The 126,291-nt window shown below is 38.2% G+C and overlaps 3 protein-coding genes and 1 long non-coding RNA gene across 22 annotated transcripts; 2 read left to right on the forward strand and 2 right to left on the reverse strand.

The window, feature by feature from the left end:
* Nucleotides 1–28,474: 28,474 nt before the first annotated feature.
* Nucleotides 28,475–33,192, reverse strand: LOC112982148 (uncharacterized). Its single transcript, XR_003258913.2, has 3 exons — nt 33,012–33,192; nt 31,091–31,244; nt 28,475–28,887 (listed from the first exon to the last, which is right to left on the reverse strand). It is a non-coding gene; the product is annotated as an uncharacterized LOC112982148 (long non-coding RNA).
* Nucleotides 33,193–33,219: 27 nt separating this feature from the next.
* SUPT20H (SPT20 homolog, SAGA complex component) lies at nt 33,220–71,488 on the forward strand. 19 transcript variants are annotated; one of them, XM_026098324.2, is made up of 24 exons: nt 33,220–33,355; nt 34,872–34,969; nt 37,245–37,280; nt 38,467–38,525; nt 38,608–38,674; nt 46,029–46,158; nt 47,039–47,142; nt 47,900–48,016; nt 48,133–48,186; nt 49,291–49,430; nt 50,720–50,876; nt 50,970–51,026; nt 52,085–52,156; nt 53,270–53,427; nt 55,127–55,159; nt 57,193–57,310; nt 59,150–59,258; nt 59,488–59,646; nt 61,382–61,694; nt 62,792–62,946; nt 65,379–65,434; nt 66,832–66,957; nt 69,193–69,298; nt 70,778–71,488. In XM_026098324.2, the coding sequence occupies exons 2-24, from the start codon at nt 34,967–34,969 to the stop codon at nt 70,876–70,878; spliced, it is 2,430 nt and encodes an 809-aa protein (XP_025954109.1). In that variant the 5' UTR covers nt 33,220–33,355; nt 34,872–34,966; the 3' UTR covers nt 70,879–71,488. The 19 variants fall into 19 exon arrangements, with proteins under 19 accessions (XP_025954109.1, XP_025954110.1, XP_025954119.1 ...); XM_026098325.2 differs by having other exon boundaries at nt 70,781–71,488; XM_026098334.2 differs by having other exon boundaries at nt 61,625–61,694.
* EXOSC8 (exosome component 8) lies at nt 71,242–82,922 on the reverse strand. Its single transcript, XM_064504917.1, has 11 exons — nt 82,784–82,922; nt 80,809–80,845; nt 79,576–79,639; nt 78,396–78,469; nt 77,775–77,820; nt 76,509–76,614; nt 76,376–76,421; nt 76,007–76,103; nt 74,824–74,944; nt 71,907–72,013; nt 71,242–71,455 (listed from the first exon to the last, which is right to left on the reverse strand). Exons 1-11 carry the CDS (start codon nt 82,798–82,800, stop codon nt 71,340–71,342), a joined length of 831 nt encoding a protein of 276 aa, XP_064360987.1. The 5' UTR covers nt 82,801–82,922; the 3' UTR covers nt 71,242–71,339.
* Nucleotides 82,907–106,980, forward strand: ALG5 (ALG5 dolichyl-phosphate beta-glucosyltransferase). The gene is made up of 10 exons (XM_064504916.1): nt 82,907–83,123; nt 84,032–84,203; nt 85,513–85,559; nt 86,250–86,318; nt 87,837–87,929; nt 89,582–89,695; nt 91,014–91,073; nt 94,462–94,613; nt 104,522–104,607; nt 105,668–106,980. Exons 1-10 carry the CDS (start codon nt 83,061–83,063, stop codon nt 105,778–105,780), a joined length of 969 nt encoding a protein of 322 aa, XP_064360986.1. The 5' UTR covers nt 82,907–83,060; the 3' UTR covers nt 105,781–106,980.
* The last annotated feature ends 19,311 nt before the right edge of the window (nt 106,981–126,291 follow it).

Raw genomic sequence — 126,291 nt, forward strand, 5'->3', positions numbered from 1 at the left:
TCATGAAACAGCTGTTAGGGCCCTGAGTGTACCAACAGGCTGTGCAGCCTCTTCCTTGCTCCACAGTTTGGCTGTGGGTGCTCAAGGCCAGCTCTGGCATCGTGCAGCTGTAACCTTGGGTTAGACTGCTAGGAAAAAGCCATGACAAGCCTCATCTGGGGCCTTCCCTGGGCTAAGGAGCTGCATTTGAGCTCGGGGCCCAGCCCTCGACTGGGGACCCTTGGGGGCCCTCAGCCCTTACGCCTTGCTGCACCTGGCCCTGACCTGCTGACTTGCCATCCCAGCTTGACCTCAGGCCTGCCCTGTCACTGTGGACTTGTCTGGCAACTGGGACCATCAGCTGGCCCTGGTTACCATCACTGAATCTGCTCTGCTCCTCCTTTTGGTGTATCAGGGGACTTGGCCCTTGTCCATGGGTCTCTGCCCTGCCTGCCTTGCTACCACCCTTGGCTCTGGGCTCACCTTCCCTTGCAGAGCAGCCCCACTCTTACTGCTTACTGACAGGCGTCATGAAAATGTTGAAAGGGACAAGATAACTGACTTACAGTGAACATCACAAGTGCCAGGTCATATGTTGGAATTGCAGGCGTTTTTCACTACTCAGAAGGTACATCTCTCAAGGAATACTCTGGACATTACTTTCCCTTCAGGCAAGACATGTCAAGGACAAGAGCATCAAAAGCTTCAGAGAGACCCGAGAGATTACCATGGTTATCTGTCCACTCTTCATTGTCAGGAAAATTTATCAATTAATGCCACAAAGGTGGAACCAATTCCATCAGCCAAACTGATTCTGGGCTAAAATATAAGCAAATATTACATGGACATACAAACGGCATTTAGCCAGCTACTCTATGAATGTGCTGAAGAACAAAGAATGTTACAAGGGACATCAAATGGCTAGAACTGATATAACTAAAATAGGTTCCTTAGTATTTTTTAGACACGGTCCTGTCACTTAATCCTTTAGCACAGAAACCTTACTATTAAAAGAGCTTCTGAAAGAGTCTTTATATAAAGTCAAGGGAAAACCTCTTGCTGGAGTAACTAATTAATCATAAATTCAAGAACATTCCACTTGATATGGAACTTTATCTAAGTGAATAGCTCCAAGAAAGTATAAAAATACACTGTAATACTAGGATAATTGTCTTTCTTTCCTGATAACTGAGCTATAATCCAGGTGAAATGTACAGATGCAAAACAAGACTGAAAGTCGTCTCTCAAGAGTCAGTTTAAAGATACATAGTTTATCACATATTCTAAGAAAGAAATATGAGTTAATAATATTTCACTGCTTTCAAATTGAAATACATCATCTAAATGCCCAAAGCTCCCTGCTCCACAGTACATCATGAAACAGTATGGAGGCAGCAGGGGGGCTGTTTTTTGACAGCAAGTTTCCATTGTTATTTTTAGCAGCACAGAAGTAGGAAAAGAAAAAGAGCATTGTTGTGGGGAAAAAAAACCCAAAGGGAAAAATCACAAGAAAATATTCCCTTTCACATTAGCTTGGACGTCTAGACAGAAAATGTGATAAGTTATCGGCAGCACAGTAACTTAACATATGGTCTTCACAGGCTCATATGCAAGCAATGAACTTGGTTTATATTTGTCCCTGGCTCCATTTGCTATCATTCTAAGCCAATAGCTGCAGATATACATCAGGTTTGCAAATATCTATAGCCTTTTTATTTTATTCTTATTACTTGTCTGGTTTTTACCCTGTTTCTCCTTTCAGGAATTCCTTCTGCTTGTGGAAACTGAGAGCTTTCTCCATGAATTCTTGCCTTAATCCTGGATCAGGTATAATTTAAGAAGCTACAGGCTATACATTTCAAGTTAGATTTACTGAAGAACTCACAGCTCCTGGAGATCGGAAATAACAAGTGGCTTGCCTAAATTTGGCTTTGGAGATTTTCTACTTGAAAACAGGCCACTGGACAGAATTTATCTATGTTATAACCTCCATGGGTCCAGAAGAGATAAGTTAGGAAGAAATTATCCAGAAGGAATTTTATATGTAAATAAAATAGAGTATGCTGAGATGGAAATAGCTGTCATAGTGATATGATGTTAGTGTAGCAATACGAGCTCTTTCTGTCACATGAACACACAATGCATATAGGATGCTAGAAAGTAGAAGGTTGTCCTTTCTGATAAAGGTAAAGCTTTATATAGAAGTCCACAGAATATAGTGAAGATGGGGGCAATGCAAATTCTGATGCCTAAAGTGTGGGACAAGGAATCAGGACATAAAAGCATCTGCTTCTGACTGTCTCACCGGCTCTCTGTAACCTTGAGACAAGACACTTAAACCCATACATGGGCACTTACACGTGCCTTTGTTTTCAAGGAAACTGAAAAGTGGCTATGTATTTAAATGCTTACTGAAATTTCAACACGCAAACAGATCCTTCATTTTCTCTATTTCATTTGCTCACACAATAAAATGTTGTTAAAAATATTCATTTTAACTAATGCATGTAGGTATGTGAGTTTTATTTTAAGTTGAAGAATACCAAGTTTTACTATTACAGACTCTCTCTATTATGTTTTCTAATGCTGTATAGTGAAGTTTTAATTATCTGAGTGGAGTTTTAAATCTCTTAAGCAAAGTGGTAGTTCAGATGCCTTAATAAAAGGTTAATATTAGATTCATCCATATTGTTTGGCTAAACCCCAAACTAGTTTTTGTAATACTAAAGCAGACAGGGAACAACTTTATAATTAGAAATCAAGCTTCTTAGTCAGAACTTCATGTTTTACTGGAATATGTGGTTTTCTGTTCATGAGAACTGGCATCTGGATTGATTCTGACATTTAACTAACAATGACTAATTCATATGTAGATATTTCACTCCCACCTTCCTTCCTCACTTGACCATCTTTTCTATTTCCTGAATTAGTCCTGCACTCAGACAGAAGTCTTATCACCCCAAGTAAGCAAAGTTATTTAGCAGTTAAAAAGAACAATTGAAATGCTGGGCGATGACTTTTTCCCTTTTTTTTCCCCCTGCGGCTCATTACCTAGCCAGATAAATATTTTAAGAATGCAGACATATGCTTTCACTGGATGCAATTATTTTCAAGGTCATGCAGTGCAAAAGAAATCATGTGAGGAAAAAAATAATACATAATAAGGATGAGTCACATTACTTAGGAAAGGTTTAGAAAATCATCAAACCTCACTATTCCCCATTGGTAAATATTTTCTGGTATACTTCACATTTGCTTGTGATAGTAAAGTCAAAATATCACATCTATGAGCCACAATCATTTCTTAATTACAATCTATTTAACCTGCAATTAGACAGAAGTTGAGAGCAGTTCCTTGCTGCAAATATTCCTAATAGTAAACTTACATGAAACTGGTATTCTCTTAACTGTTAAGAGAATAACCATAAATCCTTCAGACAAAGAAAGAAATAGATATTGGTAGACATAGAAGTTGGTGATAGACAAAGCAAATCACACACACACACACATATATATATAGGTTTTGCTCACATGATGGAAGCAAACTGGAAAAGGAGGTGCATAAATCAAAGCTTCTGTTCATATCAGTCCCAATATCTGATATACAGCTTTCACTGCATGATACACACTTACACAGCTATGTTTTCTGCCTAACATCACTTTTCACACACAGGTAGGTTAGCACCTCCCAAAGGAACCATATTCTGGGGATGACTAAAGCCACATGGTTCTACTCCATTAGTTACCACAAAGAACCAGAAGATGCGTGTTTGGAAGGCATGCTATCTTCAGGGCATAAATCCAGCTCAAATTTTGGTGGTGAAAGTCCTCACATATGAGTCAGCTCCACAAAGCAGGGACACTCCCAAACTCTGCACTTCTGCTTGTTCTGAAAATAGGCTAATGGAATCTCTTAACAATAATTCAGTTACATAGTGCCCTTTCATAACTTTGTACAGATGTTCACTGCCTTATTATTATTTGTATTATCAAAGTGATTGAAAGTCCCAGACAACACGAAGGGGCTCTCATAGTACATTAAAACACATCATGAAACAAAACCCTATTCTGAACAGTTGAATTAGGATCAAAATGCTCTGATTCCTGAATGGAGACATCGCAACAGAGGATCATTCATGAAGTTATCACCCCAGAAGTCCACCTTGTCTCCAGTGGGAAAAAAAACAAAAAAACAAAAAAAAAAAAAACAGTTGAACCACTTAAATCACCCTCCAAACTGGTACAGTAAAGGCTGTGGTATTTAAGACAGACTAGAACTTGTGACACTTTAAAACATGACACTGCAAACATCACCACCATAACAGCTGATTAATAGCAAGTTCAGCTGTCCTCACTTCACCATAGGTGAAAGGAGAGGGGAGGCAGCCTCGCTAGCCATCCTGCTTTCTGCTCCTTTCAGACTGACAACCAGTAGGGGGAAAGGCTTAAAGAAATACAGTAGTTTTCTTGCAGACTCACAGCTGGAGAGTGTCAGTGGTTATTCTGAACCCATATTTTTAGACTGACATCTCAGCTTTATACTAGAGTATCTTCCTAGACCATATGGTGTCCTCATCAATCAGTTGACTGTAATGCAAGTTCTGCTCTGGTTAGAATTATAAATAATATCACGAAGTGACATGCATTGTTTCAAACTATGGAGTGTACAGGAACTGCACTCTTCAGCTGAAGATTATATTGCCCTTTCCTCAAGCAAATCATACAAAAAACAGACAAACCAAAAAAGAGCAGCAGGAGAAAAAGTGATGGGGTGAGGAAAAGACTGTGTCTCAGGAGGGAATCCCACTGTAGTTACAACAGTTTAAAGGAAATGTTTTTAAAATATAGAAATATTTTAAATTAAAAAAGCAATTGTATAAACAATATTGGATGACTGCGTGCTCATCTGTAACAGGTATTTTATAAAATGGGTGTAAAGAATGAACTAGATAAGAAACATCACACAATACTATCACACCAGCCTGTCATGCAGATACAGTTAGTAAAATTAAACAAACAACCAGTTTTAAGTAAGTCTTTAGAGCACGAAGAGTAAGATTCACCTCATTTAACACTATCTCCCTGGGTAAATTACTTGTCTGGGCTCCTACTATAGGCAGTGCACTTCATTACACATTGTTAATTGTGATTGCGTGGGTGCTTTCAGGCAACAAAAACCTGAACTGCCAACAAAAAGGATGTTTCCACATTCCCCAGCACTTCTGATGCTGTTTTGCACCGATTGCATTTAACATTTTTGCAACCACACAGTGTGCTCAACCTGGGAAAAGATCTGGCTGGGATTTAACCTGGGTTGGGAAAGCCAGTTTTTAGCCGTCTCATTACCCTGACCCAGCTCACTCTAAAAGAGTGAATCCAGTTCACTCTAAAAGGCTGGTAAAAGTGACACAGAAGGACAAATGGGGGTGTGGCAGGAGGGGACACCTCTTTTAACAGCAGCCCAGAGTCATGCTAGCTTAAAGTGCATTTCTGACGATGACATTAGTCTGCCTCTCTCCACTGACTGTAGAGGAAGTTTAAGCAACTAGTTCAGCCCAGACTGTCTTTTAGACATAAATGAATGCCTTCTGCTGTAAGTAAATGCATTTCATATTAAATCAGATCAACCCAATTGTTCCCCAGCTTGTGGCAAAAGCCAACACTCTTCAGTGGTTCAAAACCAAGTCCTGTGTATCTATGTGCAGTTCCCAATGATGAAAACAGAGCTAAGAAAGGTAGAATAAGATATTTATATGGGTCATTTAAATAAGATCAGAACATTTCATTTATATTTTTGTTATTTTGATTAGACACTAATAGGTGAATCATTGATCTTTCTAATTGATTGGGACTGTAAATCAAACCTCCGGTTACTGAGATCTATTTAGTGCTATATCCAAATAAAAGTGAATGTGAATGATGAATCTTTAGAAAATACCTGCCTAAAAGCTCCACTTAGGCATGGAAAAATACATTAATACATACTGTAATAATAATAAAGAAGGTGCTAATTATCAAGAATTATACTAAAAACAGAAACACTGCTTTTGTAATAAAAATGTGATTCTCAAAAACTCTCCCATGCCAAGAGGAATAAGATCAAATTTCAGACATTTTTATTATGATCATTTTTAATCTGTTAATTACACTAAATGCTTCATCATTTACAATTACATTAAAGGTTTGCATATTTAACTCACTGGACATCTGTCTATTGCTTTCAGTCTAGCTTGTCTGATGCAGTCATCTAAATGTTTCCATATGTCAGTGACTTCATTCTAGTAAACACAGAAAAGGGATGAGGGTGCCAATGAATATTGCTAGGCTTCTTCCATGACAAAATCACTGTGGCACAAGTAATCAAATACTTTAAAAGAATTACTAAATACTTTAAAAGAATTACTAGAAATCAGTGATGAGAAACAGCTGCGTAGTTCCACAGATCAGACTAAGGCTGTGCAGCCATCAGGCTTTGACTCAAAGGAGACACAGACTGCTCATGAATATTCAGACTACTTTTCAGTTTCTGCTTTCCACGTTACACATAGTAGGGCTTATAGCAAAACTCAGCCATCCTACTGCTCCAAGCAGTGACCTACAGGTTCTGGGATGTCCAGAAATCCTGGATAAGTGCCTGCAGTACTTGCACAAATCCGTTGTATATATCCAGTCAGTCTAATGCAGGACATGCAGGAAAGTAGTAAACAACATCTCCAGGTTACTAAAAACTTCTATCAAAACTTCATTCCTGTGCAAAGAGGAGGCAAAAAGTGAGCTTAAAGCAACCCTACCAGAATTGTTACTGCTCATCTGCCAGGAATATAAACACCTGCATAACAGAAGTGAATAAAGCTGCAGAAGCTATGTTGATACCTTTCTGAATAGTGAAACACTGATTTATTTTCATATCTGGCCACGTTCTTAGTCCCTGTAGCCACCATATCCATATGGACTTTGGTGTTCCTGTATCAGTTCACTCTGGCTTTCTCTACTAAATGTTGATTTTGTAATAGATATGACCATCAGAAATAGAGTCTAGAGATGGGATCTTCTCTCCTAACTTTATACCTCTATAATATATAGAGAGAAACATTATAGTTATGGTGAAAAATAGGTACTTCTATGACATGGTTTATCTGTTCCATCTTAGATGATCACTCCAAGATGAGATGAATCACTTGAATTCTTTTAGGATTGATTGTTTTATACTATTGAGCAGAGTTTCATCTCATCCTCTTTTAGCTATTAAAAAATTTACAAGTCTGAGCTGACCAGTAAGGCCCCCTTAATAGTCAGTGGGGAAAGACAGGTATTTTCAGAGGATGATCATCTCATCCTGAAACAGACATCTAAGACAGGAGCAGTGAATCATCTGTGGAAGTGACTATCCCCCTGCACTGAGTTTAGAAAGAGCTTAGATAGCTATATTTGATGAAACACCTAATTTTCAGGTATCAAAAGCTACCTTAGAGTATAAAATGATCAATTAGAAAGAACCTCAGCCTCAATCAAACAGAGAAGGGGAAGTCCCCCCAAAAGGTCTTTTTATTTTTTTCCTGAGCTTTTAAAAAGAAGAAAGGAAAAAAAGAAATATGAAAATATTCTTTTCCCCACAAAATATACCAGAGCCCTAGACAGACAGTGAAATATTAAATACACCTTTGCATTTATGAACCTTTCCGAAATACCCAGTACTTTTCCCAAATATTCTGCTGGTTTCCAGATATCAGTTACATCATGGCACTTATGGAAATGATGTCAAGTGGCAGGCATGGAACAAAGACACCACATCATTTTTCAGCTTCAGCATGGCAGCCTGGAGAGGGAACATTTTCCAATAATTGCATATGATGGTTAGAACAAAAAGCAAATTATCCCACTACTAATATCAAAGCTTAGCAGGTCTGTCTTTTAAGGGCTTTTCTCTAAAGGTAAGGGACACTGAAAGCAGAGATAAAGATGAATAAACAATTAATTTATATAAGCGGTGAAAGAAAACAAGAACCATGTTCTACTGACAGGCTGAAATCACAGAGTGATTTCTTCTTTTTTTTCTTTCTTTCTTTCTTTCTTTTTTTTTTTTTCTTTTTCTTTTTTTTTTTTTTTTTTTTTTTTTTTTTGTTACACTATGCTGGGCACTAATACACAACGCTGTTGAGCAATCCACAGTAGTAGTGTTCATAAAGCGCTAGCTCCACTGACAGGCACACCACTCCTATGGGTGCTATCAGCTTCCTCCTCTAAAACCTCTCGGTCCCAGAAATACAAGCTGAGCAGAAGCTTCAACACACCACCGTTTCCACAGGCAGGCCCAGAAGGTTCAGTAGCTGGATCTTTTCACGCAAGAATCTGAGGCTGATGACAGAGAATATGTGAGATAACAAGGGCTCTTATACCTTAAAAACACATAATATATTCAAATATATGTCTCTTGCTTAACTGATGTAAACACATCATTTATTAGTATATCTCAGTGTCTGGAGAAAAATCAACAGATGAATGAAAACAGGCTGCCATGAGTATAAACCCAGGAAAAGAGGTCTGATGGTGATATAAAGAGAGAATTACTTCCAGTACCTTGTGGCCCCCCCTAGTCTCAACATAAGTCACGGACATGCAATTCCCTGTAAGCAAGGCAGTGAAAACTCATACAGATTCCTCACTACTACACAAACTACAGAGACAGTGAAGGTCTTTTTCTTCTGAGGGTCATCGAGGCAATTCAGCTAGTCACATACAAGAAATCTATGACACAGTGACTCATTTTGCAACTCTGATTTTGTTAAGCTGCTGCAAGTCATTGAACGTACAGCTACCGTGTAGCTACTGTGTGAACAGCCCATTCAAGCTGCTATAGTCAGCTTAATAAATGATGAAGCTAAGCATCAATACACCACTTCCATGCAGACAGCTCCCCTAGATTCCTGTCTCTTCCTGCCTCAAACCCCAAGCAGTAACTCTAATTTAAGACCCTGAGAGTTAAGACTCTGCTAGAAACTAGTAGACTCGGACTGTTTATCAGCTACCCAGATAATCTGCAGAAACACTGCCAATAGACAAATGCCTGCTGGTAGACTGTGAGGATACAGAATTCTCAGTATTAAATCAAGCCCCAGTTTTCTAATGCTTAGATAAAAATGCAAAACACTAGAACTTTCTGCAGAATGAAAAAAAAGAGAGAGAGTGGAAAAACTCATATACTAAAATGGAAAGACTAAAATAGAAAAGGGAATGTACCATTTATGTAAAGTAGTAACACTTCTCTCCCATCAAGAGACCAAGCTCACTTCCATCAACACAAAAATAGGCCCCTATTTTAAACCTCAGTCTTTATTAATTACTAGCATAAGTACTATTATTCTAGCAGTGCAACAATATGCTGAGTCATCCTCATGAACCTAAAGATATGTTTGATATGCTTACACTGACTGATTACATTCCTTTATTTAATTTAGCAGAGTTGTGTCAGCAGAGCATTTTAGCCTGAAGACAAGCAACTATGAAGAATATGGGAGCAGAGAAAAACCACCAAAAGAGTGTTTTCTTTTCTCTGAGTACAATCATTTTACCTGAATGCATTCCATATTTTTATATAAAGATTTTTTTAAAGACATTTATCTCAACAACACCCAGTTTTCCATCCAGGTTTGGGTTGTTAGATTTATTGCAGGTAGGCTTGGAGATACAGTGGTTGGAGAGCTATGAGCAGGTGTACCAGCTCATTTCATTCTCTGTAAACCAACATGGTGAGCATGCGGATCTTCTCTGACCAAATGACAACCTACAGATTGACTTCTGCGGCCACTTGCTGTCAGCTGCTATGACAATGTGCGCTTTGACAAGAGCACCAACATTAGCTTACAGTTTTACCTTCATTTTTAAACTAATGGTTTGTTTCATTCAAAAAAAAGCTTTCCTGTGATCTTCCCTTGTCTGTTTTTCCCAGTTTTTCACATCATCTCTGTTTCTTCACAATACATAATACATGGAAATAAAGAAGTGCCTGAATCAAACTAACTGCATCCAAAATAAACTCCCACTCCAACATGGCAAGGCAGTGAGAAAACTGTATATTGACTCAGCAGGAAACATGAGAGACACAGATGGATGTGAATTAGAGACACAGAGGGTTTATTTACAGTACACTTCTGCACCTCTCTCGGACAAATATGTCAAAGGGTGGGCTGTGAATCATCTTAATTTCAAATTGAAAATGTAAAATGAAGAATTATGTTTCATTCATGCATGGATTTGAAAAGAAAAGAATAATGTTAGTTAAAGGGGGTACTAAGAAATAATATATTGTAATTAAAAATGAGGATAATGTATGAACCTAAGAACATAAGAAATGACATCCTGGATACAAGACCAGCTTCATTTAATCTTCTAATCTATTTTCAGCAGTGGCCATTAATACCTGATTTAGGGAAACGGGCAAGAAAAAGGTAAGTAATAGTCTGGAGGGATCCAGACTATTTCCTTCGTTCTCCAAAACCATCAGTTCAGGGGTATGCTGAGGCAGAGTTTGACCACCATTTCTAACAGCTATGCAAACCAACTTTTATCCACCTAACTCATCAAGAAGGACCATTATGTGTCTTTTTATATTATGAGAAATTGTACAATGCCATTCTCTAGTCACCTTCTCTACAAAAAGATATTCAGAGAGCATGAAAATTAAGGACTGGAAATGCCATAAACATCTTCCTCTTTTCACCACTGAATACAAATGAATTAGTAAAGTTCAGAAGTTTCCCCACATACAGACATACTTTCTCCTTCTTTTTTGACGTTTTATCATTTTTCCAGTGAAGTGATTCTAGAACTTACAGAGGAACAGAAGGAAGAGAAAAAATGAAAGAAAAAGAAAACCCAAAGAAAATAAAACTAGAGCTAGATGTTACTCTATTTCATTCTAAGACCAAAAGGAATAAAGGAGAAGGTAGTGGTGAAAAAGAAAAAAACGAAGAAGAAAAAACCTAAACCATTCAGTCCACCCCATGCTGGCTTTGCAAGCTAAGTCTAGCTGGAAAACCTGGCCAGCCTATATTCCAAGCAATGCAATTTTATCCTTTATCTGTCTAAGGTATGTCTACTGTATCTGCTATGCAAGCCATGTGTTATTTGCACTGTGCTATTTTGGGGGGCCAGGAAGGGATAATCTACCAGCGGCAAAATAGACATATAATGAGGGAATTACATAATTTTTTTTTTTACTGAAAACTCTGCTCTTCTTTCATGTAATTTTGAGCTTTCCATTTAAGTGCTTATCTAGCTTTAAACTTTCTCCGTATATACAGAGGTGGTTCTTTTTCCTCAAATTGAGACTGTTTGGAAAGTGATCTTTTTCTAAGATAACAACTGGAAATATGAAACAATTATTCCTCACTGGGAAATGAGGACTCCTCATTTTCAACTAACTTTTCTTTGGTTAATTAGAACAATTCTGAAGCAATGAGATTAAAAGGAAAAGTGTATTTGTCAATTCAAATTAATTATATATTGTATGCACCATCAACCGATTGCAGTAATCATATTTACTTTGTATTTCAGCGGAGTCATTTCAGTACTGCTTAGCTGTAAAAATAAAATAATTTAAACAACAAAAAAAATCTCTTTATGCAACAGTCACCAGAACTAGCTAGGCTGGCAGCCTATGTGAGGAACAAGACATGACATTGACCAAAAGGAGCAGAAGCAGAAATAATCGATAAGGAAATCCAAACATGGCAAGAAATATTAATTTTAACTAAACAACTTTTTCTCACACAGTTTCTTGGGCAATTTTTTCTCTCTGTAATAATGCCAATGAAATTGATGGAGTAAAAAATCAGTGAAAATATGAGGATTTTGGAAGTAAAATATGTAATATCCACCAAAGAATACAATGAGAAGCACTCTTCAAAAAGCTTCTGTGGGGAAAAAAAATCCATGTGAAAAAAAGTACAATTTATACACAAAAGAAATCTGTTGCTATGTAATGTTGACCTGCTAAGATCTGGAAAGTAGATTTTCCTGAGCCAGTAATGCCATGTTCCAGGAACAACACTCTGAGATAAAAAACATGGTCAGCGTGGCAGAGAAGGTGACCTAAGCTACAACACAGCTTGTGATTATCAGATCATGTAATCATTCTTTTTCTATCAAATTGTCATTTATTGCACACAGAGAGAGACAACTGTGCTAATGACAACTGCTCAGCATTTTGTTTACTCCCTCCTCACTCTAGGCTATTCAAACATTGGCACTTTTGCACAGTTATTTGCCGTATCTGAAATTGTATCCGCTTCTTAAGAGTATTGAGCCTTATGTGGCACTTTGAAGGACCGCTTCCATTCACTTCCATCCAGCTGCGAGTCCCCAGCACTTCTACAAATTTATCCTTAATATAGCCGACTGAGTAGCTGCTTACTGACTTGCTTAATGACTTATCCAGGTACATAGCAGAGCCATGACAAAACCACAGGGTTCTCCAGGGCTGCAGTCATATATATGACTGCATAATCAATGAGACTATCTTCTTGCAAATATTTATCTTGATTTACTAAGATAAACCTTTACTAAGATAAACCTTCCGAATTCTGTAACAAGTTGTGGGTCCTGCATACTCCAGTAGATAGAGTGGAAGGAAGATGGGAAGGCATTGCAAGATTAGTGGTACACAGAACGTAAAGTCTGTTCCACAGCTAAAGAATAAGCCTTTATTTCTTATGATTTAGCCACAAGATGACTCCTTCTGTAAGAGAATGGTGTCTTCTCAGTCTTACTGTTTGCCCACTCTGAAGTCTTCCTACAATGTCTTGGGCAGCGAGTAGTACAGCACTGGGACAGTATTTGAGTGCTATCCAATACTGATCAGTCCATACTGAACTAAACCTCCAGCAAAACATTAAAATTGATTCTAGAGGTGCCTTTTCTCTGTCAAGAAACACAAACCAAGCCCCTAAATACTTTGACCTCTCCTTATACACCTCTCAAGTCCAGGAAAGCAGTTGTAGTACCTGGATAAACTCCAGCTCAGGCGATGGCTTTTTGCTTACTTAAATTTTCTGTTTGTTACACATGCTGCACTCTTCATCATCTATTGACATGAATTGTTGTATACTTTTCCATGTATTATATAGTAAATGCTGCATCTGAAAGAAATAGCTGTGTGAAATGATATAAAAGTTAGTTATTCTAGAAAGCATTAATTTCAGACAGAAATATTAAAAGGCAATGCCAGAGACTTCTTCAGCTTACAGCTGGACTGGCTTCAAAAGCTGATCTTTCGTCTAGCAATTCAGAATAGTCTTTGCTGAGAAGAAAGGAGATGTTCTATAATTAAGCCTGTTCGTATCATCTGCAGAAGTAGACAGTTGATATGTACAGTAGAATAACACTGGAGATGTTAGAAAGGTGAGGTCATGGAGTCAAGAGAAAGGACATCTAATATTTATAACCCCCATAATTAGATAAATTGCATTTGTGGTAAAACTCTTATTTAAAGCAAATAACAATGACACAGCAGACACTAATTCAGAAGGATTCCCAAATTATAATTAACAATCACTTCACATACAACTGAAACTCTGTGATATATCACAGAGTGACACTTGATATGTTATACTATTCATAGGGCAATTTGTAACGGAGAACATACAGTCATATGATCTCTGATCCAAATTTCTAGCTAAAAAATTTATCAAAAAGCTTAACATTACACTGAGTAGTACCATTAACTTAAAATAGGATTACTTACATGACATTACATAAAGTTAAAAAGGTCTGTGCAGGATCACTGGCCAACTCTTGGGCACAAACATCTGGGGTAGATGCACAGTGTGGTGATTAGTGGGACCATGAAGGATAAGGGTTGGAATCTGTTTCAGATATCAGAGAGTACATATTGATGTTCCCATACCAGATCTAGGGTGAGATTCAGTTGCCTAAACAGATACTTCCAGTACCCTGGACTATACAAAGTGTCTGCATAGTCTACAGTCTGGACATGAATCTCATCTTGGGTTCTTAAAGAAACAAACACTTGGATGACACATGCAAACATGCGCAAGATTTTCAAATAGAAATAACATATCCTATCTGGAATTCCATGGAGATTACAAATGCACAGAAACATAGGAATGGATGGGATGTCCTTAGGTATCAAATCCATTCCCCCACAACTGTAGGCAGACAAGTTTTTAGCGTGAGATAACAATTCCATGCCCTCACACACACACCAGAGGCCACAACATGCTAGCTATCCCATACCAAATGTCATACTATTAGTACAAAAGGCCAAAAGCATCAAAAATTAAAATAAGCTTCAGGAGGTACCAAGGGCTTAGAACATAAATTAGAGTACCACACAGCTGAGAATTTCAAGACACGTATGATCTGAATAATATAGTCAAAAATTATGTTCTTCGCCGGACAGCAGTTTCTCCTGGACACAGTCATTAATGCTCCTAGGAAGAACAAAACAGAGACAAAACAAGAGACCTCAAATTGTGGAAGGTTTCTGAAGGCAGATATGTAAGCAGGACCCAAGTATGTAAAAGGTGCACTATGCATCTTTCAGGGCCACAGGTATGTGAGTATCTTTGATTAGCCTACCTCATTATACAGTCTTCCAGGACTGAGCTAAATTCCATAGGATAAAGTCCTTAGAATCACGAGGCATAGACACGTATATTGATAAGCCATTTATTTTAACACATAAACAGAAATTACAACCAGCTTTTCAGGACCAGAATGGAACAAGTTGGCTTTGTTCATGGAAGAAGGTGCCAAATGCTTTTTATTTCAATATCATCTAAAGACTTCGGATTTATTTATAATTTACAACATACTGTATAATAATAATGATGATGATGATGATGATGATGATGATGATGATACAGAAAAGTAAGAAAATGACAAGCCAAAATGAAAAGGAAGCTAATTTCCATAGCAAAACTTTCTAGATCCTCTAAACAATAAGAAGATGCAGTGACTGTATTCTGTCTGGAAAGGACAAAAAAGAAAATGGCTTTGAGTCAATGTTCTTCTCAGTAGACACACTTGAGGCTCATAAAGTTAAGAAGTGGAGGCTGCCAATAGCTGGAAAGAAACATGTATTCTCATACAAAATTATGACTTGATATATAAGACAAAGTTACATCATAAGGATACTTGGCCTTCTCACCAGAGATTTTTTCCATGCTATGTCAGTTTACCAATATTTAATCTGAGTTCATTTCAGAGCTACTTTATTTTCTTCATAAAAAATAATATTATTCATATTGAATATTTTTTTAATTGATCTAAACCAGAGGCATACTGAAAATTTTAAAAGTTTGAGGCATATGAAGAGAAGGATAAAATAATGGGACTCCTGTGTTTCAGAAAGAAAAATGAAGTGCCTCAAGTTCAGCTATTTCATTGATCAGAGATTGATTTTACTGTAATTTACTGTACTAAATAATTTAATCCAGATGTCCCTTAAGTGCCTCAGTCTTGTTGTAGATGAGTCCTAACTACCATTTTAGGTGTGTTAATTGAAGTGTAGCGCAGCAAAATCACCACTCAGTATCTATGCAATCTGGATGGACATAAACTCTACAGCTGACCAAGTGCCTGATACCAGAGTTCATCTGATGCCTAGAGTTCTGTGTCTGGGAATTCTCGGAAGAAACCTAATCTTGACAGCTCTGAGAAGCTCAGCGCCTATGTCATGTATAAGCCAGACTAGGTGTTCCTCCAGTCTTAGGGCTGTTAGTTTAAGACCTCAATTCATGAGGCATGTTCAGAGCGTACATAGTGGATCAATCTCTCCATAAAGGAGAATGAAGTGCCCCTCTTTCCATCGTTATTTTAGTGGTTAGTGCAATCATCAAAGATGCGGAAGATGGGAATTTAAGTCCACTCTCTGCATGGGCAATTAAAACGTACTGTTTCTGCTTTTCCAAAGAATCCCTTCCCCACTGCTTTAGCAAGTTCAGAAAAATGTGTGTTTGTAGGATAAGATAGTGTGAGAGAAGATGCGAAGAAATACTATGCTTGATGGTTCATTCAGATGGGACCATTTTTCATGGATAATCGTATGTTCTTCAGACCAGACAGAAGAAAAGAATGTGGAAAAACTCCAGAGAAAGGACAGATAAGCAGGTATCTAATATCTAATCTCTAATCATCTTTTGAGAGAAAGGACTAATTCCTCTTCACTTTTGTTGCATGGGCTCTACCTTCAGAAGGAGTTTTTGTGCTGTGATTCTGCTGTAGAAGAAAGTGGGAAAAGTTACGATAAGCAACACTCCAGTTTTCAATATTTTCAACAATGTAACATACACCATGCCCCAATCAGCATGTCAGCATTCATGAAACACATCTTAGGTACTTATCTCTGCCTAATTTGGACACAACTGTATGTTTATACTAGTAAAATAAACATGCCATGGCACTTGGTCTGGCCCTCCAGCAAGTTGGCATAGCATGGCCTGCATCCAGGCTACCAAACTCACCACCTTCCAAAACATGGTGGCCTCATGCCGGATGCAAGTTAGGTGGCAGAGACCCTGGCAGAGAACGTAATCCACAGGCTTCTGAACTTAACCACACACCTCTCTAGAATGCTATCTAGGCCACACACATCCTCATCTGCCCCACATGTGTAGGTATCGTCATACCCACAGATGCTCTCTGATGGGCAGTTATTGAGCACGCTGTGTCTTAACATGCTGCCTTTGGCTGCTGCCTGGGAGTCTCAGGATGCTCATGTTCCCAAAGGTCTTGCTGCTGCGAGTTTTTGTTGCTGATGTTCACACCAGACAGCCTTTGATGCCTTCTCCGGATATGTGAGGCTTGTCTTCTTGTTTGGGGCCAGCAAAGCTGCTACTCACCATAGGCTCCATAACACATGCATTCCATGTTGGTTCTGGGACTTGGCAATGCACAAAAGAAAATTGCTGTTGAGGTCCAGACGTCCCCACTGAGGCCAATGGCAACAAGAAGGGTCCCAGTCTGCTATACATTACCCCTCACGAGAGAGGAGGTCTCAGGCCTGAAAGACTAGCACCCATTTGCAAGACTACTTTTTGCTATGAGCGGGATGATCAGCAACGAGCGAAAAACTTCCCCATGCAGGCAGTCACCTTTGAAGCTCCCTGGGGAGAGCAGACCCCAGACTGTCACCGTCCATCAGCCCATCCCAATGGAGAAACAGATTGCCTGCCATCCTTCCTTCTTTACAGCCTCACTAACTCAACTCTTGCCAATTTGTGGGTAACCAATTTAGTATCAGCAAGCTTCCAACACACAGAAAGGTGCTGGAGATTGCTGAGGCTATCAACCATACCATCTACACATAATCATTCTGTGCCAGCAATGTTTGGTATTTACTTTGGCATTTATTTTGGCTTAAGCAGTAAGACAAAGCTGCACTGAACAAGCAACTCTTCTTAAATTGGATGTCCTGTAAGACAATGCCAGGAAAAAAGCAAAATGTGGGAGCCAGAAGGCTGAAAGAAGCAGAGGTTTCAGAATGGCAAACCATTTGGTCATACTGAAACACAGTAGGCCAGCCTGACCTGGCAAAACCAAAAGAGATGAGCATGGGCTGCCAATGTGCTATATCAAAAGTTGAATAAAATGTATGAGACAAAATATTTAGTTGATTTGTGACTCTCTTACATCATCCCACTGATTATTTCAGTCTTCCTTGTCTACTAAAACTGCAAACTGTCTTCTAGAGACATGCTACATCATGCAGCAGTTTGTCCTCCATGGGAATTTGTAGTGAGCAAGTTCACCATACAGCATATCAAACTATCCACCTAATCTGGTAAAATTCAGGCCACGCAGAAACTTACAGGTCATTTTACAGTGTTCCTCACAAACACATTAGAGAAAAGTGACTTTATAGAAAAGTGATATATATATTGTGACTGCATTGTCACAATATATATCATCCTTCATGCTGGCAGAGATAGTTAAGTTTGTTCTGCACCATTCTACACTTCTGTGGAGAATTTACAACTGTCCACATTGCCTTTCCCAATTTTAATTCACTAATGGCAAGGTGATAAGTGAAGGCTGATAAATCCCAGCATATAGTCAGATGGATTTCCTTTGCTATGGAATATTTCCAAATGTGCAAACTCATTAAATTACATTCTCCCGCAAATATTGTGATCAGAGCTGCTCGGAAACATAACCACGACTTCCCACCATTAGAGTTTAATTCATTTCTGTAAATGTGAGACTTCTGAAAGAATAATTAAGCTAAATATCATGGAAAGAATCTTAGTTGTCTGGATAGATAGGCAACTGCATATGTTATGTGCCAAAACTGTCAAACGCAGTTTGAGATTCATTCTGCTGGCTTTGTCACAGTCCCTGTAGTCTGTATATTTGCAGATTCACTACTCCAGAGTCCCACACATCAGATGTCACAAGTCACCCTCATCTGGGATTTGCTGACTACCAATTGAGCAAAATAGCTACTGGAGTGATAGAATGGCAGACAAGCCATGTGCCCCATCCCACTACATGGCCCTCCAGACCAGCCACTTTGCACTGTCAGCCCTCCCTATTACATCCCCCAGGACATATATGCACCCCACCCCAAATGCAGGTGTGCATCCTTCCTGTAATACTATATGCACAGCAGCTCATGGAGCTAGCCATCATTCGCAGGCACATACCCATCATAAAAGCAGATATTTCTCTGTGACAAATGTGTCTGGAGTCTGGTCACTTGAGAGATCTGCTTTAGATATTTTAGAGACTAATGTCAAAGCAAACAGAATGGCAAATGAGTGAGTACTACTACAAGTCTCAGGAGGAATACTAATTTTTCATCTACTAAGGTCTCCTCTTGTCACAAGATGGAGCTAGCTATCTTACTCTTACAGTCAATACAGCAACGTATATCTCCTTTCTTATGCCAGAAGCCATAGGGAGCTCCCTTGACTGCCTTTTCCCTTGGCTTGGGTATATACTGATTGCCCATCACAGCCTGTATGGTCAATGTAATCAGCTTTTTGTTTAGATTTATCATGAGCCTTGCGGCTCCCTTTAATATTAGCATGTATGAATTTTACAAAAGGACACTATTAGAGAGCAGAATAAAATACCATTTACAAAGCTTTAATCACGTACTATGTTTTATTCAGTCATAACAAGGTGAAATAAGCTCTTATAACCAGCAAGTGAAAGGGCAAACTTGCCTGGACTGGGTATAAAGCTATGAAATACTATGCCAAAGACCTTATCCATCTTTTGCATTTCAAAACATTACTACTGTAACACATTCCTTCAAATCACTGTTGAGAAGGCTACATGACTAGAATTAACCTATGTTCCACAGAATTGAGAAGTGTCCCTTATACCTGTCTGATCCTCTTTAAAAAGACACTTAAATAAGCAGCTAATAAAATGCAGTCACAGAGCTAGAGATAAAGCTTTAATTGCAAATACATTGAGTTTTAGGAATATATGGGTTACAAAACATATTAGTCAAAATTTTGGTCACTGCTAAATCAAGCTATATAATTTTATAATAAACAAGGATATACTGAATAAGCCTACTTCACCAGTGTTGAATGCTAGAGATTATTTAGTATTAACTGAACATACATAACATCTCTAAAATTTAGAAGACTCCGATAAAATTTTCATTTCTGGCAATTTCTTAAGAGATTTCATGCTGATTGTTAGCTATCTACTTTAGCAGTGCAGCCCTGACCTCTAGTGGGTTGAGTGAAACACTCACTACAAGCAGAATAAAATGCTAAGTCAGTTTCATAAATATTTTCATTTCAGGCTGGAAAAATGCAGAAGTTCCAGCAGAGCCATATGAGCAGCCAAGGACTATTATACAAATGAAAATTAATTACAGGTCAACAGCAGTACTGCCTCTGCCTTATGGCAATGTCCATCTGATTGATGAGGTGTTTATGACAGTCAGCAGATGATTGATCATTCCTATCGGGAGTTCTGTATTAAGTAAATCCCATTACTAGTCTCTTAGATATCTCCGTAGTCTGGTTAGCTTATCTTTTTTGACTGACTTGTCTTTTGACCCAGAGATATCCATTGTCGGTTTCATGAAAACAAACAAGGCAGGTTAGGCATAGGTACGTTGCACATTTTTATAATGCAAGCCTACCTGATCGCTGTGAAGCATTATCAACCCCTTTTACATCCAGAGAAAATTGATGGCACTAAACACTTCTGTGCTACACTCCAGACTCAAAGATTAGGGATCTTTCCTGTTGGGAATGATGTAGGGATGATTTCCTGTTAATTCTGTCTCACAATGAAAATTAAATTTAGAGCTCTGAAAAGACTGCTGCAATTATTTTTCAATGAAATATGGGAGGCTTCCATATGAAGATTCCAAAAAATGTGCAAGATATGTTAAATATAGCTGTCTTCATACCAAAGGTCAAAGGAAGACACAAGGCGATGGGAATGAGGACTCTCTCTTTCAAATTCTTGACATAGGGTAGATGATATATGGACAGTCTTAACAGGATAGCCACAGTTACTGTACTTTTGCTCCTCCCTGTAAATCCTAGTCTCCAGCATGGCAGTGCTAATGAATGCATCCATACAGTCGATTGTCCTAGTTACTTACATTATATAATCATATCAATGTAAACGATTGTGTCCTGTTTCACCATGAACTAAGCAAAATGGAATCAGACCAAACGAGATAGAGCATAACAAGGGCATCATTCTTAAAATAAAAACAATAATTAAAAAATAAAATCAAGACACCTCTTCCAAAGAGTCACAAATGCCCTGCACTTCCACATCATCTGTATATGATCTGCACAAATATGCAGATATACTTTCCAGACTCTAAGCATTACAAGTGAAGACCAAAATCTGTTGCTTATGAAGGCTGGAAAACTCAGCCAAAGTATCTCTTTGCTTTCAGGAATCCCAGATGATCTTTACCCATTCCTTCTCTTACTAAGCAGCTTGTGCTGTGCTCTGTGGGAGTTGCCAAGTTCAGGCAAGGGGAAAGCCATGAAGAAGGGATGATAATCAGATATTCTGAGCCAGGCTGCCCATCCTGTTGCTCCTTTTTTTCTATGAGAGCCTTGTAAGAGTGTGACAGTGTCATTTATGTAGGACAGTGAAGTGACGTTAATATTAGAGGTGCAGATTGAGTTCAGGGTAGAGCAAGAGCTTGGAGAAGTTGAAATGGCCTGTGGAATAGTTGTGTCCAAGTGTCCCACAGATCTGTAGTGCGAATGTTTTGCTCATTCTCCCAGGGCTCCATAATGTCCTGCCATGTAGACAAGGTAGTCTAGCTTTCAGTAGCCTCACTGAAGCAACCATCAGAAGAGCAAATTCAAAATAACACATGTGGCTGGAATTGAGTATCTTCTACTGTTATATTTATCTGATAGAAATCATAAAATTGTAATGATAAATCACTTTCTTCAGTTGTCCAACCTGAGAGCTAACAAAGATGCCTAATTTGTATAGTGCAAGTCAGCACATTCTGAAAATCAAGGCTTTTTTTAAGGTATCTCCAGCTGAGCCCCCCAAAACTGAGGCATCTAAAGCTCTTGAAGAAAGATTCAGCTTGAGATGAAGACATCTAATTTTCTGTCTCTATGTGTGTCAATGCTCCAGGGTCAGTGGAGCTCACGAATACAGCCAAAGAAGTCAGAGAGAGTGACTCAGCTAACCAGTCAACGGCTTACTAAAGATAGGTGTCTAGTACCATTTTTAGGGTCCATCTGGTATCCTCCTGGCCTCCAGCTGAATACAGATAGTATACAGCATATATATATACACATATACATATATACAGCATATATAGAGATATATATACAGCAAGTCCGGTGTTATATCTGCCAGCCCTGCATAAGTGTCTCAGATATCCTAGGGCATCACAAAATGCACTAGATGCTTATCTTCAAGGAACTGGAACTTACACAAGATATCTACTTTAGGGTGAAGTGAATTTATCTCTAGGCTTTACTGAGTATAATGGAAACCTATGCTCCTAGTGCATGTGTAGTCACTGTAAGTGTCTTAACTATGAACTGAATCCTATCCCTAGTCATTTCAAAACATTTATTCCATGGTATTGCATATTTAATTCACCTCTATTGTCCAAAAGCAACTGGAGAGCATTCTCTGTGACTTTTTGTGCATGCTTTCATTAAGGAAAAACAACATTCGGACACCAAAATGAACATAAATTGAATGAGAATGTTGTTTATTTCTATTTTTCAACTGTCAAATTCTCTTTCAACAGTCAAATTACAAATACCTGCCTACAAAAGAACAGGCAGCTGTACTTGACAAATACATCTGACCTTAAAAATAAATAGAAGCTGTGGTTCCTCAGCACATCTGCAAATCATTTAAGTACTAAATATGGATGTATATACCCAAGACAGAAAATGTTAGCCACTAGGACTTTTTCGGAGCCCACACGGCAAGTCAATGACATAACCAAGTGAGAATTCAGGAGTTCATGGCTCTCAGCCTCAAGTTTAAATTACATGCCCACAGTCTGTCTGATTTGAACAAAGAGCTTTCTATTGATGAGCATGCTGTCATTTCTTTTCTCATCTGTACTCAAACGAGGGGGACAGTACTTGAATCATTGTCTCAGCCGGAGCACATAAATCTGATTCATATGCCTGCATGCCATTTCATTATGAAACAGCACAGGGAAATGAAAAACAGTTTTGCAATTTTGTACTGGGACAAGTGTATCACTATGGCTACAGAACGCTGACACTATTCTCGTGAATGCATGAAACATACTAATCAAGTAAATCTGTTTATAGACAGATAGCTATTATGAATGAAGGTTTGTTAATGTTAAAGAATAATCTAATTTAGATAGACTAACAATGAGACTGACTTCTCATCTACACTGAAATATTAAAAGCTAACAAAAAATTCCCATCACAATACTTCAGTCCTTCAAATGTTTGCACTGCTGTTTCTGTTTTGTATTTTTATTGTTCTACACAGTCAGCAAAGTGAAACATATATATTAAAAGTTAGTTCCTATCTAAGAAATTTTGAAAAATTACAGTAATTTCAGATTCAGAGTCAGTCCTTGACTGATCTTACACAGACATCTAAACTCACTCTTCCTTGTAATCTATGTGGTTTATAAACCAATACACCAATGGGGATAGTAGGCTTTGCAGTAGCTGCTTTTAATATTTTATGCAAAAGGCACAAGGCTCATAGGATAACTCAGGTTGGAAGGGACCCCAGGATGTCTCTTGTCCAACCTCCTGCTCAAAAGCAGGTCAACTGTGGGCTCAGATCAAGTTCCTCAGGGCTTTATCCAATCAGGATAAAAGGTAGATAAGAAAGGAAATTGTGAGAGTTTTGGCTCCTTGTCCTAATAGGGTAATTGAGGTTGCATGTGCAGGAACATACCTTTTCAAATGAATGGATTAACATTCCCTCAGCCTCAGAAGGAAGCAAAAGAGGCATTGCAAATACTTACATCACAGTTCATCCTCCAATACAGCCTTGGAGCAGCATAGCTATTCCTTGTTCTTTCTGTGTGGCTACAAGTATAGCATCAGTTGATCTCAGAGCCGAATTCAGTGAAGAAACAATGCTGAAAGAATTAAGCACTAATGTCAAGTTCTGTCAGTATTACAGAACAAAATCAAATTTCAAATCCAAGGCTGAAGGGCCACAACACACACAACACACAAAGGGATGAGGAAAGGATGCATCTGAAGAGGAAGTCTGTTTGGATATGAGAACTCAGAAGTGGTGATCAGCAAATCTGGATTGTCTTGTGTATGAGAAAGTGCGGAAGAATGTCGAGGAGATAGACGACGGAAGCTAGCCAGACCGTTCTGTGGGAAAAGGAGCATCAACAGGGCATGTTGACCCATAGTCATGTAGTTGAGCCTGTGCCAGGGTGGTGCTGCACCTGGGCTTTGAATCGAGAATAACAATGAGCTCAACAAGCTTACTGCGCATGCGTATAGTACATAAGAACTTCATCTAGTGCCCCCCGCGGTGTTCCTCACCCTGGACCGATGCTCAGCAGTGCCAGGGATCCCCCGCTCCATTATTGCCTCGATCGGGAAAATGCCAGGGAACCCCCGTTCAGACGCAGAGGTAATAAATGCTCCATATCGACCATTGTATGCCTTGTGTTTGTGTATCCGTCCCTGCCGGGAGTCCAGGCGGTGCCCCCGCCTCACCCTTACACTTGACGTAGTCAGCAGGAGACACAAACGACGATGCCGTGGCTGAAGAGAGCGAAGGGGGAGGGCGAGAGTCAAGAAGGGACTGCTCGCCTGTGGCTGCCAGGATGGCCCCAGACTGAGCCATGGGGGCCGGCGGCTGCATTGCTTGTCATGCTGGCAGTCCCCGAGGACTGGCCAGAGTTGGCACAGGGGGAAAGTGTTACCCCAAAGGTGGTTGAATCCACTTTACAGGTTATGCCCTTCCACGGTGCTTCGGGAGCAACTTGGAAGCTAGCCGGACAATTAGGGTGGGCACTGTTGACAGGCATTCGAGCCTTAGATAACGAGGTATCGTCTTTGCAGCAATGAGTAAAGGATCTGGAGAAAGAGGTGGGGGATTTGTGAGATGCAAAGGTGATAGCCCAAGAAGTAATTACAGCACAAGCTGAGAAAGCCCAAGATTTAGCCCACAAGATGGAGCGGCTAGCTTTGCGGATGGCTAATAGGCGGCATGGGCGTTATGGGAGGGTGCCTGCTACTGTTTCTCAGGTGCGGGCGATTATAGCCCGACCCTCCTGGGACCAAGAGGAGTGGGATGGCAATATTTGGAGTACCTCATCTGACTCAGAAATTGAGTTTGATATCGAGCAAGAACCGCTAACGCTCAGGTGCGGCCACTTGTTCAGATGTGGGGGGAGCGACAGATAGATAGGGATACCGTAGAGCAGACAAGGACTTATACACCAAAGGAGTTACATGAGTTTTTGACCACATTCCAGCTTACGTCTGCACAAGATAGCTCCGGTAACCCTGTAGTTGCTCCTTTGCTGTATCAATGCTTGTGCGCTGTTGTGGTGGGTGCTTACCCGTCCACTGGTGAGTTAGCCACTACGGTGGGGGCTTTGGTAAACAATATAAGGAATTTTGCACTTGTTGGTCAACCAGATACTAGACAAGTGAGAGCAGTTCGGAATTCCAAGGTGAGAAGATTGGCAGGGACTACTAAATTTGAGTGGAAAGCTAACAAGGTGACAGATGTGGACTTATTTGCTGCAGGTAGGGGTATTACATGATGAGATAAATGGTCTTTCTACTGCTGACTTATTTAAGCAACTGTTACCTGCTAATCAGCAATATCAGACACAGCCTACTGCCCCACCTGCACCCAGTGCTCCTTGGAAGCTTCCTGCTAAGAAACAATGAAGGGGAGGCAGGTCCCCTGAAATCCAAGCGTCTGTTGCAGCCTATCATCCCGGGGATCGATGCCCTTACATACCCCTGAGAATTAGGTGGCGCTCGGGAGGGGAAGTAGCTGTGCTTGCTTTAGTAGATACAGGAGCAGAGGCTACAGTATTGCATAATGCTGTAAACCCTAAGGAGGTATAGGGGCCGGACATCAGTGTGCAATTCTTAGGGATAGTCTGGAGGTGGCAGACGAAAGCTATCCCTGAGAAAGTGCGCAATACTATTCAACAATACCCTGTTGCCACTGCTGTAAAACAACTACAAGCTTTTGGGGGCCTTTTGGGGTTCTGGCAGACCTTTATACCCCACATGCAACCTTGTCAGGGGAAGTACGTTTTGAGTAAATGCCTCTATTGTCTGAGCCAGAGGGGCTCCCCCCCTCCTTGCTCCCCCAATAGACCCATTACCTGTCCAAGAGGCCCCTCCTTTCGGGACGTTATCTCCTGAGCGAGTACAAGCCAAACCAACCCGAGCAATCCCTGCTCGGATATCTGTAATGGAAGCGGGGGGGATTGCCCCCTGCATACTCGTCTCTGGGGAGCTAGAATTCTATACATCTGAGCAACTTACGATTACTGAACAAAGAGTTATAAGCTTACATTTAAAACTTGACTGCCCTTCACAGTGTGTATGGCTGTTTACACCTCTGATATCTATCTGTTAAAATAGCCCCACTCTTATTGACCTCTTCTCAAGATTTGTCTTTCCAGGTATCCGTATCCATGCCAGTGAATGTCTCACAGGGAGCACCAATACTGCGAGGAATTCTGATCCACAGTGCTGGAGTGCCTCAAGTTCAGCAAACATCCTCAATACACTCTTTAGCCAGTGTGTGGGTACTAACTCCTCAAAAGAAAAAACAGCCTGGCACTATTATAGCAGATGGTCCAGGAGCCACTGCTCTTGTTCTTCCTGATGGCAATACCATGTCTTTCTATCCTCTCATCAACAGGTTATCACGCTGGCATCTGTAAGTTGCCATTGGAATGTTGCCTCTTGCGACCACAACAGATGCCCTTGATCTACAAGACCATCCAGCTTCCCATGTAAATACATGGATCTGACTCACACAAAGATCAGCTAACCTCTCTGCTTTCCGTATTGCAGGAGGACGATCAGTGGATGATATCTTAACTACCTGTTACATAGGTGTACCAGCTCCACTTCTGGTATTGCAGAGTTATTAAAAAAAAAAGAGAGAGGGAGAGAGAGATTTCTGTTACTCCCATGAATTTCTACAATTTGAGTATTGTTTCCCAAAAGCTGACACCTTGGGCTTATTCTTTTCATATAGCTAACGTATCTAAAGCAGATACTTGCTTTCACTTTGTAAATGCTGCCTCCGTTCTGCAGAATGTAACTGATATGCAGTTAATTTGTAATGACACTATGGATACTACCTATGCATCTGCTCACCTTATACTACCATTAGGATGGTTCCTTCTGTGTGGCACTACAGCATATACATACGTGCCCACCAACGCCCCAGGTGGCCTATGCACTGTAGCTTGTGCTACTTTAAGCGTTCCTCCCTTTATGATGGAGCAGCGGAGGACCCCATAGCACATCCTAAGATGCCGCTTGTAACCGCCATATAAGTTTATTTTCTCATGCAGAAGCTCTAAGCCTATTGTTGAGCCTAGCTGGGATCCCGGGCGTGGTGGCACATCATTGTAAACAGTTAGAGCATGTTACCTGTGCTTTGGCTCAAAGCTTAAATTGTATATCTAGAGCCATTGCCTCTTCAAATAGGGAATTGGGAGCAGTGTAGCAAGGAACACTGCAAAACCACCTAGGGATCAACTGCCTCCTACTGCGAGATAACCACAGACATCATGACTTCGCCAAGATGTGCTGTTTCAACATCACCGATGAATCGGCATCTATTGAGAATATCAGCCACCGCATACAGGGAGGACTCTTGTTTATATCTTGCTTTGTATTATATTATGTTTTGATTTCATTACTTCATAAACTCCCTTGCCATCGTACCCCATGCCCTTATGAGGATTGGGACGGCCTGTAACTAGCTTTCCATCATGGGGGTGGAGTGTATGGGAAAGTGCAGAAGAATGTCGAGGAGATAGATGACGGAAGCTAGCCAGACCGTTCTGTGGGAAAAGGAGCATCAACAGGGCATGTTGACCCATAGTCATGTAGTTGAGCCTGTGCCAGGGTGGTGCTGCACCTGGGCTTTGAATTGAGAATAACAATGAGCTCAACATGCTTACTGTGCATGTGTATAGTACATAAGAACTTCATCTAGTGCCCCCCGCGGTGTTCCTCACCCTGGACCGACGCTCAGCAGTGCCAGGGATCCCCCGCTACATTATTGCCTCGATTGGGAAAACGCTGGGGAACCCCCGTTCAGATGCAGAGGTAATAAATGCTCCATATCGACCACTGTATGCCTTGTGTTTGTGTATCCGTCCCTGCCAGGAGTCCAGGCGGTGTCCCCACCTCACCCTTACATCTTTTCAGATTCAGCTACAGCCAATCTAAGTGATGGATCTTCAAAGCAGAGTCCTTTATATAATAAAGCAAACTGGCCTGCAGAAGCATGGGGTGGATGGAACCTAATCAGTTCATCTTATCTGTTACACCAGACAGGGTACTAGACTCAAACGGAAGAAAGTCATGTTTCTTATTGAGGTCTGAAACGGAGGTGCTGCCATAAGGAGGAGCGTGGGAGACTAAGTTATGTCTGGACAACAACCCTTGTTAATTTAGATGATACAATTCGTGTTGCTGTGTTGACTAGAACTTAAGAGCAACTGACAAGATTGTAGAAGTTGCATCTGCTAAGCCCATTTACAGAGGACTGCACAGGACTCAAGACTGGATTTAGAGACTGCCTTAACATAGACTTTAAGAGTAAATAAAAATCAAAAGGGAGGAATAAGCCAGTTTCCACAGTGGACCAGTAGGATTCCACAGGAATCTCCTGAGACCTGTGCTGCTCAACACATTCATAATCTGGAAAAGTGAGTGAACAGCAAGGTGGCAAAATTCTATAATGCCAGATTACTCAGAGTAGTAAAGATGAAGTCACAGCACAAAGTGAAATTCAACACACATAATGCTCATAAAGAAAGGTTTAAACACAAAATTTCAGGGTCTGAATCTAAAGGAAAATCCTACCCAGACTTTTCAGAAACTGAAGATGCCAAACATGAGAAGTCCGGAAACCCTGTTTTTAAAACTTGGTTCTTGCCTCTCATTTATTCAATTTGAATTCATGTCTGGTTAGTGGGAATGCTGACAGGCCACTAGTATAGAAGATGGCGGGATCTTGCAGACATGATAGTGCAAAAAAATCAATGCTAAAAGGCTTGCAGAAAGGGAAATGTAGGATGTCTATTTTTCCCAAAGCCTTCCCTGTATAGTATAAACACAGCAGATCAAAGCTAGAGGGAAACATGGGGCCGCAATATGCATGCATTTGAAATGATCCATCTTGAACTATGGTATTATAGCTCTTCTCAGGAACAATCTGCAATAACAAGGAAGACATAGTTAGAGAGTTGGAGTCACCAAAAATTAACAGGTTCCAGGGAAAAGGAATACAAAAAAAAGAAAAAATACAGAGATCAGTTAAAGCACTGAAGGGATGGGTAAAAACTGCTCCAATTATTTATTATCAACATCCCCTGTTCTGCAGAAGAAAAACTCACCATCTGGTAGCACAAATTTCAGTGAAATTTAGTCAGTAAACCACAAGATGACTCATAGCAATTACTTGGACAGCATCTATCTTCAAATGGATGTGTAGAAGGAATGGAATAGGTAATCACGGAGTTTTAAAAGCTGGCTTTTTAAATGACATATGGTCCAAAAAGGAGAAAGTGAGAAGGTAAACAAATTGAAGGGTAGGTGGAATAAATTGTCAGGCAGTATAGATTTAACAGTAACAGGAATGAAAACATACTTGCTACATATTTTTAATAGAATTATGAAGAAATGTATAATTTTTATTTACACAGATGCTTTATAACTGTTCTAGTTTAATGACTTTATATTGTATGACTGAGTGTCATATGTGTGATCTTTAGCTAGCTAGCTCCAGTGACAGTCTGCAGTGGAAGAACTAACTTCCAGTACAATACATACAACTAATATATGCCAAGCCGAACAAAAGAAGGAAGAACGACTATAATAGACTTATAACAGACAATGACAAGTGTTCAAAACACCATAATTACAATACTTTTTATCATTATAATCATTGTACAAAAGTTGACCATATGTTCATCATTGGTTCCATCCGTGTACAAGAAAGAATACATATTAATTTGTTTCTGGTAAGGGGAAGAGGGGCATAAAGGAACAGTATGTTTAGAGAATATGCTAAACCATCTGTGATTCTGAGAAATCCAGGTCCTCTTTTAAGAGGAAAGCACATTTCCAAATCCAATACTGAGATGCCTTTGTAAACAAAAGTTTTCATTCAAAGAGCAGTAATATGCTGGGCCTCACCCACTGCAGTGTTATGGAAGGCAAGCTGAAACCCATACACAGATAGGTGTATTGGCCCAGACACCCAACCCAGATATAATCTAACCTGGAGGCAGTGCTGGGGGAAGCTTGTTGGCCTCCCAAAGGGGGCCCACCACAAGGCCAAGCACAGCACAGGCTACTGCCTAAAGCTGAGGATGCATTTCTGCCCTGGATAGAAGGTATTTTAGGCAGTCTTCAGTAATAAGACTGCCAGGCAGATCATGACTACGTATGACGCCCTTCTTGAGAGGTTAGATCTCCTCATTTCAGCCTGAACTGAAAGGGGAGGAAAAGAAACACTCAAAACATGAACCTTAATGGTACAGGCCATGAATACAGCTCACCTGCCAAGCTTCCTGATTCCATAGCTAGACAGTGAACAATCCAGAGTAAAACAAGAATCTTTTTCACATAATCTTTTTATGGGAATAGAGAGGAAAATATGGTACTGGCTATATTGCCTGAGATCAGCCTTTGGCTAGGAAGTCTTATGAAATGCCTAGCTACTTATGAAATGCCTGCAGCTACTTGGGTTGCTCTTTCTCTGCAGTGAATCACCATGGGTCTTCACGGCATTCAGCACATTGGTGCAGAGCTGATCTCAAAGGCAGCACCACTCAAGCCAGCTGAAGGCCTGCTCAGTGGGCTCCTGGCAAATTGTTAAGGTAGCTTTTCACATGCTGAAATTGGGTGCCCATATTTTTCTTCCCACATCTGAAGAACTCTGATCCCATCAGAGATTTTTATCATATGTACTGAGGACCTCTGAGAGACTCTAGGCCTGATCAGTAATCATGACTTCCCATATTTTGACTGTTCTGAGTATGAGTTGCAAAGGAGCTAAGAATCTGGTGCTGAAACTGTAACAATGTCAGCACCTGTGACACACAACACCTGGGTGACCCTGCAGGAAGCAGTGTAGCTTTTCCTAGGCCCTCTGACCTGTCTCTAAATTTCCTTGAATTTTCAAGTCACTTGTTAGAACATGTCAGCACAGGAAGGTTAACACTAGCACTGAAGGGCAGTGGTGGGCATGGTTCGTTTTATAGGACTGACTGGTGAAAAACAGGGTAACTATGACCAAGTGAGTTGTGACTCACCCACAAGTGCTGCAAAGGCCTGGAAATATCAGACAAGAGGTAGAAAAAGTGCAGTGCTGTGCCCAGGGACAATATATATAATGTGTAGTGCAGATGTACCTGGGGCAGCTTGGAAATCTTTACAGACCCAGAGTATGGATATCGGCAGTGCATCCCAGCCAGGAACTCTCCTTCTAGGATGCCCTGGGAAGCAAGTCTGGGAAGCACTACAGCAGTGTAGGCTGGCCACATCAACTCGATTGATCCTTTAGTTCTAAAAAATAGAAAAAAGACACAACAATGGATAAGAAAAAAGGTTCATACATTTAGGTAGTAAGTCTTTAAACGTGCATTATGACATGCAGACTCTTTTTCCAGCTGCTGAAAGTCTAGCTACCATTAATTAATATTACAGTAAAATTAGAATGAATTTATAAGTTTTTCTACAATACCTATGATTTTAGGAATACAAATCCTGCTTCAAACTGTTTTCCAAATATGATGACTTTCAATTCTTCACCATGATATTTTACTAAGGAGTCCTGATATTTGTTAATCTGTAACTATATACAAAAACTTGATAATTTTTTGTTAGACAAGTATCTGCCAAAAACAGCACAGGTATCACTTAACCTCTCTAGAGGGAAGGGACACAGTAAATTTCCTCCCAAGGTACTTCCAATCCCTGTTTGATGTGACTGCCTAATTCCCAGAAAAATCCAGTGAACATACACATATATGGCAAACATATACAGTGAACATATACATTCCAAGTTTGCTGTGCAACTGTGATTTGATCTGTTTTGTCTGATTTTACAGAGAATTGAACTTTCCAGCAAAATAAACAGACAACTACTTTTTCACTTAACAAACACAACTGCTTTTTAACACAATTTGAAAATTATCTTTTATCAATACTCAAACAACCATCAGTTTAAAGAGATCTCATTAACCATCCAGCAGTTCTAGGAAGTCACCTGCAAGTCACTGTTAAAGGCCCACAATAATCCATTACAGAGAAGAGGCGCTTAAGTGCTCCAGGTATCATCTTAAGAACAATTTCTATATACCTCAAATAGGAATTATCAAAATGAAGAGCATTACAATTGAGTACAATTTGCATTCAGACTGCCCAGTTGGATTCTGGAATTTATGCCTGAAAAGAGAGACAGGTAACTACAGTAAGGAGTTGCACCCAAAAATAAAAAAAAGTATTGGGGTCTAGAAAAAGTCATACAGCAGTTTTAAGCACCTACATGTGAAAAAGTGAATTCTCAAAATCACAACTCATCTGTCACTTAACAGAGAGCCTGAGTTATATTAAAGTTCTGCTGAGCTCTGTTTCTGGAGCAGAACGACACCAGCTTCTGAGCCCACTGCTGTTCCAAGCAGCCCCTGGGTAGTGTGGAAACAGTCCATAACAAATTTGTGTGAAGCCAGCCTGCGAGTCTAAGTTGCCTTTCATGTGCTTTGTCAGGTACAAAGTAGTATTTGGTGCCTTGCTCTATGTTATATCCCAAGAGAGCCCCATATGGCTTTTCTGAATTCAATGAAGGGTGGGTTTATTAGCAGCACAGATATAAAACCACCCATCTCTCCCTCTTGCATCCATTTTTACAAAACTTCTAGGGAGCTCAGGGACCTGTTAAGCTGAAAAGGGCCAGTAGATTTTGCCGTGGAGAGGCTTGGGGGGGAACCTAACACACAGACAACACAACCAGCTACACCTCCTTTATGAAGAAAACTGAGATAGTATTAAATAAAGATTCCCCAGCCATTTACCCACCGCATCTTTCCAGAGTTATCACTTTTTTACGCCTTGATTTGCTCCCCCTCTCAACTGTTCCTCCCTGGTACCAGAGCCAATGGTTTCAGAGACTCCCAGCTGCCTAAGAACCATACACTAAAAATCTTTAAATATCCTTATGGCATCCCTGTGAGATAAGGTGACCTGCTCTAACCTTTACAATGGCATGAAACCTGCGATCTGCAGAAGTATCTAGGTATCTTACTATCACGCAAACCCACGGAAATTAGGCACCTGGGAACTGTCAGGCCTTGGCTCAGGGGTTTTCTGGAGATCCCCCTCGCCCGAGCAACGGCCGCTCCCGGCGCGAGCAAGCCCCGCGGGCAGCCGAGGGGCGAGGCAGGGACAAAGCTCGGAAGTCCACCCGCTCGCTACGGCCTCTCCCGTCTCTATGGCGACGCCGCGCCCGCCCCGCCCCCTCGTCCCCATGGCGACCGCCCCGCCCCTTCCGGGGGCGACTCGGAAGCGGCGGGGCGGAAGCGGCGGGGGGCGCCGCCGTGGGCCGAGGCGGGGGCGGATGAGCGGGCGGCGCGGCGCGGGCAGCTGCGCGGGGGGCAGGACCCCACGTGAGGCCGCAGGTAACGGCCCTGGGCGTCGCGTGCCTCCCCCCACTGCCGCGCGGGGCGGCGGGGCTGGGGCCGGGGGGCGGTGGCCCCTGCGCCCTGGCGGGCCGGGCTGCAGCGCGGGAGGTGGGGCCCGGCGCGGCGCTCCCGGCTGGCCGCGGCGGTCGGTGGCTCCCTGCGGTCGGTGGCTCCCTGCGGTCGGTGGCTCCCTGCGGTCGCTCTGCGCCCTCGCGGATGGGCCCGTCTCTGCGGAGAGGGCGGCAGCGCCGGCGGGCGCGGAGGTGCCGTCGGCCCTGCGGCCGCCTCGGCGGGTGGGGCCCTCCCTCGGTGTGGGCGCTCGCACCCGCCATGTCGGTGGCCGTCGGGCGAGGTGCTCGCGGGCCTCCCGCGCCTCGGTGCCAGTCCCGGCGTCAGCCTGATCCCGGGCATCGCCGGGGGCGGAGGGAGAGGCTGCTTGGGAAGGCAGCTGGCCTGTGGGACGGGGCGGAGGGACACCGCGCGCAGGCTCTTCTTGGCCCATCAGCTCGCCGTCTGCCAGAGCCAGGAGGTTTCAGCCTTGCGGGGAGTTCCGAGTCGTTTGCCTTCTGTGGGTGTTTTGTGCGGGAGCTGGTGCTGTGCTGAAAGAGCTGAGTAAGAAGGCTCTGGGAGGTTTTAGGGAGCAGACGTATGCCATCAGAAGCCTAGGAAGCTGCTTAAATTTTGCCCAAACCAATGCTGATGTGAAATGCAGGTGCCACAGAAATGTTTCACAGGTTAAAATGATGTGCAGGGGAAATTCTTAAATGATGATTTCAAGTACTTCTAGATGCTGTAATGTTCAAATGTTGAATTGACTGACTTTAGTTTTCATATCTCTGTTGGGAATGATGCTAAGAAGAAACTTTGTAATTAATGACAGAATTAAAAAGATTTTTATTAAGCCCATTTTGTTTAACACAACTATCTAGTTGAATTTAAAAATGAAATGATAAAGCGACATGATACACAAAGATGTTTAAGAAATGCACTTGTGCTGTGAAAATTTCATTTGCCTTGTAATTGACAGTCTGCAGTGAGTCAGTATTGAGCTAACATCTCAAAATAGTGCTAGAAGGCACTGCTAATGAAGGTATTGTCTGTGGAATAATGCTTTCCTAAAAGTAAAACAAAAAACCTAATAGGGTATGTTAAATGTTCTGGCCACTTGCGATTACATACTCTGGCCTTCTGTGCCTCTCTGGACATGATGTTTGGGGTGTCTAGGTAGACTGCTGCAGTAAATGATTGTATTTTGCTATATAATTTCTATTATGTGCTTATTACTTTACTAATTAGTATCTCTGATGTAAAATGACTGTGCAAAGTAGCAGTAGTCATTAGAATAGCGATTTCTGCACTTGCACTAAATGGAACTTTTGTTTCTGCTTTTGGATGAAGGCTGCTATGCAAATGAGATTTAAGTATAATTAACAATTAGAAATGTTGAATTTAAATAACTAAAATGCTTGTTTAGTTTCTTAGTGATATCTTTTTTTTCTCCTTTACTTTTCAGTACCCCAGGTGTAACCAAAAAATATGATTTGTTGCCTACTGCACCAAACATCTTAAATATTTCATTTGCCATTTGGCCACCTGGCTTCAACTACAATGGTAAGTTACGATTGAAATAATATGTTTTCGGATGTCTTTTTCTCTACTTTGTTAGCTGTGTGGGTGATGAGGAGGGAGAATGTTATTAATGTTTATCATCATATTAGATACTTGATTTTTACTTAGCACTCTTGAGTTTCCATCGTTCATTTCAGTGGTCTTCCTTTGTAGCTTGTGTATACTGCTCCTAAACAGTTAGTTACTGTCCAGTGCCTCATAGGAATTACCATATAAAGCTACTGGTGTCTTTTCAATCATGACTGGTGTTAGACAATTAATCCTGAAGTATAAATCTTGCCTTTACTTACCTTTTTAGTATTCTTCTGTTCACAGGTGATATGGCTATGGATTTTCTCTAATGTCAAGCAATCAGTGAATAGAATATCTGAAATCATGGGATTATACGCTTATGCTTATATATTATGCTTATATAGATATGTTTATATAGAAAACATGAATGTTTGATGCAGTCATATAAACACCTAAACACTTTAAAGTGTAAATGTTCTGTAGTGTTAGGTTCTGATAAGTAATAGCACACTATCAGTGTGTGCTTTCTTTTTCCTCAAGATCAGATAAGAAATTCTGTAGTAGAGGTACTGTAGGTGAAAGATAATAAGCCTGAGTAAGTATTTTCCTGTATATTTCTTCATTTTTTGTTTAATATGCTTCTGTTCCCTGAATTCTGTTCTGAAGTATGAAATAACATGCCTAGTCTGTAGTGGAGATAGCTCATATGCCTGCTTTTTGAGGTTTGAATAAAAGTATTTTATTTACAGCTGAAAGGGATGGGTGTAAGCTGAAAAAACAGAAATATGTATGTAGGGAGAAATACCTACTCAAGAGTTTTTAAGCATCATTGGAGAGTGGAAGATTCTCCAAAATGTTTCTCTATACCATTTGAATAGCATAGCCTGTTTAAAAAGTTCTGGCTGTTATGTGTTAATTAATAAGTAACATCTTTTTTTTTTACTTTTATTAGAGCTTATCACGTGTATATTCTTGAGGACTTTGTCCACTTGCTATTGAAGTTAATGCGTTGCTTCTCATTAACTTACCTGGAGTTGAATCAAGTCCTAAGCATTCTCCTGCAATACTTCAGTTCTTAGTATCTTACAAGAAAAGCTACAAGACTTATTCTCACCTATTTTGTGTCAATATGACAGCGTGTACAACCATGTAGCTAGTTGAATTGCGGAACTGTTCCAGATGAAAAACCAGCTCAGCTAGACCAGCTTCTGTGGGTGTTTTGTGGACTGCAATCAGTAATCTGGTTCATTTAGCAGCTGCACAAAGTTATTCCAGCAAAAAGTAGGTGGCAGAGCTAGAATAAGTGGAAAGGCACAAATATGAGGGGTCAAGGGAGACTGCTTTTTTTTTTGGTTTTTTTTGGCAGCAGTGTTTGCTTCTGCTGGCTTGAAATATTTGTCACACTTTAGTCCAGGAATTCATTATTCTTATCTGTGAAGTTGTTTTCTCTTCTTGAAATACATACATAATCATCTGCAGATGCACTGAAGTGATAGACATCCCAAAGAGGTTGAATCAATTAAAACAAATGTTTTCAAGTATACCATGAGATATAGGGAAGCTTTTGCAAGGATTTCAATGTGCTGTTCTAGGATCAGGCATACTTCTTAGCCTGCCTTGGAGGAAATCTGGAGTGGAGGCTGCATTCATTTCTCAGTCAGCTAATAGTATATCATTAGAAACTCTTCCCAAAGAACATTGTGTTGTGCAGAGAAGTGACTTTCTGAGTCTGGGATCTTCATCTCCATTGTGTGGAAAAATAACTATTCTAATACTTTGGCATCAGTGTCTAAGCATTTACTGTTTTATTCCTGGACTACTGTTCAAGAATACCTTTTCCATTACTGCTGTCTCTTTTCATACTCGTACCTGCCTACTTTCTGTTGTATTAACGGCCAGGTTAAGAAAACAGAAAAGGTTTTCTACTTGTTGCCTGTAACTTTTTTGATTAACATTTGTCATTACCTTTATTAGGCATGGTTTCTATTCCTGCTTTTAGTTCTAATTGCCTGTCATTGTTCTAACACCTCATTATTTGATCAAAACTTTGCAAATATAGACACTTGGTGGTGGGATTAATGACCATTAATGCACTTACATGATGTTTCAGCTGCCATGTTTAGTATGTGCCAAACAATGTTTAACTACATCTTCTAAAAATTATTTAATATCAATAGTAACAGAGTTTAGTACAAGGTTATATAATTAACATACTTTCTAAGAAAGTTGTTTATAATTCTTGCAGCAACAAGCTTTAGAACTGGCATTGGATCGTGCAGAGGTAAGGAGTAGCTAAATTATTTGCACGTAAACAACTTATTGGGCCCATACTTAAATATTACGGTTCTGTATTTCTTGTGAAAAATGGGGGGGGGGAGCCACGGGGCACGTGTATGTGTGCATACACATATATATAATCACAAATACATGCAACACTGGCTTTGCAAAATTTTTGCTAAAATTGCCAGGCCAGGCATTTGTCTCTTTCCAAATGTGTTGAGAACATCAGGTGCAATGATGATAAAGCATGCAAGACTTTGTTTTTCTTCAAAAACACAGCAAATCTATGTGCTGTGAAATAAGCAAGAGCTATGTAGTGATAATTCACTCTAAAATCAGAGATAGCAGACAGAAATGTATGGCAAAATCTTGATTGTGTTGTTAAGGGTAGCTCAATTAGGACAAAGAGGCAGATGCTTTTACATTCAGGTTCTTTTATGCTGGCATGTGATGTAATGCTTACCTTGATCACTTTTACGGGAAATATATATTTCTGAGGGAGACCTGTCTTCATTGAAATTCTAAGCTAAAGTGTTAATAAAAATACTTGAGAGAAATATTTAGGGAAGGTTTGTTAGAATTTAAGCTACCTTTAACTGGTATGGTATCATGAGTAGCGCTTTTTTTTTTTAATAAAAATGTTTGATGTACATAAATTTTTTTAATGTATATTATTGTAATTAATGTACATATTTTATAAGACACAGCTCTATAAATTAATGAAACAAAGCACTGATGCGAGAAACAAGGAGAAAAATAAAGTTTAAGTTGATTATGTTGATGAATACTTGATACGTAAATACTGTTGAGCCAATACACTTGAATTTGACTGTATTGGCCTAAATTTGACTGTAACATGCTAACTTCAGTAAACAAGGTGTCTGTAAATACTTACTACTATGATTACAAAATGTAGGTACAGATCAAGGCTTGGAGTGCAACTCATTCATTTCATAGCCATGAAGTACTGTATTTCATAGTTGAAATGAGAAATGCTTCCTTGTTGGTGAATATAACATACAGTAGATCACATTTAGTACATTTTTGGTGGCCATTTACCATAGCTGTGGTAATTATTTACTGTATACATAGAACAATGTCTGATAATGATCTAAAGCAGCTTGATAGCAAAAATTAAATTTCTTTTTAATGCAAGTATTATTTTTTGGTTTACCTTTCTTCTCCAGTATATCATTGAAAGTGCCCGTCAGAGACCTCCCAAACGAAAATATTTATCCAGTGGAAGGTAGCAAACATTTCAGTATTTAGTTTTTGATTGTGTTTCTTCAATTTATTTTTTTTTTTACATTAAGCTTTTTTAATTACAGAAAATCTGTATTTCAAAAACTCTATGATTTGTATATAGAAGAATGTGAAAAAGAGCCTGAGATAAAGGTAAGTGGAAATTGCTACGCAACCTTGCATTGCTGCTTAAACAGGCAAATGCAGACTTTTTTTCTTAATATCAGTGTTATTCCATTTCTTAAAGTCTGGTAACTGCGGTAGTTACCTAAGGCTAGGATTACAATAGGAAAGATTAATGGCTTCTGTGGACTAAACCAACTATGTAACTTAACAGTGTTATCTTGGTACAATCTTTAGTAAAAACAGGGTGGTGGGAGGGCTGATGACTACCTGGTAATCTGTTTTCAAAGAGAATAAAATGAAAGAGAAACAGGTGACTGTGAAGATTGTGCTGTGGTACTCTTGAGCTGCTTTTGTGTATGTGAAATATCAAGGAATTACAAAGGAACAATCTAGAATGGAAAGATGTGTGTAACAAGTTTAATATAATACAGACAGGCAGTACTATTAAAATAACTGAATAATAGCAGGACCTACACTGGTGTGAGTGACCTGTCCATTGTTTTAATCCTCCCTCATTGAAGTTGGTTGAGAGCAAGTTCAGGACCAGTGTCAGTGCCACTTGCATTGTTGTCATTATCACTGTTTTTGAATTGCATGCTTAGCATGGCTGCCGTGGAAAAAAATATTTGGAAAATCTTTTAGAATCTATGCTCTGTTGTAAATTCACATTGATTTCTGGGATAACAGAACGTCTCAACAGCTCATCAGTTAATACTGCAAAAGAAGCTCAGCCAGGCTTAGCAACAGTAAATCTAAGGCTTAAAAGCCATAAGCTGCTTTGCTAAACTGTGAGTATAAAAATGGACTGAGAAGGATGAGCTCTGGAAACTATTGCATTGCTGCTTCCCACAGTAAAATAAAAACCCATGAGATATTACAGTTGTTGAGCACCTGTAACACTTTTTTGGGTGAGACTGATTTAGTTGGCACTAATTAACATATGATGCTGTCTTGTATCGCAAATGCAAATGAGATGTTAATCTTTTCACCTCTGCATTTTGCTTGAAACAGCAATAGTGAATGGATAACAAGGTGTTTGAACAGCAGGGAGAAGATTGGGCTTACAAAACTGGAATCTGGAAGAAGTAGGAGTACAGTACTATAGTTGCTGCTAAACCAGAAGGCACTTGGCAAACTCGTGTTTCTCCAATAAAATCAGTAGTGAAGAAAAGTTAAAAAATCACAGTATTTTAAAGACTAAATGAATTATTCCTGATTTAGAGTTGAGTAAAAGCTATTAAGTTCCTATTTAAGAATTGGAAGCTTATTATGATAGCAAAACATATTTAGAGGCTTTATTGCCTAAAATGAAATATGAGTAGTTAATAGATACCTTGGTCATAATGTTATGGTTTCTCATTATTGAAAATGAGAAGCGTAAAGGTTGAGAGACAGAGGTTAGAAGATGATGCTGTTGTGGAACTTCATCCATGAGCGTAGGACTGCTTATTTATGTCTCGGTTTTCGAGATAAACCTGAAGAGGGCAATAGTATTCTGACTGCAGTTTGGCCAATAACTTGAATGTAACTTAAAGATTTTGATGTACAGAAGTGTGTCAGCTTCTATTTCAGCACTGCACTATCTTGATGGTACAGGCTGTGTGTATGTCAACTCAGAAGCAATGTTTTCAATGACAGCAGAATCCTACATGTTTTAGTATACTGCCTCACATTATTTTTCAGTCCTAACTTTCTCCCTGTGCCTTAGGTCTTTGTAATACTGCCTCTTTCCCATGTTCTTGTTTCCTAACCTGTGTCTTACTCAGTCACTCATATTCTTGTTTGATCTTGGTGTTCATAGGGAAGACTAATTTTTCCATGATAATTCATAAAGGACTAATTCATTATTGATCTTCTTGCATTAGTCCAACATGCCTGGGTTCTCTTCTGTGAAGAAAAGTTTTCTGTACACTTCCTTTTCAGAATCTCTTCTGTTTGTGCATATGCGCACTAAAAGGAGAACTAACTATGCTGTTAGTGTGCAATCATGAAAACATTTCATAGTAATGAAACTTTCAGAACACTGTTAATGAACGTCACTGGAATTCAATAGTTTGAATTCCATGTTGGACTATGCAAAAATAATAAAGCATGTATCTGCTACTTTGCTGTAAAAATGCTGGCAGCTGTGGGGGATGAGTAATGATGATACGTGAATAAAGAGTGCCAGATAATGGTGATCTTCAGGGGTTTTTTTGTACTTGATTAATCTGTGATTGTGATGAATGATAGGCAGGGTTAGGTGTGTTTGGGAAATGGTGTAAAACATCATCTTCCATGCATCTTTCTGTATTTGAAGAAAATATAAATAACTTGCATGTGTAAGGCGAAGAAACGACTGTAAGAATGCATTTTAAAGGTAACAGTTTCAGCCAATGGTTTTGCTTAAACTCAATCTAGAAAAAATTGTTAAATAATACTTCTGAAACTGAAAAGGGGTTTTTGCCTCCATAACAGCGAATGCATGGCTCTTGTGCTTTACTAGACACATTAATACTCATCTCTTTTGGAGTGGCAGCCTATGACTTGATATGTCGAGTTACATCTTAGTGGAAGCACTCAGCTCTTAGCTGTATTCTTCTCTCAGGGTCTGGTTTAGGTTCAGCTAGGTCACAAACATTCTTAGGCTTCAGTTTATACCCTGTATTTTGTCTCCCAAATTTATATCTCCACAGGTTGTATGGATTGTTTTTCTTTCAGTCAGTACATAAGAAATTCTGCTTTGCTCTTTCTGCTTCCTGAAAAAAAAATGCTTAGCAGTGTTCATGCAATTAATCTGTAAGTAGCTGATAGTTGTGTTAAAAATAAGGGAAGATTGAATTGTGGTATCTTTGACACTATTGACCAGACTATGCGGAGAGTAAGAAAGAAATTCTTCTTGACATGAAGAAACCTCACCACATCAGCTTTAAAAATGTGAAATCACTTAAAATATCAAAATGAAAGCTCTTTTTATCTTGATAATCTACAGATTTTAGAGAAATGATTAAATAATGCCTGGTTATTTCATTTATGCTTAATGGATATTTGATATCTGACTTATTTGGTATTTTTGTTCTCTTAGTATTATAATTCTTATGCAAGTTAGATCAGAAGTTGGTCCTATATAATCAATCATATTTGATCTTCCTTTGTGTACTATACTAGCCATATAACTTCACTTGTGAATTCCTTCATTGAGCCTGTTGACTTGTTTCATAGTTAGCTGTACTGCTGTCATATCTTGGGGAGTCTATAAGTAATACCATCAGGATGGGATATTTGATTGAGATTCTCCCCTCCAAGAAAAAAAAAATAATAATAAATTTCTGTATATGGATTACTTTAACCACTTTAGGCACTGTAGATTTTAAAGCAACCTGAACTATGTGTCCGTGGAAGGGATATTTCAATTCCCCTTCCTATTGCCCTGCTCTATGCCTAAAAAAACAGATACGTCATTTGGAGAAATTTATCCTAAAACTGGTTCTTAACTGTTTACCCTGAAGGAAATATTCTGAAATACTTTGAATATAAGATTTGTGATCTCACTTTGAATAGATCTTGGCCTCTCAAAATTCTTCCTTAAATTATTTATAGAAGAAAACACTGAATAAGACATCTGCTCTCTGAAAATAGGAAATGCTGTGCACTTTTTAAAAGATCCAAAACCTGAGTGTCTTTCTGTTGTTCCTTTTGCCTCTAGAGTTGAAAAGAATAGAATAAGACAGTATTTTTTGCTTATTTTAGAACAAGATATGTACAGTGAAATCTATTAGCCTTTAAGGTTTTGAGAAAATGATTGTACCAAAGTTGCAATGGCTGTTAAATAAATTTTGCTTTACACTGAAAACTCCATACAGTAAAAATAACGTGATTGATCTGAGTCTGGTGTGACATAATAAAACCTAAATTCTGTTTTTTCTAATTACTGAAAATCAGAGAAGCTATCAACTTATGCAGATTGTATAATACTGAACACAGCCAACTCTTGTTAATACACAAGTTTTTCATTTGTCAAGCCCTGCAGAGAATAAAAGAAGTGGTATCCAGTCCATTCTTGTACCTTCTGTGCATTTGTAAAGTGGTGCTGGTATTAATGAAATATGCTCTCAGTCACAGGGAGAACCTGAGATGTTTTTTATACTTGTATGTCACAAAGATATATTAAGCTACAAGAGCTTTTTTTAAGGAAGTGATCTGTTTATGTTTTTGATTTTTTTTTTTCAGTCATAAAGGCAAGTGGGGAAAATCCATTTAAAATGCTACAGTGAGGGGGCAAGAAAAGCAGTGATAATCAGAAAACATAGTTTTATTTGTGTAAGTTTTGTACCATCCAAGGAGAAGGTATTAAAGTCGCATTTCACTCATAGCGAAGGGTGGAGGAACTGCAAACATAATATAAAATTACTACTTCAGTTTTGTTAGATGGGAATGGTCAGTATCGTTTTTTCAGTGGTAGAAATCAGAAGTCACTGCAAGAGAAGGAAAGCACCTGCACCTTTCCTGTGCTGCCTCCTAACCATCATGCAGTAGCTGTCGGGTGCAAATTCAGGGAGGGAGGAATGCTGTCTTTGTGTGGATGAAGTCAGGGAGGGTCAGGAACATCAGCCAAAAGAACCAAACAACCAGGCCAGTTGCTTTGCATCTGAACTCTTGCAGTGTACACTGTGTTGAATGCTTAAGAAATATAATATGCTCCAGTCAGTCAATCTTAAAAATATTTCTAGACAACATCTGACCTAATGTTTAGTATCAGCTCTGAGCTAATACCTCCAGTAGCCAGCTCACAGGAGAAAGCTGGTGTTGTGCTTATAAAACTTTTCATGCTTAGTGAAGCATGACTCTTGTCCCCATTTATTGAAGTTTTACACTTAAAACACTAATGTTTACTCTGATTTCTCGGAGAGATACTACATTTTAAAATAGGTTTACATATTAACAATTTCTGTTCAGAATGAACAATGTGGATGCAGTGTCAGAAACATGTGATGGTCCACTCCTCTTTCCTCTCCCTGACTTCTCCTGTTAGCCCCCCCTGCCCCCACAAAAAAAACCCAGGGGGAGTGAGGGGGGAAGGCAAAAACCTCCCAAGCCATACTGATCAACTATTACCAATCAAAAATAAATAAAAAATAAAACCCTAAGATGTCACTCATTGAATAAATTTAAATTAATGTGATTAACTGAATTAGATTATATTTACAAATGGATTGCCATTATGTTTGTTACTTACCAGTTGTCACAAGCAGCAGCCTTCTGTAAAAATAAATCTCTCATCACTATTTGTTGTACTCATGGACAAATTTCTGGAAAAGGTATATTGTTTATTTAGAAATTCTCCAAGTGGTTATTAGTCAGTAGACATTATTCAGTGCCTGTATTTAGCATAGAATAATACTCTTAATTGACTGATCAGTTTTCTTCAGCTCATGAGAATAGTAAAGCTGAATTAGAAATGTCAATGTTGTTATTAATAACAACCTCCAGAAGCAGTATTAATTCTGTTCTAATGATAGAGGAATAGAATTTTTTATTTTTGATTGCTTTATAGATGCTTCTAAGTAGTCCAAATTACTATATAAGTGTTTTGGAATCTGCATATTTGAGTTTAAATTCCTGTTAACCTTTCTTGCATAACATAATGGTTACCTTTTTCAAAATCAAGTCTTACAGATTTCCCACATTCCTTTCTGCCCACCTAAATAAAACCCCTTAAGTGAACAGAGAATTCTAGTATGAAAAGTATTAATTATCCAACACTGAAAGTAGTTCTTTTCCATCAACAGAAGACCGATGGATGTTTGTTGACAAATCCTCTTAAAGACAACTTTAGGCTAACCATGGCAAACTAACAGCTCAGTCACTGTCACTTACTGCTCCTGTATTTCTCTTGCATGGGTGGGAATACCACTTGCAGTTTGTTACATTTCCTCTAAAATGTTCTTTACTAACAAATGTTAAGATGAAATAATGTCAGACTGATGGAGTGCTAATTTTGCATTCAAATGGCAATGATTGTGCTCCTAGTGATTTCACAGCGTGTCTAAGTGAAGGCTCTATAGCTGTACCCCTACTCAGTGATGTGACTGAAAATTGAAGCAGTGCATGTGCATCCTGTATTATAGTAGAGGTCTGTGGGGTTAGTAGGAATCTTAACTGAAAAAGATTTTACAAAACAGGCTGCGTCTCCAGAGCCATATGTGAAGATTTGGCTGTCTTTACCTTTATTGTTGTCAGAACATGTTTTCCTTCTTTCTCCCTGTCTTTTCCAGGTCTTTCCCCATGAATTCCCCAGAATTTCTGTGCTGTCTATTTCTGTGTTAGTTTCCATGTTATTTCTAAGTTATTTCTAAGCTGTAACAAGTAGTATGATCTTGGCATCATTCATGATGCATGGGAAAGAGTTAGCTCTTGGCAATGGTACCAAAACTAGTTAGGAGGAAGTACAAGATTTTTCTTCTTTTGTTCTGCATGCCTTTTAAAATTACATTGATATTCTTTCGTATTTTGTTTTCTTTTGGAGAGGGAGGGCTTTTCTCTCTTAGGAGCATCCCCCCCATAGGAGAAGTCATTCTGCCTCTGTCTTACTACATTTTTGCTGTTACTTGTTCAAAAAGGCAGAGATAGTGCACTACTACTTAGCGGTTGTGTGTGAAATGTGCCAGACTACTGTTGGGCACCCTAACTAGAGCACAAAGGATACCCTCGAGTGCAAAGATCCACCCAATCCTGGTGTTCAATGATGAAGTCAAGTCTCCAGCCAGAAGGTGTAAAAGTTATCTGAAGTTTAGAAAACATTGTTTTTCTTGTGAAGAGGGCTTTTAAAATGTTTTAAATTGTCATACTTGCACAGGGTGTTGGAAACATATTCATTCATTTTAAAAATCTGTTATTTATGGAAAAGATCTCTTTTATAATTAATGAAATGGTCTCTGCAGCTGCTAGATCAGATTTCAACAAATATAGACAGGACAGTGCAATTAAGGAAGCTTCAAAATGCTGTAATTCTGCAGTGTAATCCTGGAAGGAAATACTTGCTTCTGTTAGGAATATTCCAAAGTATTAAATATTTTTTTTTGTTCTTAGCAATATAAAATTGTATAAATGATCCACATATAAATGATGCAAATAATAGTACACAGTAAATTTACAACATTGTGTCATAGGTCATTCTTATTAGTTGTGTTGTCTATGGACCTATAATTAAAGCCTTTTTTTTAATTGCAATGAATAATTTTCCAAAAAACAAGTCTTGTGTGCTTAAGTATATTCATTAACATGGGTCTGTTTAGATATATGCTTTAACGTTAATCTAAATAGTATTCAGATTCTAATGACTGTTTTATTGCTAGTAATTACTTGATAGTATTATGTTCATGAGCAATGTTTACTTTTAAAGCAGAAGCTGAGGCGAAATGTGAATTTACTTGAGAAGCTGGTTATGCAGGAGACATTATCATGTCTGGTAGTGAACCTCTATCCAGGAAATGAGGGTTATTCACTGATGCTCAGGGGAAAAAATGGTTCAGGTAACATTTCTGCTATTTCATTTTTAAAAATATTCAGAGTTCTCTATAAACTGTTAGAACACGTTGTAGTTGCTTGCATTTGTTTTGCTTCTAACATAATCGCCTGTACAAATCAGTACTTGAAATAAAAATTTGCATAATGCTGTAAGGTGCTTGTAGATGGACTCTGTATCAATACAGTGCAAATTATTTGGTACGAGTCTTCTTAATAACCTTCCTTTTTATATTCTAATGCATTTAGCCTGGGGCAAGCCTTTATACAGTCAGTGGATGTTAACTGTAGCATGTCCCAGCTTTTTGGTTTGAGGTTTTTGGGTATTTTTCCTTTCCCCAATATTACTTATCTTAGCAAGTCTCTGTTACTAAGAATCCCATCCAAACCCCATTTTCTCTTCAGTATTGCTCAGCCACTTCCACTCTCTTATTTCTCCTCAGCTTCCCATCAGTTTGCTTTTTTCCCAGGCTTCCTTACTTGAGTTTCTCTCATTTCAGGTTCCTTCTCTCAGACTTTTTTTTTTCCCACCCCCTGCACTGAGTCCTGTATCTAGGTGAGACTAAAAGCATCTGCATTCCAGTTTGATTGCCTCTTTATGCCACCCAATACTGTGTGACATGCCATGTGAGCATAAAGTAAATCATTTGGAAGCAAAAATTGGCTCCTGTTGAGCTGTAAAGGAGCGTGTTGCCTTTTAGCACAGTAAGAGCTAAATCAAGCCCTGGAAACAGAAATGGACATAAAAATGAATCCTGTGCAGTATGGATTAGTTTCCACCAGCCCTGGCCTATGGCAAGCCTATGTGGCAAGCTCGTTTAAAATTTCACTTTGTTCAAGTTTGAACTGAGAGGCAAAAGAAAAGCAGTATGTTTTGTTTAAATTCAGATTCTGAGACCATTCGGCTGCCTTATGAGGAAGGAGAACTGCTTGAATATTTGGATGCAGAGGAGCTACCACCTGTTCTGGTTGATCTTCTGGAAAAATCTCAGGTGTGAAAGTTTGTTTTTGAAAAGAAGTCATGTTTTGTACCTGGATAGACTTTGATCTTGGAATGTTTCTTATGGATGTTTCCAAACACGTGAGACAGAAAGATTGTGCATTTGGGGCCATATTATTTTATGCCCCTAATAAATATTTTCTTGATATCCAGAACAAATAATTCATATGTATTGGAGAGAAAGAGATAGAAGAGGCATTGCTGTCGTTTATGCTGACAGACCACTAGGATTCTGTGCTCTTGCAAAATGTTCTTTGTTGCTATGAAATATGTGACATGAATTTCTTAAAATTACATTTCTGGCATATGAAAATGCAGTGTTTGAGACACAGGTTAGATTTGTCTAGGTATGTGGTAAAGACCACTGGTCTTGATAGAACTAGTAAGTATTTTTAACCATAATATCAATGAATAAGCACCAGAGGTTTTATGCAGTACCTTAATAAACGGAAGCAACTTCACAATTTGCACTGACTTGGCAGAAATTGCACTAACTAGCGCTGGGGATAAATTTTTCTTCTTGAGTATATTCTGTTTATGAACCTTATTTACAGAGCGAAGATATGAATTCATGAGCAGTTACAATTGCATTTAACATTTTTTTACAATAGTAATAAAAGTCAGAATGGTCTCATGCATCAATCCTATCCGTGGTATTTAGAACACATACATAGCAAACTTGTTTTTGGAGAGGGGAGATAATTTGGTAGATACTTGGATATTCACACTTTTTTGTTTGTTTCAACTAGGTTAACATTTTTCATTGTGGGTGTGTCATAGCAGAAATACGTGACTATAGGCAGTCTGGTAACATGAAATCCCCAATGTACCAAAGCAAGCACATTCTTTTGCGTCCTACAATGCAGGTAAGAAGTGCCTCAAGTCATTCTTCACTGTTGTAGTAATTTCCAGTCTAGATGTAAACTATTACTTAAAATATTATTTTGTTGAAAGATAACTAGCATTCTGTCTCTCTCCTCAGACTTTAATTTGTGATGTGCATTCTATAACAAGTGACAACCACAAATGGACACAGGTGAGTCACCAGTTACTTTTAAGCTTTACAGTGATGTAGTAAATGTACTTAATTAGTTTAATAAAATCGGATAAGCAGAAATTGATGATATCTTGGATTAATGAAAACTGTCAGATTGATGTGCATAGTGGTGCATGGTAGGGGAACAAGAGATAATAGACCTAAGTTGAAATGAGAGGTTCAGACTGACTATGCGGAAAATATTTTTCACCATGAGGACAGTCAAGCAGTGGAACAGGTTGTCCAGAGAGGTTCATCCAGAGATTGTCCAGAACTGCTCCGTCCTTAGTGGTTTTCAAGACCTGATGCCCTGAGTAATGTGGGCTGTCCTCAAAGCTGACCATGCTTTGAGTAGCAGGTTGGACTAGAGACCTCTTGAGGCACCTTCCAACCTAAATTATCTTACAGCCCTGCATCCCATGCTCCAGTGAGCTGCCAGGTAGACTTGTTAATAGCAGCTTCCTACGCGATACCACAGAAAACACTAGGAGTTGCTAAAAGCTCTGGTTTTGATCATGCTGAATGTCAGACTGGCTCTAATTAGTCTACCGTACTTCATTCATCTTCAGCATACAATTTCAGGGTGGTCCTTGGAATCTGATGATGCTATTGCTCCTGTAGCAGCACTTACCTAATCATATTATTGCAGTGAAGAATATTGTAAATGATTAAGATTGTGTAGTTAGTTAAATGCTGAAGAGCACAGTGCTCTCAGAGTGCTTGTTTGTATCATCAGAGGCACAATCATACTCAAATTCATTTCAGATTGTAACCAGAAGTCCCGTGTAGATCATCTTTATGGAGTTGATTGCCAATCCATCAAGAAAAATCACTGGCAGGCAATTAATTTCATTGCCACTGCTACTCTATAAAATCTGCTTTTCAGTAAGATCTCTTCTAAGATTAGAAACCTCACCCACAGCTCTGTAACTCTTGTTAATGGATAGGGGTACTTAATAACTGTTTAACATATTTTTTTGTTGTTGACTGTCCACAGCAATCTTCTCAGTTTTCTGTAAGATAGTGTGTATGTGCATAGGTTTCTATTAATTAGTATAGAAATTTTTAGATTTATGTATTTATTAATAGCTGTATATGTTACAGGAGGACAAACTTCTTCTTGAGAGTCAACTTATTTTGGCTACAGCAGAGCCTTTGTGTCTTGATCCTTCAATAGCAGTGACCTGCACCACTAACAGACTCCTGTACAACAAGCAGAAGATGAATACTCGCCCAATGAAACGGTAGTTTTCAGTTTGCAGCATGTTAGGACTTTCTTTCAAATTTTATGGGGTGCGTCAACAAAAAGTGCAAGCAGTGCTATACATCAAAACTTTGGCTTCTTATGTGCAGTGCTCAAATTCGTATCTAATTAAATAAATACTAGGAACAGTCAAGGAATTGTATCTTTTGAAGTGTGCTATTTTGTACTGTATTTCAATTAGTAATACATCCAGTAATACATATATTCCTGTATATCAGAAAAATGCACACTTACTATTTTCTTAACATAATGAATTATGTTGCAGTTACCATCTTGTCTAGACTTTTGCTTAATTCAGATGTAAGCTGAAGCAGATGGCAGCTCAGTAATGCGAAATACATGAATTGATATATTGCTTATTGGTCTCTGATCCTTTAAAAGCTATGTACAAGTTTAACCCTAAATGAAGAAATCAAGAGGATTTTTTATATGCTTGAAATTAAGGCTATGCAAAGTATCAGCATATTAGAACCACAGTAACTTTATAAGCAATGTGGAATGCATTATATAAAAATGTAACTTTCATGCATGGTTGTTTACTTTTTTCCATGAAAGCTTGAAATGGTTGGCATTTTTTTAGTAAAAAAAGGTACATTTCATTCTGTAGAATGATAAAGTACTAATAGTCTGTTAGAATTACCAAAATATACTTAAAAGTAGATATGCACTGAAATATTATGCTCCTGTACAACCAGTGGTACTGCTATGTAATTGTAAATAGGGAAATTGTTCATTGACCACTAAGTTTTAATTTTAAGGACAGCTGGATCAATCTGTTAGAAAAATATGCAGAGGTCTTGCATGATTGTTCAGGATAGTATTAATGTACCAAAGGATTCTGTGTGACACAAAGAATGCAGGATAGTACAAAAACAACACAGTAACTATATAACTCTCTAGGTACATAAGCAGTACATGGGTCTTTTGGCAGAACTGAAATCTCTGATAATACACCAATTTTACAAGGTTCGTAACTTTGTAGATAGTTACTCATTTTGACAATGTACTTCCGTTATGTATTTCAAAAATATGTCACAGATTCTTAGATCTGAAGTACATGAACAGAATACTAACACTTTTTAAAAATCCGAAGTCAAGAGTTTGAGTTATACAGTATAGTCAAGAAAAATAATTTAAAATGAATGTTGCAAAACCTTCCTTTTAGTCTCGATGTAAATAGCACTTTCCTGCATATTTTTGTGTTTGTTTATAGGCAATGGGGTGTTTGATTTTCATGGTTTTTCAAGCTCATCTATCATTTTATCATAGGTGCTTCAAAAGGTACTCCAGGTCATCTCTGAACAGGCAGCAGGAAGTGGCTCATTATTCAACTCCACCTCAGCTTAGACTACTTGACTACTTACAGAAAAGAAAGGAGAGGAAAGGAGCCCAGCAGTATGACCTCAAAATTTCTAAAGCTGGAAATGTAAGTGCTTTAAGACTTAGGTGGGTGAACTTTTAAATATTTATTTCAGATATTAAATACGTTAATACTGCTTTGTTCTTGTTCATCTTTCAGTGTGTAGATATGTGGAAACAGAACCCTTGCTACTTAACTGCACCTCCTGAAGTGGATGTAAGTTCAGATGTTACCAAGATCAATTATTGTTGTATTGTATGAGGAAGGAAATGACTAAGAGTGTCCAGTGTCAAATAATGCTAATTTTTAAAACTGGGAATGACTTTAACATTTGAAATAGCTTTTCCTGTACTGTAACGTATAAATACAAGCTAAAGCACATTGGAATACGTTGCAATTTAAACATGATGGTTTGGATGACATAAACAGTGCAAAGTGACCTTCAGTATTATCCAGCTGTGAGGTAAATGACTACACCTGTTTGGAGTTGTCTGATATAAAAAGTAGAAATGAGATAAATTATTTTAAAATGAGTCACTTAGCTTGGTAGAAATTCCTTACCTTTTTTGACATACTATGACACAATAGGACATGATATTTTTAATAATTTAATATTTTTATATGGAGAAATTCTGATTTGGAACTCTTGTGTTCAGTCTGTGTGTATGTATAAGGGAAAATAATGCAGGAGCATTCTTCTTTCAGGGACTTAGACATTCTTGATTTTTGGCACTGCCAGAATATATTCTGTTAGTGTACAGATGGGACTAGAAGAAGTTTTAGTTTTGGCCCAAATGCAGACTGGGCTTAATAGAGCTGACAGGAGTGTGCATTACGTGTTTGAAATGATGCAGTAAGTTTATACAAACTTTCTATCCCTTCGCTCTTCAACAGCATTGTAGCTGCCATGATCAGAGTTTAGGAATTTTGCTATTGTCAAATCTCTTAACCGTTCCACATTGTGGGCAGTGGTTTAAATCTGTAGTTTTAATCCATGTTTTCCACTTAACGGGGTTTTTTTTAAGTTTAATATAACAAATATGGTAGAACAAGTGTAAATCTCTGAAGGTTCTCCGATTCACTTTTCATAAATGCTGAACACAGAGCGGTGCTCTAAGAAGTGTGAAGTTATCTTTGGCTGTTTCTTGCACTCATTTTCTAAGAATCTGATGTTAGCTACATTTCAAAACAAGCGATGTGCTGTATTACCTCTAAATCTGGCCCCCAAAAAACTGTTCCTGTGTTTCTTTTCTAATATCTCCATTTTGTTTAAGGTGGAAAAATATGCCAAAGTGGAAAAGTCTATCAAGCCTGATGATTCACAACCAACTGTCTGGCCAGCACATGTGAGTAGTTTAAACCTTTGGCCAGTCTTTCCTTTGTCTAGTTAAGATGCCTTTTATTTCAACAAAATCTAAATAATCTGGGAATAGTCTTTGCTTCTCCAGTGTAATCTTCCATGTGTTATATAAATGTGAAAAGGAGATTATTAGAGACTTGTAATTGAATACAATGCATCAGGCACATGATTAGTAAAAGCAGTAATTTGCTTTATTATTCATTGGAATGTAAAGTAAATAAAAATCTGTAAAATTAGTTCATAAATGTTAATCTCAGTTTTCTAATTAGAGCACGATCAAGAAAGCAGTAACTGTTTGCCAAAGACTAATGTAATGGAATAATCAGTTAAACAAGATACTGTAATTTCATCAGGTTTTCCAGAAATACAAGAAAAAGTTGCTTGAATCTCCCAAATGACGTGTGATGTCACTGTAAGACAAAGACAATGTAGTAATTTGCAGGGAGCTGTACTTTGTTCAACCACTTGAGTTCTTCACTCACGTGCTCATATAAATATTGATGGAAAAGCTTTTGTTAAAATGAAAACGGTAAATTTGGAAAGAGATTATGTTGTATTACGTGCCTCTTACAGGAAGCTCTTTTTGCAGTGTGTAAATTGGACTTTAAGATTTAGCACAATTTATGTGATTTGATAAGGAGAAATCATTTAATAATTAGTAATAAATCAAATCACTAGTTCCGTGTAATTTCTGAGGCAAGATACTACTTTATTATCAGCATCTTCCATGATGTCTTTGTAGTTTTATACTAGCCAAAAGTAATACTTTCCCATCTCTGGGATTTTCGTCTTTGACGTTCTACTTGGAACTTTTTTTTTTTGTATGCAATTGTTTCTGCATATGTTTATCCTGCCTTTCCATATCAGACATGATTGGTGTAGGTTTTAGTATATTTCTGTATTTTTAAGAGATGGTAAACGTTTTTCCTCCCACTCCTTTAAAGAATTTCTTCTCAAATCAATTTTTCTTTAGATATAGAGCACCTTTTTATAGTGTGTTACTTATCTCTCTCATTTTCTAGAACCACAGCGTATTTTTCTAGCTGTTTCTTTTACTGCTTGATTAAGATTCATTTGATAATTTTCTTTTGTCTTTTAGGAAGTAAAAGATGATTACGTGTTTGAATGTGAAGTTGGTAATCAGCTTCAAAAAACAAAACTGACTATTTTTCAGTCTCTTGGCAATCCATTGTACTATGGTAAAATTCAGACACTCAAAGGTGATGAGGAAAATGATAACCTGTTAACTCCATCACAGTAAGTTACATATTCGTTTAAATTATGCTATGAACTGATAGATGAGAGAAGACAAATAATACGCGGTCTTTTTTGGTCATGATAAGAAATTTACTATATTTCACTTGAGCTAGAAATCTGATTCAAGGGTTTTATCTGAAAAATCAGAAAATCAATTTCTCCTGCAAATTTTCTACCAAAAAAGATACATTTTTCAAGCAAACATCATAATTGAATGTTCTCTTATAGTAAATCTGCATGTTCTATTGCATTAAAGCTATGCTGAAGAAAATCTCTAATTGTGAAGATAATGGCGGACATAATTTTGATGAGCAAAAATTACACATAATTTTGATCCTTTTGCCAGAATCTACCTGTTCCTGTGAAAACATAAGAAATAATTATATTATCCAGAGAACTTTAGCCTAAATAAATAAATGATGAAGGAAAGCATGAACTGCAAAGGAAGCTTAGTCCTCTCATTTGTGGTTTTGTTTTGAATATGCTGTTGTTGGCTGCAGTTCTACAAAGATTCTCTATTCTTAGCTCTGTTCTTTATTGTGCACAGTGCCAGATTCTTTTTATGGATGAACCTGTGCAGCAGAGCAGACCCTATGCATTTCAGCAAGTCAGACAGCAGTTAGCTTGAAGAAACTTTAGTCTGTTTACCAGTGCTATTTTTATTGTTGTCTAATATATAATTCTTATCTATTACTTTTTAATTAAAATCTTAATGTTTTCATACTTGGGATGTTTTATCCCTGGACTTCTTGACCTATTTAGTGTTTGTTTCCATACCTACTTCTGATCTTCCCAAAACAGCAATGCTGGCTTATAGTCATGTAATAAGGCTGAGAATTGAAAGGAGTGTAAAGGAGTTAGATGCTCAGTTTTTCTTGAAAATCACTGCTCTAGTCTATAACTTTGAAGATACTGCCAGTTGAAGTTCATCAGCATTTGGATTCTTACTCGTTTGAAAATCCTAGCTTGGGAAGTGAAAGATGCGTAAGACATTTTCATCATTTTATTGTAAAATAAAAAATGTTTTTGACCTAGCGAAACAGAGAAAAGATCTGTGTTTTTTTTTTTTTTCCTAAAAAAAAGCTCTAACAAGTTCCTATATCAAATCTGAAGTAATAAGATAGTTTGCAAACCATAAGCATTAAGCAAAAGAAAAATGCTTAATTGGGAGTTTTGGAAAATTGTAAGGAATTTGGACAAGTCAAATCAAATAATGGAAACTAAAAGCTTAGTTAAAATTTTACAGCTAGAGCTGTTCTTGACATACCCACAACACACTTATGTTTTTTTCTGTTTGAGCAGATTGATACATTGGTTTATATATACATTTGCTCTACTGCTTTTCACAGTAGAGATTCTATAGCAAATACTTGCTTCCTTTTTTTGGAAATACAGAATAGAAAACTCTCATAATGCCTTTTGCTTTGTAGAGAATACACTCTTAAGGGGACCGTATTAGAATGGAAACAGAACTTCATCATCCTTAATGTAACCTTAGTATGGTATATTGTATACATAATTATGAAGCCAAGTTTGTAATTCAAGTACTAAATAATATGGATGATATGGTATCTCATGTCACTGGGCAGGTCCCAAATGAGAGCAGCATTCCATTCTTTCAAAGCCTTGTGAAACCTATAGAAACATATTCTTTAGTCCAGTTCATGAGTGAAAATGTATTATACGTTTTACATTTCAGGTTCCTTATTGGTTCCAAGACTGATGCTGAAAGGTAAATTGATACAGTATGTGTGTGCAGTTGGCTTGGTGCCAGAGGATGAATTGAGTGCTTATAGCCATTATGACTCTTAATACTGTGGTTGTGAAAGCAGCTGCAAAGCAGACAGGGAAAACATGGGAAGTGAATCATCATAACAGGAAAAAGCATATAGTGTACTGTTTGTACATTTAACATTTGTAGAAACAATAGAGAAAAGGAAATAACTGAATATAGCTTGATCTATTACCTGAATTCCAATGTTGTTACACAGTGATTTGCACAGTTATTGTTAACTATGCAGGTAATGGTAAAATGCTGAGAGCACTTAACAGAGATACTTCACCTTGAGAATTCATATGGTGAATTGGCAATCATGAAAGTTGTTAATTTGAACTTTAAGTATAATATAAGACTTCAACAATTTATTTTTGCATGCTATTCATTATTTGATTCAGCTTTCTTAAGGGAAGTAATCTTTCATTTTTGAAGCAAGTAACAAAATAGTTTTCCAGTATATTTTGGTTGTAAAATGATTAGGAATATCAGTTCTGGCCTCAGATAACTGAGGCAGCAAAATAAGTGTTTCTTCAAATGTTTTTCAGTACAGATCCCATTAGATACCTGTGTGTTTTGTGCATATGAGCACAGAACCTTTAAAAAGCAGCTTCTCTCAAAGCTGTTCATGTTTTCGTGCCTTCACAGGAAATCTTGAGGTGGTATACATACCATAACCCTCCTCCATTCTCTTCTTACATGCCTGACAGAAAGATGAATCCTTCATATGATGGAAATTCAGTGTTTTTTGATTTAATAGATAACTTTGAAGAAACTCTTTGTTTATATTTTCTCCTGCTTCCTTTGTGCTGATACAAACTTTTATGTGTTTTGCTGCAAGCTGCACTGGGGGACTGGTTGGCCAAAAACTGAACAGTAATACAGGGGTATAGTTTTAACTGGGATTGATTTCCTGATCATGGTTGCCACTCTGTTGTGCAAATCCTCCTATGAGAATAAGCAGCTGGGTTTCAGGGACTGGCTGGGGCAGAAGAAACAGTGAGAGAAGGATGGATGGACCACCTTTTCGAGTATGCAATATTTTCTTACTCTGGTTCCACTGTCATTTTAAGCTGGTCTAAATCCTAGCTGCTGAAGAAAGGACGCTCTCCTCTTTCCTGTGCCATGAATCTTGAGTACCTTCCTTATGCCAGCATAAGTAGTCATGTAACAGCATATTGCATCAGTGCTATACCGAATTAAAATTGAATTCATTACACTTAGGTGTAAGCTAATGCAATTATCTCATCATATCTCCCTACTTTGTAGCGTATTCTGCTCACATTTGTGAAACAGTATTCTCTCAATTTAGTTTTCTCAACTTAGTTGTGAGATGTAATATTTGATTTTGTGGAACGGTATTTCAAAATTGTTTGTCTGATGTTATTGACACTTTATATTCCTTGGTGCATCACTGCTAGCTAGTCTCCTAGAAGGAGGTTTGGCTGTGCTGGTACTCAGAGAAGAAAGAGCAGTTACTTTCCCTGCGATTCTTTGCAATACACTCAATATGGACTTCTCAATCCATCCCTTGCTTTTGAAGTCCTCATCTAACTTCAGCTTCAAATTGAAGGAGGCTTGACCATTCTGTACAGAACATAAATAAGCACAGGACACACGTAAACCCAGTGAGCACGGCCTTGTAAAAGATCCTGGATTCATGTGAAGGAAGTGGATTCACCACTGACTAACATCCCAAAGAACTGCAATTGCTTTGGGGAAGGGAGCTATTCTGTCTTCTCTAGTCTATTTCTTCAAAAACAGTGTGTCTTGACCTTAGATAAAGCAGCTTGTTGCCTGATTCAGCTTCGCTGCAGGGAACTACTTTATCTAAATGTTGGTAAGGCACATTAGGAAAAAAGTAATAAAAAGTAAATGGAACAAATCTAAGCTAGAAAAGAAAGAACAGGAACACAGAGCAGAGACTTTTTATTAGAGGTTCAAATTTGTTAATCTTTTTAAATCTTTTTATGTCCTTATGTTTATTTCAGAGTGGTGAACCAGTACCAAGAGTTAGTACAAAACGAAGCTAAATGTCCTGTGAAAATGTTTCATAATTCAGGTGGATCAGTCAATCTTAGCCATCTTTCTCCAGGGAAGGAAATGGAAGTGAGTTTATTGAGCCCTACATTTCTTATATTTGCACTTGATTTTTGAACTATTGAACTATTAGAAAATTAGCTATATACTTTGCTAGCTATATTTAAAAGTAAAATAACCTAAAAATTTCTTCTGAAGGAGTTTTTAAACACAGTATTGTTACAATCAGTCATTCAGGATAAGTATGTTGTAAAGAGGTTGGAGGAAGGTACTTTTGTTTTCCTTGATCACAGGTTCTGTTGTAGACCGTGTACCCTATTTTCAGATATCTTTCACAGAGCAGCATAGGAAAATACAGCTGTGCACTTTTCCAGTACAGGCCAGTAAACATAGAATCAAATGTAGCAGCTGAACTTTTTCTTTTACAAAAAAAAGAAAAAAGCATTTTTACCTGAATATGGAGAGACAAACTTTCGGGAAAAAAAAAGGAAAAATCTTTAAGGCACCTGTGCTTGTATGTACACACAGAGTAGAGATTGCTGCATTGCCAGATTCTCATGCCTGTTGATGTTGCCCTGTATTTATTGACTTTTGCTGGCTTTCTTGGTCAGATTCAGTACCCCAGTGGTAAGCTCTATTTACCAACTAGAAAATGAATTTCAGTAAATTGGGACTATTCACTTTGCTGAGTCTCTGTTTCACTTTGCTGCATCTCTCCCTTGGATACCTACTTCTAACCTAGAATAACCTTTCTTTGAAAGAGAGTTCTTTGTGTTAGCCGGAAAAGTAAGCAAAGGCCAGTAGTTGCAGAAAGGAATTCATATGTATGCATGTGTACGTATGTGTATATATATATGTGTGTGTGTGTGTGTGTGTATATATATATATATATATATATATATATATATATATATATATTAAAAAAATCATAGAAAAAATTGGGTTGGAAGGGTATTTCTGGAAGTCATCTTGTCCAGCTGTCTAAACCTCCACTAAAAGCAAGACCAAAGTTACTCAGGTTACCTTATTAACAATGTAGCCTGCTTTTGAATGGTACATTAGTCATTGTTTTCAGAATTAAGGAGGTTTTTTGTATCGTAAAGGAGAAAGGCAATCCTGAGGAGTTTCTTCAAAAGATTTGTTTTTGTAAGAAAACAATTAGAAGCATGTAAATGAAGGATAGTGAGTCTCTTTTATTACTGAGAATCAGTGGAGGCTGAAGTGTCCAGGAAGGTTGTTTCAGTGCAATTGTGGATTCTCAGATTTGTTAGCCTATGTGCATCTAAGTTAGGCTCAAGCACTGAAGTATTCCGTTCACTGTATTGGGAGCCTCATTTTCTAGTTTCAATATCTAACACTAGTTAGCAGACTACATGTTTGTTTAGACAGCTGTTTTCATTTATGGGATACATGGCTTTATATGTAAAAATATATAGGTTATAATTGTAGATGTATTTTCACTGTTTTCTTTTGAGTGCCATCTATTGGAAGTATGGATTTAGGTCCATTATGAGTGACCAAGAAAAGCAGATTTGAATAGCTGAAGTTAATTCCTGCTTGAACAACCTGATAGGTAGTTTATAAGAACAAACAAAAAGCAGAACATCTTTCTTCTAGGTGCCAAGAAAGACTTCAGAAAGATGGAGAAAAATAAAACTCCTTAATTTTTTTTCAGCTCTGCTTAAATTTTAGCAGCACTTTGGAGTTTCTCCTTGATAGTAAGCATTCTATCTGCAAAGAGTCAGTCATAGAGTTATGGTTTAAAAAAAATTTCCGTAATGTTTCAAAGGCATTCTGTCATGGTTTTGAGAATTATAGTACAAGTTAATTGGATTGTTACACTTTCCTGTCAAATATATGGAAGCTCACATCATTGCTAAGGTAGTGCTAATTTCTCTTTCCTCCTAGCAGCCAGAAGGTATATCAGGCTCTGTTCAGTCTTCAGTATTGGGGAAAGGTGTAAAACACCGACCTCCTCCTATCAAATTACCTTCAAGTTCAGGAAGTAGCTCTTCAGGTAATTATTTACTGACTTTAGTGTCTCCTTTCCATGTGTTCTGACTATTTTAAAGTGACATACTATTACTTTAGTAAAATCTTAATGAAAAAACCATTATCTGATGTGTGAAAAGAGCTTTCCAAAGCATCATTTTGTTGATTTCCAATTACATTGTTCAGTAATTTGTGTAGTAACAGGTTAACACGAACTCACAAAGCCATAATGTATTTTAATTATGTTTTTTCAGGTAATATTTTTAGTCCACAGCAGTCAAGTGCCCACCTAAAATCCCCAACTCCTCCTCCTCCTCCTAAGCCTCCTGGTCTTTCTCGGAAACAATCTATGGATCTTAATCAAGTTAGCATGCTTTCTCCAGCTGCCATGTCTCCTGCGAGCTCTTCACAAAGTGAGTCACGACCTAAATTCTCCATTAAATCTTAGGCTTTTGCATAAATGCCTCTTGAGATAAACTTCTTAACCTGTGGAATGATGAAATTTAAATGTACAGTGTACCCTAAATTGTATAAGTTGTGCAGCTTCAGGCAGGTCTCTTGTTCACTGTATGTATTTTATGTTTATTGTAATTGTGTTTGTTTTTTCTGTATATATGTATGCACCCTTTGTGTATACGTTTAAATATATTTTATGCAATTACTATGATCTCCTCTTTTATGAAAGGGTGGTAGATGATGTGACAACATACAATTCCAAAGTGTAGATTTTTCCTCCAGTGTAAAAACAGTATGTTAGATCAGTTTGCCTTTACATAATTTAAGCATCTGTTTTTTTAAAGAATGTTATAGGAGCTGGTGCAGTTGTATCTCTATGTATGTATATAATCTGATCAGTCCCAAGTTGGTGATACAATAAACTATAAGATGATTTTTTAAAACACTCCTACACTGTTTTACAAATCATTGCTGATTGCAAGTGTGGTGGTGATGCTGATGATGATAGCACCATATTCTCAGGTGTTAAAATGTAAATTTCCGTAACAAGTGACATCCTAGTTTAATTTTTTTCATTAACACTGATAGGAATATTGTAATCAGAGATACAGATCATAAACAGTTTTTAAATGTGTGTGTCTTGAGACATTTTGTGAACAGATTTGTAAAAAGAGAAATCGCAGCTGCAGTTTTTCAGGTTTTTTATGAATAATTGTATTCTGAACATTCCAGTATCCTGCACAGTATTATTATGTGGTTTTTGCATTAAATAATTTGAAATCTGGATAGCTCAAAAGGTGTAATTTTTCTGCCTTCTTGTTTTGCACAAAGAAAAACAGAAAACTTAAAGTTTTCTTCTAACAGATTTACTTACTTTTTTATGTTACTGCTATGGATTGTGTAAATCTAATGCACACAGTTGTTACTGTAAGTAAGGCTCTGGTCACAACATCTGGACATTCACATTTCTTTCCTTTCTTTCTGCAGGACATGAAAGCTAAAAAAAGAAAACACCTCAAGAGCTTTTGTTTTTTATTTTTTCTTCTATTGATAAACTGTGCTTACTGCATCCACAACAAATATAGCTATACATACTACATTTAAGCAGAAGGAATTACACAGTAACTTTTAAAGATGCAGTATTATCCTCTGTTAAAAAAAAAATTGTTCTCTTTATTTGATCAAAATTTGGCAAATGGGAGTTTAGCTATCTAATCAAATTTAGGTTGAGCCCACAATTACTGAAATAGTATCTGTTCTTTGTTCAATCTGTTGTTTTCCATGATATGTTTTTTAACATGATGCTATTGTGCAGGCAGTGCATATACAGTATATGTTTAACATTTTAGGACAAAAATATTAATTAGGTTAAAATGGTCACTAAGAAAAATTGTTTTATTTTGACTTAAATATTTCTGAATAGAGTTATGACTTAATGTGACAGAAATTTTGGAGGGATGATACAAATTTGTGTTCGGTTTAAAGAATTAAGCATGGAGAATGGGGTTTGTGTGTGATATACTGCATCCTTAACAATGAGTGCGTGCTGCAACACTCGTGTAGAAATTAACACTTGCAGTTTAAAGAATGGAACAAATTGTCAGTGCTAAATAAGATTCCATTAACCTTATTATACAAAAAGGACTGGCCTTTTATAACAAACTAGCACTTTTTATTTTTCTCAATGAGCAGGGTCTGGAACTCCTAAACCATCTACTCCTACTCCAACCAACACCCCTTCATCGACCCCACACCCTCCTGATGCTCAGAGCTCAACTCCTATTACCCCTTCTGCCACCCCTACTCCCCAAGATTCAGGCTTCACCCCTCAGCCCACTTTGTTAACCCCGTTTGCTCAGCAGCAAATGTCTCTGAGCCAGGCATTGCCTGTAATGACCATTCCTCTTTCCACCATGGTAACATCCATTACTACAGGAACAACCTCCACCCAGGTCATGGCAAACCCTGCAGGACTTAACTTCATCAATGTAGTGGGCTCTGTGTGGTAAGTTCTTTGTTACGATGGTTTCTTAATTTATCTTGGGGGGGTGGGGGTGGAGGGGTGTTTCTGTTGCTTGGTTTTTTTTTTTTTTAATACAGAATTGTGCAGCATACATTAAGGTAGATATTTTTCAGGATCTGCAATACAGAAAGGTCATTCACCCTGTAATTATGAAGTGAAGAACAATTAGAAACTACTTGTATTACTTAAATTTAAGGTGTCTACTATCAGAATGTTGAAAAAAGTATATAAAGAAACTTTTACTTTGAGTTTTTAAGGTGAAGACGGTTTCATTTCATAAGGTTTACCTTAGAACTTAAGTATTTTTGAGGTTTTGCTCTTTTATGAGTTTGAAATTTTTTTCTTAATCATAAGAGAGGAGATGAGATACCGTATGCAGGCTGTTCTAAATGAAAAATGGAAGGGAATTTAATATTAAGTCCCTGTGAATCAAAATACTGTGTAAAATATTTATAGGAAATCAGCACATCTGATTTCTAACGGTTGCTTAAACATTGAGGTTAAACTTATTTTGATCCTTAAAACTTTTTAAGGTGGTTTAAAAAAAAAGTGCTGCTGTTGAAAGTAGATTATATAAGAGGGCTGCTTTGAGACTAAACAAAATTTCATAGTCAATGTAAGATGGTTGGTGCAAGTCATATGGTGTGCTTCAATGCAAGTGTATTATACTTGCATTACTCATTTAAGATGTTCAGTAGTTGATCACTGTTGATTATTAAGCAGACTTTTTTGATGGTGCAAAAGGAAAATATGAACCTGTTATTCTGCTTTCTGTTACAATAGTACAATGGTTTTGAAGAGTGATCTCCAAGCTTTCTAATATTTCTAGAATAAAAGAACTACTTTTGTTTTATTTTCCATAGGTTATACTAAAGCAAAAAATTGTATATGTAGAGAAAATAGATCTACATATTTGTTACACCCCAGGAATAACAGTTTTTTAAGCTGCCTTGAAGCTTTATCCACAATTCCATTTAGAGTAAACAGCTGAGTTTACTTGTCATGAGATAGAAAAAGTTTAGTTATTCAGGTTTACTTGTACCTCTTGGGTTTGATGTGTTGTCTTTCCTCTTCTACAGTGGAGCACAGACATTGATGAGCGGTTCAAACCCTATGTTGGGGTGCAACACTGGTGCCATAGCCCCTGCAGGTATAAATCTGAGTGGCATTTTACCATCAGGAGGTCTGGTACCAAGTGCGCTGCCCGCTGCAATGCAGTCCACCTCTCAAGCAGGTCAGTGTGAATAAATAAAAAAGCCATCCTTCATATAGGGACAGCGTGAGAACATTCTGTGAGAACAATGGACAAAAGGGGCCGTTGTGTGAACAGAGTGTATATATGATGACCTGAGCTTAGGAACAGCATAAATATTTTTGACTCCTGAGTTTAGGCTATGGTTGAAATTGTTTGAGATTGTGATTTTGAGGAGCTAGGCTGGGGAAACATACTCTACATCTGGACTATATGTTTGGAACACCCAGCAGGAATTTTGAGTTAAACTGCGTTTCAAATTCAGATGCAACTTTAATAACAATGATTGCCAGAAAAAAAGGCATGACAATTTAGAAAGAGGCTTCACTCTTCAAATGCCTGTGGTGTTTTATTCTATCCCTGATACTGCTTTATTCTAGTAAAACAATTAATTAGTCCCTTACTGCTTTCAAGTATGACTGTACAAATCTATGTGCCTGAGTATTCATTAAAGGAGCATTTAAATTCTATTGAGTTTTTTTGAGAATATAATAAAGACAAAAACCCTAATGTATGATTATGGAGTCAGAAGGATAGAAGAGACTTTGATGGCTATCCCTTACACTGAAACATGACCAATGTTTATCTAATCTGTCTTTAAATACCTTCACTGAAGAAGATTCCAGTCTCCCTCAATAGCTGTTTGGAGTATTTCACTATCTGTACAAGGTGTTTCCTTCTAATTACAATGCATCTCCTTAACTGTGAATTGAGTTATTTCTTTTATCCTGTTCCTTGCAGACATGAGAAACAGTTGATCATTTCTCTTTACTTTCTAAATATCAGAAACATGCTGTCATGTCCCCCATTTGTCTTCTCTTTCTGATAGGTCGTATTTTTCAAACCTTTCATAATCCTGTCACTCTCTTCTAGACTGTCCAATTTGCTTACATCCTTCTTAAAATGTGATACCCAAAACTGGATACAAGCCTGAGCTTGGCTGATTTACCACTGTGGAGCACAGCAGAATAACTGCATCTCATCTCTTTCACAACATTCCTGTTAACATTTCCCCAAATGAGGTCTGCCTATTTTTATTTGTATTTTTTGCAACAGCAATTACATTAACGTAAGAATGGCTATACTGGGTTAGGCCGAAAATCCATCCAGCTTATATTCTGTCTCTGACAGTGGCCATTAGACAATACGTAGGGGAGAGTGTAAGACCAGGCGAGTATAGACTTATGCATACCTTGGTGTACAACCCCCACCTCTTCTGGCAGTCTGCAGCTTTGAGAAGGTCTCAGCTAAAGACTATCCATGTGGATCTTTGTGTTTAATGTCCCTTGCTAGATTTTTATTCTGTGGATTTATCTATATTAATTTACTGCTTTTTGAACCCATTTATATTTTTGGCATCTGCAGCATCTTGTAACAATGAGTTTTATAAATGTGCACTATATGTGAAGAGGTTGTGTGTTCTATAGTGTGATATTGATGTTTCAAATACATTTGTGATTTACTGTAATTTTTCACATCCTTTATTGCTGTATAGATGCAAGGCTGGTTACTCACCATGTTGTATTTGTTCATTTGTCTTTTTTGAATTTAGTATCACTGATTTTGGACCTTTTCTCCAATTTATTAGTATCATTTTTAGTTCTAACCTGTCCTTACAAGCACTATTAAATTTTAACAGTTTTGGTGTCATTCACAGATTTTACGAACACTGTTGTCCACGTAACAAATGGAAGTGATTTGAACTAGGTCTGAGGCAGACCTCTGGGGGATTGTTTGACAATTACTGTTTTATTGAAGCATTTTAATCAAGCTCGTAGCTCACTACATACAAACCAGTTTTGGAGGGGCTTTTTGTTGTTGCTTTTTGTTTGTTTTTTTTATAGCTTTGAAGAATGCCATGTGTAATAATGCAAAAGCTCTACGGAAGACAGAAATGCCTTCCAGAAGCTTTTGGAGGGGGGACAGTGGTTAAGTTTTGGGTGTTCTTATTTTGTTTAGCTTTTTAATGATTGGTGTCACTTGCCACGTTAAAATTTTCTCTCTAGAGAAACTATAAGAACCTGCTACGTCAATGAGTCCTCAGATGCTTCTGGATTTACTGTACAAACAGTAAAAAATTAAAGCCAGGAGAAGAATCACTGAAGAGTAACTGCTGTAATAGTCTCCACATTCATCTTTGTCGTAAATGCAGCAACAGGTTATAGGGTTTACAGTGTACCATGTTTAGTAGTGATACAGTTTTCTTTCTGTTTAGCCAGCAAGTTTGAATCTGGGTATATATGCACTTTTCGACTAGGGAAAATGCAGCATTGTGTTTCAGTGTAAAGTTTCAGCTTGCCAGTTTCCACCTTCCAAATGTTTAGAAATAATCCTAGTGGAAGGATATATTTAATTCAATACGCATATAGTTAAGTAATGACTTTTTACTAATAAAAAGATGTTTTCTTTAACAGGCAGCCCTTTTGGTTTGAAAAATGCATCAAATCTTCGGCCCTTAAATCTTCTGCAGGTAATTGATATCCTTGGACACACTAACAATGATAACTTTTTGTATTGCTTTGGAAACATGTTTAGTGCTTTTTACACATTGGCCCCCATGGCTCTTTGAAGACAGTTGTTCAGAAACAAGCCATTTATTGTACATTCTTGATTACTAATTAAAACACTTAAAGCAAGAGAAAAAGCTGGTTCCATAGAGATTGCAAATGGAAATGACATTCTCAGCTCACTACAAAGCAGCTATTTCTCAGTAACAATATAAAAATGCTGACATTTGAATTCAAGAGATTAATCTTAAAATACCATCTTGCATTTTCAGCATTTGCCTAGGTTTTCAGTGCAAATAATTTTTTAAACTGAAATTATGCCTATTTGAAAAGTATAAAATGGTACAGTAGAATCACTCATGGTTACATGTATAGGCCTAAAAGCTGAGCTGAGTATGCACCAGTAGGTGCAGTAATTGCTTTAAAAGAGCTTCTGGTAATGGAAGTAGAAGTCTGTGTAAGATAGAGAGTTTAGAGGCTTTATAAACATTTTCTTTAATTTAAACATGCACACACACAAACATGCACAAAGGACACTAATTATGTCTGAGCGCCATGTAAAAGCATAACAGGGAATGTTAATGGAACTGGATTTAGTTCCTGGATCTTGAAGTCATCTGCAAGTTACAGCTGCAGAGGTGCAGCTTCCAACTTCCACAAATCCCAAGTTCTACAAATAAGTTTCACAAGCACCATGCTTCCAGAATTTAATACCAGTAAAAGATCAGCCACAACTTTGATACTTCTTCCTCCCACTCCTGTACACGCTCCAGAAGCATGGAATAGGGCTGGCACAGAAGGCAGTTATGCCAGGGTAGAACTCTTCTGTAAAATGAAATGCTTATATTTGTGATTCCAAATCAAAGTGTACCCACTTGGGCTACCTCCGACATCTGTGTAAGTCAGGAGTAATTTAGTTGAAATCAGTGCAATTAACACTGTAAAACTGGAGTGAGACAAATCCAGACTGTTTCATTTTAACATTTCTTGCATCAGACTTTGCAACTTACTGATTGGAAACATCTAAATACAGTGGAATATTCTGAATATGAAATTAGTATACTGTGCTTTTGAAGACTGTCTTTATACATCCAGTGTTGGTGCAATCTCTACAATTTTAATTAAAACGGAATAATAAAAATGTATTTCACTGTAGAAATATCTAGCTACAATTAATGCAGATCTGTTTTCTGAGCATGAGGCTTTCTCACAAACCACAGCAATTGTAAACTGATTCATTTTAAAGGATTTTTTCAAAATCTCCAAGGAGTGCATCATTATCAGTATCATATTCATCCTAAGACAGTGGGCAACTCAGCAGTTTGATTGAACTATGCCTTTTGTTTTTAATCTTCAACAGCTTCCAGGTGGTTCACTTATTTTTAACCCACTCCAGCAACAACAGCAGCAGCAGCTGTCACAGTTTTCTCCACAGCAACAATCTCAACAGCCTACAACCTGTAGTCCTCAGCAACAGGGAGAACAGGTGTGTGCTAACAGCCCTCAGTCTGGGGTGCTTGGATGAAACAGTTTCTCCTATTCTCCCCAATCTCCACAAGTAAATAAGCCTTTGCACAACAGATCTGAAACAGATGTTGGAGGGGAAAATCCTCATCCAAATCCTTCTCAAACTGCAAAGACTGCAGTGGCTTCGTTGCCATGGCTGGAGCTGGGTTCCACTTACCTATTTATGTCCTGTGTAAAACAGCAATAGCAAAAACTGGCTAAGCATTGTCTTGCTCTAACATGAAGAGAGCCAGCCCACTGTATGAGTGGTCTGAATTAGTGTTGTCCTGTTTATCACACCTAGCAGATACTGTACACTTCAGATGAACAGAGAAGAGACACAGAACAGGATTAGTACAGAGTAACTGAAACTTCCTACTCGCATTGTTGGGAGTTGGCTTATGATCCTCACTGCTGTAGTTTAACAGAGTTAAATTCTGCACCCAGGAAAGTATTGGCTTTAAAGCTGTAACCTTCATTTGCTCTACTGCTGCCTGTAATCGGTGTTAAAGGCTATAATCACTGAAGAAGTCTAAACTTTTGATGGAGACTAATCTGTCTGTTTTCAAAATACCAAATTTTGAGTGGTTGGTTCTACCAGTGCCTAAAATCTTACCAGGACTAATGCAGCAACTGGGGAAAACTGTAGCTGCTCTGCTTTTGTGTTCTTTGTAGTTACAAACTCCTTTGTCTCCTGGACATTCAGGACTTCTGTTTTACCAAACAGTCTCCACTGGATACACGAATGTTTGTCTTAATTTTACTTGAGCTACTGCAGACTGTTCATAAATAGGATGACTCTGAATAAAAGAGTATCAGTCTAATATTTTATATGCCTTCTTTTATGTAAGTTGGTGTCTTAAAATGTTTCCATGGTGTACAGTCTCCTGTGTCACAGGCCTTGTTCTGGAATGTGTGACAGTTTAATGAGAGACTTCTAGATTTATTCTCAGAATCCAAATGTCAGTTACTAGCGGAATTATTTAAAAAAAAAAACATCGTGCAAGCTGGTGCTCTTAGGATTTCTTTTCTAGACATTGAATTAAAGACATTCACAAAGGCTGACTTGAGCCTAGTTTTCTATAACAAAGTTCTTCTGGAAGAAATCAGTCTCAGCACTGGCTAACTTGTCCCTAAGGAACTTCTCTCTCACAAGTTACAAAGTAGGACTAGGGTCATTCGGCTAAAATCAGCAACTAGAAATACTAGATTCTTTAGCTTTCAGTGAGAACAAGAACTATATTTGTTCAGTGTTGTACTCCAAGAGCTTAGTGGAAAAAAAACTAGCCAAAAAAGTTTCCTTTTCTGCCAACAGAATATAGTCTTACTTTTCTCACACTTAAGGTTTTCTTTTTTTTTTGCAGATGTTGGTTTTATGACTTTGATTTGTAAAAAAAACATTCTTAATACACACTACCATAACATTTCTTTAATGTGCAGTCTTATGGCAAAGTTTACCTAGATCTTAGTGGCATTATTTCATATGGTTATTCTAAAGAAGCACTACAGCAGCTCAAACTTGTTTCCTTTTTCCCCTTATGATTGATAAGCCACACAGCTTGCTTGAATCATATATGTAATACACACTTAAGCACTTTCTTTCCAGATTTTTAAATTAACACATAATACAAGTTCTAAAATAGGCCATAATTTAGCAACCATTGACCCCAATGGGCACCAGATTAGGCTCTAATAATTCAGTTTGTGTGATTAGTGTGAGAGATGCTTTGTTCTGACAGTAAAATTTTAAAAGCAAGGGTTTTTTTCATGAAACTAAGCAAAGTGTGGCACAATCTGAACTTGTGAATATAAATTTCAGACATTTTGATTATGATTAGGATTTTTGCATGTGAGTAGGCTCAGGTTTCAGCTGAAGACTTCAGGGGTGGGGGGTAGGAAATAAAATGTGACATGATTAGAAACATATGAATGGCAGTCTCTGCTGACTGTCCATGGCGAAGCTGACATCTGCCTGGGCCTTCTGCTAGGTAACAGGCATAATACTATCATTTCTACCAGAGCTGTTTTGGGGTTTTCAGCATCTGTATGTTCTACTTCAGTAGTGAGTACATTATTGCCTGTATCTGCACACACTATAAAAAGTAGAATTAAGAGTTTTTAAAAGACACTTCAAAAGTTTGTCTTCATACCGGCTTTATTTATTGATTGGTGCCAAAGTTTGGTAATAAGGATCAAGCTTTTTCATTTTTGCTAGGGGTCTGACCAAGGTCCATCCAATCAAGATCAGACATTATCTGCCCAACAAGCTGCTGTAATTAACCTGACTGGAGTAGGGAATTTTATGCAACCTCAAGCCACAGGTATGTGCCTGCTGAGCCTTCTTTTGTGTATTTGTGTATGTTGGTAAATTCATACTGAAATGAAGTTTGGTCTTAAAGTAATCTTACATTAGCAGAACAATTTACTCTTTATTATCAGCACATAAATTATACAAGAAATAGTTTATTTCAAAGCATGCACTTTTCTGCTTTGTTTGGCAGTTGTTAAGCATAGTGAATTGATTATCTTAAAAGCATAAGTCACACTTAATACAAAAAAAAATACAGAAAACTTCCATGCCAGACTTCATTGGGGAATGTTTCTTAACTGTGTGCTTAACATCCAGTATGAGAGAACTCTCTGTGTCTCTACATGCACTTCATGATCTAATTACCTTCTAACTAACCGCGTATGTATAGCATGTATACTTTATTATGTACTGTTTCCGGTATTACTTTGAAACTAATTCTATTGATCCCCTTTTCTGTTGCTCTCTATTCCTTTGTCTTCCTTTCCTAACCCTGACAAACTCAACCTGACCTCTTTGACCTGCCTGCTTTCCCCTTCTCCTTTCCATAGTGTTGTCTCAGCTTGGCTCTGCCATGAACAGACCTGAGCAAAGCCCTCCTCAGCAGAGACTCCAGCTCTCTTCTGCCTTACAACAGCAACAACAACAAGCCTTGCAGCAGCAGCAGCAACAGATACAAGTAATCCAGCAACTTCGCTCTGACTGCGTTTAAAAAACAAATAAATAAAATTCTCAGCTCCAAAACCAAAAATTCTGCCCCTTAGGTTTTTTTACTAATGTGTTCATGGTCTCTCAACTAATAAAATATTTTGGCAAGCTACCTCTTGAAAGACTTAATCTGTTGTTATCTCAGCTTGGAGCACTGAATTTATTTTTATTCATTTAACCCATCCACCTTCCTGATTTGATAACATTCAAGGAGTGCTTGTGGCACATTAAAAATAAGCTCTGCCAGGTGCCATTGGGATTTCAAAATAATCTAAAACAGCATGAACTGTAAGCACCTGTAAGTTCAAATGTAGCACAGCTCCAGTTAGTACATGGAAAAAGCAGCTCTGGCAAAGCATTCCTTTAGCATACTGTCATTCAGATGCTTTATAAAAATATCTTAGTATTCTACCACACAGTCTCCTTCAGGTGATACATGTAGAAAATACATATATTGAAGAAATACCATGCTAAAAATGTACTGCTTAACCAAATTCACTGAAGTTGCTGAGTTACTGCAGTTACTGCAACAGAGAGAGAGGGCAAAGAAGCAACACTGAGTATACGTATAAAATGTTAAGATATGCCCTCAGCAGGCTTCTGTGCCACTGGTGCTGCTTGACTGTATTTATTGCCCCAGTATGTGGTGCATTCCTTTTTGTTAACCCTGTACTTTCTCTCAGTTTATTTCATTTTTCCCTTCCAAATCATTCTTCCTGAGATGAAAGGTAGCTGTAAAGCTAACTCTTAACAAGCTCTTTTTCCCCTTCCTTTTTCATGGCAGCAGTTGCGATTCTTGCAGCATCAAATGGCTATGGCAGCAGCAGCAGCACAAGCAGCTCACCTACGACATCAACAACATTCAGGCAGCCACTCAAAAAGTAAAAGGAAAAGAGGCACACCAGCCCCTCCAAAATCCTGAGACTTGCATTTTTTTTTCTATATATAATTAATGATTCAAAGGGGGTTTTTTTATGTTTAAGAAGGAGAAAGCTTAAAAACAAATCAGTGTTTTACATTGCTGGTGGGAAAATGAACTTTTCAAGTTACACTGAAATAAATGGAACTGTTTTAGGAAGCCAACCCTCTGGAAATTAGAGATTTCATCTATAAAGCAGCTAGGGCTTGGTTTCCTTAAGTCGTTTAATTTTTTAACAGAATGTTTTATCCTGTATTTTTTACCATTCAGCAGCATTGTATATAGTATAAGGGTGAAAATCATTTTAGAAAAAATGACCTTTGTAAATGTAGTGTTGGTATTTGTTTATTTAGTATAAAAGGTTTGTGAACACTGTAACAAATACAATTTTTACAAATCCATTTTTTGAAAAGATCTTGCCTTTTATTCATTTGGGTTGTATACTTTTTATCACTTTGTCAATCAGCTTCTTTACTTCTTTGTGCCTTGTAACAGCTCTGGTGATACAGTCCTGAAGCTTGGCTCCTGTCAGAGGACTTCCACCTAAAAATTAAAAACAATTTGGTTTTCCCTTTATACTTTGTTTAGGTTTCTTTAAATCTGTTTTCCAAGTGGAAACGTTAAATAATACAGTAATTCTTGTGACCAGCAACTTACACCTGGGGCATATATAGCTTCACCAGTTACACTAAAGCTGTCAAGTTTGCTTTAGGTTTAAAAAAAAACTTTGTACAAGATCTATCCTTTGCTACACGTAAGAAAATATATATATATATATATATATGGCTAGCTATGAGGGTTTTTTTAAAGTCATGCTACCTTTTTCAAATGTAATTTCAAGAGCAAGTGACTTAGTAAGCACTCCAGCCATCCATCTGTTATCATAAAGCAGCCACATTTTACAAAGAAACGCAAAGAAATGCAAAGTAGAGCATACTTGGATCAAAAAAAGGTTGTCATCTCCACAGTTCCTGTGTAATAAACTTAGAAGTACCTGGTTTATGGACTGAACATAGTCTACCTTCTTCATCAGTTACAACAGTTACTGTTCCTGTTGCTAAGTCTTCCTCTTCTGCAGTTGGATCAACAATCAGTAATGTGCTTTTGAAAAAAAAATGCATGCGCAAATGTTGGTATATGATGATCCATTAACTTCATTGCAAAATACAAGTTACTAATTAATTTTTTTAAACATAATCTTACCAAATATTTAGTGTGATTTACTGCACAGGCTTATGTAACACCAGTTATGTTATCAAAATACACCAATTTAAAATAAGAAAAAGCAAATTACAGAAGGGGAGATTCCACATTAAATTCAAGGGTCTATTTGAGTCTCTAAAGACTTGCCATTGAAATATTTATGTGTAAAGCTGTATGCCAAAGATCTGCGCTACCCACTTATTTCAGGAAAATATCAAGAAACTACCACTTGCAACATTCAGTCACTTAAAGCTACATGGTGTTCCTGCTTTTGCGTAGACTGCACACTAATCTCTTTACCAGCCCTTAAGGTAAACTACACTTCAAATAGCAAGTTTACCAAAGTAGTTCTCAATTTCTGATCAGATTTCTAACACTGATCAGACTAGGAATAGTTCAAAAATTTGACTGACTGGGTTCCTTAAGGTAACTGAAATAAGCTGTCATAGATCACATAATGCAGATCATTAAAAGAGATAAATAGTTATTTTTGAACCATCTAATAAGGTAAAAATAGAGCAAACCAACTAGAAAAATTAGACAATCTCAGCTATGAGCAAACTTTGTACAACAACAAGAATTTGCAATTAAAAAGAAAAAAAACCAAAACAACTACAGTTCAGCTTTAGTTTCTAAAAAGAAATCATTGCTGTTACAAACATTTGGTTCTATCCATAATTAGGAACTTAAACTGAAGTGCAGGTATCAAGATAGGATAAATATTATCTGAAATTTTCATGAAGTCTCAATTTACATTGTTCAAATAAAATTTTTATGTAGTATTGATGTAATCAAACTCAGCTTACCAGCTCGAGTGCAACTACTCTACATGATGTTTATGACAAGTTTGGGGGAGAAATCAGTAGTTAAGTTTTAGGAGCTGATTACACAAACCAATTTGAAAGGGAACAGAATTTTTTCACTTTGAACTGTTCGAATGCAATACATAACACTGATCACAAACATACACTTCCTAATTAAAAAAAAAGAAATCTTCTGGATAATTTAAACCTTACAAATAATTTCCACCTTGCTCCTTTAATAATAATAGTGTAATGAAAACATCAGTCCTTAGCTATGCTACACAAAAATACGGCTTTTTTGAGTTTTTACCACATGCACTCTCCAGCCCTTTGCATGATGCCGGCAACCTGCATACATGCATCAGACTTACTATTTATGAATAGGTCGATTCCACAGGGGCCATGCAGTGGAGCTGTGCAGTGCTCTACATGAGGGTGCCTGGCCCACAGCCACTGCCCAGTAGCCCAGATACTTTATTTACTCAAAAGAGGCTTTTGGGCAGGAAGAAAAATACCTGTGGAAGCCAGGGTATGTAAAGCTATAATTTGGGGGGGCTGTGCCAATGCTACAGAAATACTAAAAAAACACAAAACATATATGCACACATATACACGCACACACTATATACACATACACACATGCACATTATACACACCCACCCACCCACACCCACCATCAATGTTTAGTTTTAGGAGATAAAGACAGACAGAAAGAGTAACTTGTTTGATGCAAGGGTCAGTTTCAGTGAAAGGAGGAAAGACCTACACAGCATAACTGATAGGGTTCTTCTAAAGGCAACTTTTTATCAATTGGTGAGTATAAGTGATTTAAGTGCAAATGATACCATACTGATAACTGACTGCCTATCATGGGATACAAACTTCCTCACTTTTTAGTCTACATCAAACTTAAAACTCACAAGAATTGGTACTAAAGCAATTAACAGAAGCACCTGGGCACCTCATGTTTGAATAAAAGTGTCTGTTAGTCATATCTGTGAACACAGGTAAATGTGCCATAACCCCCAACCACCACAGAAATACCTGCATCTTGAATCTGATTGCTAGAGCACTGATCATCCTATTTGTCATTTTTTGCTTCTCGAATGGGTATCACCATAAATACTTGCATTTTTTTATAAAAAGCAACAGAATACATACAAGTTCCACAATCCCAAGAACAGAAATACTTAGGCCTAATACTTAAAAGCATTGGTTGAGCTAGATTAGTTTGTCACAAAATAGAACCACTGTGTAATTAACATGCCTAGACTACATGAAAAGCCAGTAAATAATTTCAGGAGAGGAGTCAAGCTGTCAGATGTCATTATTTTAAATTTTCATCATCAGATTCTTTACCTACAGGAATAATGATTAAAGAGTGCTGGTCATACATCATATTGGGCAACTATGTTTTCAGTTATCCAGAGTTTTTGTTGTTTTAACTGGACTGTTACTTCTTTTTTTGACTAAGTCCTTCGTATAAGCTGTTCAAAAAAACCATCTTTTGCATCCATAAGCTTCTGAAAGATTGTGATGGTAACATTTTTCAAAGGTATTGCACAAACATAAAAAAATACCCATTTTCCAGAAACTTATTTCAATCTCAGAGTACTTTTAAGTGTATCTTTTAGGTGGGGAACCAGTTCTGCTTTAAGTCACATGAAGAAGTTGGACAGACTTCACTTTATTCTACCGCATACTCATTCATACCACAGAACTTTGGAACAGTTCAGCAAGACAGGCCCAGTATAAGAGTCAGTGAAACTGCACTGACTGACACTGCATGGTCTTCACTAGCACAAATGGGTGAAAAGTGACTTCCTTGGGTAGCAACCTCTGTTTTTCTCCACTTCTTTTAACGACACAGCTGTTTTTGTAAGTACAAAACCTTTACCAACTTACTCATCAAATATAGCAAATGACGTGGCAACTGGATGCTTTCTGATGATCAAAGGATTCTTCTGTTTTAAATTAACTTCTGATAAACCAGTTTCTTCATTTACAGTAACTGCTGGCAACTGTACTGAAAAGAAGGAAAAAGGACAATGGTATAACATTAAACATTGTTTTTGGGAGGCCCAGAGATGATCAAGACTACTGAAATATTTAAGCTATTCTTTTACCATATTGGTAAGCCACTGAAAACAGATCAGAATAGTGTTTTGGCTACATTATCAGTGTTCTGTACACAAGATTTCTTGAATTCAGTGAACATATTTAGCTTAGAACTATCTGTCCAAATAAGTATTCCATTTTACTCCTCAAGTTCTTTACACGGAAGCATTTTCTGCTTCTAAAATGTTGTAAAATTACAATACCTTAAGAGTCATAATTTCACAAAAAACATTCCCCCAGAGCCTATTAGCCATATTAAGAACAGGAATATAGTCTCATCTCCGTGACTTTTTATACACCTGTAGAAATAGTGCAATCCAATTTTCAGAAAACTCCCCCTCAGACAACATATACAGTATCAGAGACAGCATCATGGAAATAAAAGGCGAAGAAGCTACAGAAACACAGAGGCAAGCAGTTCATAGTTAGAAAATGAGGTTTTCCCATAAGCTTCCCTTTATACTACCCTCTTACAGGCACATATAACCCAAAAACTTGTGAATTATCAATCCATATATTGGATGCATCAAAATCATTTCTCAAACTATAATAAAATTAGAAATACTCTATCGTGACAATAAACAAACCCACAACCACTTAGTTTGCCTATAACTAAACAGATTAACAAGGTAAGACCCTGATCTAGATACTAATGTTATTTATGACCACTGTTGAAAGATTCAGATTTCTGGGATGCAACATATGGCAGAATGGCCGTTAGTCTCATAAGAGAGGGAAAATATGCATGCAAAAACATGCAGCTTACAGCCCAGCTGTTAGGTATCTATAAAACCTATACTGTCATTTCCACTTCATATTTGTATTTTAATAATTTAGGGTTCAAATGACAGAAAAAAAAAGCACTGTAAAGGAATTAGGAACTAGCTGCCTAGTCATCATGACTCTGAACTAACATAGTTCTCCAAACAATAGTAATGAGGGTACAGATCTTACTCTAGAAAAAACTTACCATTTTTTAATGCTGCTAACAAAGCAAAGGTACTGGCATCCAAAATGTTTCCATCATAATCCAGACATATGATATCACAGTATAACACCCAAGCAAGCTACCAAAAAAGATTTGCATATGTGAGATATTAAAGCAGGTAAAGAGATGGTGCATTATTTAAGCAAATGCTGACCATATAAAAAAGGAAGCTTATTTCTATAATAATAATAAATAATAATAATAATAATAACAACAAACTTCTTGCACTTTAGATGTAATCCAAGACACCACAGCTAAAAAGTACAAATCTATAATCCCAAATACCTTCTTTAAAGTCCTTACACTGTGATCTTGTTAGCAAATCCCTCTTCATTTTGAGATACATCTTACCTTGCCATTTGCAATACACAGATCTTCTTTCTCTATTATCTGTGAACTAAAATAAAAGGAGAGAGTAAACCAAGAAAAAGAAAATTGTTTTGCAGAGTTGTTCTTGTTTTAAATGCATTAAAATGGTTCTTACTTTTCAATCACATCTGCAATGAACTGGCTAGCTGCTTGAGCCTCTTCGCCAGGAGGTCCAGGGCGAAACCTTGTTGAACAGAGGGATGGCAGTTCTACATTGGGAACTAGATATCAAAAATCATTAGTTACAAACTAATGAAAGCATGCTATAGAAAAATCACAAATATAAATGCAACAATATACATTACCGTTAATACCATTACCTCTTAATACCATTACTTTATGTACTTCAAATGAAAGGCAAGACTAAGAACTTATCAAGTCTTCCTCTTCTCCCCTCAAAAATTATGTATGAGCTTTGTAGTAAAGAATTTATACTACCTTGCACTCTGAAACTATGCCATGAAGAAGCACATACTCCTAACTACCATTTTCTGTTTGTAATCCTGCTATTAATATCATGACCTCACACAAACTCTTCTTTAAATGTTAGGCATTCTCAACTAGATCAAGAGATAACAGCATTTTCATCCCACAGCCTGAATTTACTGTTATGCTACCTGCTTTTCATCAACTGTTACAACTTGATGCTTTAGACATGAAGCAAAAACATGCATAAAGTTTACAGAAAAAAAAATGAGAACATAATCAAGTTCACTAAAAACAACATACTTTGGAAACAGCTTATGAAAAGGGGATTTAGTAAAAGCTCTCAGTTCCACAGAGGGATTTTATTTCAAAAGAACTCCACAAAGGAGCAAAGATCTACCCTCAGGATTTGTACAATTCCCTGAGAAATAAGCAGTTACAAAAATGGGTCTATTTCACTGTATTTAAGAGAGTTAATTCTTTTTGTCTCTGTTTGGGATTTCAACACAAGAGTTAACATGCCTTTGCACAACCCTGCAAGGCACAATCTTTTATAAATGAACTTTCCTCCCTTAGCATACATACTTCCCCCCTGCTGAAGGCATCATTTCAGCCTAGGCTGGAATCAGCCATGAGAAGGTAGCTTTGCACAGAGAATTCAAAAGCAGGGCAGAGAAATTTCTAACTTGAAAAAGGCTCAGCAGATCCTGATTTATGTCACAACACCAGCACTAGAGAGCTACAGTACCAAAATCAGTAGTCCCTAATTTAAGCTACTGGATTTTGTTTCTTAAGTACTGTGTGTTTGGAAACTGTTTTTTTAAGGAATGTAGTACAATTTTATCTAGTTTCTTTCTTTTAAAGTTCTTCACAACATATTCAATCTATCCCATCATTACAGCCATTTAGCTGAAGTAATACAAGATCTGAGTAAGATGCATACTGAAATACTTACCAATATACCCCTTATTAGGAGAATCTACTGGAGGTGCTGCAAGTTCCTGCAGAATGAAACAAAATAAAAAGGTGAATTTTGTTCACAAAAAGAGTTTCTGGCTATTCTATGTATGAACAGTCATTTTCTTGCCAGTTATCATTACTATTAGATTTACAAAAGCCATTTTTATCAGTCAATTTCAACTTTTCAGGTATCCCTATCTGTATTTGGCATGAGAGGAAACTCAATACAAGGGGGTGAAATGATTTGTCTCCTGCTTCACAGCAAATCAGATGTAAAGCTGAGGCTGGAAGTCACTCAACAGTCCAGCCACCTAATTACCAATTCACTTATTAGTCAATATTCAGTAGCTCTTCATTTAGCTTTTATCAATAAATAACAAAAACTTTAGTTTTGCATATTTCCTCCTTGCATACACAATACACAACACAAAACACATGTTTTCAGACTGTATAGGTAGGATTAGACAATGAAATTATATTTAGTTTCAGGCCTGAAAATAACCCACATGCAAGACTGTAGCTGTTCGACTGGCATATTATTGCAGCTCTCCAGAAGATTCACTCTAAAGGTTAAATGCATAAATCCAACTAAAGCTAAAATAAAAAGCAACCATACCGCTTTCACTCCACAAATGACTGTAGTATTTCCTAACTTCACCAGGGCGGAACCATCTGCAGTTGTAATTGAACCTGAAGAGAGAAAGTGCTGTTCAACAAAATCTGTTTCTATTCACAGGGCTTTAATTAACAACCAACTTCACAAAGCATTTACATCATTTTAAAATAAATACAGGCTAAGCAAACTGTCCATGAATTCAGGGTGGGAACAGAATCTCTCCTTCTCTACCAAACAGTCACGAGACTGGATTATTAACACTTCTAAAATATAAGCAAAAGATTGCTGAATCTGTGATCCAAAATGCATTACTAATATTTTCTCCAAACATTCTGTCTTAGAATAAGCCTGCCTCATTATTATCTTGATCCAGTTTTCTCACACATACCATACGACTTTTAGTTCGTTAATGCAAAAATTGAGGTAATAATTTCTTTTGGATGGAGAGCAGTCAATGGTCTGCTGAATGAAAATGTATCCTTCTACCACGCAAACAGGTGAAACAGCAAGAGAGAGCTCTAAATGCCACAGATCCTATCAACAGAGAATTTTTATAGACCTGAAATCAGAAACAGTTATCATGTCTGAGTGACCTGCAACGCAGTGGAAGAGACCTGCTAATTCCAGTTTGAACAATAATCAGCAACTTTTCCATTGCAATATGCTAACCTGTAATTTTCTCTCAAAAAGATAAGTTATTTATACTCTTCAAAATCACAGCAAGGTCTAGGAAAGGCTCCTCAGGAAGATAAGGTGCTCACTATATAGAAGGTATTTTGCTTCTGTATGAGACAGCTGCTCACCAAACTTAAAACAAAGCAGAAGGCAGGAGTCACTGCCTCTCTCAAGATGCTATGGCATTAAGTACTGCATATGCTTAGATTGTGCCTTCGGCATCTATAACATACGCAGCTGATGTTAGAATTAGACAAGCATCAAAGCATCCTAAATTATGCTATGCAGATCAGCCCACAAGTAGGACTGAATAATAGCGGTCAAATGTATTCCTGTACAATACATTCTTTTTAACGCTCGCTGGAACTATAAATACAACTCCTACTCCTTTCTTGTTTCAAAATCCAAGTATCAGGAAAACTGAGTCATTAAAGGCACCAACTATAAAAATCTGAGAATAATAATAAAAACCCTATCATTATTATTATTCCAAATAAGTGCTTACCTATGTTGACGGTGGTTGCCCGGAATTCACCTAACTCCCTTCCATCAGGCCGACAGTTCTCTTTCTAAACAAAAATTACAAAATTCAAATTAAAAAACCTGTTTCATGAAATAACACACCAACATTTATGCTACATGAGTTTATACAAAAAGTGTTCTTTTATAGCAGAAATATGGAATTATAAAATTGCTAAAGACAACTCAGTCATACTCTACCTAGTTTTTCAGCAACTGAAACTCTGTTTGTGGTTTTAGGCCCAAAATATTATAGAAAATATATACGTAACAATGGATTAATTGTCTTAAAGGTAAGTGCTACAAGCTAGATTCAGAAAACCACCCAACAATGAATACTATTCTAATACTAATCAATTTAGAAAGTTTCCACCTTCCTGCATTGTTTAGTTTTTGTTGGTAATTCCCCTTCCCTATCAAGTGGAGCCCTTAAAACAAACATTGGACTGAACCAAAAAAACCTTAAATATTGTCAGTCAAAAGCTGTCAACAAAGCCTGGACATACACATTAAATTAGAAGCTGCCCCAATTCACCATCATGTTAGATGGGAATGATAATTCACCACAATTTCAAGCTTCTCAAAAACGAAGACTTTAATTAATGGTTCAATTAATGTATGCTCATATCGTAATCATAATTTGTTATCTATCTCCCTGCTACCAGTGTTTCAGAAGGTAAAGAACTCTAAACTAAGCCCTTGTAGGCAATGAAGCTTCTGTTAACATACATATCCATCTGCATTTAGAAGAATTAAAGCTGACTGCAATGATACTGGACTCATTTCTTAGTATTATTTTAATACTATTAATTAGTAAGACTTATTTAGTAATACTTTAGTAAGACTAATATAATATGCATTACCAAAAAGTCAGTGTTCTTCCTCCATGCTCATGGTGAATATGATTAGCAGTAGCAGTCTCTATTATTTATTTCTTAGTAACATCTAAAAGCCCAGCCTGGGATTACTTTGTACTAGACACAAACCTGGGCCGCTATCTTAGTCAAGTTTAATTCACATTGCTTCTGAGGCCAAAAGAAGCATTTATCTCTGTGAAGTTAAACCTGCTGCAGAATAAATGCCACAGAAGTAAGGGAAAAAGAAAAAATTAATTGAGGGGGGAAATGGTCATACTTTTCACAGCATGTTTTGCCTTCGAAGTTTCAAGTTTCCATATAGATTACAAGCAAGCTATGCATGCACATCATGTTTTACTCACCAAAAATCTTCTGTAATATTCCAATGGTTCCACTGTTCTGGAATAAATAGAAATTGAAGCTCACATGCAAAGTCTCTGGTAGCTAAGATACAGCAAAAAAAGAAAAGCAGGCAACTCCCTACAACAACGGTAATTTGAGAATCAAGCCAACTAGCAAAGTTAATTAGCAATGTGATTACAACAAGATCAGGAAACTTTTAACTGATCTAAGATGAGGCCTCACAAGTTTCAGAAAGCTAGCTGCCATAATGCATGTATGATTTTAAAAAGGGAAAAGGTTTAGAAAAACTGAGAATGAAGAAATTAACATTATCTTTTTATCTACTTAAACCAAAATGCTTTTTCCTTACAATTAGGGAATCCGCATGCCCATATGCCTATACAAACTAGTTTCCATCTCAAGAATCTTAAAACTATTATACAGGTAATTAGCTAAGGTCAAAAAGAGTGTTTACTGAAGCAAGAGTGTCAAATGTTTTTGAAGAAATGGTGTAGAAAGGGTAACTTCAAAATTATCTGAAATATTTTGTTAGTTCAATGACTGGATTCAGAGGTATTAAACAGTTAAAAAACAATTTATCAGTCTCGAAACATAACAGCTTTTTCTTAGAACCCTTTTAAATAAAAATATAACATTATGAAATATGCTTTATGCTTCAGTTGAGGAATACTTAATGCATACTGTGAATTACACACTACCAACATACTTTGTGTATCAGTATTTTCAGCACAGAACATCTCAGTAAAAGGAAAAAAAATAGAGGCAGTGTGATATTTGACCAAAGCCAAAGGTTTTTTCAAATAAGCATTTCTGGGAAAAAGGGATTAACTGGGAAAAATTTTTAGCAAGTTTTCCAAATACAAGCTAACATATAGACACACCACAATTTACAACAAGCATGAATTAGCCCCTGACAATTCCCTATAAGATATGACTTTACTACTGTTTTTAACAAAAATATAAGGCCTATTCTTTTCTGATTCACACAGGAGCACCTGCTACACCCTGTCTCATAAGCCAGAAATCTGAAAAGAGCAATGACAGACAGAATAGTCATAAACAGGTAGCCACTGAGTTTTCTACTTTTCCATGTTTTTCACAACTGTAATTCTTGTAATTGGTTCCTTAAAGCAATACTGACAGTACCTCTTCCCTTTCTCAAAGAAGACTGCCCTTCTCCAGTTCTAATGCGCAGATCAATATTTCAGAATACAAGGAATAATAGCACAGTTTAGGTGGGAAGGGGCCTCCTGGAGGCTGTCTGGTCCAGCCCTTCACTCAGGTTGCTCTGGGCCTTGTCCAGTTGTCTGTCCCCAAGGAGGGAGACTCCCTCCCTGGCTGACTACCTCTCACTGTGAAAAATTTTCCCTAATATCTAATCAGAATTTCCTACGTTTCAATTTGTGCCCACTGTCTCTCATCCTCTGCCTAACTCTTCCATCTTCTCTATGTGTCCCTCCCCCCCTTAGGTAGCTAAAGACTTTAGTAAGCCTCTGTGCTGTAGGTATGAACTACGTCGTGTTGGGATTGCCGGAAGCTCTACAGGAATCTCCAAACATCCATTTACTCCTTGGCAGAGCAGCGCTGACAAAACTCAGCACTGCAACCGCCCTTGCGCCACCCGGTTACCACTGAGGCACGCGAGGTTACCAGAGGAAAGCTTGCAGGCTGTTGCAAAACGGGTTTTGGAAAGGGCAGCTGACGGCTCTGCGTCGCAAATCAAACGAGAGCGGAAAACAGCAGCTTAACGAGTATTAAAGACAGTAAGCTCGAGGCCTCCCTCCTTCAGCCGCCGCGCGCGGCCCCAACGGCTGCGGCGCGAGGCCGGGCCGCGCGGGCACCCACCGGCCGCCGACGTCACCGCCCCGCCCGCGCGGCGCGCTCGCCCCCGGCCGCCGCAACCGGCACGGAGCGGCCGGGAAGCGCCGGCTCCGCGCTGGCGGGAGGCAGCGCCGCCAAACCGCCGTCACTTACTTAAAAGCCGCCGCCATCGTCGTGTCGCTGCCGCCTTCTGGTCTCCTTCCGGGGTTGTGCCTCACTGTGACCCGGCCGGCCGGAAGCCGCGGCGGCGCTGACAGGCCCTGGCCGCTGGGGGCGCCGGCGGCTGCCAGCGCGGCTGGGCGGGCGGGCGGGCGGGGCGGCCTCTCCTGGCGGCGGCGCCGGGGCGGCTCGGCGGCCGCTTCCGCCTCGCTGGAGCTGCCCGATAGGGCGCCGCCGCCGCCGCCGCCGCCGCCTGCCCGGGCCGCGGGTCATGGCGCTGCCCCTGCCCGAAGCCGCCGCGGCGCTGACGGCCGCCGCCCTCGTCCTCGTCCTGGTGAGAGCCGCGGGGGGCCAGGCGGCGCTCCGGCCCCGGGTCGGCCCGGCCCGGGGGCCGCGGGGGCGCTGCGGGGCCGGCACCGCTCCACGGGGCCCTGCCGCGGCGGCTGCGCCCGGGCTCTGCCCCGGCGGTGCGGCTTGCGCAGGATTTGGTTTCCTCAACAGCCGGTAGCGGCTTTGCCCTGAGCGTTTGTATGTGTTTTGGCAAGCCGCGCTGCTATAAGGTCTTGCAAAAGAGATAAAAAATGGGGCGCCTTTTATTCGTTTCGTATCTCTCGCAGAATGCGCCGATGGTGAGCTTTGCGTCCTAATCATTTAGGGATGTTGGCTTTTTCTAGGTAATTAAACTATGATGTAATTCTGAGACCTGTGGTGCTGGGAAACTGAGATGCTGCTGCTAATCAGGAGTGCTGCATATATATTTTCCCCAGTAAAAGTACTTCAAAAAACAGGCTTTACTAATTTATTTTAGCTAGGCAGAAAAGTCATTTTTACAAACTGTGGCTGGCTATGCTTGTGGATAATGTCACTGCTTTAGTGGCTCTGTGTGGCATCGGAAGCAGTGTGAGCTAGTGCTGTTACCGATTATTTGGAGAAGATATAGTGGGGCTTGGGCCACGTTTTCAGAAGTATTCAAAGTGCTTTCTGGCTGAAAACAGGAACAAGCCAGTGATGCTAACTGCGTCCAGTTAGGTAAAATGGAGTAAGCAAGTGGTGCAAGAAGGATTTGATTCTGCATGATGTGGTCAGTAGATGAAATACTGCACCGTTAACTCACCTCATTACTGAACTGTGTTTGATCGTCCTGTTGTGGCACATTGCAACAGCTGGATAAACCTTTAATGGAACGTTAATCCATAAACAGTGCTCAAAGATTTTCTTGTTTTTTCCTTTTTTTCCCCTCAGACTTGTGTGATTGCTCACGTAACTGCCATAAAAATGCCAGCCTCTCACCGACATGAAGAAGAGAAGTTTTTCATAACTGCTGAAGGCAGGAAGGAACCTGTACCAAGTATACATGATCCCCCTACAAGGGACCTCTCTGTTGTTGTGCCTTCATACAATGAGGAAGACCGGTGTAAGATTTTTCTTGTTTTGAGAAAAAGAAGAAAATCTGTCTGTTATTACTCTAATAATGCAGAGGTTAGTTTATGTTAGCAATAGATTCTGGCAGGCTAGATTACATGTCTGATGTTGTGCCCAGTTTCCAGAAACCAGTCCCAGTACATTGAATTTCAGATTTAAGAAACTGTAATTTGCCCCTTGCTATTTTTAGCAACAAAAGTCAGTTGTAAGAATACCCTGTATTAAAATAAAGCACAACAAAGTAGCAGCTTATTCTCCTGTAGATTCTGTAAGGAGAGAAGTAGAAAAGGACTTTTCAACTGGATTTGAGAATTTCCCACTCTGAGACAAAAAGCAGCAGCTTCAGGCAGAAAAAGGATGATCTTGTGAGGTTTTTGTTTGACTTTTGGCTTGGCCATTTGTATGCTGCTAAAACGTGAAGGCTTTATGATGGGATAAGAAAGCACCAAGCTCTGAAGCTCTGCTTGTGGTTGACATGGTAGCACACATTGTCATTCCCTTTCCTGGTGAAGTGGAAATACTGAGCTGTTCAGGACGCTATGACAAGGGATGTTAGCAAATAACATGTATCTATACTACAGGGCAGCCCTGGCACTTTCTAGAGTCCAGTGTATTCCAGTGACTGAGGACAGTCTTGGTTCTCAGACACTCGCTTTCTGTGAGCAAGGATTTAATACATTTCACATGATTTTCATTTAGCCTTCTCTCTCTTCAGAGGTGGAATAAGCACCTGAGATGTGCTCAGGAATGAGCATAAACTGCAAAGACTACCATGAGATTGAATATCTTTCTGATCTACAGATAAATCAGCTGCAAAAGTAGAGCCTGTTAGGTGCCTAAAGCATCTGGGCTAGCAGCCTTAGTAAGAGAATGCATGATACTGACTAGTATTAGGAACTTCTCTTGCTGAATTCTGTCTCCTCTTTTAAATACAAAAAGACCAGTCAGTGCTGACTTGCAGGGTGAGCCATGGCTAATGTTTTTTTTTGTTGTTGTTTGTTTCTTTAATACTATCTAGAGAATTACATATTTCAAAATAGAAAGTTGGTTTTGATATTTAAAGAAATGTTTTTATCTTCTTACATGTGGATTTTTTCATTATTCTTTTCATATTCAGAAAGGACAGGACTTAGAATTGCAGGTGCTAAATTTGTTTACTGAAGTTAGTGTTTTATGAATGAAGCAACTTGCTCTCCTTAGGTTTGCAGTTGTTGTCAGCTTGCTTGCACATGTGCTCATTGGTGGTCTTGGTTTTTAGCCTGTTGTATCTACTAACCTGAGCTCCTCCACCTTTTCTGTAGTGCCTCTTATGATGGATGAAGCTTTGGATTATCTAGAAAAAAGACAGGTATTTTCATTTTGCATTCAGAATTCATTATTTTTCTGTGTATTATATACAAGTCTGTGATCTAGTCAGTTGATTATTTTGTTATATATTAAAACTTTAGCTGCTTAGAAGTAATGCTTCTGTCTCTTATCAGTTGTTCTAGGATTGAATGCTGGAAGGTATTTTTTTAAATTGAAATTGAATTAACTATTATATCATGACAAAAATTTACATGCAAGATATGTATCCAAGGTAGTGATTAAGAATTAACCAGATATTTAACTCTCTAAACTACAACCTAGCTTGTGCCTCCAATATCTTTAAACATTTGTTCTTTTTTAGGGTTGGTTATCTGGTTAAGAAGCCCATTATGAAGGTTTGGGAGCAGGGGGATGCTTGTTTGTTGGTTTTTGTTTGTTTTTTAACCATGATGTTCTGAGCTTTCACATGCCCTTTTTCAATAAATTGATTTTTTCAGTGCTAGATAGTAGCTGAGGAAAAATATGACTAGCTGATGGTAATGGAACAGACATCTAAATGGCAAAATTCTTCAACTGTAATTGCCACCTTTACAAATTTACCACATCATATTGTTGCCTGTCTGTAAATACAAATGAGAAGGTGCTAGGGAGAAAAGAACACTGATGTTTGAAAGATGTGCGACTACTAAAGAGGTTGCATCAAATGCATTGCTACTCTCTTTATTATCAGAAACGAGATCCTTCATTCACTTATGAAGTAATAGTGGTTGACGATGGTAGTAAGGACCAAACCACAAAGGTAAGAAAGAGCGATTTTTTACCAGGTAATTGGACGTATGGATTTATATATTGCATTCATGAATCATAACAATGTTTTATCCTTACATTTTTAGTACTTGAATAATTTTCTCTACTTGGTAATTAGAATTTTGGTTTCTGAACACTTTCTGTCATTATCCTGCATGTATTATAGATGTCACATGCATACACATCTAACTCTTTTGCAAATGCTATTACTCATGATTGACTGATGTAACAGCCACTTTCTTGCAGCTGAAATGCTAATTTTAACTTCATCAAACTTCTTCTGAAATATTCTACATGTGCATAGTGATGCAAATACGAAGCTTAGTGAGGCTAAGAAGCCTTTTGAAATAGCTGACTTGTACTGTGATGGACAGAGTGGCTGACGTTCTATAGCTCTTTCCCATACCCTTCATGGAATGATATTCCAAAGCATTACAGCTACACAAGTACGCTACCACTTCCACAGTGTTACATCAAGAACATTATAATTTGTAATTCATTATCTTATGACAGCATCAATAAGCCTGGGGCGGGGGGAGGAAGTTTCTCTCCAAATTCCACTCTTCTTTCAGAATTTTTCCTCTTCTAAGAATGCCTGTCCAGCTTTCCCTGTGCTTCTCTTTTTAATGGTCACTTTAGTCTTTTTTAATATGTCATAACACAGTTTGCTGTGATCATGAAATTGTTCACTTAAAAATCCTATTGCCAGTGGTAGGCTTTCAAAATACACTGACATTCATCAAGTAGAAGCAGAAGGATGCAGAACTAAGTGAAGGCTGACGAACTTGAATTTTGTTTAACTATTACTTGATGGATGTTTGGATCAGCTACCAACATGAGTGCTGCTTTTTCATTTCCTTCTCTTAAGCTTGTGTTAAGGATTGTACATGTACATTTGTCTTCCTTGCATTGCTTCTAGCATCATTTCTAACAGCACACGGTGGCCATGGACCTCTGAACTTGCAAGGATTTGAGGCAGCCTTTGGAAAAGATCAGAGGAGAGATCTCATGTTTTGTCTTCCCTACAGCATGGACCAAAAGTGCACATCCCTGCAGTGTAAATGGGATTTTAGACCTTTGAAGTTTTTTTTTTTTTTTTTTTTTTTTAAACCACAGATAGCAGTGAAACCAATGGGAAATAGGTAGCACTAGTAGAAAATTATATTTCTTTGACTAGCTAGAGGTGTTAATATAAAAGGCCTATAATAGTATAATATAAACTACATCAGTAGTCTTTTAGACTTTGGTGAGATAGGAGAAATGGGGTCTAGAACTGCTTGGGGGAATATCCTGTTCTTATTGAACATGACTATCTTTTTCAGTCTTGTGTTCACTGTGAACTGGTTTTTATTTTCCTGAACAGACTTCAGCAATCTCTGGGCAATATATTTGTGCAGACTGAAGTGACTATAACTCTGTGCTATTGAATTAAAAAAAAATGGTGAGCAAATGAAAACTTCTTCCTCAGTTCCTGTTTTTGTTTTATGATGGTTTTTTGTGTGTCTGTTAGGTTGCGCTGAAGTACTGCAAGAAATATGGAAGCGACAAAGTGCGAGTGCTTTCTTTGGTAAAAAATCGAGGGAAAGGAGGAGCAGTCAGGATGGTAACTGATGCTTTCATCTCCTTCTCTATTTGAATGAGTTGTGCCCCAATATGCAGGTGATACAGCTGTGCTGATCTAAGTTTTGAATTTAATACATTAACAAAATGATTATAGGAAAACCGAGAACAGGTTCCATAAACTAAGGCAAAAACACTTTACAGAGTAAGCTTATTTTAGATCTTGAAGACAGTATTCTCTACCTGGGAAGGCCATTAACGAAGAATTCTCTTCATATGAGAATTCAAAAGTTTTTTTTAATAAAGTATTAGATTTGAACTTCATATTCCTGTTAGCTCTGCTTAGAAATAGCCCTGCATTTTAAAAAGCAAAAACAAAAAAAATAGATTTAAATAAAACTTTTTTAAAGAATGTACAGCTAAATTTGCAAACATTGCTTTCCAGCTCATAGTTTTAACTGTAAAAAATGACTAATGAACTAACACTTTCCTCCAAGCAAGTTTGTATTCGCTGAAGTCCACCATTATCAACTGCACTTGATGGTAGGAGGAGCACACTTTCACATATTAATGTGTACGTAGATATTGTATAAAATCATCATGTCCAAAGAATAAAATAACTGTTACAAATTTAGAAGGAACATTCTTTCCTAGGGTAAATGACATCTTATTTTTAGTAATAGGTGGGTATGATTTGTGGGTTGTCAGAGCCTCTACTAGCCTAATAAGTAACTGTAAAGTGTGCAGTTGTTAGGTGCAGAGTTTATGATTTCTGAAATCTTTTTCTTCATGTTTTTTTTTCTTCTCCACTGACTGTCTCAGTAAAGCTTAAATCTTTAATGGGTCAGTTCAAGGATTTTCTTATGAAACACCAGTAACTATGGCAAATAGAGAAAACATAAAATTAAAGTACTGAGTTCTTGTAAGGGATATCACTTTGCAGTTATCCTAGGAGAAGGAGAATGATTGTGTGATACAGTTTTATATTGCAGACTGTGGAGTGGGTGTATTTACTAAATCACATGTGCTCAGTTATGCCAGTGCTTTTGGCAAACCCACTACTGTTTTCCTATCTGAACCCCTTCAAAAATTGTCGAAGATTTGACTAAGAATATGGCAAAATAAGCTACAAGGTCTGCTTTGTCACAGATCACTTGCAATGACACTGTGCTTTATTTTAAATTAGTTTTGAGAAATATTCTCTCTTCATTACTGTTGAAACTCTGTTAGAAGGTAGCAGTGCATCCTCCTTTCCATGGCTCTGGACTGACAAGCATAGTTCAGATGACAAAGTAAAGCTATCCAGTGCAAGGACAGTTGCTAATCACTGCTTCTTTGTGCTTCCCTGTATAGCTCACTGTAGCAACTTGTTATCTCTCAAGATTCTAGTTTGCAAAGCTTTTAATTTGTAAGCTCTTCAGGAGAGGAACTGTTACTCTGTTGTGTTTATGCATTATTTATCATTGTGGAACATTGATCAGTATGTGAAGTAGGTGAAGTCTCTAGGCATTGTTGCAATATAAACTAATTAATTGTAGTTAGTAGCAGAGTATTAAGAATCACCTGCTGTGTTCAATTTCTGTGATACCACTACTCCAATTACTACACTAGGTTTCTGCAATGTCTTGCAGCTAGCTTATCATGACATACTGATTTAGAAGGTGTAGTTTTTTTTATTAACTGTTTCAATTGCAGGGTGTCTTTAGCTCTCGGGGGGAAAAAATTCTGATGGCTGATGCAGATGGAGCTACAAAATTTCCAGATATTGAAAAAGTAGAAGAAGGTCTACAAAACCTTCAGCCATGGCCTGTGAGTACAAGTTCTCAGGGTTTTAGTGTAATACACATACATATAGATTGATTGTTGTAATTCCCTTTAACCTGAGTTCATTGAGATCTAGTTAAAGATTTAGATACAGTCTGAAGAGCTGAGGTTTTGAAATTGCAAGAATGGGCTGTCAGTAGATAGCTTCCACTGGGTTTTTACCTCCTCTGCATTCATGGTGCCTCTATATGGTGCAGTATATAACGTTAGCATTTTTCATTTGTAGTTATACTCGATATAAATGCCATATGTTGCCTACTTAGTTAAAAACATATTGTGGTTTCTTAACTGGGTTTTATATTTTATTTTCATTTGATGTTTTCCTATTTAGCTCTAAAGATTCATCTTAATTTCACCCTATTTTGTGTAGATTCTCTTTTCTAGGTCAGTTTAATCACATTATTTGTAAAGAACTATTGCACCCCCCCCCCCCCCCAAAAAAAAAAAAAACCCACTGTGAAATAAGAGATTCTCCCTGGATAACTGTTATCTTTCAGGTGCTTGATTTGAAAGAACTGAGACTTATTTCCATTGACCTAGTGTTTAAAGGCAGAACAATGAAGTGCTTTTCAGCTAGTTTCTAAAATGCAGAAAGTGACATGCAGCCTTCCAGAGGGAGATCTAACAGGTGTGCCTGTATGAAAGAAAGCCGTACTCCAACTCGTGCAGCCACAGGGTGGCAGTATTTCCCTAATGCTCCACTGCCAAAGCAGCAGCAGCTGCTGGTTCTCCAGCATCTCTCACGTGGTCCCAAATGTAGCAGGTTTGAGATATTTTGTGTGAGAAGGAGCAGCATGAGAATAAGTTTAAATTTTCCATTTTCATCATCTCTTTTGGTTTAATTTGAGATGGTATTTTGACTGATAACCATGACATTTTATTTGTTTGAAAATACATCAGTGAAACATTTTGCTGTCCTTTTCACAGTGTAATATTTAGGGCAAACATACCTATATACATTGAGCCTGCCTAGGCACTTAATGTTATGTGTGCTGTTCAATACGTTTGCTGTCTGCATACTTCAGAGGAATAACGTAAGGTGAACCAGACATGAATAAATTGCAGCAATTGGTATGTGCCGTATACAAAATACAATAAACTTTAGCTGGTCTGTTAATTGTAGAAAAGATTTATTTTATCCCCAGAATTTGGCAATATGCACAGTTTCTATGCAACTGCAGGAAACCGAAAGGTGTACTGCTTTGAAGTTTTTGTTATACATCTGTAATCACCCTTGAAGGTTTCATGGGGAACCTCAGACAGTAGTTTAACTGACAAGTCTTAAATTTGCATTTCTGTGCAGAACCAGATGGCTATTTCCTGTGGTTCTAGAGCTCATCTGGAGAAGGACTCAATAGCGAAGGTATGTTTCCCTTTCCTGCAGAGTGCTAATACTTAGACATTTCCATTATTTGATACTGCTATTCAGATTTTACAATTAAATAATAAGAATTTGTAAAAGATGAAAGCTAAAAGTAGGGAAAACTTGTCATAAGTCTAGCATGTACTCAGTCATAAACAAAGGATGTGTTCTAGATTTCGGGCACCCCCAACTTTGAACTGGTTGCAGTTAGTGTTTCAATTTTAAGGATTTAATTTTTCTAGTTGAGAACATCTTACGAGCAGGACATCGAATCCCTGACATAACTGGTAGAAAGAAACCATTTTGGTTTCATATTATTTAAATGTAAAGTTTTAGGCACAGTCTGTAGAAGTTAATGTGTTTTTTACAGATGAATTAAAGCTCTTGTGCTGGAATGGTTCCCGTGCATGTGTGTGCATATTTTGCCTGTACTGGGACTGAGGTAAAAGACAACTGACAAGTTTTTGTTCTCTTCCAGTTCAAGAGTTTGTTGATCTGCAGATTTTGAGGCATGTTCAAACTGAATTAGGGATACTTAGCAATAAACTGTTTGAAGAGTATCTCAATCCACAGGAAAATGCTGTAATTTTCTGTATTACTCATAGTGAAATTTTTGAGTTTTGAATGCACAGACAGTACTATTCAGTATGTGGCTCTTGTGGAATAAACAGTGATGCACAGGCACAGTTTTATCTTGCATCTGTTTTTCTGATGTCTTGGCAGACAGTAGTTGACAGCACAGGCATGGAACTTGTATTGCAACAGACGCATTGCTGGACTAATGTCTTTAGCATCATTGGATGCGCTTATAATGTTGAATGTTCTCAAGAGTAAGCTTTGTTTATACTGATGTTTAATACTTGAAATCTTTCTAAAACATATACACAAACACTAAAATAGTTGCAGAAGCCCAAAAGAAGTCACACTGGTGGTGTTCAACCCCTGTAGGATATTCTGATTTTTTTCTTCTGGTTTATCAGGTAACACTGGAGCATTATTCTCCCAACAGAGAGTTTTTATAAGTAGTAGCATGTGAATGTTGGCATCTTCGCAGAAAAGAAACATTTCATCTTTTTTTGGAAATGAGGATAAATCTTTGATGTGGTACTTAAGTACTTATAACACAGAATACACTCTTTACATTAATTTAAGCTGTACAGTCAATATATCCAAGAAATATTGCTGGTATACATAGAGCAAGTAGCTGGTAAATTTGAGTCCAGAGGACATCTCTCATTGTGTGGTCATTTTAAGGCATTGAATATAAATAAACTTTCTTCAATGCATTTATATCTCTTTCCATCTTTGAAAGTCTTGCCAAATGAGGGAGGATTTGGAGCAGGATTTTTTCTTGAGGTGAAAGTATGATTTTTTTTTTTTTTTCAGGAGGTGTGTGCGTCTCCTTTGCTTCTGCTCTTCTTTCTCCCCCTATTTCTGACTTTGATAAGGGAATCATTAACTGTTTAGGTAGTATTGCTCTTGGAAATATGTAACCCATTTCATCACCGTAGATATCTCTAGACCAGAAAGGAAAGAATGCCTTTACCGCTCTAGTGTTGAAAAGAAGTTGTTTTGTAGTGCAATAGGTATAAAAATTACAGGACAGTTTTTGAGAGATCAGAGTTTCTCTCTGGGTTTAGTAGTGTCTAGAACAGTGGAATGATGCTGTGATGTGCAGCTGTAAGGGATTTATGATTTAGAACAGAATTTCACCCTTAACTTCAGTCTCGAGAGATCAAGGTTTCTGTTCTGTTTACAAAACTGTTATTGTATTTTAGTGAGTCCTTAGCATGATATGCATAAGTAGTCCTGGAGCAATGAACATAACCCAGGAGCTCCTCTTCACAAAGTGCACAGTTTGATTGGATGGCAGTCATACGACCTCTTGCTGCTTTCCTTTTGGCACTAGTATCTTGCATTCTTGGTCGCATGGTGGTCCACCTTCAGCAAAAGAGGCAAAGAGACCACACCAGATCTGCTGTTACCCTAGGGCTAGAACAATTTTCTTAGAGGCACAAGATACGAATTTGAATTCGCTTAAGCCAAAGGGAAAATTGGAATTCCATAAAGAGAAGTCTCACTTACTGAATAAGTGCTTTTGGCACTAGGCTATTACATAATAAGTTGAGCATCTTCTCATTTTTCAACTGAAGTTTGAAATAAGTAGCTTTAAAGGCATCTCTTATCATCCAGACATGTTTACCAGCTAAAATGTTTGCTCCCAAAGATTTCATATGTTTAGTTTGCAATCTTGGATACAAGAACCTAAATTCAACTTAAGACCTGCAGTGAATTCTAAGTGATTGGTGGATCTAAGTTATAGTTCTGTAGAAGCTGTCTGCAATACAAGGCTAGGAAGGACATCTTCAAACCCAGAGTTCAGCCTGTGGCTTACATGGGCAAACGTATCATACGATTATTACATCAAGAACAAAAGCATAACCAAAGAGTAGACTGGGAAAACATTTACCAGGAACATTAAATATATTTGCAAAAGAACAGAACAAGTGACTGTGGATCATTGCTAGAAATAAAAAATGAAAGAATATCATATATATCAGCTGTTACTTTGATTGTTTGTTGCTTGGTCCATCATGTACTGCAAAAAAGTGCAGTTTCCTAGTTGCATTCCCCTAAGTTAACAGTGTGTGTGTAAGCTCCAAAGATCATTGGATCTTGAATGAAAGAATTGTGTTGCTGACAACAAGGGATGCTTCTGCTTGTTTTTAGGAATAATATAAAACTCTAATTTTTGTGTTAGAGCAGTAGCTGGAGACTTATTTAGTTTTTAGTGTGTATTCTTGAGAAAAACAGTTTTTATGCAGTCCTGCTGGGTTTGTTCTCCATCATCTTTCTTGGTAACTTTAGAATCTGTAGAACCTGTTCAACAAAATTTTATGAAAACAAGACTAGACAGAGGAAAAAACAGCATTTATATGACAAGTAGGAGTAAAGGATGTAGTATGAATTTCCCCTCCTCCTTCATTCTTCCTGTCTTGGCACCCCCGATTCCCAGAGAATCACAGAGAAGACATTATGACTGTCCCATTCATGACCTGAAATTCAGGTTCCAGCTCTACTTAATATGGTATTATCCAGAATGAAAAGGTGCTGTGAGTTAAGGAAATCAGGGGCAAGAACTTGGACTTTTCATATTCTAGGCCAGTATCCTACCCATGGGCTTAACTGGCAAGCCTTTCTTTTCAGCTGTGATTCCATTTCACTGTAACAATTGAAGTTTAGATTTCATTCCAGTGCTAAACAAAAACAGTTTATAAACTTTGAAAGCCATTACGAAACAGGATTATTGTCTCTTAAGCCAGCTCTCTTCAAACTTTTTGCCCACCATATAAATGAAACCATCTAACTTCTTGCCTTATGTTCACAGCGCTCTTACTTCCGAACTCTTCTTATGTATGGGTTCCATTTCCTTGTATGGTTTCTCTGTGTCAAAGAGATCAGGGACACGCAGTGTGGGTTTAAACTTTTAACCAGAAAAGCTGCCGCACGGACTTTTTCAACTCTTCATATAGAACGCTGGTAAGCGTCTTTTTTTTTCTCACCCCCTCCCTCCTAATTGAACATGGTTTTGAAAAGCTAGCATCAACATTTACAATAAAGCATATGATGTCTATGTATAAATCCTAGCTGCATTACATTATAGTACTATAATGTACATTATAGTACTACTTGTGGGGCACTTTAGATTTCTTGTTATGCTAAAATATCTTGCTATTTGCTAGGAATTCTATTAAGATGCACTTTAGGAAATTACTGGGTATTCGAGTTCACTCTCTTGTGATAGGGAGGAGAAGAGATGGCTTGCCAAGTTTTTGTTTTTAAAGTAGAATCCAAGGTAGACGATGAGAAGGTTTGTAAGACTACGGTGCTGAAATTTTGGATGGTGACAGTTGACTCCTTACAAGCTCATTTTACTTTGGCATGTAGTATAGGAAGTTGTGTGATACTCAGAAGTGGGACATTTATTTTTGCCTTATAAGAGGTAATTGGTTTAGAGAAGGGAGCAAACAAAATTCTAAGAACTCCTGTCTTCCCTCACCCCCGAGGAAAAACCCTAAACAAACAACCTTTTATTGTTCTGCTGTAGTCATTTCCCTACTTCAGAGATTCCTCTCTCGTTTTATAGATACAAGCCATGCAAGCAAGGTAAGGAGTGGAGAGAACCTCTTATGATGATATGAGTTGAGAGACTTACTACCCCTGTTCAAAACTTGACTAGTCTACTTCTATGCAATATGGCTTCACATTTCAGTACTCATGAACCAAAGTATTTTTCCTAAAATCCATATCTGATAAATTGTTTGTAGCCACAGAGGACTTAAAGGGAAAGGAAACACCTACTCTTTGCTTATTTCCTTATTTTCTTTTTAATAAGAGAGGGCTACTGTAAATACTGTAAATAAATCTCATTAATTTAAAACAGTGGAAAATGTGTACCTCTTGAATTGCTTTAGAGCTGTCTCTCATTATAATTTAGCTAGAACAGTTCCTTATGAGACTGACATAGTGATGACTGCTGTTAAGAAAATGAAATGCTGTTTCCACATAAATACCATAATTTCTGTAAACTTTCTACACCACAACTATTGCTAAAAAGGATGGTAACAGTTCCCAGGCTTAATTAAGTATAATCAAATTTTTTCAAACTACTGTGCTCATCTGAGAAAATCTCTCACACAGAGTACTGTTTGCTGGCAAGGAGTAGAATTACTGAACAATGTTGCCATACAAAAATGTGTATGGTCCCACAATCCTAGTCCAAGCCAATACATCTAGTTTTAGCTTGAGTTTTGGTAGTGATAGCCAACCTGTTTTGCTCTTCCAGAATGGGTTTGCAAAGGTAGTGTTTGGGTATACAAATCAGATGTGTAATGCAGAGCTTTTGTTGAATTCAGTCTGGAATTGTGGGCTTTCAGTATTCAGAAAAATCACTTTCCTAGCTGAGTGGTTTGCTAATTGCCGTAAGGAAAACTATAGCAGAAACATAATTTATGCTTCCAGCTTAATCTATAAAACTGTGTAAACTATTATTGAATCCTTCATATTCCAGAATTTTTTAAATGTGACTAAACATATATTCAAAGCCCTAAAGTGCACATCTCAAAATTACGTTATTTAACTTTACTGCCTTTTTGAATGAATTAATTGTTTCAAGAGGAAATACTGAAAGAAATGAATGAAGATAATCAGCTTAATCAGTAAAAATGCAATTATCAATCTTACTCTGAAACTGAACGCTTTAGAATATAATTCTAGCTATAGGTCAGCCATACTATATAAAACATTCAGATTTTTTAAAAAAATCCTTCAACAGACTTTCTTTTGCTGCTCTAAAATCCTTTAGTAACAAAGGAACAAAAGAGCAAAAATGATTATATGCTGTACATTGTTATCTGCACCCCACTATCTAGGAATAGAAGCAGTGAAAAGGGGATATTGCTAACTCATTTAATAATAGTTGTATTGCTAGTGTGGAACCCACCAGAACTTCAGGCTTGTGTGCTAATCTGTTGTGCTTATATGTGCTGCTGTAAAATTAAACTTCTGTTTTTGCACTTTCTTATATAATCATAAAATAATCCCATAAATGTTTTCTTATTTGTCTACGACTTACTGGTTGGTGATGAACAGTGTTTACTTTGCTAGTGAAGAAAAGGGCAACTCAAATTCTTCCAAAAAACAGCTCTCTAAATACTTCTAAGCAATAAATTTGCCTAAAACAATAAGGCTTTTTTTGTTGGTGGTGGTTTAGTTTTCTGCTGAAATGGGCAATATTATCTGCTTTTCTCTTCATCTGTCCATCAGCCAGTCCCTGTGCTCTTCTCCCTTTATTTTCATACCTATTGTCCAATTTCAACCAAATTTGACAGAACAATCTCCAGATTTGAGATCTCAAACATGGAAAGTTTCAGCAAGTTTGGTGGAAGCTGAAAGCCAAGCAGAGGAGAGAAATTCAGATTGGTGCCATTGCCGAAGAAAAGGCTACAATACAGACTCAAAAGCTACTTATTGTTAGATTCATAGCTAACCATTCAGCCAGTGTAACTGGAAGCCAATGTTTCAGCACATGAAAGAGAGTGCTGTACCTTTTCTGGTTGTTTTCTGGGAGGCATGGAAATAACCTAGCAGGTTGGGAGGCATGAGGATGTGGGGAAAGTGGGTGTATCAGAGGAAAGGGCAGTCATAAGTGAAGTGTCTTTGGTGTTGAGAGGGCAGCTGGGATAATTGCAGTGGGAAATGATGTAGGGCCATCAGGTGTGTAGGAAACAAGAATTTGTTGATCCTAATACTCTCAGAACAACTTGCTTTGTTTCTTGAGAGCAGCCGGGTAGGCTTTGGGGTAGGATTTTCTGTTGTCTTCCCCCCCCCCCCTTTCCTTCCCAGAAAGCAAGTTCTGCTCTGTGTTAAATCACAAAATACTCCATGTTTCTTTAGTAAGTTCAATTACTTACTTGGAAACATAACGTGTCCCATAGAACCATACATTAGATTCCTTTGTATTTAGTGTTGTTATATTCTGAAATAATCCAAAATGAAAACTTTTTTAAACAAAACTGGCCCCTGATACATATATTATGCAATGGAAATGTGTAAAGAAAAAAACACTTTTGACCTTGTGCCATGGAGGTTTTGGTACATGTAATGAGTTTGAGTGAAAATGTAAGAATTAAAATAGCCCCCTCTTACAGTTGCGTAATAAAATCAATAGTCTGTTGTCTTTCTGCTGACTTGGAACAGTGGGGAGTCCCTGAGTGGGTCACACCGCAACTCACCTGTACTGAGACCATCAGCTGGGGTAGGGATTGGAGAGAAACCACTTTGACAAGAGACGCTTCAGTCTGGGTTTGTTACCATCTCTGCACCACTACATTGGTGTCTTTTTGACATCTGAAAAAATTAGTTAATTTCTTTGAAGCTTGAAATCCTGTTAGGGAAGTGGCACTCTGTTAGGTATTGAAAGAAGAAATTCAGTTTAGTGTGGTCAGTGCTCAATAGTGTAGTAATGGAGGAGAGCGAGGGGGAGTATTCAAAAAACAAACAGCATTTCATAAGGTCATATCCATCTGAGAACCATAACCCTGCCTATATGTAGTGTCTGGAGTGCTTCCCCCTGGCTGAACTGCAGTGTGTGGAGAGCTGTTGGAGAGGATGCAAGCCATTCAGCTTCTGCAGAAGCCTCATGTGCCCTTTCTGCTTGAGTTTGGTCAAGTTCAGCTTTTTTGAGGTATTACTGAGCTAAGCGAATTCTCATGCAAGAACGTAATTTAATACTTAGATCAAACATTAATACATAACACATTTATTCATGGTGTTAATATAAAATGGCTATAAAAATGATTAGATAATAATCCCTGCCCTGAACTGTTAAGCTTATAGTTCAATTAGAATATAGATATAAATATGTGCCTAAAAAGGACAGAATTTGCCTCATCACATCTTGAGTGTATCTACTAGTCATTTAGTCTGCCATCATAGGCAATGGAAGAAGGGTATAATTCATTTCATCTTAATATAGACATCTAAAATATGCCAGATGAAATGCAGCCTACAAGTGCCTGTTTCCTGCTCTTAACTATAAAGGGAATCTAGATAATTTGTACAGAGGTAACTATCTGTACTGCAGGTGAATGAAGTTTAGCAAGGTAAATTCCACTCCTAGTGTAGTAATGCCTCAGGAAAAATTTTTCAGCTTACTGGGGCCTCCATTTTATCAAAAGGATAAACCATACAGTAAATCCTGAAAGAAGCAGAGTAGGAGGAAGACTGGTGACTGTATTGGCAATGGCAGTTGTTTCTGTAGACAAAGCCCAAAGAGTTCTTCCCTTTAGATATAGGAACTCAGTAGACTGTTGCATACAAGAGACTGCAAGTGCTGAATTAGCACTGGGCAGTAGGAGATTGCCTTGAAGTGTTGCTTGTTGTCAATACTGCCCCAAAAGAGAGAGCAACACTTATCCAAGAGATAAAACAGGTTTTATTTCTGTGTCTCTCAGCAGGCTGTTAACATACCTCACTCAAAGAGTGAGTGTTGGGAGCACATTCTCTTTCTTGGAAGCTTACACCCTGGCAATAAGTATGTCAATGTAAACAACATAGTCATCCTGCTGCTAGGTTGGACAGACTGAAAAATTTTTAAGCTTCCACATTTAAATTGCTATCAGAGACACCAGAAAGAAATGCTTATGGTGTTTTCAGTGTTTCATCAGGACCACCTATTAACTGGAGCCTTGTGTTTCCATGTTTGCCTTTCATATGGAAAAGAGGGGAATATGTCAAGACTGTCCTTTATATGATCTTCTGTGTGTCATTGACAGTTTCACAATCAGCAAGCAATAACTCAATTTCAGCTAGATTAGGAATGAAAAACTACTTGCTCATATCTCCACTTTCTTCTTCTTTCTGCATGTTCTTTCTCTTCCAGTTGATGTTGAATTAAATATCACCTCTTTAATGTTAAAAATTCTAGAAGTTTGAGAGCGGAATTGTCTACTTCTTGTGTTGAATTTGATGTATAGATGCCTATAATTAGGAAATCTTAAGAGCAAACGGAAATACACAACGAAAGGTATTTCTTCATTGTGGGATGAAGGTCATATAGCAATACTTTCAAAGAGACCAAGATATCTCCAAAAGGGGTTTTTTTTAATCTAACTCTAAAATTTGGAAAGTGTTTGGAAATTAATAGATACTGGAAAGTGTTTATATTTTTGATACTAAGAAATCATGCTCACATCCTAAATAAACAAAAAAGTCAATGAAAACACCAAAAAAAAAAAAAAAAAAAGCTTAACTGCCCTTTTGAGAGCTGGTTGTATACATACTAGTATAAACCAAATGTTTTTGAAATTTACTTTCTAAATAGCAGAGTTTTGACATTAGTTTGAAATGAGAGCAACCTTTTGAACAGAGAGCATATGCTTTGTGTTTTAGGTTCTGAATCTGATACACCACTAATCTATTTTTCAGAAATGGATGGAGCACATTTTTTAAATTAAAACTTAAAAGAAAATTAAAAAGGATATTTTAAAAGCATAATAGAGACAGTTGGAATAACTCACTTCCAGATTCCAAAAGAAGCTCTCTTTCTGCATCTACAGTCTTGACCTGAAAGATGTAATTTTTTTATATTGAATTATAATGCACCAGAGAAAAACTGGAAAATTAGGTGGCCTCACTGGGAGAATTTTCCTATCTAAAATTTTTTCATTGACTTCTTTTGACTACAAGAAATACCGTAAATTTTCTTCCAGCCTGAAAATGTCTTTCCTTACATAAGGAAACTAGAGATGGCAGCAGTTACTATCCTATCTGGAATATTGGTCAAATGAGGAAAATTTCAAACACAGTTTCAGTCCTGTCTTGATTGGTACACTCTTGTGATTGGTAATTTATAATGATTTTAAGCAAATCAGCAGATCAGTCTTTGGATAAAAAGAAAAAAGATCTTGGTATTACTTTTGTCTGTAAAAATGACATTGTGCACTGCACAAGCCATTCTATTTCACACTTGTACTGAGCTAGTGAATTTTTAAAAACATTAATGTTTGTTTCTGTAATTTGTTACTAATCTCTAAATTTGAATCTAAATGTAAGAATTACAGAAAAGTCAACATTTATATTATATAAATCTGCTTCCTGTAGCAGTGGGGATTTTTTTTCCATTCCTTTGGCCATTTAGACCAACACGAACAGTGGAATGAATTGTTTTTTTTCTGGTTTTGTGCATGACCAGTAGAATTGTGTAGATTAGACATTCATAAACAAAAATATCCTGCTGTTAAAACTAAATCTGTTTTATCTTGCAGTAAAAAATCCTCCTCTTGGCAGGCATATATGGGCTTTCAAAAGCCCCAGTACAACCACAACTGTATTGGCAGTTTAACTCCCTTGACAGCATATTTTGTTCTTAAAACTCTTTGGCCATTGAAAGTTGTGCCCCCACTTCAAGAGTTTGCTGGAACAGCACATCATTTTGATTGAACAAAGTCTTAAATTCCAGTTATAATGGTATAACCGAACGCCTGATTTTGAAATTTGAAACATTTAATATCGATGGTGACACACCAGCAAAAAAAGAGACTAACTGCAATTTCAAAATACAGAGTAAGTTTGTAGGATAGATATTTTATAACCTGAAACGTTTTAAGGGTTCACTTTAACAAGGTTGAATTCAGTTAAATACCCTGTTGACATGGTGTTCAACCAAATTTTAGCCAGCAGTCTTAAATTGTAACTTAAGCGAAAGTACTCTTCAGCTTAAACACAGCCATATGAAAAAGTTCTCTCCTTTCTGTATTTTACAATTCATATTTGTGTAAATTAACACATAATAGAGCCACTATTAGAAATAGATGGGGAAGTTGTTTGCACCATGTATTTTGGGTGTCTAACTTTGGGTGCTTAGTTTGGAGCCCGAACTTTCTGTATGATCAGGAAAGAGTGTTAAGCGTTTCTAGCAACTCATTCAGGCTAGAGTCAAACTTAAGGTAGTCTGAACTGTGTTGCCCCTGCCCAGAGGCTTTTACTTCCACTGTCTACAGCATAAGCCTCTGAAATACATGGTGTGAATAATTCCCTGTTATTTCTAACAGTGGTTCCATCACATGGTAGTCACAAATGGATGACTTGCTGCTTTATGTCAGACACTTGTATTGCACTCACCAACTCATCCACTGGTGTTTCTTTGATCTTCCCTGGAGTAGGCTCCAGCTGACATACCCGCACTGAAATCCTGAATATGGAAACCGAGTTCTTATGTACCATCTGGATCTGGTATCTGCAATAGGAGTGTAATACCATCAGCATACTGAATATACTGCAATCTGTATTCCCCTGTTAACTCTTCTAGTGCACATACTGGGTACACTGAAGGTGGCAGAGTAGTATCCCAGCAGTATGTTGCAGAAGTCTTTTTCCTTTCAGCTCTGAATAGGGTTTTTTAAATTTCAGGATATGTTCACCATTACACAGATGGCTACCACATGTAACTGATGTCAGTGTTGAACCTGATTCATTCCTGTGTTGCTCATCTTTTACTTTGAGCACTGTAGTTCACCAAATTATTTAATGTTGCTCTACTGTGATGTATTTTGTATGTGCTGACATTCCCGTAATTGGTTATCCACAGAAATTGCTGCAAATAACTATTAGTTCACTAGGCTAATATTTTATGAAGTAATATTTTTAGAGCAGCTCATTATAGTATAATTCATCAGACAATTAAATATTCTGTGTCTCTTAAGATTTTTAGTCAGTTAAGTAGTATTACAAAATTAGATTTACTCTAATACACATGACTCATAGACATTCAAAGGTGTACACGTTTTTTGGCGTATGAATGTGAAATATCAGCAAAAAAAACAAATAATACGATTTCAGTAAAAGAGACCATGGCATAATTAATAAAATAATATTCAACCCTCATTTAAAAAAAAAACAGTGAAATAGCAAGGCCACTTGGAGCAGATTCAGTTCACTGAGAAAAAAACATTAGTTTATTCCTGTAACTGTTTTGTGGCAATTAAAAGTCCTGTGTCCTAATCAAAATCAGACTTACATGGAGGTTCTAAATTCTCTGTACAAAACAGTTGTGTAATCTCTGTAGATAACCTTTGTTTACACTGCTTTGCATCTTTTAATGTGGTCCAGAGTGAGAGCAGTAGTTTTCCTGTAATATGCACGTACAGTGTGCGTTTGGGTTGCTGCTGGACTGGTGAACAGGAACCTTCTGATGAAATTATAATCTTTCTGTTCCATAGTTGTGTCAAAGGGTTTACTAACAACTTGAATTCAAGCAACACTTGAAGCATGAGGGAATAATGTTAGTTTCCTGTTGCATTTATTTTCTCCAGTGACAAAAGACCTTTTTCTTGTATCCTAAATTCTAATGATTAGAAATCAGTTAAGAAACAAAAACACCCCTATTGGCAATTGAGGACTATAAAGGGGGAAAAATAAAGACCTAGCAATTAATTTTGAGAAACCTAACCAAAAACTTTATAACAGAGAGAATTAAAGCATATTTTGACAAATTATTGGGGGGCAGTTGAGCTTGGCTGACTGTGTAGGTTCTCTTCCCCAATTCACATTGCTGCACAGCCTACAAACAGTTGTGCCAACAAAAATGAGAGGTCAAAGCAGAAGAGAGGAAGGTCAGAGCTGCTTAAGCCAGCTTTGCCAGTGAAATAAATTCATGTCACACTCTGGTGAGACCTGAGTCACTGTGAAATGTGTTGGAGAGGCTGTGCGTGTTTGAAATTCTACCTGTCTTTTTTTATTTAAACTTCAAACTGCAGTCTAAATGCCTTTGGTACTCTGAGCATGAAACTTTTTCTTAGACACCTGGCATTTTTACTGCTGGTAGTGCATCCTTTTTATGTAATGTTGATTCCACATATGAACATGCAACTATTACAACTTCCAAAGGGAGGCATTTTTTGCAGCACTGTTGGCTACGAGGGTATGCAGGCAGGTTCCTATATTAGCTGTACCTGATTTCCTCAGGATTTTTTGTTACAAGGTGTCAAGCTGGTTTTGCTTAGGTTTTGACAGTATCAAAACATACTTCCTGACACAGCAAATGGTCTCTGGATGCACTCATGCACATGCATATCTAATGCTTTAAGAGTAAAATGGGAGATCTGTAGTCTGTCCTTTCTTACCTTAAGGGAAATTCAAATTGACATCCCCTGCTTCCCTGGAGGGTGCCATATCTATGAGGATACCTCATGTTCTGAAGGAGAAAGAAGCCCTTCAACTTCCTGATGAAGTTTGGCTATGTGGCAGAATCTTCAAAACTCACAGGCAATTGATAGAGGACATGACCGTGAAGTCCAGTTGTTAAAGCATCAGCTTTAAGAAGAGAGGTTTGGGTCCTCTCTCTCAAAAGGGCTTGTGTGTTATATGTTAAATGGTCACCAGCTAAATTACAACTGTTCTTCAGGCTCTGTTACTGCATAGTACCTTCTCAGATCACTTCTGTGCTGCTGCCTTTATTCTCGACTTAGAGAAAACAAGGAGAAAGTATTGAATCAGCATAAAGCCACAGCGGGTAGTCCCCTTCGATAAAATTGCTAGAGATGTAGATTGACATTACACATTAGACTGCCTTGGTCTTTAAAAATGTCTAAATCATGGTTATGACAAAATGGAAAGTGAGCAGTGATCTGAGCACTGCGTAACATATATCTTTAAAAACAGGAAGTAGTGAAGTATTGTTGTATGTATATTGGCTATTTTCTGAGTCAGTCAGTCATATAGCTAATTTCACATTCATGTGCATCTGACCTTTAGAGCATTGGTATCAACTTCCTAGCTGTGCACCAAACTCTTTAAATTATATCAGGCTAGAGATTTAATTGATAGTGCTACCATCTTTCTTCTGAAAATAAAAATCACCATATTTGTTATTTCCTGTTCTACTTCAGGGCATTTGATGTGGAACTTCTTTATATAGCTCAACGCTTGAGAATACCTATAGCAGAAGTTGCTGTCAACTGGACTGAAATTGAAGGTAATTAAATTGTTTATATTTCATAAAATCTCTTAAATGTCAATCCAGAATAAAATATCCAAGGCTCTTCCCAGAGCAAGTCAAATTTTATCCAACCTCTTTTCTATATGACTGTCCAATCTTGTGCCCTTGCCAGCCTGGACAAGGCATAGGACTGTAGGCACAGGAGGAGTGAGGGAGAGAAACTATGCATTCCCACTGGAGGCAAATGTAGGTAATTATACTGCTAGGACAAAGCAGTAGTTCTTTGGCACATCATCTTACTGTAACATCTTAACAAAAATACTGCAATTGTAGAAGACCTCCGTGCAGGAAGTATTATACTTTTAGGCGCTTAGGGGTTGTGTTGTCAAGCAAGTACCTCTTAGTAGTAAAGCCAGCTGAAGAAGTACTTGTCTCTCAGTTCATTTATCCCCTCCCATCAAGTGCAGTTCCTTTTTTTTCCACTTATTTTTTTTTAAACCTGGATTTCTTCTCTGCAACACAACCCCTGAACAACTCAAAGTATAATAAACTGCAACAGTGATGAAGGGTGGGGGGAACAGGAGGCAAGCAAGTAGAGAACATCCTCAGCCAACTTTACTAGAAAAGAGAATGCTTTCTTTCAGTGCAGTTCCACATGTGTTTTGCTCCTGGCATGAATGCAAGCAGAGATGGAGAATAAATTAGTTTAATAATCTGGGTTCCTTACATTACCTGAAGATTGGTGCATTCATGCTATTGCTGTAAGTCTCCCAAGTCGCTCAGAAACAATTTGCATAATTATTAGTGTTCAGGTTCTTATTTACCTGAACAAAACCTTGTTCAGCAGAGAAGACCGTATACATCCTGTGACGTGTTGAGTTACTGCGCTGCGCTGCTTCCAAACTGGAATCTCCCACTCATTGTATGATGTAATTACTATAAGGCAATAATTTTTGCTATATAAATTTTTATTAAAATTAAGGTCTAAGCTGAATGTGCTGAGAATGCAGAGGTTCATGACTAGTTAAATGTGTGTCTTGCCAGTGTTCATTTTTTCTAACAATGTCCTTCCGATTTTCTTCTTCATTAATCGCAGGTTCTAAGCTGGTTCCCTTTTGGAGCTGGCTGCAGATGGGCAAGGATCTTCTTTTTATACGACTGCGATATATGACTGGTGCCTGGCAGCTTGAAAGAAGAAAATATAATTAGGTTATTTACATTCTCCAAATGTATTATTATACTTAATGGAACATGAGAACAGTTTCAGTGAAGCAAAATGGTGATGAAAGCTGAGGTAATTCTTCATTGCTCCTGTTTTATGTGTCATTTCTGCAACATGTATGTGTTTTATAAGATTGTCAATGGGGAACTTGTATAATCTTTAGAAGAGAGAAAGCATTTCTCAAAAGATTTTCTTTATCTGGTAATCAGGTTTTTGTTATATTGAATAGTAGCTTTAAGAGGTCTTACATAAATTCACTCACATAAATAAATACATCTGCTTTTGTCTCATCATACATTCAGAATTCCTGCTAGTAAAATTCGTACATGTTGAAAAAGGCACTGTATATTCTACAAGGTGCAATATTCTGTCTGTTGTAAATGGCCACAATCATTTGCTGCTGTAGTATATGGAATTTTACAGCCATATTACAACTTGGAATGATCAATCATGCTTCATGCTGATGCATATTTAGATTCAGTGTTATGGGAAACATTAATGGGTTTTACTGAGTTATAAAAATAATGTTCATAAGGCTGTTCTAAGAACTTTCAGTAGTCTCTTGACATTCCAAATGTTCTTGTCTGAAGCAGAAATAGTTTGTCTGAGATCAAGCTTTAGATTGTCTCCACTCACTGTAGAAGTTCCAAGAGAAAGCACATTTCATTTTAAAATGTTGTCTTTTATAAATAGATTTGTTTCTTACATACTAATGAATACTGTATGTTCAAGGCTTGGAGTCCTTGGCATCTCCAGATCTGTAGTAAAAAGGGCATGGAAAAGTAATTCAGAGCATACGAAAATGAGACCCAGTGTACATTGGGGGCCTGTGCATTAGCAATGCCAATTTGAAGTTCTCATGCTTCAAATGAGATCAGAGAGGAGAAAAAAGATCTTTTCTTAGTAATATCATACCCTATTACAGAATACAACTTTAAATAATGCTTTCAAAACTATATAGTTGGGGACTGCCAACAAACTAAGCTTGTCTTTCTTTTGGAAGCACATACAAATTTGAACATGTTTAAAGCATGAAGTGGATACAGTTTTACCTTCACAGATTTTTAATTGGTAATTTCTCTTCCTTCTGCCAATGGTGTTATGCAATATTGGGTTTTGCTCCTATTAAAGTTACCTCAGTTTTCTATAAATTGAAGTGTTGAAATAAATTCTCAAAAAACGTTCAATTTATTTTGCAGAGTTCATTCTCTTTGATACTCTGCCTGCTCCACATACATCTCTATCACTTTTGCAGAATCAGTCACATGACTCCTTGCTGCCATTGCTGGAATAAAATATCAGCTTCTCAGTTCTGGTAAAGTGAATTGTTCTGATCAGACTTCAGGTGATAGCTGTACCTATAATTAAATTGCCAGCCAGTTCTCAAAAACAGTTTCCTTAAATTTTCCTGATATTTTGCCTTAAAACTGTACTTTGAAATTTTGACTGAAATAGTTCACCTTTTTCAAATGATGAGGCTTAGGTCATGCATTATTTTCCCCATGATAAGTGGACATCTCATGACCTGTTCTTTTAGAATGTGTGCTTTTGAACAGGACGCCAAAGCTTGGAAATGAGGTGCTAGTGTAATCAACATTTTAAAAAAAAATGTGTTTTCTACAAAGTCTTTCTAAAACTTGGCAGATAAATTCTCCAGTAACTCTCTCCTTAGTGAGCTGTCTCCTTTATAAACTCCTGTACGTATATATCATTTCTACAGAATATTTGATATCTTCTTGCTCAGAGATGCAGAGGTAACACTAGACTTGATGTCTTTTAGTTTTCTTTTGTTGGCACTAGAACTTGTTGACAAGGAAATCTCTTATGCTTTCTGTGAATTTGAACCATGCTCACTATATAGCTTCATAGTCCAGGATCTGTTCTCTGGCCCTGAAGTCAACAGACGTGATAGAACTCTCATCCATATGACTAAGTCTCCCCTTTTCTTTGCCGCATCCAAACTGTCTCTTGGACATAGTCCTTGACCTGCGCTGACTCCCAAACCATCCCTGAAAAACATTTTGAGAGCATGGTAACAGGTATAGGCAGCTGTGGGACACCTGGCAGTTTAGTTTACTTGTATAGGTGTAGCCTATTCGTTGCAGCAGGGATAAAAGCTGAACCGGGTTAAAAAAAAATAGGAAACTGGGACAGAAAGAATAGAAGAAGAACCTGAAAAGGAGGCTGATCTAGGGCTGAGATTGAAAGCCACTGAGTGAAATGGAAGAGAGGAAGTGCTGAGACTGCATGAGGAATGGGGATGGAATAGCAATGGACTAGCAAAGAGAGTGGAAGAAGGGAATGGGGAAGGAGACAGATCAGTTAAGAATGGAAAAGGAAACATTGCCAGTGAGGGAAGAGGAAGCTGAAGGGGCTTGCTAAGCCACGTCCTCCATGAGAATAGGGTTAGGACAGAAATGTCATGATCTGAAATGAGCTGAGACATCAGATAAACAGAGTGCTGTCCAGAGTCTGGAGTAGAACCCAGGATCTATTTCTCAGTGGTCATCCACCCAAAATCCATGCAAATCCATGCAAATCATGTCTCATTCCTCTTTCAGTGCTGATCCGTAAAGTGAATAAATGGCTACTGTGTCAGTTATTCTTCCGACCCTGGTGACTCAAATCTGCAGTAGATCTACAGGCTCCAACTCTGAAGAGCATTAAGGAGCAACAGCATCTCTCACAAAGAAGCAGGAGATTGTACACACCAAGTTCCAATGAAAGCTCACTTTTTAGAGTTAGAAAGACGGGTAGAAAGAGCAGGAAACAAAAGTGCCATTTTTGACTCTTGCACAATTGTGTATGTGTGCTATGATAGCAGATACTTGCTTAACCAAGGACTGTTTTTCCTAGAAAAATACATTTTGTTCAGTGCCTGGAACTGATCAAGGAATTAATGAATTGTGTGAAAAAGGAAACTAGATTGATTGATCTTCTGTTTAAAAATTGGAAGTTTGGACAGAGTATAAATGAGGCAAAGGATAAAAGAGAGGCAGTACACTCTCCTATATCAGGGATAAAGTTAAAACAAGACAAGCATACAGGTTCTTTTTCCCCTCTTGCTCAAATGGTCAGTGCATTCAAATAGGGTATTAGAGATATGGATTCATTTCCTCTCTTGTTTAAGAGAATCCATGCCCACATCTTAAAAGATGGTGAAAGGATTTCTAAACCATTCTGCAGATCATTTTGAATGGGTATCTGCACCATTCAGTGATGCAGATATTATACCATCCCAACATTACAACAGATCAGAGTAGAAAAGGCACGAGCTGCTTAGATGGTAAATACAGCTCCAGTAGCTTCTCCCTACATTCACACGCAGTCCCAGACAGAGCTGAGAGCCCTGCTCTCATCAGCAGGTGGTAGGAAATGATCTGAGCAGTGCGATGTGTGCGCTGATGGTGCTGCTCAAAAAATTTGAATTCAGAGTCTGCCATAGTGTGTTCTGGCGTTGAAGCGTTATCAGTCCTTTTCTGATTTCTTTGCATGGAGTGTTCTCAGGTCTGAAACAGTTACCTGCACTTGTTTAAGTAAACGCTCCAAGCTTCTGCTGAAGCAGAAGCAGCAAAAGGGACTTAGATTAGCTCAGAAGGATGATTGCCTCTGCTGCAGAATTGGGAGGAGGGAGGACAGCTGTAGGCAGTAAAGTCCTAAAGCTACTACAGCCAGATTAGTCAGGACTATAAGAAACTCACATTGTTAATATCTTACAATGTTAATATCCATTATTAGTATCACTCAGTAGTGAAACATGGCTGTCTTATCGAGTGGTTAGAAATCTTCTGGGTAGCATCCTCAGCTCCTTGTTCTTGTACCTGTAAATTATAAAATATAAGATGCATAAGCCATCACAGGAGACCAGGATTCCATCAGGCACATGCCTTAACAGAAGGTTAGACTCATGATTGCATTTATGTTTTTGCTCATGCTCAGTTATCAGCATTCCTCTAGCTGTGTGTTGGGCAAATTATGTTAGGCATATGCAAACATCACACTCTTGAGGTAAAGGTGTGCCTACTTTGTGGATCCCAACAAGGAGCAAATAAAACATAAGCCAAAAGTAGCTTTTCAGTGTCAAGAATAAAGTCCATCAGAGCCTGTCCACAGTGAGATTTAGTGCATATGAGGAACTTGGAAGTGTTTTACTGTTTATGGCTTTTACATGCCTTCAGGTCAGACAACAGCAGAACAAGGATTTTGAGCGCTGATAAATTTTTGATTTGGGTCAGAGGTAGGTATCTTAAGTCCACTTGTGTCTTGAACCCCATATCAAGATACAGGTCAACATTAACTGGATTCATAAACATTTACTGAATGCAGAGAATTGGAAGCACAATGACAAGTAAGTGTTGAAAACTCCCAAGCAGACGTGATGGGAAATCTGATTTTTTGACAAGCGGCTACACAATGGCTATGGACTATTTAAATAAGAGATGGCTGTGTGGCAGAGATTCCAAATTCAGTATTAGGTAATCTCAACACACAAGCAGCAATCTGTGACACCAGAACATTTTACACTAACCTAACAGTTTTATAGAAATGTCAGAGGCAGGGTGATGGGAAACATAACTCATTTAGAATTATCTGAAAACAGATCCTTTGAAACATCTAATAGAGATCTGTAACTGTTAGAAATCAAAGATGACCTGTCTTTGTATGATTTTTATACATGCATATATAAAAATACACACACTAACACAGTTGTTTATATCCTGATCTTCCCCAAGCTTTTACCTTAAAAGGAAGAGTTTGCTTTTCTTGTTAAATTCATAAATTTTTAGATATTTAACTAGTGACTCAGTTTAGGTTATTTCCAATAACTGTGTGTAGCTGCCTGAACCAAGGGGAGGTTTGGAATCATGTATCTTGATTTTCCCCTGAAGATCCCAGCAGGTGACAAGAGTTTTTGGACCAGATCCAATACATGATTTAAGACATTAACCATCAGATTCTATGGTGCCTACCCTAAAGGTGGTTGGAATCCAGGATCCTGAACAAGGCGCATGAAGTAGTGCATGTCCCAGACCAACCTGCTGGCTTTAGTCAGAGCTAACATGAGCCTACTCAGCATGCAGGGAGGTCTCTGCTCCTTGTGCAGCCCAGAACTCTTTTCTTAGGGTAGAAGGAGTGGAAGCCTTTCAGAAAACAGATCAAAGCTTCCTTTTAACAGAGCTGGAACCTACTTACTAGCCCACTGATTAGAATCTTTATCTATGAAATAGGAGACCAAGACTAGATTCCCACACTAGGGAGATCAAACCCACATCTCCCATGGGTTGTTCTCTAACTGCTTTCTATTTAAGCCGTTCCACTGTGCATTGATGTGCACAAAGCCCAACAGTGAAACGTAACTCCATCTCCTTTACCACAGCACTTAACAAAGGTGAGGAAGACTTGGGTGCCAGTCTCTACTCTTTGCAATATTTACTATTTTACATCAAAATCATTAGGTACGTTTCTTGAGAGCACCACGCTCTTTTTGTGTGTTCTTTCAGGCCCAACATATCAGTTTTGTTGCACAGCAATCCCAGAAGCAGTGGAAGATGCTCCTAGGTACAGTTTCAGAAGCAGCTGTGCTGGTTTAGTAGCACACAGCCATCCAGAGGAGAGTGTCTGCTCCCTCTGCACCTGTGCTGGGACTATTTGCACTGTCTCTCAAGCCACGTTAACTCACCAGAATGGCAGGATGCCATCTTTCAGTTGTTTTTTCTTCTTTTCTGAGATAGTTTTCTGCCATTTTACTGATTTAAAATGACTCACCAAGTGATCTGCCAAACAGAAGGTAAACCAGCAAAAGCAGGGCTTCCCCTTTTGACATCTGTGAACTCACCACAAGCCCAAAGGATGACTTCTCACCTGGGGGCTAGGGCACTTTTCTAAGAAAGTAGGACATGTGGATTTAAATTCCTTCTTTCCTCTCTGAAGCCTAGACAAGGGTGAGGTCTTGTTTCCCTCCCTAGGTGAGTTCTCTAATTACTGATCCACAGCAAGAAAGTACTGGCTCCTTCTCTTGATGTATTCTAAAGCCACCACTTGATTTTATGAAGTGCCAAAACTTTGAATGTAAGCTCTAGTGGAACATCTGCAGGTTGTTTCTACTAGGGGAAGGACTGATGGATTCAGATTTGATGCAACCCTATTTAACCAGAGATTGTGTAGACAGCCAGGTTTCTCTGGACATAAAGTGAACTACTTCCCTGATCACAAAGCCTGTCATTCAAACCAGTGTTTTGTTCAACTTATCCTCACTCTTCTCTTCATAGACTTGCAGAGATGCAAAGTTTCCTTGTTTGTATTTCAGTGGAAGCTTAACCGTTACTATTTCCTCCTATCCTTGCATTTTCAGGGATGACCCATGCAGATGTGAGTCTTCCAGCTTACTCAGTCTCCTGCATGATGCAGCCCTCCACAGAAGCATCAAAACAAAGTAATTTCATAAACGTGTGCAAAAAAAAAAAAGTTACTGAGAATAGTTCAGTAGTTTACACAAGATTTCTTCACTGCCACCATTTTGTTTCACAATCAGAAGCAAGAGTAATGAAAAATCTCCAATACACATTTTGTTTTTATCCTTAGAAGCCATTTTTTACTCATGTTTTGAATGTGGGTGGGGAATATAGTAAAAATTCTCTCTCTTTTTATTCTTTGACATATAGCAGCACATCCTGTCGATGTGCAGTATATTGTAGTTATATTGTCTGGAACAACTCCAGAGGTTAGCTCTATATCCCCAACTGGTTTCAGTGACGCTGCAGCATTATCACAAAACAGAGTAACTCTGAAACGAGTAATAACACATCTCTAATCAGTTTTAGTCTATATAAAGCACTCAGAGATCACTACTGTGAAGTGTAAGCAGCCAAACATAGAAGATAGCTCCAGTTCATTCTGCAGAATTGTGTTCAATAATACATCAATTTGCAGCACTCAAAACTCCTGTGCAGACCCTTCCACTACCAGCAATCCAGAGAGAAGTCCAGGTTATTTTTTGCAGCTTGGAAAATGAAGTTGTATTAATATGTACAAGCACAACCACATCTCCAAGCCATTGACTAGTCCCAGCCAGCATTTGACTTGAATCCCTCTGCTAAAGCTTAAGGCTCTGGAGACCTATCCATAATTATTTATGTACCTGTTGTCCAAGTGTTCCTTTCATTCACAGTCATAAGGCTGACTGCAAACTAAAAATAGTCCAAGTGAAAAGACAGGCAAAGACAGAAGGCTGCAATGAAGTTTCTCTATCTCACTGTTTATTGCTTAACATAACATCTAACCTTATTTATGATCCGTGTGTGTTTCTTAGGGGTGCAGTGGCATGTCTGTTAGAGCTCAAGGGGCATGAATTAAAGTAGTGTTCCAAAGTTGTTGAAGGCAGCACCCTCCCAGCTGAACCATAAGTTATCTACCTCTTCGGGGTAGGGATTCAGAGGTTAAGAGTTGGATGCCACTACGTCGTGTGTATTGCGTTAGCCAACAGCACATAAGGGAGTCTCAAACACATTAGCCCAAGGGGTCACCTAGGCTCAGGGGAGAAGCTACAGACAAACCTTTGTTTCTTACTGGAAAAAGAGATGGTATTTTTTATATGACCGGGTTTAAGTAATAGTTGTGAGATCATAGCTGAGAGGGGTGTGCTAAGATATGATTTAATTTAAAAGATACATCAGAAGAGAAAGAGCTAACCAGCCTCCATTTTCCTGGATATTTTTTAATCCATTTTGTTTGCAAGTCTTCGTAGATCTGTGCAACTGCTCTAACTGCATAATTAGGTATTTCCCTGGTCTTAAAAAAAAAAAGAAACTTTTCAGCCCCTCTTGCTTGGAGCAGTTTTTCAAGTACTAGTACAGTTTTGCAGGTAGCAGTGAGTCAGTTTGCAAGCTGCCTATCTGTCTGCCAGATTCTTGCATTACATACACACATTGACATAGTATATGCACGTTCATTAGTGCCAAAGGTAGAATTTTCTTTGCTAAAGCACATCTCCCTTTCAGAAAAAGATGAACTCTTGCTGTATGTTTCGCTAGTAGTAGCACTCCATACCTGGCAAATATAGAACACTTGTTTTAAAAGGACAAAGAAGTTGTGAAACTGTCTAGCCCACTTCAAAACCAGCAGCCTCATCAGCACAGCAGTTCTTTAATGCACAGTAAAAGCATGACTTCAGTTATTAGACATACCTGACCTACTGTAGGTCAGGTATTGAGCTACAGCACCACCTGGTTTGCATCAGCGGGACATATTGGCCAACTGCATTGTAAGCATCCTTACAGCAATTCAGCAGGGCCACAGGAAATGCTTCTCATGACAAAAGCCACACTACTGATACAGAGTACTTCCCTTTGGACTCTCCGCAGCTCCCAGGTATTGCATTAAGGTCTCTAAATTCTAATTCTTCTAATGACACATTCTACCATCAGTGAACAGTATTCTGCCATAGAGTCTCAAACAGGTTATGTGGTTATCCTTTGTCTACATTTATTCTCCCACACTTCTCAGCACTCCCATGCAAGCAGCAAATCACATAAATAACTACTCAAGAGTCTCTTTCTGCATGTACAATTAGTATTCAGGAAACAGCTACAAGCCAGACAGACATCCTCCAGAAATGGCTTAGCCAGAGGTGATCCTTCTTGCCTACATGACCCTAAGTTCCTCACAAGTCCATGCCTTTCCATTAGTCAGACTCTCCCCTCCTTGAGTCTTACTGTTCTGCTGTCGAGATCACTGTCCTCCTTTGAACTTTTGACAGTTTGTTCTTTCCGTAGACTTAATTTCAATATCTAGACAGAATCCAAGCCTTCATTGCTGGCCTGTTCTATGCAATATTCTTTAAGAATGAGGTGACATTAACTCTGGAATTCCCATCTGTTTCTGCCATGTTCTAATGTTTCATCTGGGGTTATTTTGGATCTGTATAAAGATTCCTCTACAAATCAAAGAGAAATATTGAATGTCAGCTTTTGGACTGGAGATCAGAATAGCTATTTGAACCACAGGATGATGAAGAGAATTCAGTTCTGCAAACAGTTTTGGCAAATTCACTTTGCATGGTCTCTGGAAAGCAGCCTTCCACATGTGGGACAAATCTTTATCTTCCTATCTTTGTTAAGTAGACAAAGGTTTAGCTATGGAAGTCATTTAATTATGTCAAGGACAGACTTCATTCTGCGGCCACATTGCAACCTTAGTTGCACAGACCAAGTGTCATGAACCACCCCACTGCATACTCTGAATGATCTACTGTCAAATCAGGAACTAGGTCAAAACCACAAGAAATTCCTAACTCTTCTTGGCTGACTAGATCTGATGCCATTTAAGGTCTCAGCAACAGAATTGCTGATAACTCTTGTTGTTGCCAGAAAAACAAAAAAAAAATGAAGTATATCCATGGCTATCTTCCAGTCTTTAAGCCAAGTCATAAGTTTTGGAAGAGCTAATGAACTGTGTCAGCTCTTCCTTTGGTAGTTTTACAAGTCTGGCTAGGTTTTGTTTGGTAGAAGCTTTCATGATAATGAGAGCTTAAGCACAGATGAGGTTAGAACAACCTATCCTGGTGAGCTTTTATCAAACAATAAAGTTCTGGTCTCAGAAAAGTGTTTTCTGATGTTGACCAGTTTTGGTGGTATGTCTAATTTTACTATTCCTGATATGCTTAAAAGAAAACGTTTTCTCAATAAAATCACAGAATCACAGAGCAGTTGAGGTTGGAAAGGACCTTTAGAGATCATCTAGTCCAACCCCCCTGCTCAAGCAGGGTCAACTAAAGCATGTTGTCCAGGACTGGGTGCAGATGGCTTTTGAATATTTCCATGAATGGAGACTCCACAAGCTCTCTAGTCAGCCTGTTCCAGTTTTGGTCACTCTCACAGTATAAAAGTTTCTTCTTATGTTCAGATGGAACTCCCTGTGTTTCAGTTTGTGCCTATTGCCTCTCATCCTATCACTGGACACTACTGAAAAGAGTCTGGCCCCATCCTTTTTACACCCTCACTTCAGATATTTATACACACTGGTAAGATTCTCCCTCAGCCTTCTCTTCTCCAAGCTACACATTCCCAGCTCTCTCAGCCTTTCCTCCAATCCCTTAATCATCCTAGTGGCCCTTTGCTGGACTAGTAGCTCCATGTCTCTCTTCTATTGGGGAGTCCAGAACTGGACACAGCACTCCAGATGTGACCTCAGTAGGGCTGAGCAGAGGGGGAGGATCATCTCCCTCAACCTGCTGGCAATGCACTTCCTAATGCAGCCCAGGATACCATTGGCTGCCTTGGCCACAAGGGCACATTACTGGCTCATGGTCAACTTGTTGTCCACCAGGACTCCCATATCCTTCTCCACAGAGCTGCTTTCCAGCAGGTCAGCCCCCAGCCTGTACCGGTGCATGGGGTTATTCCTCCCTAGGCGCAGGATCCTGCACTTGCCTTTGTTGAACTTCATGAGGTTCCTCTCTGCCCACCTCTCCAGCCTGCCAAGGTCCCTCTGAAGGGCAGCACAGACCTCTGATGTATCAGTCACTCCTCCAAGTTTTGTATCATCAGCAAACTTGTTGACGGTGCACTCTCTCTCTTCATCCAGGAAACTGGTGAAAAAGCTGAACAATACTCGACCCAGTATTGACTCCTGGGGTACACTCCTAGTTACAGGCCTCCAACTAGACTTTGTGCCACTGATCACAACCCTCTGAGCTCTGTTGTTCAATCAATCTGATGCTTCGTAAGAACAGGAACAGAAGAAAAACATTGTCTGCATCAGTATTACAGTGGGACTACAAATAGGACCCATTATTTATTCTGATAAAATAGACATCAGACAACTTATTTCCAATATTTGCTGGAAAGCTAGAAAAGAAATGGTTGACTGCACAAAAATATACTAGATGTAAGCAACTTCTGCGTGCACTACCCATGTGTTCATGTATTCCCTCAACTTCCGCGATAACTTTCAAATTCTTACACCCTCATCCATATCTGCATGTAGTCCAAGTTATTCCAGGGCAAAAAAAATCTAGACCTTTTCAGTTTACTTATCAGAAGATTTAGTTGTTGGGAAAGACTCTTACCAAAATGAATATATGTAGCTAGATGACTTACTGGATACATTCATCTTTAAGTGGTAAACAAAGAATAAGGATTGCCATGATCTGTCAGACCTTACAAAACTGCTGCAGTATGGAGACCTTACTCATGCTGTCTCAGTGCATGTTTGTCTTTCACATATTTGCCAATGCCTTCCTAATGCTTGTGCTAACCAGGGAAGATCTAACTTCATATCCTGTATGTTGCCTTCTCCAGATAATAGAATCAAGAAAAAAATCCCAAATACAGGCTCACTGCTTAGGTATTCTTAAAATGGATTACAGCTGAACAATCATTGAAAGAAGAGAGAGTGTGGTTGCATCGTACGGAGGCAAGAGGAATGGAGAGAAGAAAAATCTAATGCAGGGCCTGCTCTATTGCCTGAAAGCATGGATGCAGTGCCTCCAATACTGAAACAGTTTCAGAGAAATCAGTGAAGAAAGGTTGATCTTGCTGTATGCACCCTTCCCCATCACAAAGGAATTTCAGAAATAACTTGAGCAGACCTGCATTTTTAAAGGAATCTAATTTTACATGTACTGATTTCTATGGGTTGTAAAATAATGAAGCATTTTTTTTTATTCCTGGCTACTTCTGATTTATTCAAGATTATGCAACACATCAGTCTAGCCCTAATCTGGAAGATGGCCATGATAATTTATTTACCCTCAAAAAACCCCTACTGAATTTTCCAGTGTTAGGGTGAAAGATTTTAATATGTTAATATGTTTACTATGTTAATATGTTTAATATATAAAAGCTCCTCACTGTGAATAGCAAGCATTCACAGAGAGATATGAAGTGATTTCAATGATTATTTAGGACCCCATTTATCCTGCCTGCAGGCTGCACTAAAAATCAGGGGGTTTAGCTCCTCTTCCAAAGATGTTCCCTGTTAATTTAAGCATTATGCATATAATGTATGCCTGCATAATATGCAGGTATACAATCAACATCAAACAATTAAATTCCGTGCTTTGAAGAAGTTTTATTATACACAGTGACTGCTTTGGGGAGAATACAATCTTTCCTACTAAGTGCAAATCTAATGCATAATATAATTGCACAAGATTGAGCAATGTGCAGAAACTTGTATTTTTCTATCAAGCAAGATGTTTTAGGAAAACATTTGTAAAGTAGTCATTCATATAGCTACTATTGCAGCTCATAGTCAGATATTTAAGAATTAGGGGAAAAGTACATATACTGATATTCTCAGAAGTACCTAGATAATAATTTGCAAGGATCATAAACAGTTTCTCAGGAAATTCACATTCCTAGCTCTGCAAAACATTCTTTCTTTCATACCAGGTTCCATGTTCTGCTAGGGACTTGTGAACATTTTGCCCCTAATGTGATCTTTGCCCCTGATTTAATTTGTGTAGTTACCTGCAGTTGAATCCCGTATAGTCCTTCTGCATAGAAAATTAACTTTTGAATATTGAGGAAGAGGCTAGATCAAAGTGAGCAAGGCACATAAAATGGCTACTGTCTTTGTAGACAATAAGACACAAACTTTAAAAAAATGCCTCACATTTCCCAGTGCTTTGCTTTAGACAGCAAAAAGCTTATAGGAAACGTTCACTGGATGTAAGATGTAAAGTTGTGGCAAACATTAATCTTTCATATCCAGCAAATAATGTAATTAAAAAAAAAAAAGTGCTTATCATTTTACTAAGATACAAACCTGAGATCAAAATGCTATGTGGCAACCCAGCATTTGTTATAGATAAGAAACATTATGTCAGAGGGAATAGACCCTTGCATATAAGAAACTCACCAAATGCTGGAACGGAGCCACTACATTGTCGTGTTAATGGTATTTTGCTGTGTGTTGTGAGGCATTATACATGCACACTGTATTTTGAATATAGATGTCGTTTAATAGATTATGTTAGTGTAAGGCTTCTCAAGTTTTATGATGCCATGGATTTCTCAACAGAAGGGAACAGTCAGTCTTACAGATCTACTGCATTTTTGCCAGAAAGTGAAAGCCTAATGACTTGAAATATGAATGCCACAGTGAGGCACATGATTAATAGCCACTGAGTAATAAAATCAATGCTGACAAAATATGCCCAATGAAAAGTTTAAATCTTTTCCAATGAAAAGTTTAAATCACCCCTTGGGAAAGGAATCCTGAGTCTTGTTTCGAGTTCTGTGGACGCATTTTATTCTATGACTTGACAGACAAGTTTTGTGACACAGTTCTCAGCACATGGATGAGAATGAAGACTTCCCATTTTCAGACATGTTCCTCAGCGAAAAAAGAAGCCATATTCCCCTCCACTTAGTCTGTGTTGTCAGGAGTCTTGCACTCTTTGCTGAACAGCAGCCCAATTTCAATGAAAGTTCAGTGCCCTCATAGTTTTCCATAGCTGAGGGGCTTTTTGAGAAAGGAGGTACCAAGGGTTAAATTTCCTTAGGCAAAGGAGGGCCCAGAACCCATCTGCTCCATTTTGCTGTAAACATTATGTTACTGGGGTGTCACCACTGCCCCTACTTCTTCACACCTTCCTCAGAAGATGTTCTGGTGTTCAGTCTCCTACATGGGGATGTGAGTGTGAAGTCCTGAGTCAATTGCCTCTTGAGACACACCTCTGCACTGTGTGTTTTCTATCAACTGACTCCAAATGGCTTTGCTCTCACATACATAAAAACAAAAACAGAAACTGCCATACACATGCATATGGAGCCTTCATACCATAAACGTAGAGAAGTAACCACTTCACTAAGTCTGCATAAAGCTGCCCTACTACTGTAGGGTGTGATCTTGATCTTCTTGTCTGCTATCCTCATCTCTTCTTTACGTCACCATTGCACAGCCACACCTAGATGAGTGTATTTTCCCACTGAACACTAACCCAACTGAAGAGTGCTTAGCATTCAGCTGGACTTATTACCTACCTAAATCCTGGCATGGAGACCTATGAATACCTATGCTTTCTCATCCCCTCCTACAAGCAGATAGGCATTTATGCTATCCTCCTACAATGGAGGGGATAAGAAAGCATGGCCAGGGATAGTGGGACTGATAGCAGCTCTGCCTTGATCAGCTGAAGACCATCATGGAACTACACCCACAGTAGACTGTCCCCCACAATGGTAGTGCCCAGTCCTGTCCATTATGAAGAGCTCAGCTACCTACCTTAACCTGTGAGAATCACCCAGTTGTGACCAGGCACCTACTCTTAGGCTTAACAACTTTCAGCTGAGGTGTTAAGGCAGGCAGGGAGAACTGGCTTCTCCTAATCCTTTTCCTATCTAGCAACTGTTGTAACTGCCATTAAGACTTTACCTAGTTACAGGTCAAAACAGGAGTTCATCCAGCCATGGTGCAGAGATGAGCTCCATTCCTGAACTCTTCATTAAGGCATGATTAATTTGGAAACTACTGCTTTGTAGCATGAGGCTAAAGGCATCAGGATGAACGGTTATCTCTTCTGCTAGAGAAAGCTGGATTAGGAGTACTGAGGAAAAAGAAAACAAGCTGTGCAAGGAAATTTGTCCAGAACATGCTCCATCCATGGTCTTATTCCTTCAGCCAGTATGGAGCAGTTGTTTATGTTAAGCAATCATAACAGCAGGTACCACAGTGTTGAACTGCAGCTGACAAGCCATGTCTTCACGCGACACACAGTACCACACCCCAGTAAATACTGCCAGTCCATTGGAAGTACCAAAAAGAATTAGAGCACCCTGAAGGAAGAAGTTGCATCAGCAAAGGCAAGCATGAGTCAGCTGACAGACTCAAGCTCATGCAGTGGATGACCCCACCAGAGAAGATTCCTAACACCGTAAGTCCCACAGTGTGCTGGAGCAGAGTCCCCTAAGTCAAGACAGAGACCTGGCCTGATCTCCAGAGACGAAGGTATCACCACCATACCCTGACTCCTGCCCTCACTCCTTTCATGCCCGCAAGCATCCTTGACCTGGTTCCACTCCAGCCTAGGTCCAAATAACTTTGGGCTACAAAAGGGGTAGACGGCATCCAGCTTTTCTTCTGAGGCCACAGTCTTTTGATTTTTTTTCCTTGCTCACATCAGGAGTTGGCCTACTGGGGCTAATATGAGAGGGGGCAACAAGCACTAAGTGCCTATCCTACATCTTCCCTATCCGTCCCCCTCCCCAGCAAAGCCCCACAATGCTGCACTCACCCACTACCTGTTAGTCATAGCACCAACAGCCCAGGCAAGAATTACTGCAGCTTCTCATTGCTTTTAATGGAACTCTGCTATGATTGTAATTCTCATTACTGCCACAAACCCACAACTGCTGCTGCTGCTGCTGCTCTTCCTACATCAGAATCTCTAAGTCCTTATTTCCCTAAACTGTAACCTCTCAACCTGCATTTTCCATCACATGTAGGCTGCTAGTCAAGACAACATACACCACGCACACTGGTACAGAAGGTCTTCATGAATTTTATCTAGTTCAGCAGGAGAACAGGGTAGCCCAATCCAAACACCAACAGTAGCACAGCAGGCCCCTGCCCCATTCACATCAGAAGTGCCACCCTTGTAGGCAACCTTCCACTTCTAAGGACTTCCCCACACACCCTTCCAAAACCCAGTAAAATAAAAACTGCCCATCATCTTGAAGCCTTTTAAAATCTACCTGCTGGGATGTAAGTTATTGTGCTGGTTCCTTCACACCTGCACCTAGTTTTCAAACACAGCTGGGCTGCCGGTGGTCTAGATCACTGAAAGACCTAGATGCCCTGTTGCAGGCATGTGGCAGCACAGCAGAATCATCTAGGCTAATGTAGAAACTGAATTAGACATATGACCCTTAGCACAGCAAAGGGTAACTGAGTTGTGGCACTGCTGAAGCACATATTAAATATAAGGCATCTTTGCCTGGGACCTTGTATTTTACAGTGTTATGATTTGTTATCCACACCAAGGCAGAGATGCCCAGGCCACATCATATTTTTTCTCTCTTAAGAGCTTAAGAACTCTGGCTTCCCTAAATGTACATGGCAGGTTTGAGGAAACAGAAGCCTTTGATGTGTGTGGGGAGATGTAATGCATTTAGGCAGAATATTTTAATTATGTGAATTACAACAGGGCAGCCTGCTCTTTTTTCATGCTGAGTCATTTCCACTTGGACTCTGCAAACATGGAACTAAGCACTGAGTGTTTAAGTATTTGGAATAAACGATTAATGCTGTGCTCTAGCTTTGGCAAGCCTTATGCAGGGGAAAAAAAAAAAAAAAAAAGAAAAGATTCATTTCTTTCGTTATTTCCCTGAGCCTGTTAGTGCCTCCTTTGGAAAAGGCTGGAGCTAGTTGAACCTACCAGTTTAAGATACACAGTGCCAAGCGCCAGTATGCTGAAACTATCTCACCCAGTTCCCAGGGACTGACAACTTCTGAAATGTCTCTGAGGCTTTCAGTTGCCATCCAGTCTCATTTGTGTACAAAATATGAAGAGATGAGTCAGAGTAATTTCTTGCCCTTTATGAAGAAAACCTGATACCTTGTGCATAGTTGTGGTATTTCTGTACACAGTTTACATACTTGCCACAATCTAGTTTTATTTTTCTTTTGAGTCTTTTGATTTTCTTCATACAGTAATTGTTCTGCTGAAGTCTCTAGCTAAATGAGGTGTTTATTCAGCATCTGTGCCTTCTAAATATTTACTAATGAAGATCTTTTTAAATTTTTTTTCCCTCAGCCTGTTCACTAGGCAGCATAACTTTTTCCATGTCTTTGATCTGGAAGCCCCCCCTTATTTTTAATTATTCTTCCCTTGGCAGCTGAACGAAAATTTAGCAGTATATACCAAGCCCTTCCCCACCCATCCAGTTAACAAAGATACTGGTTGTAGATCAAAGAATCCATCAGAACAAGCTGCTTCCTATGTATGCAATAAGCCTTCTGTCTCTGGAATAAGCAAGTTTATCTTCATTGTGCATTCCGATAAGACATTATTATAGTAGTGACTTTAATTACATTTCTCATTATTACATTAGTGTGCAGTAACATAAGGTTTCACTGAATCTAAATGTGTTGGTTTGTAGAATATGGTGCCTTTAAGTCTTCTGATGGAGGGAGGCAAAACTTTAGAAGCCACGAAACACTTATGCTTCATTTTATACCCAGTTGGGCAGAGGTCCCTGAAGGAGTTAGTAAAACATTTGAAATATGAACGGGAAGGTGGAAAAATATGAAGAAACATGAATAGGCAACAGTATATCCATCCCGCTACACCCATGTAATGCAAGCATGGTAAGACTGTAGAAAATAAGTGACTGGTTTAAGGGATAAATACATTTTTTGTCCCATCTTCATCTAGTGGCATACCTGGAGGTATATTTTAGTGGCTCATCTTTAAATGTTGATCTATTTTCATCCATAAGAGAACAACTTCTTCTCCTCCTATTGTTTTTCTTTTGTTTTTATGACCACATCAGAAGCTGTAAGACTAACACGCTATCTCAAAGTATTTTGTCCTAGGCTTTAAGTGGATGAAAAAATGTTTTGTAGTTATAAAACACATTCTTAAGATTTGTACATTTTGGATGTCTAACAAATATTCAATGAACTGATAGTCAATAAAACAAATACCTTATTCATGTAACTTGGCTCCCCTGATACCTTGATTGAATGTGAAGCTTGGTATTTGGAGCCAGGTGATTCCCAGGGGAGTGAATTTATCACATGCTCAGTCTCACAATCCTTACTCAATAACTGATTGATTTGTAACTTATTGAAATTGGTAGTAGTTCCCATGAACTACAGTCAACTTTAAATCAGGCTGTAAATTACCAAACACATCTTTCTTTGAAATGCATAGATCTCAAACAGTATTAGTATTGTTACTGGTCCTGTGGAGTAGAAATAACCTCATGATCTCCAAGAGAACTGCTATTAACGTATTTGCAAGGAGTGGACTGGAGTGCAACGATTTTCTTCTTGGAACCCCTGGGCGAAATATTCAGCGGTCCCCAACTTGTTTTAAAGCAAAAACATAGTGAAATGATTCATTGCTCGACCTCTATTGCTTGAAGTACTAACTATAAGTTTATGAGGCCCTTTTTCTCTTTACTTCTGCCACATAGTGGAAATACAGATAAATCTGATCCATATAAATCAAGTTTTTAATTAAAATACAGTGAGTTTTCTAATACAAATGGCATTTTCCCTTCTACCCACTGCATCTTGCTTTAATGCCAACAATAAACAAATAAGTTGTGCTGATCAGTACAGTGTTCTTGTCTGTCAAATATCACTAATTTTTTTCTCTCATATTTTGAGTTTCAAATAGTTTAGTTTATAGAGGTCTCTCTTCTTCCCCCAGAAGGCATATATACTGTCTTTGTTTAAACCATGGGAGTGTTTTAAAATAAAACATTATTAAAGAGATATTTGCCATCAACATTAATTGCAAACATCTTTTCATGTTTTTATCTGGAGAGGGAAGTCAGAAGACACCATTTAGTGGAGACAGTTTCAAATGACATTCAAAAATGGGCTTTCTCAGAAAGCAAAATCCATCTTTACAGAGTTTCTCCTATCTGTTTTAAGAGAAGATAGTTATTGGGGTAGTAAGCCCATGAAAAAGAAAAAAAAAGAATTTGTTACTAACCTGTTGTCCTGATTGTTATTTTTGCCTTTCTACAGCACGAATATGAAGAAACCACATGAGATTGTGAAGCTCCAAATAATCTTAGCTTCTAAATAAACACAACACGCAAGGGATCACTGCCGCACTGTGGCTGATTTATGAAGATAAACCATGCTGAGAACTATTAAAAAGTTCACATAGTATTAAAGGAATACTTCCATCTGCTACCCCTTAACATTATAAAGACAAATGTATTTTGTACTTATTTTGTACTAATTTTCTGTAGATAGAACTGTTTCAGCTGAGTTTCAAATGGAAGAATGCCAGCAAGAGTTAGCAGGTTAAGCTGACCATACTCTTAAAATGTATTTCCAAACACGCTTGTCTTCTTCATGCCTATTCTCCATTGATAAAACGGCAAAGTGAAAAATCTCTCTAAATACTCCCTTTAAAATGTATTTTCAGGAAGGAATACTTGATGATACTCCGGTCAATATTTTTGGTGAAGTTCTGCTAACTAAAGATGGCTTTCCTAGCACCTCAAATTCTGCCTCTAATATGAAAGGAATATGTGTTAAACTCAGTCATGACAGGTAGAGAAATCTGTCACTAAATTAAAGAGCTTGCTTGATTGCATGGAATCCTAACTTGATTGCATTTGTGATGTGTAACCAGAAGATAGTCCAAACAGCTATATATGTACTTGGTAACTAAAAAAAGCCAATTTCACAAAGCTGAAAACAGTCAAAAGCTAAATCAGCTGAAAGGAAAGAAAATAAGTAGAAATGGGAATAGTAATTAGGAACTGCTTAAAACATTTTAGAAGATGCTTTAAAAACCACAATTCAACTGAGAATGGAGGCTATTCTAGTTAACAGAGAACAGCCAGACTCAGAAGGGAGGCGAATGCAAATATATTCTATAAAACACGGGAGAAGAAAAGGAAGTAGGAATTGTGGGGAAAAAAAGTAATAATGGAAACAAAGAGCAGGAGGAGAAATCTATGGCTAGCACAATTAACAGTTAGAAAGGAGTTAAGCATCCCAGAAGTTTAAAGCAATTCAAACAATGATTCTCATCAGTTGTAGATAGAAATGATAGATCTGTGAATAATATAAGAAAAACTATTTTAAAAGTGTCTGAGAAAAGTGAAATGACATTACTCCTACTACAAGGTAGTAAAATACTTTCCATTTTAACAATAACCGAAGAGGAGGTCAAAAAGCAAATCCTAACTTCCGACATTTTGAAATCATCAGATCCTGGTATCTTGCTCTCAAGAATTTTAAATCAGTTGGTCAAGGAGCTCTCTGGCCTGCAAACATTGTTTCCACAGGTTTTGGAACACTGGGAACATTAATGTGGAAGACAGCTAATATTACACCAATATTTTCAAAGGGGTATGTGGAATGAGCTGTGTAATTAGACGTCTCTCAGGGCTAAAAACAATTTTAGGTAAAACAGTGGACAGTTTATACAGGGGTAGTCGATAAAGAATTAAGGGAGGATAATGTGAGTAACACCAGTAAACAAAAAATATCTGGAGAAATTAAAATTGAATTATAAGTTTAGTTGGTAAAGGAAATGGGTTTGATATTACAGACTTTTCAGAGGTATTCAGCTTCACGCTACCTGACATTTTAATTAGGAAATTAATGTAGGCTGTATTGGATTTGTACTATTCTAAATTGATTAAAAACTGAGTAGTTCCTAGGTCTGAAAATGTCACTGTGAATGGGGAAAATTTTATCAACCTGATGGGTTTTTAATGAGGGCCCTAAGAGATCATTTCTTGACCTTGTAGTATTTAACTACGTTTTTAACAATGACCCAGAACAAAATATGA

Source organism: Dromaius novaehollandiae, chromosome 1 (assembly GCF_036370855.1).
Source record: "Dromaius novaehollandiae isolate bDroNov1 chromosome 1, bDroNov1.hap1, whole genome shotgun sequence".
NCBI lineage: Eukaryota > Metazoa > Chordata > Aves > Casuariiformes > Dromaiidae > Dromaius > Dromaius novaehollandiae.

Excerpts from the sequence above, each read along its gene's own strand:
- SUPT20H (XM_026098320.2), top strand. Across the intron at positions 48,017-48,132 it reads TTTTGCGTCCTACAATGCAG|ACTTTAATTTGTGATGTGCA; the intron begins GTAAGAAGTGCC and ends CTCTCTCCTCAG. Across the intron at positions 50,877-50,969 it reads AAATTTCTAAAGCTGGAAAT|TGTGTAGATATGTGGAAACA; the intron begins GTAAGTGCTTTA and ends TTCATCTTTCAG.
- EXOSC8 (XM_064504917.1), bottom strand. Across the intron at positions 79,640-80,808 it reads AATATTACAGAAGATTTTTG|AAAGAGAACTGTCGGCCTGA; the intron begins GTGAGTAAAACA and ends ATTTTTGTTTAG. Across the intron at positions 77,821-78,395 it reads TCATTTGTGGAGTGAAAGCG|GAACTTGCAGCACCTCCAGT; the intron begins GTATGGTTGCTT and ends TTCATTCTGCAG.
- ALG5 (XM_064504916.1), top strand. The coding sequence starts at position 83,061 with ATGGCGCTGCCCCTGCCCGAAGCCGCCGCGGCGCTGACGGCCGCCGCC. Across the intron at positions 85,560-86,249 it reads ATTATCTAGAAAAAAGACAG|AAACGAGATCCTTCATTCAC; the intron begins GTATTTTCATTT and ends CTTTATTATCAG. Across the intron at positions 104,608-105,667 it reads CAACTGGACTGAAATTGAAG|GTTCTAAGCTGGTTCCCTTT; the intron begins GTAATTAAATTG and ends CATTAATCGCAG.